Source organism: Dromiciops gliroides, chromosome 2, assembly GCF_019393635.1.
Source record: "Dromiciops gliroides isolate mDroGli1 chromosome 2, mDroGli1.pri, whole genome shotgun sequence".
Lineage (NCBI taxonomy): Eukaryota > Metazoa > Chordata > Mammalia > Microbiotheria > Microbiotheriidae > Dromiciops > Dromiciops gliroides.
In genome coordinates this window covers 471,136,355-471,247,145 of record NC_057862.1, presented here as the reverse complement: position 1 = coordinate 471,247,145, position 110,791 = coordinate 471,136,355, and the positions used below count along the sequence as shown (strand labels likewise).

The window sequence follows — 110,791 nt, the reverse complement described above, 5'->3', positions numbered from 1 at the left end:
ATGCGCAACTTTCTCTAACTACATTTGCAGCTTCAGGCTCAGCCCTTCCCCAGCCTGGCTGTGCTTCTGAGACAACCTTAGAAAGCCCTTTAAATTCCAGATATGCTCGTTTTGTTCATAATTTTGCTAACCTGCTTTTGTCTTTAATTAGTAATCTTATAAAGCATTTGTATGGTGAAAAGCCCGACAGACAATATAGAGGGGTTAAAGAAGAAAAACTTAAGCTGAATAAGAATGACAATCAACATAGTTCAAGACTCTGCTTCTTTTGCCATGGAAGGGTATATATTTTACAGAAATGTAGAAGTAAGCAGCAAGGTATTGATATGAGTATTGGGGATTTTAGATACCGGAATCAAAAGTGTTCTGAATTCACTCAGAGTAATAGTATCAGTTCAGCGGTTACATAGGATTTCTATGCTATTATATATACATTTTGAAATTAATGGTATGGGTTTATTTTCATAGAGATTTTCATGCTTTTGAGATTGTGTCTTATACTTAGTTTCTAAAACAAGGAGAATATTTGTAAAAGCTTTTTATAGTCATGTGATCAAGTTTATATTTTATAATACTCTTATTAATATTAAGTTCATATTCATTTAGATTTCCTTAGTTTGAATTTCATTGTCTTTTATTGTTCCATGTGTATTTTCTTCTATTCATTTGTCTATCTAATTTTGAAACATTGCAAGATGGTTTTGATTTTATTATACAATGTTAATTCTAGGAGTATTGTGCTCCCATATTCTGAGTTGTTTGTTTTTGTTATTTTTTCTCAACTGATTATTTGATCAAACTCTTTAAAGCATTTCCCTGGCAAATTGTTTGCCATGGCAAGTGTAAATTGATTCTTGAAGTATTATTTTTGATAAGCATATTCCAAAAAAAAAAAAAAAAAAGAGGGGAACATTTGTAAAAGTTTTCTTTGAGATTGTGTTGTGCTTTAACTTGTATTTAAATATGTTCAGATTTTTCAAAAAAGTAATTGTATACTAAGTTAAAAAAAAGGGGTATTATTTGAAATTGTTGCATAATTATATATTGTGTTCTGAGTCAAGATGTATTCACATTTTTTGCAATCATTTATTATCCTCAATTTTTAAATCCATATGAGACTTGGAATTATGGGAACTTATCATTTAAAACATTAATTGCCTTTATTCTGAGTTATCAGATGCCAGTTGGCCAAGATGCCATCCAATCACAAGAGGAATACATGCAAGAGCAGACACTGAACTGTCACATGAGGGGAGACATGCATGAAGTCAAGGTATGGCCGAGGGAACGGCTTTTGACTAATGTTGAGGTTGGATTCTCTTGGTTTAATATTTTATTTTATTTTTCCCCACAATATTGTACAGATGGCTGGAAGTATTGATCCCACCCATCTCACTTCTACACCTGGCTTCTATGCTCCCTCCTATATGCCTGATGCCATGGACCATCTCAATCCCATGCATCTGATTAAGTCTGACTCAGTTTCCTCCAATATGTTCGGTGGCATGGACATATATTCCATCCACCTATTTTAAGCCTGGCATACTGCATGGGCAGTACATATTGCTCAAGTGTGGGAATGCTCATATCCCATCATTTCTCTGTTCTTTTATGGTAACCCCCATAATTATCTCAGGTGTCATGATAAATACAGTGTTGAATTTGGCCTTGACACCTGTTACCAATTATATTAGATTTTTTAATTTCTCATAATGGCATGAGGATAATTAGGCAGATGATGCAAAAAGTGATGAAACAAAGATAAAAATTATTTTTAAAAATTAATATCGCAGCAATTGTCTTCTCAAATACCCTCCATAAGGGGGGACTATAGTAATATTATAATTTTAAAGAATGGTTCAATTTTTGTTTTATTATATGTTTCATGTGTAACAACTAAGATTCTGAATTCCCTTAGACATGTTTTTGAGAACTTTCATTGTTTGATTTGATTATTGACAAAGCTATTTTAAAGTTGTGTTAAGCTCAATTTTGTAGGAAGTTTTCCTGGCTGATTACCAGCATCCATACCTCAACCCCTGAAAAGACTTCCATTCCACGACTACACCTAGAGGACATCTGAGAAAAGACTTTCAGAGACTTTAAATGAACAGTTTTGATTTGTTGTTTTTGTTGTTGTTTTTCTCTTTCTGTTATAATATACACCATCTGTAACATGTATTCTCTGCAGAGGCCCTCCCTTTGCAAGACTAATGTCAAAGCGTCGGTTCATGAGGACAAAAAAAAAAAAAATTGCCCCTCTGAACAAAACTTTCCTCTCTTCCTTTTCTATATTGTTGTTCACATATTATTAGTTAGCAATAGTTATTATATTCTTTTTACTGTTCCGTCAAGGAAACATTTTGTTTCTTGAGGAACAACAGGGGGGACTGTAACGATTGGAATAACGCCACCTGCTGGATACTTACTGTAGAAGAGTTCTGCCCATGAAGGGAAGGTCTTTGAGGGCAAGACCAGGAGTCTTTTCTTCAGGAGTCAGGAAGTGACGCGGACTAGTGGGAGGAGGAAGGAAGAGACTGGCGCTCAGTCTCGCGCTCTTTTCCTCTGGACTCTGGTGGAGAAGGGAGCTAGAAATGTGCTCTCCCTTTAATAGATAGAAATCTAGGCCTTTTTCTCTCTCTTTACCAAATTCTTATTCTCCTTAATAAATGCTTAAAAGTCTAACTCTTGCTAAAGCTTATAATTTATTGGCGACCACTCATTAGATATTTTAGACAGTTTAGCTAGAATTTTAACCCTTAACAGTTAGAAGGGCTGTGGGAAAACAGATACTTTAATGCACTATTGGTGGGGCTGTGAATTGGTCCATCATTTTGGAAAGTATTCCAAGAAGTTTGGAACCATGCTCCAAAAGCTATTAAACTGTGATACTTATTCTACACTTCAAATACCATTCTCTTCCTTTACATCCCTATGTCCAACCTCTCAGAGCAGGCAAACATCACCCTAATATTTCAAAAAGGAAACCATGAGGGTATTTTCTTTTTCCTGTTGTTATTTATTTCAAATACAATTCTATGCCCACTAAGCTGGGTAAAGATGGGTACAGTCAATGTTGGAGAGGGGTTTGGGGAAGACTGGCACATTAGTGCATTGTTGGTGGAGCTGTGAATCAATATAACCATTTTGGAAAGCAATATGAAATTACGCAAATAAAGTGATTAAATGTCCAAATCCTTTGGCTCAGAGATTCCACTATTAGGGTTATACCCTAAGGTTATTGATTAGGAGAAAGTCCCCATATACACCAAAATATCTATAGCAACAATTTTTGTGGTAGCTAAGAACTAGAAACAAAGTACATGCTAGTTGATTGGGGAAAAACTAAACAAACTGTGGAACATGTGTATAGTTGAATATTATTGCACTGTAAGAAACATCAAATATGATGAATACAGAGAATGATGGAAAGACTTGCATGAAATGATGGAGAGTAAAGTAAGCAGAGCCAAAAACCCCTAACATACACAATGGCTACAATAATGTAAATGGGAAGAACGACCATGAAACAATCAAAAGTGAATGTTGTATAATTACAAAGAACAAATGTAGCTTCAAAGAAGAGATACAAGAAGACAATCTCACCCCACTCCTTTGGTGATGTGGACCATGGATATAGTACATTATACAAACATTCATATTTTTTTAATATTGATCAGTTTTGAAAATATTATGAGATGGCTTTTTGCAAGGGAAAAGAGGGACGGATACAGGGAGAAACTGTGGTTTTGTAATAAAGATATCTATTTATTTTTTTAAGCCCTGGACCAACCAAGAAGATATTTCTGTGCTCTTATGAGCAATACCATACTAATTAAAGCATAGTAGTTATTAGCCCTTAACTCCATTTTCTAGTTCTGTGCTTTCAGTTCCATGCTCCTTGGTACTAAAGTTTTCTTTTGTGGGGCCACAACACTAAGTTAAAAGCTTACTTAACCAGTTATTTTATCTTACATGGCACTATGGTTTCATTTCTTAATGGTTCATGATTTCATGTTAGTATTCAAAAAGATGTGTTTTCTGTGACTCCAGATTTCCTGGACATATTAGTGGTGGAGACATTTGACAAGTTCATTGTCTTATGTGCTCCATCACCACTGGGTTGGTTCCAGGCCAGAGGACAGATATGCATGATACAGAGTATACTTCCTCCCACTTCCAATTTTTTCCATATCTATTTTTGTTGTTGTTGTTGTTTTTTGGCGGGGTAATGGGGGTTAAATGACTTGCCCGGGGTCACACAGCTAGTAAGTGTTAAGTGTCTGAGGCTGGATTTGAACTCAGGTACTCCTGAATGCAGGGCCAGCGCTTTAACCACTGCGCCATCTAGCTGCCCCCTTTCCATATCTATTTTAACTTGCTTATCCTACTTCATTGATATCCCATTGCTTTCTTGCAAAGAAGCCATCCATCTAGTCATCCTGCTTATGGCAGGAGGGCCTCCTTTTTTGCGATTCCCAAAGTACTTTCCTGTTATAATCTCTACCTCTGATGATGAAGCCAGATAGAGGTTTGGGCCCCTTCTACTGGGGCTTTGGAAAAAAGCCCATGATCCTAGATTGAAGTGTTTTGACAGTTGTTGTATAGTCATGTACCACTCTTCATTCTGGGGTTTTCTTGGCAGAGACTGGAGTGGTTTGCTCTTTCCTTCTCTAGCTCATTTCATAGATGAGGACACTGAGGCAAAAAGGGTTAAGTGACTTGTTCACAGTCACACAACTAGTGTCTGAGGTCAGATTTGAAATCAGGAAGATTTGAATCTTCGTAACTCTAGGCCCAGCATTTTATCTAAAGTGCTACTTAGCTGCCCTGTTTTGATTTATAATCTACTTCACTACTCAAATCTTCAAAGTTGATGTCTTCATATCTGTAAAGAAGAAACTAAACCACCACAACCCTGCTTGGGGCTGTCTTTAAGGCAGTCAAGGTGAAAGTTGGTTTGCAAGAAGTAGCCTTGGTGATTCACCCCAGCCTGTATTTCAAAATAATCTTTTGTCTTCATGTATGAACACTGACAAAGATACTTGTATTATTTTTTTTTCTTTAGTGAGGCAATTGGGGTTAAGTGACTTGGCCAGGGCCACACAGCTAGTAAGTGTTAAGTGTCTGAGGCCAAATTTGAACTCAGGTACTCCTGATTCCAGGGCCGGTGCTCTATCCACTTTGCCACCTAGCTACCCCAGATACTTGTATTATTAAGATATTGAGCTCAGGCTCTTCCTGTAGCAGCTTAAAGCAGAAGGCACTCAAAAGGGGCATCAACCCCAGGTCTGGCTTCTTAAGCATGAGCTGGGCTGTGGAGATGCTTTTAGCAGCTGGTAGTCTAAGGGGTCCAAGCCTGCTTCAGCTCCAGGTGGAGATCTAAGGCTGTGTGATCAATGCCATAGGTCTTCTGACACTGAGGCCAGGTTCAAGCCATTGTGCACCTACCCCACTGACCTTCTAACTATATATGAGGATGGCCTTTGGGCCTCAAGTAGAAATGTGCCACTAGTTGTAGCCCTCAGTTCAGTGCTATCAAGGATAACTTTCAACCTAACCATGGCCTTCTTTGCATAAACTCATTGCCAAATTTTGTGACTGTCTTAAGATTGGACCACCTTCACAAAGCAAACTTGTAAAATATGATGTCAAGCCATTAGGGCAGAAGTTTCAGGATGGCAGGGTACTACCATTCTTTCCCTCCCACATACCACTGGGTCAACGTCAAGACATGAATTCCTACAGCAAGTTGGAAGAGACACAAAAAGGGAGTGGCTGAGTACTTAGGTTAAATTATGCAGAAATTAAGGGCTGCAATACATCGGGAAGATTTTATTCCAACTGACCCAAAGTCCTTGGGGGTCACCAAAACATAATGGGGAAGCAAGAGATCAAATCTGTGTTTTTTATTCTACTCAGTAGGCATATACAAGCCCCAGAAGTCATATCTTGAACCCTCTGTTCCATCAGGATACTTGAGAAAGAAGTCCCTGGGCCTAAGTTAGGGAGCAGGCACATGATCACTGGAACTCTTGCAGAGCCCTAGGCCTGAGGGGCAGATGGGGATAAGAGGAGAAAAGAGCAGCAGAGCCACAGGAGAGACCCCCATCCCTGACAACCTGCCTTATCCTTGTACTGGGATGGGAATGAAGGTGGTGGTAGAACAACTGAGATGGAGGGGCCTGACAGAGTGGAAGCTGAGCTTCCTGATTGGAGAGGAGTCTGTTTCTGGTGCTACCCTTGGGCCAATGGATAGACTTTGGTGACCATGTCAGGGCTGCTAAGACGTGTGTGCTTTCTAATGCCCCTGTGGCTCTTCCTCTCATGTCTGCAGCCTGGTATTATGGCTGAAGTTGGGACTAAGAATAGGTATTGGAGTCCACTGGTCTCTTCTTGCCTTTTCCTCCGGCTACTTAGATTTCCAGGAGCCATTTCCTTGAGGCCCAGGAGATCAGGAACAATGGGACCGTGTCAGAGGAACCAAGGAAGGGACTCTCATGGTGAGTTTAGTCTCTTTGTGGTTGAACTGTTTGCATCTTAAGGACACACGGCAGTAAAGAAGAGATTCCCAGAGGAGCAAACACTGCCAGATGAACGCATGGAGAAACACAAAGCTGTGTGATATGGGGTCGGAGGAAGAGTTCTATGGGGCACATATATATGGTTGAGGCCTGCTGGAAGTGACACACTTCAGGCCTCTTCAAAGGGTGTGCTGGGGCAGAGGCAGCAGATCTCTTCCAGGAGATGGGATAAGGCCAAAACAAGGGGCACCAAGTTAACAACAGCAAAAAAGAAGGCATTCATGCAGACACATACTCCCATGCATATTCCCCTGCCCCTCCACAGTCTTTGCTGGCCTGTCTGAAATGGAAACAAGTAGCTGCTCAGGCAGGGTCTATTGCTGGGATATCATGGTTAATGCCCAGTCCACAAGGGCAATGGTGGTGTCTTGTAGGCAGAGCCAAATCCAGTGGGCAAACTCACTCAGCTGTATCTTTATACAGTCCCAGGTCACATCACCTCTGTAAGAAGAACATATGGAGGAGGGTCAGGGGAAAGGACTATGAAAATAAATCACACCAAATAAAGGAAACCACAGTATAGACAGTAACATGTACTACTGAGGCAGAACAAAATGGAAGGAAGAAGTGGGAGAGGAAGTCTGAAGTTGAAGGGTCTCACCTGCAAGCCTCCTGGCAATACTCCTGGACCTGGGATAATGAAGTAAGTAGCAGATGCCACAGAGGTAACAGAAAGTCCTGGTAAAAGAGCAGCAGCAGCTCCCATAGCTGTAGGAGCAGATGTAACAATGAGTCTGTGAACTGGGTCTGCAGTCAGGTCAGAAAGAAGATGACATTAGTTCGGGGCTCTCATGCTATTCCAAAGGGTAACAGTCTACCTGCCCAAGGGATTCCATTCATCTCTGTTCTCTAGCTTACCTCCTGGAAGATGCCAGGTAGGTTCTCAGAAGCCCAAGAAAGACAGGACACACAATAGGTAGAGATAAAGGTGACTGTTGTGTTGGTTTGGGTCCAGGCCAGCTGCAGGCTGGGTTCTAGCACTGCCATTAGATGGGAACCAAAGACAGGCAATGTCTCCTCTAGCCAGCTGCAGGAGGTGGAGAAACAGTGTGAATGTCCTTTGGCTTTTTCTAGCATTTTATGATAATGCCTTAGGGTTGGGGGCATAGGGAAGGAGAGGCAGTCTCCCTCTACCCTGTGGCTATATCATACTACAGGAAGACCCAATCCAATCTTAAGCCTGTATGTGACTCACCTATAACCTTGAAGACCATAGTAATAGAGCTTGGCACAGGCCTCTTCACCAGCAGGCAGGAAGCCTGATGACTGTAACACACGGGCTGACAGGGAAGCTAGGAAGGGAAGCAAGGGCCAGAAACTGAGTTGGGCTGTTCGGCCAGGGGAAGACAGGAGAGTGAAAGGGTGGGCAGACACTAATGCTCGAGGATAATGAATGGAAAGAAAGAGGCAAGCTTAAGCTTGTTCAGGGGAGTGTGCTCAAAGGACTGAACTGTCTGCAGGGTTAGGTGGACAAGGAGTAGGCTGGAAGACAGCTGCAGCCCGGTAAAGTAGCGTAGCCTCCATCTCTATGAAAGAGTCCAAGATTTATTCTATATAGGAGAAACTAGCTGTTTTCCTCCTTCCTTTGCCAACCCCACCCTATGGTATCCAAAACCTCTTACTCTGGAAGGAGCTATGTGACCGGAAGTCATGGAACAGGAAGCCAGCTGCAAACACTAGGAACACAAGTAGCAGCTGAATCCACGGTACTTGACGACCACGCGCTTGCTGCAATAGGCCCTTAGGAAGAGTGGGAATGGAGAACAGTAGTCAAGGGGTGGATGGCTCTCTCAATCCAAGAACAAACTTCTGGCTACCCCCTTTTGGAAGGGACAGGACTATTGCTTAACTTAGAGAGTGTGAAAGTATAAGAAGTCCTAGTAATTCCTAGGGAAGGGTGGCCCAGACAGGACTTGGGGAATATATACCTGGGTTGGGGACCAGACAAATGGAGAATGGGAGTGCATCTGGCTTGGAGGTGTATGGACATTGGGGTTAGAGGGGGAATAGCATACTGCAAACAGGTTGAGGATATAGCAATAGTCCGGGTCAGGGTACCTTGCAGATGGTATTGCAGGCTGTGATGTCCTGAGTGTTACTTCCCCCTTTCCTCAGGAGCTCCTCATTTGTGATTTTGAAGGACTGAATTATTTCTTGCAAAGACTTCCTCATCTGGTAGGAAGCAAAAGGCCAGGGGCTGGGAACAGAGGGTGTTACCCTCTTTTCAGGTTTCCCTAGTTGCTGATAGCCCTATTAGCTCAGCAGCACTCTTACAGGGAAGCCAATTGCTCAGAGGAGGAGCCATCTTAGAACCAGAACTCCTCCTGAGCTGCCCATCCCCCAAGGCAAGCTGGCTCCATCCAGCCTGATGCCTCACCTTCTTAGGTGTTTGGTCCCAAGTCTCCAGGATATGTCCCAGCAGCAGGCTGTGGAAAAAGAAGTTACCCCTCAGTGTGTTCTTTGGAGACCCCAAACCCACCTAATTACAGGGACCACACAGCTTCTCACATTTTCTTGCTCCTTTACGGTAAAAGCTCTAGTTCCAGTGCATCTTCCTGAAGTCCACAAGGGAAGCTCTGAGACCCATCTTAACTACCCAAAGACATAGGAGCAGGCAGGGATTCAGGGGCCCCCTCCCTACCTCTATATCTCTTTGACTGAAAAGGGGCTTTGGGGAGTCCTGAAGGCTAGGGGTACATCTCTCCTGTGTTTCTCTTGGTCTCCTAGATGGTGGATAGGTCTAACTCAGGGTCCAGGAAGCGGGGACACAGAAGCACACTGGGCCACTTGGGCTGGCTTGCTATTTCCATCCCACCTGGATTGTGCCAGGTGCTTGGTGTACAGTTGTCTCCAAACATTGAAGCTAAGGGCATCCAGGGCCAGACACTCAGTCAAGCTTCTCAGGAGCTGTGTGGGGGAAGAAAGCAATTGTTGGAAGCACAGGACTTGCCTCAAGTTGGTCTCACGCCCCAATATTCATGAACAGTGGTGTACTAGGACAGGGGGATGACCTCTACAATGTGGGGCCAGGCCTGGTAATGGATGCTACAGGTCATAGCCAGGAAAGTCATCCTACCGGGGATATATCAGAACCAAGGGCTCTTAGGAGTGTCTTTACATACCAGGAGCCCCAGAGAGCTATAAGGATAGAGCTATAGTTTTAGGGCCAGCACCCAAGCTCAAGTACAACCTGTCACTGAGGAACAAGAATAAGACAGGGAGAGGGAGGTCAGAGGCCACATCTGGCAGAATTGGGGGGAGGGTTACAACCATATCACACAGGCGAAAGGGAGGATGCCAAAGAACGAGCTATCAAAGGGACTGCGATTGTTGAGATTCCTTAAAAACAGGCCTTTCAGTATGAGAGAGGAAGCATTCATCTCCAGAATTCCCAGTGACCTGCCTCAAGGGAAAAGGAAAAATGCCTTGTTCTTCCTTTTTAAAAAATCTTACCTCTTTCTTCATTTCAGGGGGACAGTTAGGGGTGGCTCTGGACAAAAAGGAGGGGAAATAGGTATGCAGGGTAGTTTCCGGCTTTGCACCAAATGCCAGCACTTTCAGTCTGGGGTAGAGCTGACAAAGCTGTTCCTGGAGGCTGTGGATAGAGTAGGATGGAGTCACGCACTGGGCATGCTCGTGTGATGTTCTGTGCCCTACCAGACTTCCTCAAAGCTACTGTCTTTTTAGTTAACTTGATCCCCCCAAGGACTCACCATTAGCACTTGCTAAATCATTGAATGATAGCATAAGGGTTTTGGGGGTAGGGAGTGGGGGTCATCTCTCAATCCTGTGGCTCTCTTGTTCTCTCCTGATGCCCTGCTGACTCTCTTGCTATTGTCATACACATACAACCGCCATACCTGGGTGCCAGGGAGTTGTTGGGCATGTAGGCAAAGTCCAGAAGTGGGAAGAAGTCCTTGGGACCGATCATGCCAAAGCCCTTGGTGAGGTTGGGATGCATCCTGTAGACAGATGGCGAGGAGAAGAACGTGTATTCTGCAAACTTGCACCCTGGGCCTGACTCCCCAAAAACTTCAGTCCACTGTCCATGGCAAATGACATATCCTTCCCTGTCCTCGCTCTCATCCCACACTGGTCCTTTCCTTCCTCATCCCTCCATTGTAGAGATGGAGGTGAATGGGCTGTTCTGATTTTCCCCACACTTCTGAAGGGATCAGAATCATAACATCATGTTCTGCTGATTCAGTCACTCCATGGACAGTTCCCAGACCTTCCTTAGCTCCCTCCCTGAACCCCTACAATCACTCACAGGAGCAGTCGGTCCAAATAAGCAATGGAGAAGGGAGATAGAGACTTGATTCCCAGCACAGGCAACATGATCCCCAGCCACACTGTGGGAGAAGGATGGGTGAATGCATAAAAATGAGAGCCAGCATTTTTATAGCATTTTAACATTTGCGAAGGGCTTTATGGGTCATCTCATTCGATCCTCACAACAACCCTGTGAGGTAGGTGCTAATATCATTCACATTCTATAGATCAGGAAACTGATCAGTGACTTGCCCAGTGTTATACAGCTAATCTGAGGCAGGGTTTCTACTCAAGACTTTCTGACTCCATGTTTAGTACACTATCTATTATACTACCTGGCTAAAGAACAATCATTGGAGAATTAGGGGACCCGGGGTCTAATCTCTTTGATTCTAGTTCTGCCATTAAGTAGCAGAGATACCTTGGGGTAAGTCACTTAAATCTTTATGGGGCTGTTTCCCAATTTGTAAAATAAAGAGATTCAATGAAATAATTTCTACAAGCTCTTCCAATTCCTTAGACACCAAAGACTCTCTGGCCCTGTAATTAAAATTTTAAAAATGATGTGGACAAAGGCATGCTTATCAAATTTGCTGATGACACAAACTCAGGAGGAATAGCTAAGGTGGTCCTTAGATGACTTTGAGGCTTTTTTCATGTCCCATTTGGTGACTGTATCAGTTCTTTATGTAAATACTTATTTTCACTAAGAGTTCTGGGAAAGGCTGTTTGGGGTACAGGGATATACCTGGGAGGCACATGGTACCATACCGTGGAGGGGAGATCAGATGCACTCAGTCTTGTTACCTTTAAGTCCCTCTGTTAGGTTGACAAAGCCTGCCTGCCCCAGTGCCCACATGATGGTCAGACACTTTGCTGGTCGATTCTGATGGGATCTCAGTAGCTCGAGGTACTGGGGAGACCAGTGGAGGAGGCAGGTTATCAATGGGGGATGGGAGTGATGATAACTACGTGTCTAAGTCAAAGGTGAAGTATAAAGAATGCCTGACAGGTGAGAAAAGTGACAGAGTAGAAACAGACTGAGATAGAACAAGATAAACAAAGGAGGGAAATTGGGAACCAAAAACTGAGCCTTGCAGGGTCTTCCAAATGGTAGAGTATAGCTTAGTTTAGAATTATGGTAGCCGCTTCCTGTTACCATCCCCCACAGTCCTGAAGACAGAAGAAAAGGCATGGTTCCCCTACCCCATCTCCCTTCTCAAACTTCATGTCCCACCACTTCTAGCTCACCTTGCCTAAGTTCATGGTGGCAATCTTGGGCTTGTCTTGCAGAACTGCCTGGATACAGATGCGGTAGCCATGGAGTGACTCACCTACAAAAGTATGAAGCCCCATACCAATGAAGATTAGATTTTCTCAGGGAATCTTTTTATTTTGCTGCTGATCCTAGAGTCTACCCTATCATTTCTTTTTTTTTTTGGAGGGGCAATGAGGGTGAAGTGACTTGCCCAGGGTCACACAGCTAGCAACTGTCAAGTGTCTGAGGCTGGATTTGAACTCAGGTGGTCCTGAATCCAAGGCCAGTGCTTTAGCCACTGCGCCACCTAGCTGCTCCCCTACCCTATCATTTCTTGATAGATTACACCCGCTTCACTATCTACTTCTGTCCAAAAGGATTTCCTGAATTTACAAATTTCTTTGCCCAGAAAAGAAGCCTCCCTGAAGTTTCTAGGCACCCCTAGAGTGGGGGGAAAGTGTGTATGCCCTTATCTTTCCAAGACAGAATATAGTAACCAATATTTCTGGCCCTTCTTACCTGGAGTCTTGTCCAGTTCCTGCAGCATGGTGTAGAGACAATGGTCAAAGAAGAGTTCCAGGACACTAGCTGCTTTCCCCAACAGTCCTCGAATGACGCCACGAAGTTCTCGGCCCACCAGGCTGTATGGGTAATCTAGAACCAGCCAGAACCTCTATAATCAGTTCTAGGTCTGGGGGGCTCATGGCAGTTCTAAGATTCTTATTTACCTCCCTGGTCACAAGAAAAGGAGGCAGAGGCCCTATCATGCAGAGAGGGCCTTCTTGAGCCAAATATACCACAAACTCTCAGTCATGGTAGAAAATGGCTTGGAGGCCTCTTAGAACTAGTAATCAGGGTTAGGTACACATTTTGGCTCTGCTAAGAATCAACTGGCCCCAATACTACTTTTTCAGAATTGTCTAGGTTCACTGTATGCTTTTAGGAGAATAGACCAACCATGTGTGTGCTGGCTTAATGTAGGTTCGCTCTGAGGTGCCTGCAGCTTGTAGTTGAGATATCCAGCCAGGTCCTTCACCCACACAGAGGGGTTCCCAGGGAACATGCTCTGGCTCTTCTCCATTTCCTTTTGCAGTGCTACCACATCTAGCTGCCAGGGACACAAGAACCTCAGGGTTAGTCAGTTGTGAAAAGGTAGCCTATAACTAGGTAAGAAGTCCACAGAGAACAAGGGAGTGTCTGGGCATTATTAATAACATTTATGTGGCACACTATCTTTTTGCTAATTCATAACTCCAGGAGGTATGAAATGGGGTGGCTATGAAGGAATCATTCAAGAAGCATTTATTTAAAAACCTCCAAATGTCAGGTACTGTGCTAGGAGATAGGGACATAAATATAAAGAATGGAATAATGCTTATTGGCAAAAAGCTTACATTCTAAGGGGCTGAGGGGATACACAAGCGCATAAGTTTATTTAGGATAAGTATAAGGAGAATAAATACAAATAGACACAAAGTTTAGGAAGGAGGAAGCAATTGAAAGGATCATGAAAAGCTTCATAGAGAAGAGGTTTGAGCTGAGTCTCAAAGAGAGGCATTCTATGAGGAAGGAACGAATAAGGAGTGCGTTCTAGACCTGGAGAACAGTCAATGCAAATGTATGGAGCTGAGGATGTGAAGAACAGAGAGAAAACTAGTTTGGTTGGATAGAAGAGGGCAGGAAAGGGAGGGGTATACAGTAAGGCCAGAAAGATAGGCTGGAAGTAGGCTGTGAAGGGCTTTTTTTTTTTTTTGGTGAGGCAATTGGGGTTAAGTGACTTGCCCAGGGTCACACAGCCAGCAAGTGTAAAGTGTCTGAGGCCAGGTCCGAACTCAGGTCCTTCTGAATCCAGGGCTGGTGCTCCATCTACTGCGCCACCTAGCTGCCCCTGTGAAGGGCTTTAAAAGCCAAACAGGGGGATTTATATTTGGTTTTAGAGGCAATAGAATGCCACGGTAATTTATTGTGTTGGGGACTGACATGTTCAGATCTGGGCTTAAGGAAAATCACTTGACAGCAGTGTGAAGAATGGACTAGTCAGGGAAGAGCTTGAGACAAGGACTAATTAGGAGGCTGTTGCAATAATATAGGAAGAGGTGACAAGGGTCTGAACCATAGAGGTAGCTGTGTGAGTAAAGAGAAGGGGTTGAATATGAGAGATAGTGTGGAGGTAAAAATGTCAAAATTTGGTAACTGACTGAAATATATGCGGTGAAGTAAAATGAGAAATTGAGGTTAAGGCTGAGGTTATAAACCTGGGAGACTGGAAGAATACTGATGCCTTCAACAGAAATAGGATCTCTGGAAGAGGGGTGAAGGTTGGGTTTTTGGTGGTTTTTTTGGTGGTGGGGAGGGAAGGCAATGAGTTCTGTTTCAGACGTGTTGAGTTTGAGATGTCTCCAGAATATTCAGTTTGAAATGTCTAAGAGGCAAGAAGTAATACAGGAGTCAAATTCAAGGGAGAGAAAGGAGATGAATATATAGGTTTGAGTCAACTGTGTAGAGACAATAATTAAATCCATGGGAACTGATGAAGTCACTGAGAGAGAGTACTCAGATAGAAAGAGGGCTCACCAGGGCCTTGGAGTACACCCACAGTTAGGAGGTGTGATATGGAAGATGAACTAGCAAAGGAGACTGAGGAGTGGTTAGACAGGTAGAAGGAGAACCAGGAGATAGTAGTGTTACAAAAACCCAGACAGGAGAGTAGTATCCAGGAGGAAGAGGGTGTGGGGTAGTGAAGAATGTCAAATGTAGAAGATCCAGAAGGATGAGGACTGAGAAAAGACCATGACATTTGGCAATTGAGAAATCACTGATAACTTCAGAGGGCGGTTTCAGTTGAGTGATGAGGCTGGAAGCCAGATCACAAAGGGTGGAGGACTAAGTGAGAGAAGTGAAAGCAACAAGTGGAGACATTTTTCTAGGAGTCTGGCTAAGAAAGAGTGGTGACTTATAGGACAATAAATAAGATGGTAGGATTTAGTGAAATTTTTTAAGGATGAAGGACATGGGCATATTCAAAAGTGGTAGGGAAGTATTCAGTAGAGAAAGGTTATAGAGAGAGGAGGGGTGACTGAAATCACAGTGTTTTAGAAAAGAAAGGAGAGGGACAGGTTCAAAGGCACTTTTGGGGCCTTAGCAAGAAGGGCCACCTCATTATCAGAAACTGGCAGAAGAGTTACAAACCTAAAGGACCTAGAAAAGTGATTCCTGAGGAAAACATTCATTTTTAATTTTTTCACTCAAAGAGGTCACCCTGCCTCCCATGTCCTTTATAGCTGTAAACGGGGGAGCTTGTTTTCACATGCTCACTCTAATGGCAAGATGTTCACTATGTTCATGAAACTAATAATTTTCAGGAAATCAGGTTTTGCAGTCCCAGTTTCTTATTCCCTTCTTCGCTTGGTTTCTGGGTTCTCGTGGCTTTCTTTTTCTTTCTCCACCAACCTATTGAGTCTCTTCCTGTGACCCCAGAAGTGTGGTCCTGGCTGACATCATACCTCTATCTCTGCTAGTACCTGAGTACTATAGGGTACCTGAGGCCACGCTGAGTTCTGTCTCCCCTTATCTTTCATTTCCCCCAATCACAGAATTTGCTGCTTTCAGGCCCCATTTGTTGCCATGTTCTCCCCAAAAGTGACCCCTCCTACAAGCCAGGCCCCCCAAGGTCTGCCACACTCACAGCCTTCATCGCCTCCTCCAGGCTTCGAAAGCGGCCCTGCTTGGCGCTCTGGTCGGTCAGAGCAGCTGCCTTCTTGGTTTTTTTGGCTGTTTTCTTGTGCTCGGTGGGAGCAGGTGGGGGCACTTGCTCCTTGTTGTGCTTTTTCATCACCTTCTGGAAGCCCAGCTCAAAAAGGGTGCCTGAGGGCTGGATGGCAGCTGGAGGGGGGGGGGCGAGGTGAGGAGAGGGGGCGGTAGAGGCAGAGAGAAGGAGAGAGGCAGAACTGAGTCCAGAAACCCAGGACAGCCTCCCCAGCAGGGTCGGGCGGTCAGCCCTCCCTGGCCGAAGCTCCCACCCAGGCCTCCCTGCAGGGAAGAGCGCATTCTTCCTCTCCAAAGTCCCCGCTATCAGATGCAGCCTGCGGGTCCCGAGTCCGGCCCGGGGAGTGGGGGAGGAGGCTGCGGGCTCCCTCGGGGCAGCTGTCTCTCTCCTTCCCTCCCAGCAGTTGGGCCGGAGACTGGAATACTACAACATACATGTATGTGTACGTATGCATGTATATACATATTTGTGAATGTCTGCGGAGGGGATGTCATGCTTTGGAGGCCCGAATGCTCCCTCTTCCAATGCAACCCTGCAAGCATTTTAATTCAGCGCCTCCCATGTGCAGGGCACAGTGCTAGGCGCTGGGGTTATAAGGTTAAAAAGGAAACAGTTCTTGCCCTCAAGGAGTTTACACTGTCCACCCCGTGGAGTCCCACGTCCCAGGCCGGGGGCGCTGGCTGCATCCACCCTGGCTGGCGACCCCGAGCTCCTCTCGGCGGAGCTGCCGGAGGGCTCAGTCCGGGGCCCGGAACGACACGGCCAGGCCCGAAGGCCCGGGATCGGTACTCACGGACCAGCTCGATGCTCCGCGCCCGGTTCGCTTCCCCAAGTGCTCGGCGGGAGCCGCCGCCTCCTCCTCCGCCGCCGCCGCCCCCAGGCCGCCGGCCCTTCCTCACCACCTCCCAGCGACCTCCGCCTGCTGCCGTGGCCGCCATGGTCCCGTCTCTCCCTCCGCCACTCCCAAGACAGACCGACCGACAGACTGACAATCAAGCACTTCCCCCCACCCCGGCTCAGGCCCCCCAACTTTACAACCGCGCCTGCGCGAGGTGCGCTGCCACGTCGCCCCCAACGATAACCGCTCGCGCTGCATGCTGGGGCATGTAGTCTCGGCGTCGGCCCCGGTAGGGGTGTGGCATTGTCCTGAAAAGAAGGGAGCCGTGACCTCTGGCTTCCCACGAACAAGATTGAGGGACAGCTGTCAAATTCGGGAACTGAATCGTTTCGTGTTTTCAGGTCGGGAAGATGTCACCTCCAAACGCCAGTTCGCCCCCCTTCCTCCCGCCCCAAATCACAGCAGGAGTGAAGTGGGGAGTAAACCTTTGTAAAAGACTGCCTGCCACGTGCATCCTTTCTCTTGATGCCCATCACAGCCTGGTGAAGGTGGCAGAAGGTGAAATTGACAGACCGTTGTCCCCATTCGCCCAATTGGGCTCAGAGAGCTCACAGGACAATCACTCAAGTGCATACTCCTCTACTTCTCCCAAGTGTGGTGAAGTAGAGAGAGCAGGGGCTGTGGTTTAAGGCTGGAAGGGACGTTAGAGATCACTTACTCAAAGGATCATATAATTAAAGACTGGAAGGATCAGAGACCGAACTGAGGGTCCATCAGATTTCTTTCCACTGCACCACATTACCTGAAGGGACCCTAGAGCTCATCTGGTTCAACCTCCTCATTCTACAGACAAGGACACTGAGCCCAAGGAAAGTTAACTGACTTGCCTCAGGTCACCCAGATAAGTGGCAAAGTAGAGATTTCAAAGACTTATCTTGACTCTGGACCTCTTTCCATTGTACTAAGCTGTTCTCTATTCCATCCCTTTCTTTTACAGGTAGAAAAAATTATGTCCAGAGGAAGACAGTGACCTACTGAAGGCCACATAGGCAGCTGCTAAGTAGCAAAGTCAGGATTTGAACCCAGATCTTACAAATTACATGGTCTTGACACTACAACAAACTGCATCAAAATTTTAACCTTTCCTTTGGTAGCCTAAACTTCCTTCTCCTGCATAGCTACTTTGCAACACATCATGCCTGCCTAATATGGTCTTTGTGGCTAGAAGCATCTCTTTTTTTGGGGGGGGGGTGCAGGGCAATGGGAGTTAAGGGACTTCCCTGAGGTTACACAGCTAGTGAGTGTCAGGTGTCTGAATCCGAATTTGAACTCAGGTCCTCCTGAATCCAGGCCTGGTGCTTTATCCACTGCGCCACCTAGCTGCCCCCTAGAAGCATCTCTTAACAGCATTTCATGGATGCTCCCAGAACAAGCCTGCTCTGGCTCCAAGCCTATTAAGAAGGTAGGTAGGTAAAACAGGATGAAGGTTAGTGGTGTCCTTATTTAGGGGTCGATGCTGAGAAGAAATAGACCATTCCTTTGTTATTGGTGTGGTTATTCAGTCATGTCCAACATTTAGGGTTTTTTTTGGCAAGGATACTGGAGTGGTTTGCTATTTCCTTCTCCAGGTCATTTTATAGATGAGGAAACTGAGGCAAACGGGGTTTAGTGACTTGCTCAGGGTCACACAGCAATTAAGTATCTGAGGCTGGATTTGAACTCAGGTCTTCTTGACTCCAGGCTTGGTGTTCTATCCACTTCACCACCTAGCTGTCTTTTTTTTTTTTTTTTAAATTACGTTTCCTCTTTCCTGAAGGTAGGCAGTATATCTGAGGGCTGGAGCTGCACCCACTGAGGGTCATGTTGTCCCAGTCTGACTCTGGTGCACATAGTGTTACTCCACTGGACTGGGAATCAGATGATTTGGGCTTTATTTAGTTCCAGCTGCAACGGATGTTAGAAGTGAGACCTTGACTTCATCTCTCTGAACCTGTTTCCTCATTTCTAAAATAGGGGCAGTGATACTTATGTTAGTTGCCTTAAAGGGTCCTGAGGAAAGTATTTTGCAAATTCCAAAGTACTATAGAAACATGAGATGTGTTTACATACCTTGGAAGCACTGTAGTACAGTGGAAGGACCATGAATTCTGGAGTCAGAAGATTTGGAGTTCAAATTCCCCCTCTGCAACTCACTTAGGCTCCCTCAGCCTCAGGTTCCTCCTCTATAAAATGAAGGGGTTGTGCTAAATGGCTTCAGTGGTAAATCCACCTCTAGATCCTTATGCCTTTGTTCGCTAATCCTACAGATGGAGTCACTCATTTGGAAGAGAGAAGATAGTTGTGGGGTGTTGGTGGCAATAGAGGAAAGAGTACCTAGATTGTAAGTTCTTTGAGTTAACCACATAATGGGGCATCCAGAAAAGCTATTGTGATCTTTGGCTGTGACAAAGACTCATAGCAAGTTGTTTGTGATTTTGTCTTTTATATCAGTTTCACATTTTTATCATTGACTTGATTATAAAGACATAAATGGGACCTTCATTAGATTTGGTGATGATACTCTGCTGAGAGGGATAACTAATGTACTGGATGTCAGGATCCAAAAATATTTTGACATGCCAGAGCATTGGGCTGAATCTAATAAGATAAAATCCAACCAGGAGAAATGTGAAACTCATACAGTTGGGTAGAAAAATTCACCTTCAGTACAAGATGAAGGAGGCATGGTTAGACAGCAGCGTATCTGAAAAAAAAAAAAGATCCAGAGATTTTAGTGTGCTGCCACCTTAATATGGGTCAGCAACATGAAGTGGTTGCTAAAAAAAGGCTATGACCTTAGGCTGCATCAAGAGAGGCCTAGCTTCCAGGTGTAAGGAAGTGGTGGTCTTTCTGTCTTCTACCCTAGTCAGGCTATATCTTGATTAATGTGTCATTATAATGTGTCCTATATATGGAGGCTATTGATAAGCTAGAGTGTGTCCAGAGGAGGGCAGTTGGAGGGTGAAGGATCTTGAGTCCCTCTCATATGGAGGGGAAGTTGAAGGAAAGGGGGATGTTTAAGCTTATGAAGGGAAGACCTGGTGGAATATGTGATAGCTTTTTATTGTATTAGAAGGACTGCCCTATGGAAGAGGCGTTAGATTTGTTCTGTTTGGCCCCAGAAGGCAGACTGAGGGCCTACCCAGCATGGGCATCTTGCTGTCTGCCCTGCATAAACTACAGAAGCTCAGAGCTGGAAAGGACTGAACAAGAATCCCCTAACACCACCACCAAGTTGTCTCACCTTCTTTGCTTGAGCACTGTAGTGCTGAGAAATCCACCTGCCTGCCAAGGTATGTTGAATTGACTGCCTCACGTGGTATTAGGTTCTTCTCCTAGAATATCTTCAAGCAAAGGCTGGTAACCACTTTGTTATATGTTATAGAGGAGAATATAAGTACAGCCATTGAGATCATTTCCATCTCTGAGATTTTGTGGTTCTGCCAGTCCATGAGCTTTAACAGTAATTCCAACAGGGGTGGCTGTGGCATGGTAATTACCATGGTGAATATTCAGGTGAGGAAATCCAGGAGCAAGGGCTCATGGGCTCTTGGGGAAAAATCAGTGGAAGAAAAACAGGAGTGATTTAATCACTGGAGTATGCTACAGACTATCTAGACAGAAATCAGAAATAAATGAGAAGTTCTAGAAACAGATTTGTGGACTTGGCATAGAAACTTGATATAATAAGAATGAATAACTTTAGTTATCTAGATATCTGCTGGAGCTCTCTCTCTACCCAAAACAGACCAACTAATAATTTGTTATTTTGCCCTAAGAATATGTTCATCATTCAAAGGGTGGAGGAATCAACAAAGGGAAATTCTGTTCTGGATTTGATACCAACAGGAGTTGAAATGTTAGGAAACTAAGGGGAAAGTGACCACTTCCTCCTAGAATTTGTGATGTGGAAGGGTAAGTGTAGTCTGGCCTGTACTGTAGATTAGGAGAGAGCAGATTTCAAAGAGTACAGAGAAAGAGTAGCTATGGTTCCATGGACTAAAATTCTTCAAGAGGAGAGATGGGAAACTTAAATGTATGACTAATGACACAAAGCAACATTTTTCATGAAGAATAGGAATTATTCAAGGCTGATATGGATGCACAGAGAACTCACCAGTAAACTTAAAAGATACCATATGTGTGTGTGTATATACACATATACATATTCAAAATGATATGTATATGTATGCATACATACACACTGCACATATATGTGTGTTTGTGTGTATATACATATATATGCATATATAACATCAAAGGTGCCTATTTGATCTACTGCATCCCGGGCCATCACCTGTCATCCTGACTTTTGTTCTGCCACTGGACTTTGATAACTCTGGAAAAGAGAGTGAGGTGATGACTTTGTGCAACTCTGCCTCACTTAAATCCGATTTATGAGCAAATTAACACATCACGCTGTGATGTCAGTAGTCCTCTTTGAAATCGAAGGTCAAGCAACAAAAATGACTTCTTTTTTTTTTTTTTTTTTTTAAATATGGAACGCTTCACGAATTTGCGTGTCATCCTTGCGCAGGGGCCATGCTAATCTTCTCTGTATCGTTCCAATTTTAGTATATGTGCTGCCGAAGCGAGCACCAAAAATGACTTCTAATTTTATAAGGGAATTTCTTCTATTGGGCTAAAAATTACCTGTTAACAACTTTTGTCCATTTTTCCTAGTTCTTCTCTTGGGGACCAGGCAGAAGTTTAATTCCTCTTGTCCATACTTCAAGGTAAGATAACGCTGTTATCTTATTGTCTCTAAGTCTTTTTTTTTTCTTCATGCTAAACTTTTCCTTCAACAACTTCTCATATGGCATAATCTTGAGGCTCTTCACCAATTTGGTTGCCTTCCTTTGAAAGCTTTCCAGCCTATTAATGTTCTACGCAGCTCCCAGTACAGATAAAAGGATTACCAACATCTGACTAGGGCAGAATACATCAAGACTGTCACCTCTCTATTTCTGGATGTTGTGCCTCTCTTAATGCAACCCCAAATTATGTTAGTTTTCTTGCTTACTGTTTCCCTATTAACTCATTGAAATTGTAGTACCACCAGATCTTTTTCAGAACTGCTATTTAGCCACTCTTCCCCATCTTATACTTGTGAAGTTAACACTTTGATTACTTTTCTTTTTGTCATCTTCATTTCCTTTCTCCCCCCTCTTGTATCCAGAAACTCATCCCATTAAGCAAAGAATAAAAAGAGAAAAAGCAGTTTAATGAATCTAAAGTATCAACAATCTGACAGTATATGTAATATTTTACACTCACAGATCCCTACCTTTGCATCGTCTAACTCCTTTATTTTACAAATGAGGAAACTCTGAGGCTCAGTGAGTTTAAATGACTTGCCCAAGGTAAAACAGGTAGTAAATAGCAGAGCTGGAATTTTAACTCAGCTTCTCTAACTTCAAATCCAGCATCCTGGAGGAAGGTGCATTTTTTTTTTCTTTTGAACTTAAAAAAAGCATTGTTTTCTCCCTTTTACTGCCCCACCTCCCTGAGAAAAAACAAGGTAACCCTTACAACAAATATACAGAATCTAGCGAAACAAATTCCCATATTCACCATTCTCATTCTGTATCTTATATTTATCACTTGTCTTTTTTTTTTTTTTTAGTGAGGCAATTGGGGTTAAGTGACTTGCCCAGGGTCACACAGCTAGTAAGTGTTAAGTGTCTGAGGCCGGATTTGAACTCAGGTACTCCTGACTCCAGGGCCGGTGCTTTATCCACTTTGACACCTAGCTGTCCCTATCACTTGTCTTAATGTGGGTAGCATCATGCTTCATCATTGGTCCTCTGGAATGATGGCTGGTTATTGCATTGATCAGAGTTTCTAAGTCTTTCAAAGTTGTTTGTCTTTACAATGTTCTTGTTACTATATAATTCTTCTGGTTCTCTTCATTTCACTCTGCATCATTCATGCAAGTGTTCCTAGGTTTCTCTGAAACTGTTAATTTATTTTCTCATCTTTTCTCCAAGACTAAGGTTAAGTTGATTTTTTGAACCCTATCATAAAACTTTATATTTATCCTTTTTAGATTTCATCTTAGATTTTGCCCAATGTTCTAGCCTATCAGAAATTCTAAGATGAAGTAGTCACTGCCTCCCAGTTTTCCCATCATTCATTTCATTTCAGCAACTCATCCTCGTTTATGATAATGAGGTCCACAAAAGAAATTCCTCATAGGTTATTCTACCTTTTGAGGAATGAAGTAGAATTAAGGCACATTAGGAAATTATTCGTAGCTTTGCTTTGGGCAGAGAACTCCAGCTGATGTCCAGATAACTAAAGTCACTTTATCATTCTAAGCCTCAGTTAGCTTATCTGTAAAGCTGAGATAACTTTTCTTTTATAGAAGTTGTAGAAGCTGATTTTTAAAAATTCCTTTTGAAAAATACATAAAGAAAAAAGCAACATTTTCATGTACACAGACAACATAACATTCACTATAAAACCTTGACTTTACATTTTAGACTGTTTACTTTTTGTTTTTTAAATTTTATTTTATTATTATTATTTTTTTTTTTTGGTGAGGCAATTGGGGTTAAGTGACTTGCCCAGGGTTACACAGCTAGTTAGTGTCAAGTGTCTGAGGCCAGATTTGAACTCAGGTCCTCCTGAATCCAGGGCTGGTGCTCTCTCCACTGTACCACCTAGCTGCTCCTAGACTGTTTACTTTTTTTGAAAAACTATGTATTACATAGTTTTCAAAGCTACTTCTGCTTTCTGTGCTTCCTCCTAAACTTTCTTTTATTCTCTGCTGTGCACTTTTTATATTTTTTCCCCTCCTCCCTATCCCACCTTATAGATGGCTACCATTAGACACAAAAATGTATATATGTATGTGTGTGTGCGTATGTGCATGTATGTCTATCAGTTCTTTGCAGGCATATAGCATCTTTGTAGTTAATTTAGGAATTTATAATACTTATTTGCTCAAAGTTGTTCTTAAAACACCATTGCTGTTAACTGTATACAATGTTCTCTCATTTCTGTTCATTTTGTTGTTCATTCTTTCATGCAAGTCTTTTCATGTTTTTCTAAGATCTATGATCGAGCTCATCATTGCTTATAGCACAGTGGTATTCCATCATACTCATATACCTCAACTTGTTCAGTCATTTCCCAATTGGTGGGCATCCCCGTAATTTCCAGTTCTTTGCCATCACAAAGAGAGCTGCTATAAATACTTTAGAACATATAGGTTCTTTTTCCTTTCCCCTAATTATCTCGGGAAACACCTAATAGTGGTATTGCTGGGTAAAGAGTTTTTAATAACTCTTTGGGCATAATTCCAGATTGCTCTCCAAAATGTTTAGATGATAACTCAATAATAATGCCTAGGCCATCTGGTTTGCTCTTGCTTTTATTTTGTGACTGGATTTTGATTCTTTTCAAATAGTCTCATCCCTAGTTTTGCCTAGCCTGAACCATGGCCACCTTCCTTTCATTATCCTTTCATCCATCTCAGAGGCACATCTGGGCCCCCCATCTGTGAGACACACAAACATCTCCCAGTAATAGCAGTTACCAGGATGTGGTAGAAGGTACTTCCTCACAATAACCTTGCTAGAGGTTTCCACCTGCTTTTGTTTTGTGGCTTGATTTGGGCTCTTTTTTATCCCCTCATTCTGCCCAGACATTTCTGTTAAATGGTGGTGTTAAGATCCAGATCAGAGCTGAAATTTGGAAGTCAAGGATAAACTGTAATTTCTGGGTGCTGATAGTGACAGTATTGCTTCAGGGGGGTGAAGGAAACCCAGCCCATGGCTCAGTGGAGGAAGACATGGCACCAACTTTTACCACACAAGTTTATTTTAAATAAAAGTGAACACAGATGCAGGCTGGGAGGCCCAAATGGACAAGGGAGAGGGAGGGAATGATGGGAGGGCAGACATACAGCAGGATCCAGGCAGAGTCCGTGTGGTATGAACTAAGCTGCAGGAATGGGAGGCTGGGGGTGGGGGAAGGGACACAGGGGCAGTGCCAGGCTACAGTGCCGGGAGCAGAAGATTGAGAGTGGGGCCCAGTGTCAGGTGGGAATAATTCCACCCCTTAGGTGCTCCCCTCCTCCCTAGCCCCCCAAGCCCTTGCCAGTCTGCAAACCCATCCTGTACTCCCCCATCCCCCACCCTGGACCTGCCCTTCAGCCACTGGGAAGTCAAATGACAAAATAAATAAGGATCTGTGAGCCCTAACCTGGCCCCCTGACAATGGAGAAGGGGAGCCAAGCCAGGCTCGATGCCCCGGAGCCCCTGGCCTTTATAGCCCTGGGAAAAGAACAGGTAAAGTGCAAGGAAAATCCAGTAAGTAAAAATATACCAATGAATTTGTCTGTCAAATATACAGCTGTGGGCTGTTGGGGGAAGCAGGGAAGGTGGAGTGGATGGGCAGGTAGTACCACCCTAGAAAGTGTTGACCAACACAGCAAAGAGACAACGGAAATAAATAGAGGTGAGGAGTGAGCATGGGGTCCTGCCCACTTTGGCCAGTGCCATATTATGTGCAGGGCCCCGTGCCTGCTCACCTGTCCCCCACCCACCCCTGCTCTCTGGGGCTCCCCAATGCTGCGGCACTGACACAAAGCACCTGGCCGACTGGCTATGAGGGAAGGGGGGATATAATGTGTTGGGTTGGGGGGAAGCACGGGGAAAGCCGTGCAATCAACCAGGGCTGGCATAGGCTGTGCTCTCCTCAGTACTCATCCTGGTCTTCTGGTTGATGCTCTTCAATTTCATCATCTTCAGGGGGAGCAAATCCTTCCTAAGTAGGGAGGGGTTTAGAAAAGAAAGTAGTCAGGTAGAGGTAGAGCAGGTGGTGAAAGAGACAAGGGAGGAGTGCATCTCAAGGGCTGGGTCTTTGGGGTAGGTAAGAACTACTATAGGGGTCAAAGTTGGAGTCCCTTGGGCAGGCCTTGGGGTAAAGACAGAGCAAAAGAGCTGACCTCTGTGGCATAGAGGATGCCAATGATGCCAGAGATGACGGGGCTGTTATCACTTTCGTGTTCCTGGCAGATGAGCTCAATGTCCCGAAGTTTGCTAAAGTAGAAGTCACGTTCTTTCTCCAGCCCATCCACTGTCAGTTTCAAGTCCAGTAGCTGCTCAGAGAGAGAATGACCCTCACACATCTGGAGCTCACCCCCTTCTTAGGCCATGCTTTCTTCCTCTACCATGATCCTGGGCAGCCTTCTAAGGATCATGGATGTTATGAAGGACTAAGCCTTGGGGGCAGTGGTACCCTGAGCAACACAGCATATGCTGTCCCTGCCAGTATCCATACTGACCTGCTGGTTGAGTTCAAGGATCTGGGCATCAGCCTCATGACCACCATTGCGTGTTGAGGGAGGATTCTTTCGAAGGATACAGGGTGGTGCCACGTTGCTCAGCCGGCCAGGAGTCTGCATATTTTTGGGGCCTGTGGGTGACGTCCTCTGGGGAACTGCCCAGAAAGAAGGATCAGAACAGGCCAGTTGTGCCCAGTGACTCAGCTCGACATAAGGTGGCCCCATGTAGCAGCTGCAAGGGTACGGGCGGCCCATGCAAGAGGCAGTCATTTTTCCCCTCCCCTGCCTGACTGGGGAGTCAGGCAGAGGGATCTGAGCCCCAAACTCTTAGCTATGTGTGATTTTATGACAGCCAGGGAGACCTCTTTGAGGACTTAAGGGAACAAGAGAAGGGAATGAATGGGGCAGGGAAAAGAGCTGGCCTGAGAGTGAAGGGTGGGGAGGGAGGAGAGTGGGGAGAAGAGAGGACCGAGAAGAGCCAGGTCCTCCCCTACCAACAGCTGGAGCTCAGGGAGGAGCAGCCAGACCCAGGAAGTAGGGCTCTAGGTGAGCAAAGTCTTGTCCCTAGTTCTTGCCTTAACTAATTCAAAATCCATCTTGCTGCCTGGCCAGTTCCTGATCAGGAGAGTCACTGGGCTTTCCCAGCTGGGGAGACTCCCAAGTGCTCTCCTCTCTAACCCAGGGAGGTGGGACTGCCAGAAGAAACTGGGCCCATCCCTCTTCTTGTCCCTTCTTTATGGACTGCCCCCATCCTCTTCCTCTTCCCAGGACTGACTTTGTTTCCTTTCCTACAGTGTTTTGCACATGGTAATTGCTCTCTCTGCATAAGAGCTGAGTTCCCTTCTGCTGTGTGCCACCGTTAGACTGGTCTTGTCAAAGTGAGGTGCCCACAGTCTTTCCCCACTATTCTATCCTGACCAGCCTGTGCCTATAGCTTCCTTTCTATTGCTGCTCCCCAGGTGGATTTGGCTGCTGCTGCTGTGCAAAGCAAGCGGGTGGGGGGGAGGGGAGGCAGCGCAAGCAGAAGAGATGACTCTGCTATGACGGAGTCAGATGTGGACTCCATCTGATGGGAGTCCCTGCTCTTTTTCCATTCCCATCTCTCTCAGTTCTCCTGTTTCTCTTCCTTCTCCACTAGTAGCTCATTCAATTTCTCATTTCTAGCTGCTGCTCTGATTAAGTATTCAGGGCTATGGGCTTTGGGGATGAGTGAAGATAGAATGTATCCAAGGGCCTGGACCCCAAAGGACAGGGAAAGGGAGAGAACCCACAGCCATGCAGGTTGGTTGGACTGGCCTTTGTAACAATGGTGCCATGAGCCACCTGGTGCAAAAGAAGCCAGGATTTCTAGCTCAGCTGGCTGGGTAGACTTGGGCAGAGGACCAGCTGTCACCTCTACCCTCTTGGGTCCACGGATCAAGCTCAGGCAGTAGGAAGAAATGCCTCATGTTTCCTACCTTGAGCTGCCTGCCACCTTCCAGGTGAGCAGCTAGTTTCCCAACACCCACCCCTTTCTGCCCCTTCATCACCACCCTACTGTTGGATCTCTCCCACAACATCTGAACTCCGTGATAACAGTCTCCTCCAGGCTGGTGGGCATGGGGCCGGCTCCACAGGCACTCTAGGCTTGGCCCCCCATGTTCCCTCCCCCAGCTGGGGCACGTTACCTGCAGTGCCAATGGGTTTCTTGGGTTTGTTGAAGATCTGATCACCTGGGTTAGGAGGTGGCGCCACATCCTGGCCCTGTCGTGCCAGTAGGGGGTTGTAATCCTTTCCGTCATAGTTCGCGTCAAAGAATTTCTTAAACCACTGAATAAACTCAAAATTATCTTGAAATTTTCCTTTCACTAATTTCTCTACAGGAATTATCTGAAACAGACCAAATAAGCAGAGAGTGCTCACCGTGTGTCACTCCAGGCCTCTTCCTCTCAGAGACAATGCCTTTGCATCAGGACCGCCTCCCAGGGACCAACATGCAACACTTCCGTTATCTGTTTTTTTCCCTCCACTCTGCCCAAGCCTCTACTCCAGTCCCCATCCCATTGACCTCCTGCCCTTCCAGTACCACAGCAGTTTAGATGGGCTGAAAGATGCAGGGCTGAGGTAAAGAGGTGTGTGTGTGTGTGTGTGTGTGTGTGTGTGTGTGTGTGTGTGTGTGAGTGAGAGAGAGAGAGAGAGAGAGAGAGAGAGAGAGAGAGAGAGAGAGAGAGAGAAGTCCTTTCTCCACAGACTGGAGAGAGTTATCCCTGATTCACCCCGCAAAAATCTCATGTGGCCCCGCCTCAGTAATGGGGGCAGAAGGTCAGGCTGAAGAAAGATCAACACACTAGGGGAACAAAGGTGTTAGGGTTAGGATGAGGATCTGAGTTTCCTTGGGCTACCAAGGAATGAACCAGACTATAGTATGAGAGTCTGAGTTGCAAGGACATGCTGAGCTCAGGTAGGAGGAAGGAGTTTGTAGGTAGGGGTGCAGTGGGCTGGGGCGTTTGAGCATCTCAAGACAGTATGTAAAAGAGCCTCCAAGGCCAGATTCTCTTCCCTTAGAGCCGGGTTGGGAAGGAAGGGAGGGAGGGAGGGAGGGAGAGGGGAGGGCCAGAGCAGGTTGCAGAAGGACCCAAATGGCTCCCTCAGCCCCTGCTGTGGTGGTGGCTGTTGGACCGTCTTCTTCCCCAGGGCCAGCCAGCTCCTCAGGGTCTCCTGAGCCCAGGCACCTACTTTGTCAACACCCATCTTCTTGAAGGCAGCTTGCAGCACCTTGAAGTTGTGGATATATTCATGCTCTAGCTTGGCCTGGAACTTCACCTTCCTCAAGTGCACACATCCAGGGAAGAGCATATCCATGAACTGGCAGTAAGCAGCCCCTGTGGATTGACATTCTTTGCCTGAGCTCCTGTCCTTCCCCCACTCTTTCCTCCTCTAGACCCCCCCAGATCCATGCCTTTTGAGCCCAAGGTTTGGGGGCCAAGTTGGTGCTGACAGAGACTGTTGGTACCATTTTCATCCGCCTCTCTGTTCTTCCTACTCTTCTGGATCTTCCCTTTGCTCCCCTTCTCTCCTTTCCTCCTGCATCTTCCCTGTCCCTTCTCTATCTTCCCTCAATTAAGCCCCCTGTTTACTCATTGAAGATCTATGAACAAATCTGGTGAATTAATTCAGGCTTCTGTGGCTTCATTCCACCCCTACCATAACTCCATACCCCTTTTTTCTCCAATTCTCAAGTTATTTTATACTCAGGATTCCTGCTCCCTCCTTCCTCTCTACATCTAGCTCAGATTCCTGCACTGCCATTATCTTACCTGAACATAGCTGTTCTATCTTGGTGTAGTTGAGATGCAGAGAGTCATTGACCCAAGCAAGCATGTCATGGCGACTCAGGTTCTCACTGGTCACAGATGTGGAATACACATTGACGGCCATACCCCAGCTATAAGGAGACAGAGAGGAGACTAGGTCAGTGTCTAGAGAATTCCACCGGACCTTGTTTATGCCTTAGCCAAAGAAAAGAGTTGTATTAATCTCCTGAGAAATTGAAAGGAAAAAGGTGGTTTTGACCCTAGGCAGCATCTGCAAAATATTCTGGGGAGACAAGCTGGGTAAATGAATTCATCAAGGATTTGTTAAGTGCCTACCATGTGCCTGGTACTGTGCTATATGCAATCTGATACTCAAGAGAAACCCCTGCCTTCAAGTAGTTTGCAGCCTCATCCTTGAGAAAAACAACATGATACAGAACAAAGTGCCCAATAAGTATCAAAGCCAGTGCTAAGAAGGGGAGAGATTGATGGGAAGGCTTCACGGAGGTGGGATTACCTTTGGAAGGATGGAAAATCTGACTATCTTCCCTTGTCCCCAGAGGTCTGTAATACTGAAATACCTAGAACTGCTTGAGATAACAATATGGCAAAAGCCATTATGGTAAATGGTCAGACCACCAATGGCTGAGATATCACAGAATGTGTATGGGTTTATGCAATGTGGTAAACAACAGAGCTGAAGATATTTCTAATCTAGATCCCTCAGGGCAAGGTTATTCTAGTGGTTGCTCTATTGCTATATATAAGGAATGACTAAGTGCCATTGTGCTAGGAGCTAGGATTACAAAAACAAAAAAATGAAACAATTTCTGCTCTTAAGGAGCTTGCTTGCATTCTGTTGGGGGGTGACAACACGTACTTATATAACTAAATACAAGGTAGTTAGGGAGAGCAGGCATGAGCAAATGAGGGGTTCAAGACTGACTTTGTTTACAAGGTAGTCCTTCCTGGAACATCTAGAGGCTGACAGTTCCTGTGCCACCTGGAGAGTCTGGTATATGGCAAAGGAGAGGCATCGGTTCTAGACAGAAATGGATCACAGCTTATCCACTAAACAAAACTGAACTTCAAGGTCCCTCCAGCTTGAGGGTAACTTTTCAGGGGTTCTCCAAGATTGGATTAGATTAATTCAGGTCCAAATGCCCTCTTTTAGAGTCAGCTGCTCAGGAGTGGTATGGTAAGTATCCATATGAGGCCCTAGCTGTTGTTCTCACTGCAGTGGCAGATGTTGGGATGTTCAGTGGGGTGTGGTGGGGAACTGAGGGAATTTGACCTGTTTCCCTTTTACCTAATAAAAGTCACTAGTTTGTTTTTTTTCAGGACACAAGTAAAGCTCTTGATGGCAGGGTTCTCAGAGCAGCCACATATGATGAAGGGCTCAACCCCAGGTAAGCAAGGACCTTCAAGGTTGAAGCCAGATGGGAAGGCCTAAGCCTGGGATCCTAAATAATTCTATCTTGGGTGGGAATGGGGTGCCTGAACAAATACAGTTAAAAGAACTTATGCCTTTCAGGGCTCACCATCACTGTTGTATTACTGGAGTGGTGTTTCCTAGGGACATCAGCTAATGCTAGGATTACTGCCTCAGAAGCAGCCCATGGGATACTTAGGTAGTAAGGCTCTGTACTTCCTAGGGCTACAGCTTGGTCTTCTTTATTCACTGGGATTGGGAAGAAATCATCCCAGAGTTCTAGGGGTCTTTCATAGGGAGAATAATGGAGAGTCCAACTTTCCTTCATGATCTGGCCTGGCAAGGATGGGAATGCCATAATTGTCCTTCCCCCCTTTGTTCTTTCCTGGGCTCCCGGGAAACCTTTGCTCTGAAGACAACTGTGCTGTGACCAGCAGATGGAGCTCTGTTCCTTAAAACAGACTTTCTGTTGCCACACCTGTTATATGAATGTCCTAATTTTGATACAGTTCCAAGAGTTTGGGGGGAGGGGTGGGTTTGAGAATGGTGGAAGTTCAGCATGTTGGATGTGGGTAGGCATTTTTGATCCCCAAAACTCCAATGATCAATTGTTTCTCAGGTAACCCCAAAATGTTTGGTTCCAGGATTTGAGCCTCAAGGGCTCTTACTGAACATATTCTTACTTTGGGTAGCTCCCTTTAGGAGCAATTTGAGGGTCTTCTGGGCTAGGGATGACTCATGATTGCATTTCCCAGGGCTTTTCTCATCTGGAATGTACTGCCTTCCCTCTCCCCCAGCCCACCTTAGTCTGGACAGACATCCTCATAGCTGTATTAAGACAAGAATAACTTGTGGTGGGAGAGATTAAGCAATGGTTAGTGCCATTACAGGGTAGCCGCCTCTGCCTCTCTGATCATTGGCAGTAGCTACCTAACCTCTGACAAACGGTGGATACTCTGGAAGCAGGCTACAGAGTTTGGAGGAATTAAATTTTCCATGGGAGTTGGCTTTTATTCATCAGCAGTAATACCAAGGGTGCCTATGGTTGTGGGTGCTGTTTTTCTATAATCATCTTATGGCATATGATGACTGTCACAAACAGATGGCCATTGTACTGTTACTATTATATAGAAAGGGAACTGGACTATAGGATAAAATGCTGTTTAATAGATCCATGGTTCCTAAGAACAGGCATAGAGTGAATAGGAGAGGGGAAAATATTTGGTCTGTAATGTTCTAGATGACCTTGTCAGGTCACTCCCTGTTCTGGGACTTTCTTTGTTTTGTTTTTTTAGTGAGGCAATTGGGGTTAAGTGACTTGCCCAGGGTCACACAGCTAGTAAGTGTCAAGTGTCTGAGGCCGGATTTGAACTCAGGAACTCCTGATTCCAGGGCCGGTGCTCTATCCACTGCGCCACCTAGCTGCCCCTTGGGGCCCTCTTTGTAAAGGTGATTCATTGATATCTATTGGTAAAGAAAAAGTTTAACCCTGAGAGAGCCTGGACAAGGAGTAGGAAGGTAGGTAAGGCAGGCCAACTGGAACTTGTGTGTATGGGTACAATGAAGGATACTTTAAAATATGTTTTTATAGCTGCACATATTTTTAATGCCAGGGAATTAATTACATGCTCTAAAGCTGGGTTTCTTAAATTTTTTCCACTTGCAATCCTTTTTCAACTGAGACATTTTTATGCAATGTCAGGTATATAGGTATATAAAATAGTATACACAGCCTTTTACTATTGCCCCCACATTCAGCTACATGACTCCATATGGGGTCTGGCCCCACAGTTTAAAAAGCTTTGCTTTACAGCAGCAGATATTTATTTTGTGATAAATCAACTCATAGATATTATAATGAATGTCCAAAAGCTTCCTGTGGACAGTAACACCCAGGAGGCACAACGTTCAAACCTTGTCTGGGGCAGCCAAACTGGGGGGCGGGGGGGGGGGGGGGCGGCGAAGAAATGGGCTGCTGGCCATTCTATTCTCTAAGTAAAGAATTGGAGAACAGGACATTCTAACAGTCTTGGTCCCTTCCTTTAAGTTCTAAGGAAGAAGGAGATTTAGATTCCTGATTCATGAAGCTCTAAGAGGATCTCACAGAAACTTTAGTCAGTCATTCTGTTGTTTAATAATCCTCAGGGTCAAGGATGCCCTACCCAAGCCCTCCAGCTACAAGTTTAATCCATTTCCTTTATTCTCTTTTCTGTAGAAAAGGAGAATAGGTGTTCTTCAACCTTCACAGAATACATCTCCATCTACTTTTTTGTTTGTTTGTTTTTGTTTTAGTGAGGCAATTGGGGTTAAGTGACTTGCCCAGGATCACACAGCTAGTAAGTGTTAAGTGTCTGAGGCCAGATTTGAACTCAGGTACTGCCGGTGCTCTATCCACTGCGCCACCTAGCTGCCCCCCACATCTCCATCTACTTGAAGACAGTTAAGATGTCCCACATTCTTCTCAAATTAACCAGAAATTCTCTATACCATACTCCCCAGCTTTCCTATGATAGTTCTATGAAGGGCACATGATTTCTGACTCTTGGCTGCCTTCATCGAACCATGATTGTCAGGCAGCATTCCTTCTTAGCATGTTAGGGTAAACAGTTATCAGACACCAGAGTGATTCCCCATCCGGAACCAATAAGCTCTCATGTGTGAAGCCAGAGCTCCATGCAGCTTTAGTTCTTATGCAGTATCATGGAGCACAAATCTAAGAGCCTGGGGGATGGTGAGCCTGATCAAGTGAAAGCCTATGGTCAGTCTCCATTTTCCCCCTCTCTGTCTCAGGACAGCTGCCAGTTTTTTTTCCACAGCTCGGCCTCTAGAGGTGGCCTACGACCTTCCTTCCCCACTTCTGAATTCCCTATACAGGTCTTGTTCTACAGATCTCGTCCTACCAGGTAGGAAGGCTGGAACCACTGCTGCTTGTTCAGAGAAGTGAGACCCCTGTACAGCACACACTCAATCTGTTGAATCTGCCAAAAAGTTTCCAGCTTCTGATGTGAGACCAGGCCCCATTGTCACTGGGCTGCTTGTCTTCCTGCTCAGACACAGTTTGGGCTGAAATAATGTTTGGAAATTTTATGTAGCCACCACCCCCAACCCCTTGGGTTACATCCAGGTTATTCTGGGGTTGCATTAGGGGAGTGTGTGTAGGTCAGGGATGGGGGAGGTTCAGAAGGGCTGGAGTAACCCTTTCAACGGGTCACAAAGCCCTAGGAAAACACAGCCAATCACCTCCCTCTCTAAGCTGAGCAGTGACCTGACCAGGGGGAGGATTGCTTTGCCAAATGGGGCAAGGAGGAACAGGCATAGTATCCTTTCATTCACATTTATTCATTCATTCACCAAACATTTTTTTGTGTTCAGTATGTAGGAGGCATTGTTAGCTGTCTTCATAGACCTTATAATCTAGGAATGTGTCTGTCATGAGGTCAGTCTGATAGCACTGTACTGGTCTTGCAGATCCAGCACAGGGAGTTAAACAACTGTTCCAGTGTGGTTCTGGCCAAGCGCCAGGAACTTCTCCAGGATTGCAGGCCCAGTCCAAGAACCCTGGAGAGCCTCTACTTCTTCCTCCCAACCTCAACACTCCTTATGTTTAAAACCTCAGTTTTAGTCACTAGAGGGACTGGGGTAGTTCTCAAGTGTGTTCTGCCAAACTCGTGGCTGGATAACTCAAGATCAGCCCAAATCACCAAGCGCTGCAGACAGTGAGAAACTGATGTTGTATAAGTCTTGGGAATGTTACTAAATTTGCTAAAACTGGATTTTAAGAGTTTATTTAGAAAAGGAGAGAGTGTGGATTGTGGTGGAAAGAGGGACAGCCTTGGCGTCAGGAAGCCTGGGCTCAAGTCTTGCCTCTCACACATACTGGATGTGTGACCATTCTTCATCATTTAACCTCAATGTCCTGGACAACTCTAGGTCTATAAGTAATAGACAAGATGCTGAGCTGCATCAGGAGAAGGAATTCTACACATCCGGAGGCCCCACCATAATGAACTCACAGGTCCAGATCTCCATCCACTCTCCCCAGCCCACTACACCTTTTCTAACAAAGCAAGACAAAAGAATCTTCTAGCAGTTCTGTGTCTGGTATCATTAAAGTTCAGGGCTAGCAAAAAAGGTACCTCCTGAAATAGTACCACAACTATCCTACTTCTCCACTGGGTGCAGTTTCAAGCCTTTGCTGGGAGGCTAGGAAAAAAGTTGTAATAAAGTAATAACTTAGATGTTATAATAACTTAATATAACTTGGATGTAATAGAATAATAACTACATTACAAAACAATTCATATGCATTATTTCATATAACCCAAACAACAACAATTTGATAATAAGATTAAGAGCATTTATATAATGATTTCAGGTTTGCAAAGTGCTTTACATATATTATCTCATTTGGTCCATATAATAACCTTGTGAAGTAAGTGCTATTATTACTTCCTACTTTACAGATGAGGAAACTGAGTCTAAAAGCGGTTAAGTGACTTGTCCAGGGTCACATAGCCATTACAGGTCTGAGGCAGGATTAAGCAGCCTTCCTGACCCAAAGTCCAGTATTCTAGCTACCTAGATTGGTAGTGCAAAAATTTTTATCTTTTTCTCAATCCCCTTCCTTTATTTTTAAAAATGTTCTGTGCATTTATTGTTTTACATCAGAATGCCAGACACAGATCATCATAACTGCCAAATATTCAATGTGAAAAATAGTATATATACATATATATATATATATATATATATATATAGTTTAAGTATAAGTGAGAGAGATAACTTAAAATACTTAAATACAAACTTATGGCCCTATAAAAATAGCATTTAAACTAGATGATCTAAGTTGATCTACCTCTTTACACTCACAGTAATTGTTCTTTTCCCCAACTAACTGAATCATCAGTTTCATCATGTGCATAATGGATCACACACAATAAACAAGTCCTCTACAAACATGAACTGGCCTGGAAAACAAAACTGGAATTTACTGAAGGTCAGTGGTCTAGAATGCTAAGTACAGTTAAGTATTCTGCACGATCTATATTCACTGTTTCTATTTTTAGTTACATAACTTTCTTCAATTCATCATATAGGACAAGCATGAAGGCTCCATTGATTCCTCTAAGAACATTAGACCAGGAACCCTTGAAGAAAGCTTTGAAACCCTCATCTTTGGCAATCTTCCTCCTATAGTCAATTGTCCCAGTGTACATATCACCTCCTTTGTACACAGACTGCATCATCATTCACTGCCTTGCTACATCTGGGATGAGTATCACACCTGCTAAAGCAGTGGCTGTTTGTCCAGTCATCAAACTGATCACAACATAAGTATTCTTAAGATCTGGGAGGATACCTTTTGCTGTATCATAGATTCCAAAGGAGGCTTCTCTGTGGATAATATTACCCTGCACTGAAGCCTTGACACAGACCATGAATTCCATCAGACAAGGCTTTTTTTCTCAAGCTTTTGAATTCTTTCTCGGTGCCTTATTTCCCAATATCTGCTGCTAAGCAGATTACAATGAGTAGACAAAGCAGAGTGTAGTGGCACCACTAGAGGCAAGATTACCAGCAAGATATCCTTACAAACTGTGTGTGCTTGTCCACTCCTCCCCAAAACAGCTGTTGATGCTTATCCTTAAAGACAAAGTGAAGGGCCTAGTTGAGGAAATATCTGCTCTATTACCCTGCCAGAAGGAAAACACCCCTTGTGCCCTTGGAGTTGGGACTATACAATTCCTTATGCCTTAATATGATTATCAGCAGCAATTTACTTACTTGCATGCTGAACTTGTAATAGTTTGACTCTTGCTGGGAGACACTCTGGTCTTGAGGAGCAGCACCAATGCCACCACAAGCTAAGAAGTCCTTAGTGAACGAGATGGCCTATTCCATTAAGGTTTCAGAGTTGGAGGCAGAGAGCCAGTGTAAGAGAGCTGAAAGATAGGAAATGTGTTTCCTACACAGCACCTTGCTTGTATTGAGGGCCCCTTGCTTCTTCCTGTGAGGGCACTACTATCCTTCCAGTTTCTCAAGTTCGAAACCCTACAGTTATCCTTGAGTTTTCACTATCCCTCACTATTCATATATAGTGGAAGGGCCACGACTATAAACAAGATTTCTTGACCTTGTATGCAGAGTTCTTTAGACTTGCATCATGTTACCTATATAAATACCCATGCTGTTGAATGACTGGGAGAGAATAGTTTAAATCATGGAGCTCAGAGGCACATGCCAGGTGATTAAGAGTTATTCTCTCCTGGATTAATAGGAAAACCTAGGTTACAAGGTGTATAGTGAGAAATACAGGTGCAGGCCTCTTTCTAATTATGGGATAATTATGGGGTAGAAAGACCAATGGGCATGGAATCAGGAAGGCCTGGATTCAGAGATATTGATTCTGGCACCTATTTGTTGTGTGACTTTGTTTTGTTTTTGTTTTTGTTTTGTTTTGTTTTGTTTTTGGTGAGGCAATTGGGGTTAAGTGACTTGCCCAGGGTCACACAGCTAGTAAGTGTCAAGGGTCTGAGGCCGGATTTGAACTCAGGTCTTCCTGAATCCAGGGCCGGTGCTCTATCCACTGAGCCACCTAGCTGCCCCTGTTGTGTGACTTTGGTCAAATCATGCCACCTCTCTGATCTCCAGTGTCCATACCTGTAAAATAGCAGCCACTACTATTTCACTATCTACTTTGACAGAAGTATTATGAGAAAAGTACTTCGTATACTTTAAACTACTATATGTATGAGCATTTTTAGTAGTAGCTATTCTCATGGAAAGAGGAATGAATGAGAAACTTAGAGCTGGATTTATCATCCCAGGATGGATTTGTTGGTTTTGAATTGGTATGGAAAGGGAAATCCAGAGCTGGAAAGAGAGAAGTGACTGGACATACCTAAACAGGGGTGCTACAAGTTGTATAGAGCTTGAGATTTCAACCTCAGTACTCTTCTGAAGGAAGGAGAGATTAAAATATTTCCCTCTGGTTCAAGTAGACAAGAGAATGAAGGACAGACACCATGGTGGCAGATTTGCTCACACATCGCAGGATTTTAGCACAATATTTCATTAAGTGGAAATTGCTGACGAACTAGGAAGAACATCTGGGTCAGACTTGCTCCCAGCAGGGGATAGAAGGTACAGTTTCCTGGTCCCCTTGTTGGCTCTTGGGCATAAAGAATAGCCTAGCCAATTTATGGGACCAAGGTCCCATTTTGATCTGTAAGGTCACTAGGCAGAATCTAGGGGCTGACATATAGCACAGGTTCTACCTGTATGAAAGAGACCAAGCAAGTTCTCTCCCTCAACTACTGGCTGACCTGACCTGGGGATGACTTTCTGTTAAGACTTTGGATAATGTACCTGTACTTTTTGAGGGAACAAACAGGTCAAATTGTCATCTACAATTCCCTCCATTACAATTTTCTCCCCCATATTTCTAGGCCTCCAATTGTCCTCTCAATCCAAATTTGGCTTTCCAACCTTTCTCTGTAAAGCCATCTAGCTGCCCTCGATAATCTTCTTAAACCATAGCCCCCACAACCGAATATAGTACTCCAGATGTGGTCTGACTAGAGCAAAGTATTTGAGGGGGCTTACTGCCTTCTTATTCCTGGAAGCTGTGCCTTTGTTAACGTAGCCTCCTAAGACTTCATGAGCTCCTCTGGCTGCCACATTACTACTGACTCGCACTGAAGCTCCCAGTCACAAAAGTTTAAAGCCCCAGATCTTTTTCAGATAGATTGCTGTCTTCTTCTACCTTTAAGTTTTGAAATTAATTTTTTAAAACTTAAGTGTAAGACCACATATATCCTTGTTCAATACTGAAGAGGCCACATAGTGCAGTGGATAGTTGGACTTGGAATCAGGAAGACCTGGGGCCTAATCCTGCCTCAGATAACTACTAGCTGTGTAATGCTGGGCTAGTCCCTTAACCCCTCTGTGCCAAGTCCCTTCTAACAACTAAATTTAAAGACTCCATGGATTTCATCTTTGTTTCAGCCCAAAGTTCTAAGACTCTGCCAAGATCTTCTTGGGTCCTATCTCACAGTAAAGTACCTATCCTTCCTAGATTTGTGTCAACTGCAAATTTGATTAAGCATGCCATTTATCCAAGTATAACCTGAAGTGCTGCTTAGTGAGTACTCATATAGGTAGAGAGAATACTGACACTAGGTAGCTGGCATGGTGCCAGATTTTCTTGGCGACTCAATCCAGAAACAAGGATGTTAAGGACCAAGCCCAGGTCCCTGGGACAATTATTCACTGAGTCTAGCCATTGACTCATTCTGAATCCACGTAACTGTATTATTATGTAGCCCACATAACTTTATCCATAAGAACTGTATGATACAGTTTGTTAAGATCTAGGTAAATTATATCTACAGCATTTTCATGATATTAGTTTAGTAACCTTGTTAAAAAAGGAAATAAGGTAAGTCTGGCATGACCTATTCTTGATTAAGTCAGGTGGCTATTTGTAATCATGACTTCCTTTTCTAAGTATTTCCTATCCATATCTTAAATTGAAATTCACAGTTTTTCAAGAAGCAACAGAACATTAAGTATGAGAGATTCAACTGTCAGAAATATGATAAAAATAAAAAAATAAAAAAAGCTTATAAACTAGCAATGTTGAAGAACTATGATTTTTATCTATAGATATACTTATAAATATATCTATGAATAACAATGGCAAAAACAAGGAACATGCATTTTTTGGAACTTAAGAACTATTTGCTTTCATAAATTATTAAGTTAATTTTGAAAAGTAATTTAAGTTTTTCCTTACTAGAGAACTCTTAGTTTATTTAAAGACTTTTTTTTCTGGTAGGAAATACACATTCCTTTAGCCAAACTAAGGTTTGTTTACTTTAAAAAATAAATTTATTTACACAAGCATTGATAATCTATCCTTCCCACTGTTTCCCCTTTTCCCAAATGAAAAACAAAACTGAAAGTAAAGGTCTATAGTAAAAATGATTTACTAAATAAAATGCCTGGATTAAAAAAATTAGAGTTAACAGATGAACACAAATACAAAGTTAACACAAGTACAACATCAAGATATAGGGGCTGTTACCAAAGCAGCATTAGTAGAGGCAAATCCATGCCATGTCAGAGGTCACTTCAATGTCATGATTGAGGCATTCAAGTAGGACTTTTGTGGAACTTTTTAAAAAAAAAGTTAATTACTAATTATAATTTTATAGTCTTTTAAAAACAATTCTTGATTTATTTAGCATTTCAAGTCTTTTATTTCCTATTTTATTGATTTCTAATTTAAGCTCAATAATTTTTCTTTCATTTGATATGATTTTCTTTTTTATTTTAAATGCCAATATAAACCCTGAGATTCTTTATTTTCCTGTTAATACAAACAGTTGGCACTATGTTTCTTTTATGTGTGGAACCACCATCTTGAGGAGGTTTATTTACACTATGAATTTTCCAGAGTAGCTGTCATTTCCCAATAGCACATCCAATGCCATTCCAGTGGGTTGGGAAAATATATAAATTGAAATTTGAAAACTTATCTTGACTACTATTCTCCCTGCCATCAGGATCAACGAACAACCCTACTTCCTATTGTGGATTTTTTTTTATAGTGACTTTGTCTACTTCTCCACCCATAATACACCCTTTTATTTTTTTTTGCATATTCTGAATTTGATAAATACCAACAAACATAAGTATTTCCACATACAAAGGAGAATAGAAAATGTTTTTTGTACATGAAACTGCAGATTTCCACCCAGTTCGATTTGGTCTTTTTTTCTTTAAAATATACCATGCATGGGGCAGCTAGACGGCACAGTGGGTAAAGCACCAGCCCTGGATTCAGGAGTACCTACCTAAGTTCAAATCCAACCTCAGACACTTGAGACTTACTAGCTATGTGACCCTGGGCAAGTCACTTAACCCTCATTACCCTGCAAAAAACAAAAATTAAAAAATATACATACACCATGCATTCAGTATATTGGTTCTAAAACGACTGTGTTTGTTTTTCCCCTCTGAAGCTCCTTCTGTTTTCTCCTTTGTCTTTTAAAAAATGCTTCATTGTTATTGTGGATGGAATGCTGCTCCTGGAGTTATGAAGAAATGAGTTCAAATCCTATCCTTAGACACTTACCAGCTGTGTGACATCTAGCCAAGTCATTTAACCATTCTCTGCCTTTGTTTCCTCATTTGTAAAATGAGAGTAATAATAGCATTTACCTCACAGATTTGATATAAGGATCAAATGAGTTAACATTTGTAAAGTGCTTTGTGAACCTAAAAGCATTATATAAATTCTATCTCATGACATCACTATCAACTATGCATCTCCATTTCTTTCCATTCTCCCTGATAATTCAAAACCAAACCAAACCTCTCTCTTACAATCAGTAAGTACAGTCAAACAACAAGAAGAAATCCATATATTGGCCTTTTGTGGAAATGCCTCATTCTGTACTTCTAGTCCAGGGGTTCTTTTCTGTGTCATGGACCCCTGGCAGTTTGGGGACGTCTATGGACCTCTTCTCAGAATCATGCTTTTGAATATGTAAAATAAAATACATGGGATTACAAAGGAAACAATTATATTGAAATAATTATAGAATTTTAAAAAATCCACCAAGTTCAAAGACCCCAGGGTAAGAAACCTCCCTGCTTTCAACTCCATCAAGTATGCCCTGTTGGATGAACTTTTGGCTTTTGCCCTCAGTTTTTTTGGTGCTCACTCCTTACCAGTATGGTAATGTGGAAAAAGAATTGACACTAAAAGTCAGAGGACCCTGGTTCAAATTCTACCTCTCATGTTTACTACCGGGGTAGTAAACCAGGTTCTCAGCTTCCTTACCTGCAAAATGAGAGGTTGTACCAGATGGTCTCTGAATTTCTTCCTAGCTCCAGATACATAATCCTATGTGCTACATTTCCCCTAAATGATAACTACTTGGAAGAGCTGAAGCCAATTCAGTTTGGTTTGCAATGTACCCTTATTAGTGGACAAAGTGATACACAATCCGGGATGGTTACTGTTTCGCCTTTAGGAAACCTTTGAGCACATATGGCTATTTTTCCCTAATCTCAACACCAAAGACATTCTTGGAAACGGGGACAGGGCAGCAAGCCTTTTCCCTATCACTCCAATGGTATATCCTATCGCCTACCAGCTAGGATTAGTCCCCCTTACATTCCTTATCCTACCTCCTATCCCAACTGCACTCCTGCCTCTGGGTCCCAGGTTCTTACTGGTGAGCTCACATCTTCATTTGCTTGGTTTCAGGCCCATTGCACCAATTCTCAGCCATCTTTCAGTCACGCATGCAGGTGCATATTCTCCCATATGCCTCACCCCCTTCAAACTTTCTACCTTCTATGTATTGTCTTCCCCTAATAGGATGTAAGCTCCTTGAGGGCAGGCACCATCTAACCTACTTTTTATTTGTATTCCCAAAATGTAGCATAGTGCCTGATACACAGTAAGCACTTAATAAATTATTTTTCATTCCATTTCACATATACCTTTTTTCACCATTCTTTGTTTTAAAAATCTCATCTTAACACTAAACTACACCACTGCGAATCTTTTTTTTTTTTTTTTTTTTTTTTTTTAGTGAGGCAATTGGGGTTAAGTGACTTGCCCAGGGTCACACAGCTAGTAAGTGTTAAGTGTCTGAGGCCAGATTTTAACTCAGGTACTCCTGACTCCAGGGCCGGTGCTCTATCCACTGCGCCACTCCACTGCAAATCTTCACCCACCATTATTAGTTGTAGATAGGCAGGAAGATTAAAACATTCAAAATATCCTAGACTCAAAGAGGAGACAGGACTGCCATTAGTACCTAATGGAGTAGTAGGGTATAAGCTTCAGGAATGGACAATATGTTGTCATGCCACCAAGCATACCACCTCTGGGGAAGCATTTTAAAGGGGAGGGATGATGTCTATGTCCACAGTCTATGACTACAGCAATATATTGGGAGGGGGAAGACACAGAACAGGAAGACTTATCAAATAATCATCTTGCTGATACTCTTCTTGATCTTGTGCAGACTGCTCTCTTGAAATCTCCATTCTGGTCTTCAGCTTCCCGTTTTTGCCTCAATTCGTTGAAATGGGGCTTCTGGAGGACTCTCACTTATTGGCCACTGGTTTACATGCCCACTTGGCTTCTACTTTTGACTATGGCTCCTTTCCCTCAGCTTTGGGCACTTGTCAGACCCTTTCTCTACCTACCCATTCAGGGAATACGACAGCAGTTTATCCAAATATTCTCATTTTATAAATGATAATGTAATAATTGCATCAAGGACAGAAACACTATAAAGCCACCTCAGTGAAATCCATAGTAATATGAAAAAGACATGGTTAACTATATACACAGCAAAAAAGTAGATGAGAACTACATATTTCCCAAATTATGATATGCCACTTGATGGACAGTCCATCAAATTAGTCTTTTAATGTGTGTCTTGAACAAATATGATAGATGGATAATAAGCTAGATCTAAAATTGAATAGTCAGAGGAGACTATTAGATTTACAATGCATTTGGAAAATTGTGCAATAATTTCAGTGCTGCTATAAAAAACCCACACATTTAACACCAATATCCTCCCAGTGATGCTGCATGATTGCACATCATGAAATACCAGGATTTCAGGAGAATTAGTCACAATCCAAAGGACAATGAAAAGAGCATGGTGGGTATAGGGAAGCCAATGATTACTTGTATATGAGCACGTATGTATAAAATATATTATTGAGGGCATATATAACTAGCATTTATTCATAATAAAGGACAACAGAAATACATCCAGATACTAAAAGAACAAGAGAAATGCCTTTAGCATGTTGGGGAGATCTTTTATGGAAGATTTATGGGGAAACAGACAAGAATCTCACAAGATGAGAAAGCATGGTGGGCTGGCCATTTACTTTGATGGAAGGAGTATCAAAATACAGTGGAATCCCAGATTCATCTAGGGAAGGTTATGTATAAGACTGGCAGGCAGGGTGACTTGGGAGACTACAAATACTACACAGCCTTCAGATCTGTCATGGCACTTGAAATTCCCATTAGCGACTCTAATGGGGAGCATGCATGCACTAAGCATCTTTGGAATGGGGAGAGGAGAGGTGTTCAGGAGATGACCAAGACAAACTCTGTTTAAATAATAATCTAGCCCTTCCCTGGGTAGGGGAATTTTTAAAGTTAATTTTAAAAGACTATCTTTCTGAAATTTCTCAGGCAAGCATTCAGTTCAGTGTCTGAAAGGAAGCTTTAGGCAAAAAAGTTTACTTGATTGAATCTCTCTTTCTCTCCAGGCAAGTACAATGTTGCCTTGATATCAATGAAATGTGACCTGAGCATCTAAATATGTGCTAAGCTCTTGGCTTTTAGGGGGATTTAGAAATAAAACATGAACCTTGCCTTCAAGGGGATAATTGTGTAAGTGAAGGAGCCAAGACTAATAATGTAACAAAAGGGGAACAATATAAGACGACAAGGGGGCAGCTAGGTGGCTCAGTGGATAAAGAGCTGGCCCTGGATTCAGGAGGACCTGAGTTCAAATTTGACCTTAGACTCTTGGCATTTACTAGCTGTGTGAGCCTGGGCAAGTCACTTAACTCTCATTGTCCCGCAAAAAAAAAAAAAAAAACCAACAGGCTATAAGTGAGAGTTACATTATGTGGTATAGACTAAACATACTTTAAAGGAATGGAGATTGGTGAAGACTAGAAAAGTAAGAGAAGGCTTCATGGAAGAACTGGAACTTGAAAAGTGGCCTTAAGGATGGAAGGCCTTTTAATACACAAGAGGAAAGGGGAGAGCATTTTAGATAAAGGGAACCACTTGCACAAAGACACAAAGGTAGAATTAGACATTTATGGGGCAGTGAGGTGAAGGGGCATGCTGGAAAGTGGTGAGAAATAAGGTTAGGTAGGATAGGTTCAGATCATGGAAGGTCTTGAAACATAGGGAGAGGTTATTTAGATGTGATGCAGTAAGGAACAGGAAACCACTGTAGGCTTTTGTACGGAAGAGTAAAATGAAGAAAACAGTATTTAAGGAAGATTAGTTCAGCAGTACCATGCAGGATTCATTGAGATGGGGAAAGCCTAGAATATGGGAAGCCAACTGTTGTTGGAATACAGGTGTGAAGTGATGTGAATTTGGACTTGGGTGGTACCAGAGGAAATGCAAAGCAAAGGACAGATAGATGTTAGAGGAATTTTAGTTTAAAAAGACATTATTTGGTGATGGAATAGATACAGAAGATAAAGGAGACAGGCTAGACGGAATTGCAAGGTTATCACAAGAATGGTAGTACTACCAATGGTAATAGGAAAATTGGAAGGTGAGCTGTTTTAAGGTATGGGAAGGAAGGTGATAAGTTTCATTTCAGACATGGTGAATTTGAAGTGATGGTGGGACACCCAAACAGAAATATCTACTAGGTAACTGAAGATACCAGTGGGACTAGAAAGTAGATGAGAAGTTAGAATTAAAGATAAAAATTTGGAAGACATCAACATTGAGCCGCTAGTCCCAACAATGACAAGGATATATTCTACAAGGGAGGGAGTACAGAGAAAGGCAGAGACCAGTAATGAAGGCTTGGAAAATGCTCACAGTTTTGAGGATGAAGGAAAAAGAGAAAAGCTGTGAGGGAGGTAGGATAAGAACCAGAATCATGCAATGTCATGGAATCCAAAGTGAGGGAAAATTTTAAGAATGAAGGAAATGACCAACAGTGTCAAATATGATAAAAAGAATGAGGTCAAAGAAAGCCATTGGTTTTGACAAGAAAGTCACGGATGACTGGAAGAAATTTCAGTAGAGATGGATACTAGATTGCAGGGAGTAAAGGAAGTATAGACTACTTGCCCATAACCATGGTGACACGCCAGACCAGGAGTTTACAGTGAAGGCCATTTTCCTCTGCTGCAGTTTTGCTGTCTGACTAGTTTGTGTCTCTGCCTGCAGTATGAAGGACCAACATGCTGCTTTGAGTAAAGGTTGGAAATAAAAGATAGATGTTACATTCTCCCCTTCCCCCTCAGCCCCTTTCCATCCCTGCTTATGTTCTTCCTTTAAAATCCACATCTGATTTGCTTGTAAGCTAGAATGGCTGTCTGTTCTCTGTAAAGATCACTTTTCCCAGATTCATTACACACACACACACACACACACACACACACACACACTAATGCGCATGTGTATGAACATGTGCATACACAATCCTATGTGAAAACTCAAGCCTACAATGAGAAGAAATTAAGATGAAAGAGAAGTTTCCGCAAATAAAGTAAAATCCCAGTTAACTAGAATGTTTAGAAAATGGAATATTAGTTTAATTTTCTAGTTAACTGAAGGTTAATCAGAAATCTCTTGTTGAAAAATCTGGTGTTTCTGAAATATACATACAAGTCTACCTTTATTTTTCAATAACATAATGGATCTTGAAGCAATTCTGAAAATCAATTCTTAACATGAATTCTTATCACCCATTACCAAAGATATAGAAGATATAAGAAGAGCAGTTGAATCTAGATTAAAACTAGTACAAAATTTCAAAATTTCCCCCACAATTTCTTCTAAGCCTGGAGCACAATAAAAGTAATGTTGGTTTTTTTCTGAGAATTTTGGTTAGTTGTTTCCATTTCATTCAAGTTTTACAATGAGATGAAGGAATAAATGAGAAACGTGTATAAAAGGTAGCTAATATAAAAAAAATAATATAAAATAAAAGCGAAAGGTTATACTGTACCTACAAATAACTCCAAATGTACTAGGAAATATAAAGGAGTAAAAAGTATCATTCGTGGTATTGAAAGACAAATGGGGTACATAATAACTGAAAACAGTGAAGGCAAAAAATTGGGCAGCTAGGTGGTGTAGTGGATAGAGTGCTAGGCCAGGAGTCAGGAAGACTATTTTCCTGAGTTCAAATCTGGCCTCATATACTTATAAGTTCTGTGATCCTGGGCAAGTCACTTAACCCTGTTTGTCTCAGTTTCCTCATCTGTAAAATGAGCTAGTGAAGGAAATGCCAAACCACTCCAGTATCTTTACCAAGAAAACCACAAGTGGGATCACAAAGACTCAGACAAAACTGAAAATGACTGAACAACAAAGAAATAGGGGAAATTTTGGAGCTTTTTCTTAAGATGTAAGTGGCCTGAAAGGTAAAAAACTCAATTAAAAAATCTAAGAAATAAAGTACTCCAATAACAGGTGGGATTACCAATGAATTAAAATGTACTGACTGGTTAAACAAGTCCTTGGCAGAGGCTGCTATGTGGAATATTGATTGGCAAGAGAAGAAAATGTCAAAAGTTCATTTGACAAGGGTCACTGATTTATTTTAGAATGAAGATGAAGGATGACAAGAGTTGAAGAACCTTACCACTGTTGAATTTAGACTGTAAAATATTTGTGAGAATTTTACTGAAGTAGTATTAGCTGACAGATTAATGTATCAATTATTAAACTAAGCAATAAAAGAAAGTTAAGATAATGTTTAAGATACCTTAAGATAATGTTTCTCAAACTTTAGGTGGCAATTTCCAGGGAGTCACTTCTTAAGTGAACTGATGATTGAGGTTCCAGAACTATAGACATAAGAAATTAGACCCTGTTCTGTGGTGTTCTCAAAGCAAAGCACCCTCATGAGATCCAGCCCCAAATAGCCAAGTGGACCTTCAATATATTCTTCATCAAAATGGACAGAGGTGAGCTGAAATAATGGACAGCTCCTGTGTTGAGAAGATTAATACTGAGGCATGGAGGGAGAAATGAAGCATAATATGTAGCATCATTTTGTGTCATGGGGTTGTAGCCTACCCACTGTACTCATGAGAGTAACGTCCTTTCTGGTGACTCCCACCTGGTGAGATTTTGCTTTCATATGGGGCACAGGAAATTTTTGTTACTCTTTTGCTAAAAAATCTTCAGTAGTTCCCTATTGACTAACCAAACTGTTCTTATATTTCTCCTTTCCTCCCCTCTGCTTTAGCCAAAAGGGGCAAGAGGGTCCCCCAAACATACTCTGTGCTTTCCTGTCTGCTTCTGCTTAAGCTTAATCCTCTGTTGTTAATCATATTTCCCTCCAAAGACCTTTGGTTTTTTGTTTTTGGTGAGGCAATTGGGGTTAAGTGACTTGCCCTGGGTCACACAGCTAGTAAGTCTCAAGTGTCTGAGGCTGGATTTGAACTCAGGTCCTTCTGAATCTAGGGCCAGTGTTCTACCCACTGCGCCACCTAGCTGCCCCAGACCTTTGGTTTTACACCAGTTTAATGCACAACTAGTGTGTTACAGCTATACATGAATGTAATTTGTTTCATCGTATAACTTAGACTTTGAGCTCCATGAGGGCAGAGACTGTATTTTATCTATTTGTTTGTATCTTCCCCATCGCCTAGAACAGTGCTTAGCACACAGTGTTTAATAAATATTTATGGAATGTGAATTGAATTCTAACTTAACAGAATCAGGAAATTGCCTCTTTCTGGGTCACAGATGGTATTCTAGGGCTCCTTGGCTTGGGGAAGGAATTGTGTCCTAACAGTGAAATAGGTGAGAGGGAACATGGAAGTCTTTGTAATCTGATACTGTTCAGAGGAGCCTGAAGTGAATGATAGGCAGAATTCTACCTGATCCTCAGGGAGAAAGGAAAGGAGGGGCACTGGAGGACATGAAGTGTGACAAACAGCTCTTTCCCAGGTTTGTTCTTATAATGCCCTGAAATTCTACCTTGTGTGCTCTTCTAGTTACAACCCATGTAACATCCCCCAGAAGAAGGCTGAGTGAAGGCTACCAAGTCCTTGTGCTTTGGGTACATACATAACAGAAAAATCCTAAGCACTGGATTGAGGCAATCTTTTCAAGGGAAAGTTTTTAGAATAGAAAAAAAAGAGGTTGGCAAGAATGACCAACACGAAATAGCAGATACTAGATGTAAAAGAAAGAACAGAATTTGGGGCAACTTGGGATAGGAACACAGAAAGGAATAAGGCATCATAGATAGAACTGACAAACAGAGAATGGTAAAGATCTGATGTGAAGTTCCTATTATAAGTCTAACCATGACCAGTTAAGTTACAAACAATTTTGGTTCTTATTTAATTCTGCAAGGGTTTTATGTTGCCATGACTTTCGCCTTAAAAAAGTGGCATTAACCTCTTTCACTCCTGGAAACATTTCCAGTTAAAATTACTCCTTGGAAATAGACTAAGAATATTATAAATTTATTGCTTCCCCTAAAAATAATCGGTTTTGACTCATTAATTCTGGATATAACTATTATTTAGCCTTCATTAAAGTCTGTATCTTTTGTTGATTTTTAAAATTTTGTTATGGTCTATAAATGTTTATTATTTCTGTAAATTATTTCCTTCTGCCTTAGCACACATCCAAGTTTGTAAAGGTACTGCCTGATGTTAGGAAATGTTTATTCTTTTAGTATTTCTACTCAGAAGTTGCAATAAGGCTTTAAATCAAATTTTTCTAAATTTTATGTAGTTCTATATTTTTCTCATTATTTTTGTCCTAAGTATCTATCCCTGAAAAAGGTCTATTAAAGTTTCCTACAACTGTTTTGTTACTATCATGTTTTTGCAATTCAATTAGATTTTCCTTAAGAACTTAGACCCTATGCCATTTAGTATGTGTACACAACACACATATACATATATTTGCATAAATATGTAATACATACACACACATATATAGTTGAACTATAGTTGGTGGCTTTAATCATAATGTAGCTTGTTTGTCTTCCAGTGTCATTTTTTAACCGTCTTATATGAAATCATGATGGAAATTTCTGCTTTTCAGATTCCTTGGAAGCATATTTTGTTATTGCCTCTCATTTTCACCCTCTGTCTTTACACCTTAAATGAGGGTCTTGTATGTATCAGATTGTTGGTTTCATTTTCATATCTAGTCTGCCATTCATTGCCATTTTACTAGGGAGTTTAATACATTCATATTTAAGGTCATTAGTGTTAAATTTGTATTTTTTGCTAATTTTATTGCATTGATTTTTCCCTTCCTCTCTCCTTCCCTCCACCCCTTTCCCCTTACCTAGATAAGATCAGTACAGAATCCTACCTGCCTAATACTACCATCCTCTATTCACTCTTAGGCTGAGAAATATTCATTTATAGGACTCTTTGCCAAGAAGTCCTAATTTACTTGATTTCCCCCTTCCTTACTTCTTTCCCTTTCAAGACTGCTCTGGAATCTTATTCCTCTCTTCATGGGATTTGTGCTTACAAGTTTTGTTTTTTAAAGTTTTCTTTATGAAAATACCAGGAGAGGGGGGCAGCTAGGTGGTACAGTGGATAAAGCACCAGCCCTGGATTCAGGAGGACCTGAGTTCAAATCTGGCCTCAGACACTTGACACTTACTAGCTGTGTGACCCTGGGCAAGTCACTTAACCCTCATTGCCCCACAAAAAAAAAAAAGAAAAAAAGGAAAGAAAAAATGAAAATGCCAGGAGAGCTTCAGCTTCTGGAAGACAAAAGTCTTGCTTCCTTCCTCTATCTAACCCCAACTATTCCATTATGCATTATACCAATGTCTCCTGTCATCATCTTTGGTTTCTTTGAAGACCGTTCTGAAAAGCATCAATTCTAGAAAGAAAAAACTAACTAATGAAAGAGGCAGTGTAGTGTGAGAAAATGCACTTGGGATCCTGATCCTACCTGATGCCCTTTCTTTTTTTTTTAAATAAAAGTAATTTATTATTTTCCAGTTACATGTAGAGATCGCCTTTGCTTTTCAGAATATCTTGTCCCAAATCTTCCTTTTGTTTCTCATAAATAAGTCAATGTCTTAAACTATTTGGACTGTTTTTTTTCTTGGTAGTGGAGAAACTTTTTTCTGGATACCTGAAATATTTGTTGTTCGATAATGAAGTTCTTAAGTATGACCATTACATTTCTTGGTGAATTAAACTTGGTGTTTCTGTCAGTGTTATGTGGATTCTAGCAAACTATCTTTTGTTCTCTGTTCCCAATATTTTTAGCCAATTTGCTACATGGTAATGAGACAGAGCATTCAACTTTCTCTGAAGAATTAAAAATGAGTATCACACATAGGATAATAGAGGGTTATGTGGTGGGCATAAGTAAGCTATAACATGTAACCAATCAGGGACTCCAAATAATCAGAGTAAAAGATATTGCTAATGAATTGTATACTAGGAAGACAAGATGGGCTAGTGTCAGGGTAAGGACAGCCAGAGTGCTACACTGATACCCTTGTAATGTCAGGAAAATGTAAGGAAGGCTTCAGTATGAAGTGATATTTGAGTGAACTTCCTGTGGTAAACTTTGGGGAGGGGGGGTCATGGACAAGAATTACACAGGATGGGCAGGCATGGATGGATTGAAAACTGCAATATTGGAGGGAACATTTAAATTAATGAGATCACAGATCCATTTAAGTGTCTGAGAGAATTCCTGAAGTATTATAGTCAGCCTTTATTTTTTTTACTATATCCCATTTTTTTCCTAGAACAACTATGACCTTGTGGGTATGTGCATTTTTTGTCAAAATCATTCATTTTTACTTTAATAGAACTCATTTTTTGGGGGGTGAGGCAATTGGGGTTAAGTGACTTGCCCAGGGTCACACGGCTGGTAAGTGTCAAGGGTCTGAGGCCAGATTTGAACTCAGGTCCTCCTGAATCTAGGGCCGGTGCTCTATCCACTGTGCCACCTAGCTGTTCCCCTTAGAACTCATTTAAAAGACTTACATTTTTGATACTTTTCAACCTTTGTATTTTTTTTAGTCAAAAATCTGATATTCTCTTTTATAATTTCCGTGGCAGCTCACAACATTTTTAGCAAGCTCTAATTGCTTCAAAGTTTTTCCTTATGCCAAACCTATATTTGCTTCTTTGTAATTTCCACCAATTTTTCCTGGTTCTTTTTTTCTTGACCAAATAAAAAAAAGTCTAATCTCCTTTCCATGTGATAGTCTTTTAAATACTTGAAGGAAGTTATTACGCACAGATCCCTATCCCTTGGTGATGAACCAAGGTGTTTTCTTACTATCACCTTACTTATCTTGGATATCAACTCTAAGTTGGAAATGTTATATCCTTTCCAATCCAAGTATCATTCTCCTTGGCAGAAAAAATGGAAGCAAACCCAAGACTGACCAACTTTCTATTATTAGTGGATTTTCCTTTCCCAATACATCCTTAACTTTTCTTATTGGCCTCAGTTTATTATGAACTTTAGCACTCCTGACACTATTTTCATAGGCTGTTACACTTTTCTAGCACAACTTTTGATTTAAATTCTAACTTAATTTTATGCTTTTGTAGCACAAATGCAAATTTTGTATATTTGTTGGTAGTTCTGATACCAACCCTTGCTTCCATTTTTTATGAATATCTTTTTTTTGTTTGTTTGTTTGTTTTGTTTTTGCGGGGCAATGGGGGTTAAGTGACTTGCCCAGGGTCACACAGCTAGTAAGTGTCAAGTGTCTGAGGCCGAATTTGAACTCAGGAACTCCTGAATCCAGGGCCAGTGCTTTATCCACTGTGCCACCTAGCTGCCCCCTATGGATATCTTTTTAAAAAATCTAAACTGTTTGTTGAGTTCTCTGAACATCCACATCTGTTTACTTAGACTACTTCCCTATTTTCTTTTTATTGGAATTGTTTCTATGTATCTTCAAAATTTCATTCTTGAGATCTTATCATCCCCTCCTGAGGTAACTGCTCCTGTAAAATATTATTCCGTGGAATTCTACTTTTTTCGTAAAAGTATTTTATTATTTTCCAGTTACATGTAGAGATAGTTTGCAATATTTGTTTTTATAAGATTTCTAGTTTCAGGGGGCGGCTAGGTGGAGCAGTGGATAAAGCACTGGCCCTGGATTCAGGAGGACCTGAATTCAAATTCGGCCGCAGACACTTGATACTTATTAGCTGTGTGACCCTGGGCAAGTCGCTTAACCCTCTTTACCCCGTCCAATAAAATTAATTAATTAATTAAAAAAAAAAAAGATTTCTAGTTTTATCCCTCTCTCCCCTCCCTCCCCCCCTCCCCAAGACAGCAAGTAATCTGATATAGGTTACATATGTACAATCACATTAAACACATTTCTGCATTAGTCATGCTGTGCTAGAAGAATCAGAACAAAAAGGAAAAACCTAAAAAAAAAAAACCACCCAAAACAAAAATAGAGATAGTATGGTTTAATCTGCATCTAGATTCCACAGTTTTTTTTTCTGGACTTGAAGAGCATTTTCCATCATGAGTCCTTTGGAACTATCTTGGACCATTGTATTGCTGAGAAGAGTCAAGTCCATCACAGCCGATCAACACACAATGTTGTTGATATTGTGTACAATGTTCTCCTGGTTCTGCTAATCTCACCCAGCATCAGTTCATGTAAGTCCTTCCAGGTTTTTCTGATCTACTTATTTTTTTTTTTCTGGACACTTTGTAAATTGTGCTGCCACAATCTAAGTACGTGTTTTAAAACTACCTAGTTTTCCTCTCCTTCTCTATGATAAATTATAAGAAATTATAAGAAAAAGTATTCATACTTCCTTGAAATGTTCCCATCATTTCCATCCCAGGAACCAGTTCCTCCCTGTTGTTAAGAATATGATGCAGAATATCATTTTTTTGTTGATTCAAATCAAATAAAAATTATTAGCAAATCTATTTTTGGAAGACTGTAAGCTCCAGCTGATGTTTGGATAAATGAAGTCTCTCACAACCATTAGATCATTATTCCTCTGTGCCAGGCTTATGATGTTTTCCAAATAATCCATCCCTGACGTATCTCCCCACCCTGATATTTGGCAAGAGTTTCACAATTTTTTGGGGGGGTTGTTGTTGTTGTTTTGTTTTGTTTTTTTGGTGGGGCAATGGGGGTTAAGTGACTTGCCCAAGGTCACACAGCTAGTAAGTGTCAAGTGTCTGTTAATTTCCTTTTAATTATTTTATTTTTTTCTGAACATTTTGGAGGTTCTTATAGAGTTTCATTATTATTTCTTGGGGCCCCATAAAATTTATTGCCTTGCCTTCTTTCTCTCTCTCTTTTTTTGGGCAGAGCATTGAGGGTTAAGTGACTTGCCCAGGGTCACACAATTAGTATGTGTCAAGTGTCTAAGGTCAGATTTGAACTCAGGTCCTCCTGAATCCAGGGCCTGTGCTCTATCCACTGGGCCACCTAGCTGCCCCCTTTGCCTTCACTTTCACTGTGAATTTTTAAAGTATTTTTCTTTTACTCTGTAGTATTTAGTTCTCTAAGACCTACTATTTATGTAGCACTTCAAGGTTTTGCAAAGTACTTTATGAAAATTATCTCATTTGATTCTCACAACAACTCTGTTAGGTAGGAATTATATATTATCCCTATTTTAAATTTCTTTTTTTTATTATCCCTATTTTATAGATGAAGAAACTTATGCTGAGAGAGGTTAAGTGACTTACTCAGGGTTTTTCAGAAAGTAAGAATATGAGACAGCATTCAAAATCAGGTTTTCCTGCCTCTAAGTCCAGAATGCTATACATTATACTGTATCCTTTTTCTTTCATTGTAATGTGTCCTTTTCCAGATTGTTTGCTCATTTCTCCCCCCTCCCTGCAAAAAACCTGTGACAGAAGAACTTTTAGTAATATATTATTAGACAAATAATCATGGCCTACATCTTCAGTTAACTTTCTGAGTAAGACTGTTGGTTTGGTCTTCCTTATAGAGAGCATCTCCACTTTCTATAAAATGTGGAGAAAGTAATTTGAAGGGTCATAGGAAGTTGCTGGAAATTTTAAAGTCTTAGCAACAATACAAATCTTATGGATCAAATGCTCCATGCAAATATTTCCATATCTACCAACAGATTTTACAGTTAAAATATTTACAGTTGGGGCAGCTAGGTGGCACAGTGAATAGAGCACCGGCCCTGGAGTCAGGAGTACCTGAGTTCAAATCCGGCCTCAGACACTTAACACTTACTAGCTGTGTGACCCTGGGCAAGTCACTTAACCCCAATTGCCTCACTAAAAAAAAAAAAAAAATTTACAGTTAAAAATCAAATGGGGGGGGCAGCTAGGTGGCACAGTGGATAGAGCACTGGCCCTGGATTCAGGAGGACCTGAGTTCAAGTGTGGCCTCAGACACTTAACACTTACAAGCTGTGTGACCCTGGGCAAGTCACTTAACCCCAATTGCCTCACTAAAACAAAAACAAAAATAAAATAGGGCAACTTTCTATTTCTTCATCTTGCTATTAATCTGTATGGCAGTATGTAATGACTGAGGAAACCAAAGTTCAAGTAAACCACAATTACTTCATATGTTAATAGATCAAGTCATTTACAGGTTTCAGGTTTAAGTAATCCCACTCAATATTTTGTTCCACAATCCTCAAACATGTTAACTGAAGCCTTGTTGAGTTTAACAAACATGTCATTAAAAATATGGTAAAGATTTGAAAGCTGAAATATCTCATGTACTTCCTGGCTGACACCATTACTATTCTTGATTCTCTTCACAAAACCTAGGGTTCAAAAGGTACATAGTAGTAGCTTTTTTTTTTTTTTTTTGCAGGGCAATGGGGGTTAAGTGACTTGCCCAGGGTCACACAGCTAGTAAATGTCAAGTGTCTGAGGCCAGATTTGAACTCAGGTACTCCTGAATCCAGGGCCGGTGCTTTATCCACTGCACCACCTAGCTGCCCCGTAGCTTTTTTTTTAAAGGGCAATGAGGGGTAAGTGACTTGTCCAGAGTCACACAGCTAGTAAGTATCAAGTATCTCAGGCCAGATTTGAACTCAGGTCTTCCTGAATACATTGAGCCACTTAGCTGCCCCTAGTAGCTTTCTTTTCAAAGCATACTAGTCAGCAGAATTTTATTTTTGTATATAGGACTGTATTTTATGACAAGCTTTATATCTTTCATAGTTTGGGGAGGTTTTGTTGTTTTTTTTTTCAACAACAACATTTTTTTTTTCATTTTAGAAAGGCTTTTTACCATTTCAGAAGGGATTCTGGAATGGATGGCACCTTCTTTTCCATGTCCACCAGGATTCCAGCTAGAAAAAAGGAAGTATGTATCTCATTTTTTCTTTATCAATTTTACTGCTTCTTTAATCTGTGTTTGCTCTTCCTATAGGTTTAGATATAACCTTTTTTGTTTGTTTGTTTTTGTTTTTGCAGGGCAATGAGGGTTAAGTGACTTGCCCAGGGTCACACAGCTTGTAAGTGTTAAGTGTCTGAGGCCACACTTGAACTCAGGTCCTCCTGAATCCAGGGCCAGTGCTCACACAGCTAGTAAGTGTCAAGTGTCTGAGGCTAGATTTGAACTCAGGTCTTCCTGAATCCAGGGCTGGTGCTTTATCCCCTGTGCCACCTAGCTGCCCTAAGATATAACCTTTTACTCAGCTATCTTGCCAGAAGTCTCTTTCCTTTCTTTTCTTGTAGTTGTTCTCCATCCCACCCCCACTCTCCACAACTCTGCCTTTTTAAGTTTATTTGGTACCTTTTTGGCTGTTCTAGTATGCTGACTGGCTGACTAGGCACTGGACTCACACCCAACTTTTTTGCCTTCTTTTCTCAAAATCCCTTCTTTTTATTTCAAAGTGCTTTCTTTAGATTAGGCCCTGTGCTGCTTGGTCCCTTCCCAATATGAGTACTGGCCAAATTCAATGACTCCCCCTAGTTTAAGAAGTGGGGCTGGGTCACTGCCAAGGAGAAATATTATGGCAGGTACTCCTGTAGCCTGGAGCTTTGTGCATGGACCAGGAGAGCAGGTAGGGAGCACTCAGTTAAGCTGGAAGCTGGAGGTTAGTCACATAATATTTTTTCTCTGTAGGAATTACCTTTTGGGGAAATGTTTCTTTTCTTCTTATAGGTTTTACTGATTTGATATGTTTCTTGCTGTTTTGAGGGGTGAGGGTGGGAACTAAACTTAGAAACAATATTCTTGTGAAGTCTAGAATAATGGTTTTTAAGTGTTCCTTCCATATCCTCTACTAAAAACAACTGGTGAAGAAGAATGCAGAAACACCTATTTAACTATTACAAATACTATTGAGAATCAGCATAGCAGAGTAGAAAGATTGGTTAATTTGGACTGAGTCTAAATCTTGTTCCAATTTACTAGATTTGACTTTGGGCAAGTCACTTGGTCCCTCTGAATCTGTCTTCCCATCTGTAAAATGGGGATAATAATAGCACTTTCCTCACAGGGTTGTGGTTTATTGAGATAATGAAATGTTTTGCAAACTTTAAAATGCTACTTTTTTTTTTTCAGGGCAATGAAGGTTAAGTGACTTGCCCAGTGTCTGCGGTCATATTTGAACTCAGGTCTTCCCGAATCCAGGGCTGGTGCATCCACTGCACCACCTAGCTGCCCCTGAAAGTGCTACAATTTTAAGAAGCGGGGAGGAAGGGAAAGGGAAGATAGCAGGACAATAATGTCAAAGTGAAAACTGCTCCATCAATTTCTGTGGGTTGGTTGGAAAGTCTTACTTTAACTTGAAAAAAATATCTGCAATTTCTTTGGTGGGAGCCGATGCGAAAGACATTAAAATTTCAATCTTCATATTTTGAAACAGTTACCCTGAATGAAATGACAAGCAGAGACCCACAGAACACTTGTAGTCACTTTTCATTTCTTGCTAATGTCAATCTTAGTCCTACTTCAAATACTCTCTTTTTCGCTGATGTTAACACTGCTATATTTAATTGCCCCAATCCCCACCAGTCTCTTTCTTCTGATTTGTTTTATTACTACCAGGGCCTTGATTCTCTTCATATGTGGATCATGCTACCCAAGTAAATGAAGTCTACAAGCTACTATTCATTTTCCAGACAGATAAAACTATTATATAACATGTATATTAGTCAATGAAGATTAGGTCCTCAGAATATTTTTTGTGCAATCAATAAGATGACCTCATTATTCTGATGTTAGCATGGGACATAAAGATAGAAGAACTAGGATAGGCCCTCTAACCCCAGAGTTACTCAGATGTTAGTTCATCATGGAAACTGAATGTGTGGCAGAGCGGGGTGGAGCCAAGATGGCAGAGGAAAGACATTAAACACACAGAGCTCCTGATACAATAACCCCAAAACAGCAATAAAAGAACCCCTGGAGCAGAAAAATACACAAAAATATGGACTGAGATTATTCTCCAGCTATAGATAGATTACAGGGGGCTGTGAGTAAAGAAACTGAATGTGTGTTGAATGACTATATATGTTGGATTCATTAAAAAGCAAGAATACAGTTCATTCCTTGACAGAACCTCTAAAACGCTACAGCAGTTTAGGTGAAACTTCTTATAAACCTACTAGAGTCCTATTCTCTTTATTCAGAAAAGACGATCACTATAAGACATAGTAAAATATACAGATGATCTTATACCAAAGAGGAGGAGGCCAGAGAGAATACACTATCACTGAAAAGTCAACATTTTCCCCTGGGCTAGGGCAAAGGGAAGAAAAGGTAGGACTTGGTTTACAAATTTCAGAGTGAAAATTTCACAGTTAGAAACTACCCCCTCCCCCCACACACATGTAAGTGATCCTGGTTAAAGTATCTCTACTGTGTGGGAATCCACACATTTAATTTCAGTCTGGTCCAGGAAAGACTCAGAACCTCTAGGCGTCTGGCACAGTAGCACCTGTTATATTTCTGCCTGATGTGTATATTAGGTTATTTCTTTTTTTTTTCTTTTTCTTTTTCTTTTTTTTTTTTTTTTTGGCGGGGCAATGGGGGTTAAGTGACTTGCCCAGGGTCACACAGCTAGTAAGTGCCAAGTGTCTGAGGCCGGATTTGAACTCAGGTACTCCTGAATCCAGGGCCGGTGCTTTATCCACTGTGCCACCTAGCCGCCCCCATATTAGGTTATTTCTATCTCTAAAAACTGGAGATTTATCAGCTTGATGATATGTGACATGTGGAAGAATATCCAGCAACTTCAGTTACCTAAGCAAAAGACCTTACCCCATGTGTCAAGATCCCTTATATCAGGACCCCTTTTCTAGATTTTGGGGAAAGGGACAAGAACAGAGTGATGAAACTACTGAAGAGTAAAGGCTCTCATAAAAAGGTAGGGGTATCATCTGCAAAAAGGGATCTATGTATCTGGAGGCTAATGCAACAGAAGTATAGGGTCCACGGGCATGAACTCTTAATCTGGCTACAAGGCAATTTTGTGTCACATTGATGCAGAATAGCATCATAGAACTGACTACTTCGTTTCATGCTGAGACTCTATGGCCTTTCTACACAGGACTGAACATCACCATAAAGGTGGTAAACATTAATATGTACTAGACATCACAAAATACAAAATGAGATAGGACACCAGGTTAATAAGCTCACAAGTTATGGTGCTGACAGATTCATAAGAAAAAAGCATCAATTAAAGAAGGAAAATAAAATGAAGCAACAGGAGCATAAAGTGATTCCAGAGGTGATCTAGTCCAACTCCTCATTTTATAAATGAGGAAACTGAGTTCCAAATAGTTTTGTTTTTAATAGCAGAGAAAACAGAAGGGAAGGAAGTATGGGGCTTGGTCTTGTTGGATTTGAGGAATGAGAGTTAATTCATTTAGCAGATATTCACTAAGCTCTTGCTGTATACCAGGCAGCATGCTAAGTGTTATATAGGTCATAAAGTAGATAATAAATGAATGAGTAAGGACTTAAAACCTAGAGGGATTGTCTTTATCTCAGAGGTCTTTAGGATGCATTGTGACATTTTTTTGGGAAGGTAGCAAATATCAAAAGAGTGAGAATTTAAACTGGATTTGGAAAAAGAAAGACGAAATTTTCCAGTTAGCAAAGTGGGGAGAAAGAAGCAATAGGAGAATGGAGGGAAGCAATATGATGTGGTAAAAAAGACTCAAATCCCATCTTGGTTCCCCCCACCCCCTGTAGCTCTGGGCTTAAGTATCCTCATGTAAAATGAGGGGTCTGGGTAAATCACCTTGACGATTCTCTTCCATTTTAGAACTGGAAAGGAGCTGAAAGGCCTTCCAGGGCAATCTCATTTTACTGATGACAAGACAGATGGGGCAGAAGGTAAATGGCTGGATTTGTCAAGCAAGGCTCCAGGCCTCTGGCAGGGCCCTTCCTTGGTGGTACCACACTGCCCTCTAGTGGGCCTGTGGATTTAAGGGTGAGGAAAAAAGAGGCCGACTTGGAGATCAATTCACCCTAAGGTCCAGGGCTGGAATGTACTCCACCGAGCCCGTGGACATCTGTGCTCTCTGCAGAGCATGCCCTCTCCATAGCTTCACCTGCCAAAGTCCTACACCTGCTTTTCTCTGATTTTCCCAATCTGATGATACAGTCTCTGAACCTTCATTATTAAACCATCTTGCCTTGAATTCATTCCTGTAGGTTTTTAAGTCCTTCAGGGCAGGGGCCGTACCTTATTCATTTATCATTCACTTTATAACCCACCTGCATTTAGCATGGTGCTTAATTGACTATCTGTTGAATGAATTAACTCTCATTCCTCAAATTCAACAAATACAAGCCCAAACTCCTCTCCCTTCTGCTTTCTCTACCATTAAAAAAAAATCTATCTGGAGCTCAGTTTCCTCATTAAAGTGAGCCAAGTTGGGCCAGATGACTTCTGGGGTCACTTTCAGCTCAAAACCTACAATTCTAGGTGCCTATATCAGATACAGGCACCAAGTCTAATTGATTATTCTTCTGAAATGCCTCTCATTTCCATCCCTTTATGGTTTAAATGTCTACTAGAAGCACAAAGGCCTACTAAGAATAGAGCTGATAAATTCTGAAAGGGTTTCTAATGGGAAATAAAGAATCTCTTTTCTTGGAGACCTTTAAATTCAAAGGCCAATATTACCTTAGGGATAGCAGGGTCCATTCCCACCAGTGTACTGCTGCAGGTGTTGCTGGTTTCCTATGTGTGAGCTGGTGGAGAACTGAGATGCCACCAGCTAAAAAGCATGAGAGCTGCTACTGAGGCCAGGAAACAGTTACCTATCTTGGAAAGTTTATGTTTAAATTGCTTGTAACTAGGGAGCTAGAATCAATTTCTGAGGTCACTTTTCTTTCTGTGATTTCATAATTAAATTGAACACACAATTATTAAGCACCCATGCTAGGTGCTGGGGATACCAAATTGAAAAATGACATGATTTTTTGTCCTCAAGGACAGAAATTATTAATAGAAGAATATTAATGGTGGTAAAGAGGCACATAAATGTATGATACAAGGTAGAATGTGACAAGTGCAAAGGAGAGGTCTAGAAAGAAGATTATGATAAATCTGAGACTTTCAGGTGGTGGTAGGAGGCAGCATTCAGGGAAAGTTTCATGGAAGACACAAACCTGAGCTGAACCTTGAAGGAAGATAAGGGTTTCAACTGGCAGAGATGCAAAGGGAGTACATTCAAGGCAGAGATCCTGGAGTACACAAATGTATAGAAGTAAGAGAAAGCAAGATAAGAAGAGAACATCTTAGTGGTTCAGTCAGACCTGTAAGGCAAACAGAATACTTGGGGGGGGGTAGGAGCTTTGTGGAAGAGGGGGCAGGTAGCACTTTATACTGTACAAAGAATATGTCTTTGGGATGCCTTCATTGCACTAGGATATTTTGGGGGAGACAGATAATGGGAAGAAGGCTGGTTTATCTTGGATCAAATGGTAATGAAAGTGAGTGGACTTGAGTGAAGGGGAGAGAGACTGGTTAAGGTCAAGAGTAGCGATGCAACTGTAGCTTCTTTAGTGCTTGGTCCTGGATCTTTTTCCTTCAGATTTATTAATGTGGTGAGTTTGAAGGACAGGGATAAGGGACGTATACATAGGCATCTCATATAGATGATATAAAAACAAGCTATCAATAAAACATTAAAAACAATCGAGAGGGGCAGCTAAGTGGTGCAGTGGATAGAGCACTGGCCCTGGAGTCAGGAGTACCTGAGTTCAAATCTGGCCTCAGACACTTAACACTTACTAGCTGTGTGACCCTGGGCAAGTCACTTAACCCCAAATGCCTCACTAAAAAACCCAAAACCAAAACAAACAAAAAAAACAATCTAGAAAGTATTTCTAAAAACTTAAGTCCTGAGCAAAAATAAAACAAATCAAGAATAACAAAACAAGAACAATAAAACCCAAACTGAAGTCTAAGGACACAAGTGATATTTTCATCACCATTGCAAAAACATCATAAGATAGATCTAACAACTGACCGATTGTAGGAAAATAAGATTTGGATTTCTGAACTACAGCTTAAAATACAGGCAAAATAAGCTCTTAATTAAGGCATATAATATAACCAAGAAAGGCTGGCAAAATGTTTTGGTGGCTTGCTAACCTAAACAAAAGGGCTTTAAGCTAAAAAGGAAGAAGGAGTAAAAATACTGATTATACACATCCACTAAGTCCAATATCAGAGAGAGCATTATAATAGTAGGAAGAAACACAGAAGCAGGGATAGCCAGAAATTCACAGGAGACAAAAATCCAAGAAAGGAACCAGCAATAAAAACCCATGGCCTCAATAAATGCCTAATTACACCAAGTGTGCCTAACAACATGGGGGAACTAGAGATCCTAGCATAGGAAAGCAAATCAGATAACAGGTTTCGATGACACTGTGGAACAGGAACTATAACTGAAATATGGCACTGAAAGGAAATAATTTAGCTCAAAGAAACAGAAAAGGTAAAAAGTGTGACCTTAAGAACCTATACTCACGTGAGGAAATCCAGGAACCAGAAGGATCATGAAATCATAGGCTTAGTTGGAAGGGAATTTAGAAATCACCTAGTCCCAACCCCCTCATTTTACAGATGAGGAACTGAGGCCTAGAGAGGTTAAATAACCAAAGTTTTACAGGTAATAAAGTAGCAGAGCCAAAGAATGGGGGGGAAAAAGAAGCAATAATAAATAGAGAAGTAGTGTCCAGGGAAATGTGTTTTGGTCTGGGAAGTCATAGGGATGGTGAGAAGAACAATAGGACAATTAATGGATGTACCCTTTCCAGAAGCAATGGTAGCTAGTATCTATATAGCACTTTAAGGTTAGCGAAGCACTTTACAAATATTATCTCATTTTATCCCCACAACCATCCTGGGAGATAGGGGCTATTATTCCCCCCATTTTACAGACAAAGAAAATGAGGCAGACAGAGAGGTTGAGTGACTTTTCCAGGGTCAAACTTCTGAGGCTGGATTTGAACTCAGGTCTTTGTGATTTTGAAATCAGGACAGAAGACTGGAGGTCAGCAGAGTTTGGGGCAGGAGAGGTAGATTTGACAATCATCAGCATAAAGATTGTAATTAAACCCATGGGAGCTGATGGGATCACCAAATGTAATACAATAAAGGAGAAGAGGGCCCAGGACAGAGCCCTGTGGGACACCTACTGTTAGAGGGAGTAATCTAGGTAAAAGTCCAGAAAAGGAGACAGAGGAATTGTCTGATAAATTGGAGAACCTGGAGAGAATAGTGTTTTGGAAACCTGAGAGAAGAAAGTATCCAGGAGAAGAGGGCAATAAACTGTCAAAGACTGCAGAAAGATCAAGGAGAATGAGGACTGAGAAAAGACCACTGGATTTGGCAATTAAAAGATCACTGGTAATTTTGGACAGAGCACTTCTGGTGGAATGATAAGGTTAGAAGCTAGATTGTAAAGGGTTAAAAAGAAAGTTAATGGAGACAAAGCAGATGCCCGATTGCAGATGGCCTTTTCAAGGTATTTAACTGCAAAGGACAGAAGAGATATAGGATGCTCAATAGTGGTGATGGGAGCATCAAGTGAGTTTTTTGAGGATGGGGGAGACATAGGCATATTTGTAGGTAGTAGGGAAGGAGCAAATAGGGAAGGATTAAAAATAAGTGAGGGATGGAGATGACAGAGAAGACAATCTGTTGGAGGAGATAGGATGGAATGGGATTACTTGAACAAAGAGAAGGGGTTAGTCTTAGTGAGATGGGTGAAGAAGGAGAAAGTCAAAGAAGACATCTGAGTAACAGTAAAATATGAGGCAAGGTTCTCAACTGAGAGGATGGAGTGAGGGATAGCCATGGGAGGAATCAGGTCTGGAAGAGCAGCTATGAAAAAAAAAAAGCAGGTTAGGAAGGTTGAGAACTGCCTAGTAGCAGTGGGGGCCCATCTAACTTGCAGCTGAAACCTCTTATTTGTGTTGTTTACCCCCATTAGAATGTGAGCTCCTGGATAGAAAGGCTATTTCTGTTTTTCCATTTCTATACTCATTGTTTTGTACGTAGTAAATGCTTAGTAAATGTTTCTTCATTCATTCATGGAGGCATAATATAGGAGCAATGAAGGATTTCAGCCATCTATACATCTACTAGAATTTATTGCCAAAAATATATAAGTTAATACATTTTAAAATTTCCTTTAATGATACTTTTATTCTTCAAAAAGTAACAGAGGGGCAGCTAGGTGGCGCAGTGGATAGAGCACCGGCCCTGGATTCAGGAGGACCTGAGTTCAAATCCGGCCTCAGACACTTGAGACTTACTAGCTGTGTGACCCTGGGCAAGTCACTTAATCCCCACTGCCCTGAAAAAAAAAGTAACAGAAACAATAAAGGAAACTGATATTCTGGACCTGATTCTGACCAGTAAGGAAGTCAAGTCAATACGCATTTATGTTAATTATATGATGCCTTACTCATTGTTGAAGTAAAAATGATAGGAACTTTGAGTAAAGTAGACTTCAGAGTTTAGAGAAAAGTTAAGTAGCATTCCATAGCCTAAAAATTTTCAAGGGAAGCTGGCTCATGATGAGTGAGAAGTACGCAAGGCTGAAATTGATAATTTCTATGAGAAAGAAAAGGAGAATTATCTAAAATATGATGTAGATGTTTAGACAACTCATTAACCACTAAAAAAGAACAAAATTTTAAAAGACATATATAGAAGATGGAAATAAGGGCACCTAACAGAGAATGAATTACAAAAGAGTAGCAGTCCTGCAAGGAGTGTTAGGTGTGCCAAGTCTCAGAATGAACTGGAAGTGGTGAAAAAGTGTTAAGAGAACAAAAAGGAGCAAAGGAAACTTCAAAGAAGGGATATAGGAATGCTGCTCATAGTGGATGGGATGATGTTAATAAGACCATGGACAAAACAGTCACCTGTCAATTTTCATTTTGCTTCTATTTACTAAAAAGGATGATCTTTATATTAGGAAGGATGGAACAAAAATAGTTATAGGGAGTTGAAAAACAAGATTAATTAGGAGGTGGTACAAGAATACCTAACTGCTCTTAATCAGTTCAATTTACCAGGTCTGGATCAACTATCGCCTAGGTATTGAAACAAGTGCAGGGTGTTAATGCTAACCTGGTGTCGATGATCATTGGAAACTGTGCAAAATCAGTGAGGTTTCTTTCGCAGGCCTGGAGTTGGGCAAATGTCCCGACTTTTCAAAGGGAAATGTGTAGATTCTTCAGATTTATGGACCAATAAGTGTGATTTGGATTCCTGGCAAAATTCTAGAATGTATTATAAAAGGATAGTTTGTGAGCATTTAGAAAGGGAAGAAGTGATCACAATGAGCCAGCATAGAAGTTTCCTCTAAAATGGGTTATGACAGACTAACCCCATTTTCTTCTTTGAAAGGATAACTAAAGCTGGAACAAACTAGTTTTCAAAAGGAAAAGATATAGATAAACACAATGCACACCTAGTTTTCAGTAAAGCATCTGACAGTATCCCATGGCATCCTTGTGTACAAGATGGAAAGATGTGGGCTCCAGAGATTCAGCCCCGGTTAAATGACCAGACCCACAAAGTAGTCTTTAGTGGATTGATGTGAATCTAGATGAAAGCTTCTAGTGGTATGTGCGGAGTGATCTGCTCTTGGCTGTGTTCATTCAGTACTCTTAAGAATGACTTCAATGAAGGCATAGGTGGCATTTTAATTTACAGATGACACAAAACTAGGAGGGATAGCTAACAAAACGGATGAGTGTCAGAATCCAAAATTAACATCCTACAATGATGAGTCAAATCTAATGGATTAAAATTTAATTGGAATAAATACAAAGTCCTTCAAAAAGAAACTGTAAAAGTTGAGGATGAAGGAGTTGGTGAGAAAAAGACCTGGAGGTTTTAGCAGACAAATTCAGTGTGAATCAAGCAGTATGACAAAGCAAACAAGAAACCTATTACAATCCCAGGTTACTTTTTTTTTTTTTTTGGCGGGACAATGAGGGTTAAGTGACTTGCCCAGGGTCACACAGCTAATAAATGTCAAGTGTGTGAGGCCGGATTTGAACTCAGGTCCTCCTGAATCCAGGGCCGGTGCTTTATCCACTGCACCACCTAGCTGCCCCCCTCAGGTTACATTTCCTCTGCCTCCCCCCCCCACCTCAGGTTACATTTTAAAAAGGCATTGAATCTAGGACTCTTGTGGTTCAGTTGTTTCAGTCATGTCCAACTCTTCAGAACTCCATTTGGAGTCATTCTGGCAAAAATACTATAGTGATTTGCCATTTCCTTCTCCAGTTCATTTTAAAGAGGAGGAAACTAAGGCATAGAGGGTTAAAGTGACTTGCTCAGGGTTACACAGCTAGCTTCTAAGTGTCTGAGGGTGAGTAAGCTGCCCCACGTCTAGTACTAGAGACTATATGATAGTTCTGCTATTCTCTGCCCTAGTCATACCACATCTGGAACAGTACACTCAGTTCTGGGAACAAAATTTTATGGACAGTGACAAACCCTAACATAAACAGAAGGCAACCATGCCACATAAAACTTATTTTAAAACAACTGGGGAAGTTGAACTTGAAGAAGAGAAGATTTGGTGGAGATTTCATAGCTGTCCTCCAATATATAGAAGAGGGATCAGCCCTGTTCTGTTTGTCTTCAGAGGACAGAACTAGAAGCAATGGATGCAAATTGCAAAAAGGAAGATTTCAGCTTGATATAAGGAAACATTTTCTAAGAATGAGTGCTAGCCACTGTTGAGAATGATGTAGAAGGGAATTCTTGTTTAGCTATAGGATGGCCTAGAGAACTCTGAGTTCTCTTCCAACTCTATGATCCTGTGAAACTTGTGGCCAAGTTAAGCCTAGGGAAGGCTTTCTGAATTATATCAACTAAGATTACTTATATTTTCTCATATCTAGAGAAGGATGCCCAGAGGTGAGCATCAGATATACCCAAAGAACATGATGCAGTATGAAATAATGCTGGTTATAGTCAAATCAGGGAAGGCCTTCAATGTCAGGTTAAGTAATGGCTTTGTATTTTGTCCTACAAGCAATGGGAAGTCACTGAAGATTCTTAACCAGGAAGGAGACATGCCTTAGGAATACGACTTCGATGGCCTTGTAAAAAATGGAAGAAACTAGAAAGTGTCCAGTTAAGAACCTATTACAATAACCTGGGTGCATGGTAATTAAGGCCTGAACTAGTGTTGTGGTAGTATAAGAAGACAGATTCCAGACTTATTAAGGAAATAGAATTGATAGGATTTGACAACTGATTGGGGGTGGGGTGAAGAGAAGAGCCAAAAATTATTCTGAGTTTGGGATGCTCAGGCTGTCAAAAGCAAAAAAGGAAAGTTGGGAAGAGTGATAGGTTTGGGGTTTTATATCAGTTACCTAGGAAAAGATGAGAAGGCTTTCTCAAACTCTAGTCCTTCTAGTGATAATCCTGTTATTCCTACCATTTATCTTTGCTCCTAATCCTCAATCACTGAATGTTGATGGATAAAGTCACAAAAATCATTCTGACTGGGTTCATCAGAAAGTCATACAACTGGGCCCTTACAGCTGAAGAGCAACCTTTTATTCATCTCTCATTTAATACCAATCACACTCCCCATGACAAGTATTTTCGATCTCTTCTTCACAGAAAAACTCTATTTGAGTATTGTACTGCACTGTGGAAGACCTCATTTCCTACTCTGAGAATGATTGAGTGCCCTCATTCCCCCTCTTTTATACCTCAAAACCCTTTTGTCTTCACTTGTTATTCCTTTTCTCTGGTGTCAGGAGATGAGCTCTTCTTATTCTTTGTCAAGGTCAAACCTTCCACTTGTGCCTTTGATTCCATTTCCCTCCTTCCTTTCTCATCTTTAATCTCTCCTGAGTTCTTCCCCTCTGACTACAAACAGGGTCAAGATAAAACAAAGAAGATTCCTTTGTCCCCACTATCCTTTATGCTATCATTTACTCTCCCCTTTTTCCACCATACTTTTGGAAGGACTGGGTTGCATTTGCTGCCTCTGCTTCCCCACCACTCATGCATTCCTCAAACCTTCACAATCTTGCTTCTATCTCCAGTCTACTGAAACTGCTCTTTGAGGTTAATAAAGATCTCTTAATCGCCAAAACCAATGGCTGTTTTTAAGTCTTATCTTCTATGTCCTCTTCACTATTGTCTCCTTTTGTATATCCTCTCCTCCAACTTCTGTGACTGCTCTCTCTTGCTTATCCTGCCTGCCTGACCACTCCTTTTCCATTTTCTTTGGGTCATCTTCATCCTTCTGATCACAAAGTATAGATTCTCATGCAAGAATCTGTTCTTGGTTCTCTTATTTTCCCTGTCCCTTGATGATTTCATCCATTTCCATGGCTTCAATGATTACCTTTATGCATCTGATTCTCAACAAATAAAGTACTGAACCCAAAGTTCTCTAAGCTCCAGTCTTACATTTCCAACTGTTTGATAGGTATCATAACCTGGCTGTCCCATCAACATTCTGGAACTCACTAAGTCCAAAACTGAATTCTTTATCTTTCTCCCCCAAACCTGGCCCTTGTCTATGCTCTCAGTCACTGGGCTTCGAAACCTCAATGTCATCTTTTGCCCTTTTATTTTCTTCACACTCATTCTCCATATCCAATCAATTGCTCAGTTTTTATTCTCTTTCCACCATACTCTCATACATGTTCTCTTTTCTTCACTCTCATTGCCACCACAATGATTAGGATACAGATACAGATGGCATGCTTCCAACATTTTCAGAGGACACAAAACTAGGAGGGACAGTTAATAGGTGCAATTACAGATTCAAGGTCCAAAAAATCTTGACAGGTTACAAAATATGTCTGAACCAAATAAAATGAAATGTAATAGGGATAAATGTGGTCTTAGATTTAGATATAGAAAATAAACTCCATAAGAACAAGATAGGTGAAGCATGGTTGGATAGCAGACTATTTTAAAAAGATCTTGAAGGCAATAGGGAGACAGTGGAATTTGAGTAGGGGAGTGACATGGTCACATTTGTACTTTAGAAAGACAGATCACTTTGACATCTATGTAGATGATTGGATTTTCATGGGGAGAGACTTAAGAAAGGGAGACCAATTAGAAGGCTAATGCAACAGTTCAGGTGTAAAGTGATGAGGGCCTGCATTAGGGTAATGGCAATGTCAGAGAAGAGATGGGGGTATACATGAGAGATGCTGTTAAGGTTAAGAATGACAAAACTTTGAAACAGTTTGTATATCTTTTTTTGTGTGTGTGAGGCAATTGGGGTTAAGTGACTTGCCCAGGGTCACACAGCTAGTAAGTGTCAAGGGTCTAAGGCCGGATTTGAACTCAGGTCCTCCTGAATCCAGGGCTGGTACTCTATCCACTGCACCACCTAGCTGCCCCACAGTTTGTATATCTTTACTGAGTATGTGTGAGAGCAGAGCCAAGGATGACAAAGAGGCTGCTAACCTAGATGCCAAGGAGGATGTTGACACTCTCAATGGTAATAGGAAATTTTGCAAGGGGAGAGGATGTGATAGGAAAGATAATGAATTCCTTTTCAGACATGCTGAGATTGAGATGCCTTTAGGACATCCTGTTAGAGATGTTTAAAAGGAGGGAAGGAAACGAGCATTTATTAAGCATCTACAGTGTACAGGAACTATGCTAAGTACTTTACAAATATTATTCTATTTGATACTTACAACAACCCTGGGAGGTGGGTGCTATTATTATTATTTTTTTTTTTTGCGGGGCAATGGGGGTTAAGCGACTTGCCCAGGGTCACACAGCCAGTAAGTGTCATGTGTCTGAGGCCGGATTTGAACTCAGGTACTCCTGAATCCAGGGCCGGTGCTCTATCCACTGTGCCACCTAGCCGCCCCGGTGCTATTATTATTACCACTCTCTGGTAGAGGAAACTAAGACTGACTTGAGTGACTTGCCTAGGGTAACACAGCTAGTAAGTTAAATGCGGGTCTTCATGATTCTAAGCTAAATGCTCTATCCATTGTACCACCACCTGACTTCCTAATTGGTGATACCAAATTGGATCTGGAGAGAGAATGATTCTCTATATTATGGTTGGGCATTTAGATCTGGGAATTATCTGCACCAAGATGATAACTGTTTTTGTGGTCATGAATGGCTTTTCTATTTTTAAGTACAACAAAACTTTATTTTATGAAAAGAGGCTGAGCAAATTGCTGAGGCTGAATTTGGCCTATGGTTGTAGTATGTCCAGCCCCTGCTTTGTACCATTTCTGCCTTACTGAGATAAGGAGAGTGACTTTATCCTCTGATAACAGAAGGAAAGGAAAAGGAGATCATAACTCATGGCCAGAATTTTCTCCATAAAGTAAGGGGTAAGGTCTTTTACAGGGAGAGAATAGGTGTGTACTGGTGTATGTACATGTTACCTCTCCTCAATGCAATCATGAGATCTTCAAGGCAAAGGCTGTTTTTATTTTTTCTATTTCCAGTGCTGAACATTGTGTCTGGCTCTCAGTAAATATTGATTGAAGTAGAGTTGGAAGTTTAAGAGATTAAAACAGTTACCATGGGGAGTATGATAGGAAGTCGATCAGAGGTGAATCAAAAAATTACTGTCCAACTCTGAGGACCCAGTTGCAGCTTGACAGCATGAATTGATAGTGTACCCAGTCAACAGTTTTAGGAGTTTTCAGTTTACTCAGCAGGAGTAGAGAATAAGATTGTGGAAGTTACCCCGGGCTAGAAATTAGCAAAACAGGAACAGGAGGACAAGAGAGCGAGAGATTCAAAGGTGGAAGATTGTTAAAGTGGCTTGTTATGGTCAAAACTATAGTCAAGGAATGGAAGAAGAGCCAGGTCAGGGGTGAAGAACTTAAATAGGGAGAGATGGAAGGAACTGGTCCCAGCAAAACAGATTCAGGAGGAATAAGGGGGGTGTGGTATGTGAAAGAACAAGAGATTGAAATTAAGAGAGATGAATTTCATAGTTCATTATTTTAGAAGTGACACAATTACAAGTGATGGAGGTTGAAAGTGTGATAATTCCCCTGGATGGGTGAACAGAGTGGTGACATAAAACATAGAACCTAAGGAAGTTGAGGGACTGATATTAAAACAGATTATGAGCATGAATATTGAAATCACCAAGGATGATAGTATCATTAGAGGAATGAAGAAGCATAGACCCCCCAGTTACATATTTAGAAAAAGTATCTAAAATGGTTTACAACACAGAACTTTCCCTTATAGTTTGGGCAGGATAGCTTAATTCTTCTTAGATCTTTAGAAACCTTAACATGCCCACAAAAGCAAGAAATGACAAAGCTGCACAATTCTGTGTAGGTCTGTGGTTATATTCTAGCATCTCAGGTGCTAGTGGTACTCTGTGTGTGTGTGTGTGTGTGTGTGTGTGAACATTCAGATCCAATCCTACTTGCATAGTCAAAAAGGACTCTTTTTGTTGTGTTTACTCAAACTTCTTCTGGCTCTTTATGAATTCCTTTTTGATGCAAGGTACTGCAAGAGATGCTGTGGAGGTAGACTCAAGGTGCATACCCTTCAGCAAGGCAGTGGTCAGAGTAATACATGACTTCCTATTTTTGACAGTGGGAATATTTGAGGAAACTCATCAATAGGAAATCCTCTGTTTAGACTGCACAAGAACATCCTCTTGTGGGTTCTTATCCCATCAAACATTTCCTCTTTCACTTTTAATCCCTCCCTATCTACTAGCTTCTTCCCTATTTTTTAAGTATGTCATTCAGGTCTCCTTTATCCTTAAAAAAATCTTCCTTTAACCTTGACATATACAAAAAACTGTGAACTGCCAAATAATGTCTTGGTTTTAGATAAATAAGTAAACAAAAAATGAATGAATATGTGAACAAATAAATAATATATAAAGTTTAACTAGGGTAACACATTTCTCTATTTTTTATACCTTCTGAATACCCCCTTCCTTCTGTTCAACTTTTAAAATACTTTATTGATTTAAAAAATATTTATCACTGCCTACCAACTCTCTTCTCTACTCACTCCCCCAAGTAAAAGCCCTCTATTATAACAAATATGTATAGTCAAGCAAAACAAACCAAGATATTGGCCATATATAATGAATGACTGGTTCTGTATTATTAGTCCCAAAAGGTGGAAGATATGCTTCATCTTATAAAGTCTTATAATGTTATGATTGGTTCTGTTTTAGTCAAATTTCTACAGTCTTTCAGAGGTATTTCCCCCTACATTACTGTGGTCATTGTGTAAAGTATTTTTATGGGTCTACTCATTTCATTCTGCATAAGTTCATATACACCCTTTCATATTTTTCTGATTCTAGTCATAGTCCTCATTTATGGCACAATAAAATTCAACTATATTAATATACTACAATTTGTTCAGCGATTCCCCAGATGATGGTTATCTGTTTTGCTGGAACCACTTTCTGAAAGGTCACCAGTGACAACTTAATCACTAATCTGATGTCTTTCCTTGTCTTCTATGATACTGCTCTTTCCCTTTTCTCCTGTTTGGCCAAGCTATCTCTGTTCATCCTCCTCCCACTAAGTGTGGGTGTCTCCGCCGCTCTGTCTTGAACACTCTTCTTTTTTCATTCCACATTCTTTTCTTAGATGATTAATTTGTTTGCTCCCATGGCCTTAATCATTTCTTTTTTAAAAAATCATTTCTTCCATAAAGGAGAGTCCCAAATTTTATGTATCCAACCCTAATCTCTCTGCTGAAATCCATTCTCGAATCACTACCTGGACATCAACTCAAATTCAGCATAGTCAAGACAACTCTTCATCTTTGTTTCTAAACTTCCTTGCTATTTTCTTTTCCATTTTTCATAGGATCACAATCCTTCCAGTTGTTCAGGTTCAAAGCTTTGGGGTCATATATTGAGTCTTTCCTCTTCCTCACCTCTCACACAATCCATATGCCAAGTCACTTTGAGTCAACCTCCACAGAATCTCTTGCATCCATCTTCTCTCCACTAATACCACTATCACCTTGATTCAAAGTCTTATCACTTCTCACCTCAATATACATAATAACCTCTTAGTTGGGTCTTCCTATCTCCAGTCTCTTCCCTCTCTATCTTTTACAAAGCTGCCAAAATAATCATCCTAAGATACAGTTTTGACATTATCATTCCCCAACTGAAAAAAACTTTCAATTTCTCCCCAGCACCTGGACAATAAAAATATAAACTCAGTCTGACACCTAATGTCTCCACTGTCTGGTTCCAACCCAAGCTTATAATACCTTCTGTTAGGCACTCCATATTCCAGTCAAACTGGATGACTGAGCTCATCAATGTGGGTGTTCCTTCCAATGATATGGATTGTAACCTATCCATACCTGCCCATTTGGTGTTGCTGTTGTTTGTCCTTCATTCTCAAAGAGGACCAATGATATCAGGAAGGTGATGTCTTGATTTGCAAGTGAATTGGATTTGAATGAGGCAGAGCTGTGCAAAGTCAGCAGCTTCTCTCTCCTCCAGAGTCACTGGGATCCAGGGGCAAGATATAGGTCAGGATGAGTGGTAATGGCCTCCCATTTGGTGTGATTTTTAACTATATGCTGAGGTGGGGCTACAGTACCTGAAGAAAAGATTGCCAGGTTCTATCCCGTGAGAGGGTTTGCTTCCCAGGATTATAACTAAAGGGACTAGTCTGGAAGTAGGATTGGTGGTCTGGAGGGTACTGCTACTCCCAGGGCTCTTGGACTTAAACGCCTATTGGCAGCATTCGGTCAGAATTTGGTCTTAGTGCCATTCAAACAAGAAAGAATAGAGAAGGGAAGGTGAATTTCAATGTTGAATTTGTTGATATTGAGGAGATGGCATAATGTTTAAGTTGCATATTCTTTAAACAATTGAAAATACTGAACTAGGATACAATTGAGCTGTCATAGCTAGAAAGGTCATTCATAAAGATGGTAGGAAATAGATGAGTTCAAGTAGGAAGTACGATGAAATCAAAACCTTAAAAGTCAAGAGAAACCTACAGGTAGAAAGCAAGAAGAAATGTTAGCAAAAGAAAAAGGATGTCTAAGGGAACAAAGTACAGTATCATAGAGCAAAGCACCTATGTTTTCCATTATTATCTCTATGTAGATAATTCTCAGATCTCTTTATTCATCCTTAACTCCCCTGCTGACCCTCCAGTCACATCTTCAAATGCCTATTGAACAACTTAAAATGGATGGCCTATAGTCATTTAGATGTCTTAAACTCAACATGTCCAAACATGAACGTGTTATCGGTTCCCCCAAACTCTCTTCTTAGCTTTCCTATTACTGTTGAGGACACCATCATCCTACCAGTCATCAAGGCTGGTAACCTCAGCGTCATCTTTGATTCTCCTCTCATACTCACTTGACTGTTGCCAAGTGTTGTCTTTTGTACCATCACAACATTTTATACATAGCCACTTATCTCCTCTGACCTGCCACCACTCTAATGCAGGCCCTTGTTATCTCCTGTATTGGCCTTTTTTTTTTTTTTGGTGAGGCAATTGGGGTTAAGTGACTTGCCCACGGTCACACAGCTAGTAAGTGTTAAGTGTCTGAGGCCGGATTTGAACTCAGGTCCTCCCTACTCCAGGGCTGCCGGTGCTCTATCCACTGCGCCACCTAGCTTAAAGCAAGGCTCTCTCCATGCCAGCCCATCCTCCATACAGCTTTCAAAGAGATCTTCCTATAGTGTAGGTCTGACCATGCCATTCCCCTACTCAATATGTTCCAGTGGTTCTCTATTGTTCCCAGGATCCAATATAAAACCTTCTGTTTGGCTTTTAAAGCCCTTCAAAACCTGGCTCCTTCCTATCTTTCCAGATTTCTTAAACTTTACTTCCCTTCACATATTCTATGATTTAGTCTGGTCTTTCTTGCTGTTCCTCTCATAGGACATACCATATCCCAACTGTGTCTTTTCACTGGTTTTCAGTCGGTCAGTCAATAAACATTTATTGAGTGCCTACTACATGCCAGGCATTTTATTTAAGTGCTAGGGATACAAAGAAAAGTATAAGTCACTGCTCTCCAGGAGCTTATGGTCTGATTAGGAAAACAATGTACAAACAAGCTATATTCTGGATAAATTTCAAATAATCAAGAGAAGGAAGTCACTAGCATTAGGGGGACTGGGAAAGGTTTCCTGCAGAAGGTAGGATTTTAGCTGGAACTTCAAGGAAGCCAGAGTAGCCAGGATATGGAGATGAAGGAGAGCATTTTCAGGCAGGGGGATAGCCAGTGAAAACACCCAGTCTAGAAATAGAGAATCTTGTTCTAAGAACAGCAAAGAAGCCAGTGTCACTGGATCAAAGGAGGGCATGTAAGGTGTAAGAAGTGTGGAAAGGTGTGTGAGGGAGAGGTGGGGGTGGGGCAAATAATGAAGGGATTTGAATCCCAAATAAAGGATCTTTTACTTGATCCTGTAGACAAAAGAGAGTTTAATGAAGCAGGGGGAGGGTAACACTTTTGTAAGGTCACTTTGACAACTGAGTAAAGGATGGACTGGAGTAATTTGTGGCAGTAGTCCAGGCATGAAGTGAGGAGACCTGAACCAGAGGAGAGAATGAGCATATGGAAGAAAAACGATGAAGGTAAAATCAACAGGACATGACAATCTACTGGATATGGGGGTGAGAGTGAGGAGGCAAGGATAACACCTAGGGTGTGAGCTTGGGTGACTGGTAGTACAGTCAAAAGAGATAGAGAAAACTCATAGGAATTGGAGATGTGAGTCTGGAGGTTAGGAGAGAGGTAGATAAATGGATTTGAGAATCATCAGCACAGAGATGATAAATGAATCTATGGGAACTGATGAGATAACCAAGTAAAATAGCATAGAGGGAGTAGAGAAGAGGACCTAGGACTGAGTCCTGTGGATAACCCATGGGTTAAGCGGGTGGTGACTTAAAAATTCAGCAAAGGACACTAAGGAATGGTTAGGTAAGTAGGAAGGAAATCAAGAGAGCAGTGTCATAAAAACTTAGAAAGATGAGAATATCAAGGAGAAGAGTGTGATCAATAGTGTCAAAGGCTGCAAAGAGGTGAAGAAGGATGAGAATCGAGAAAAGACCATTAGTCTGGGTGATTAAGAGATCATTTGTAACTGGAGAGAGAGAGAGCGGTTTTGGCTGAATGATGAGGTCAGAAGCCAGATTGTAGACAGATAAGAAGAGAGAGGAAAGAAAAGTAAAGTAAAAAGAAGAAAGTAAAGGAACCTGCTTTATGGCCTTCTCAAGGAATTTAGCAAGAAAAGTGGGGAGAGATATGACATGGTAGCTAATGAGGATTGATGAATCAATTGAGAAATTTTTTGTTTGGTTTTGGTTTTTTGCAGATACAGGAGACACTGGAATGTTTGAAGCAGGAGGAAGGAAGCCAGTAAACAGGGAGGGGTTTGAAGATAAGTGAGACTGGGAGTAAAGAGGGCAATCTACTGGAAAAGATGGGATAGAACACTGTGCATATACAAGGGCTTCCCTTGGCAAGGAGAAGGGCCACCTCATTATGTAAGAATAAGGGTGACTAGGCAGGTTTTTGGTTTATATGAGATGAGGAAGAGGGAAGACGAGAGCTCTTAGTGAATGACCTCAATTTTTTCAGTAAAATATGAAGCAAGATGCTCAGATGAGATAGTGGCAGGGTTGGGGTGGGGGAAGTCATGAGAGGTTTGAGAAGGAATGAAAAAGTCACTGTGGTGAGATAGTGAGTTAATTAAGAAAGTATAAAATGATTGCCTTGTAGCAGTAAGGACCCAGCTGAGGTAATGTAACATGTCTAGAATATTTCTCCTCTTCACTTCTGTTTCCTGGATTCCCTGGTTTCTTTTAAGTCCCAGTTATCACACCTTCTGCAAGAATTCTTTCTCAGTTCCCTTCAATGCCAAGTGCCTTCCCTCTGAGATTAACCCTGTATACTTTCATATGAACATTGTTGTTTTCATGTTGTCTCTCCCACTAGAATTTGAGCTCTTTGCTTTTCTTTGTAACTTACTTAGCACAGTGCCTGACACATAGTAAGTGCTTAATAAAGGTTTGATGACTTGACTAGAAGACAATTTCAAGAATGTAGGTTGACATAAAAAGAAACCACTATGGAAAGTTGACTGAAGATTGAGAAAAAACTCCCAGATTTGACAAAAAGATGTTAATATTTGAAAACAGAATTCTAGTATTTCTACATCCTAGGCTTTGAAGAAATCGTCATAGAAGAGAAATAGTCCCATTAGCTTTTACAGGTGCATCTGGATTAAGGTCACTTTTTTGCTATTCTAGCTACCTGATAATCCAAGTTCAAGAACAACCAACATTTATGTAAGTGCTTCAAAGTTTGCAAAGCACTTTACATATTTCATGGGATCCTCACAGTAACTTGGTGAGATGGGTGCTATTATTATTCCCATTTTACAGATGAGGAAACCGAGGCTGGCCTACAGGTTAACTTGCCCAAGGTCACACAGCTAGTGTGTGAAGTAGGATTCAAACTCAGATTTTCCTCTCTCTCTCTCTCTTTTTTTTTTTTTTGCGGGGCAACAAAGGTTAAGTGACTTGCCCAGGGTCACACAGCTAGTAAGTGTCAAGTGTCTGAGGCTGGATTTGAACTCAGGTCCTCCTGAATCCAGGGCTCCACTGTGCCACCTCGCTGCCCCCAGACACAGATTTTCCTAACTCCAGGCCAAGTGTTTATTCATTATGCCACCTTGATGTCTCTTACCAATGTTTAAAAGGGTGTGATGGGGGCAGCTAGGTGGCGCAGTGGATAGAGCACCGGCCCTGGAGTCAGGAGTACCTGAGTTCAAATCCTACCTCAGACACTTAACATTTACTAGCTGTGTGACCCTGGGCAAGTCACTTAACCCCAATTGCCTCACTTTAAAAAAAAAAAAGGGGTGTGATAGGTGCATTCTATTGTTCCCTTAAACGGCCTGCTTATGTTGGCACATTCATCTAATCTTAGTTTCTTGGAACCTGAACTACATTGTTCTCTCTTCAAGATCATTATGAAGTAGTTACCTGGTAGTAGCCTAGCTGAGCAATTGCTCTTCTTTGTATTGAAGGACAATACTATATGACAATTAAAAGAATTTTAAAAATTGTGTGTGTGTATATATATATATATTCACTTACTATCTGTATGACCCTGGACAAGTTGTTTAATGTCTCTCAACCTCAATTTATTCATCTGTAAAACAGGAATCATACTCAGGACACTTAATTCACAGGGCTATTGTGAGTAGAAAAATAGAATAAAGTACTTGTAACCTTAAAGCTATATATACATATGTGTGTATATGCATATAAAAACATATTTATACATATGGTTAACATGGAATACCTTAATATAGTCATATAAATAATAATATATTTCATATACATATATGTTATTATTTACAATATACCCAAGATCAAAGAGAACTGAATCTCAGGAGGGTCCCTATCATTGCAAAATTATAAAAACTTTGCTCTCCCAAACTTTTCCATCTTGTTCTTTCCCCTTCTACTTTCCTGCATCAACATTTCACTTTTTTATGCCTTTCATCTGAGTGCTTCTAAACCAGAGTTCTTGTACAGACAATGGAAGCAGGTAATAACTCTATTTTATAGAGAGAAATTGAGACACTGTGGAGTCAAATGTCTTTTTTACAGTGGTGAGTCAACAACAGGCTGAGAACAGAACCCAAGACTACTGATTTCCAGCTCTTACTATTACTCAACCTGACTGTAAGAAAGCCATAATGAATCCTTTTCTCCCTTGCCTACTACAAAGTAGGGGCCATAAAGAAACTCACCTAGAAACCAATTAAGTTTAGGTAATGTTTCTAATAGCTATTCTGTGAAACATCAAGAAATTCAAGACAGTTCAATATGTACAATTCATTCCGGGGGAACAAGAGTTTCAAGGATGAAACAATCACTTGGGGCAGCTCAGTGGTGCAATGGATAGAGTGCCAGGTCTGGAGTCAGGAATATCTGAGTTCAAATGTGGTTTCAGACACCTGGGTAAGTCACTTAACCCATTTAGTTTCCTCATCTAAAATGGGTTTGTAATAGCATCTACCACCCAGGGTTGTTGTGAGGATCAAATGAGATAATCATTGTAAAGTACTTACTAAGTAAGCACAGTGCCTGGCACATAGTGAGTGCCATCTAAATGTTACCTATTATTATTCATCAGATTAGCAAAGAAAACTGCATTTCAAGGCTCAACTGATGCACCATTTGGGGAGAAAACCCAGCAATTACATATATATTTGTAAGAGACTCTCTAGATTAAACCCACCTTGCAAAGAGGGAGAGTAAGCAATAAAGCTAAGACAACAGTATATAAGCTGGTACTTGGCTAATATTTTCAGGCATAGGGAGCACAGTGAGAGGAACAGGCATCCATCTTCCTACTCAGGAATTCAAATGAAGCATTTTTGATAGGAAGCTTCAGATGAAGCTGTGTACAGTGAGGGGTTCGTTTAATTTCTATCAAAAGGGAAAATGGTTGATTCTTATCCTGAAGACAAAGAACTGGAACCCTTTTCACTTTTAGAAAACCCTCCACATAGTACTGGTCCTTATGACAGATAAGGGGTCATTGTTCTGACTCAGAGTAGACTTGATATGTAGCAGAGAAATAGAAGAGCATGTGCTTTTTCCACATGTACATGTCTCCTCATCTCTCTTAGCCCCAGTCTTCTCTCACATTAGAGTAGAGGTCTTGATTCTGGTCCTGATAGAGGCAAAATCACAAAGCAAACAAAATGAAGAAATCTGCTATATGGATACTGAAAAGCGACATTCAGTGAAGGGTCACGGATATTAATGACCAATGATCTCTTCTGCCAGCACTGAAAAGCAGGCTGAATACATAAAGCACACAGTGTCCTCTCTCTGAAAAATCAGTCACATGCTGAGAATTTTAAAAAATCAGTATGGATTCCTGAGGACAAAGCAGAAATGACCTCCCACAAACATGGAATATGGGCAACTGGAAGATATGCAGAACTATCTTTCCTTATACCTAACAGAGAAGAACCTCATGTACCATAGTTAGAATCCTTAATGTATACCTACAAGCCACTTAGGTCAGACAGGTGGGCAGATGAAATGCTGAAATGTCTTGTAGTTGGATCCAGCATTTCTGCTGAGGTAGGCAGTGGCAGTGGTACCATGCAGAGACAAATGGCTTTGAGATGAAAGAGCAATCTATAATTTCTATAATTTCTCTCCCTGCTTACCACCTCAGTTTCCAGCCCCTAAATTCAAGTATATAAAGCAAATAAAACAAATTTTCTTTAATTTCAATGGAAGTATCTCTGATCTCTGGTCATGTCTATGATCATCTAAGAGATGAGGTGGGAAGTAAAATTAAGGCATCAATTATCTGGCAAAGCTCCTAGGAATTCACCATAATTTTAAGAAATCTTTGTCAAGTGTGCAGGATGTAGCTATATTGGGTGTTGGGGATGTGTAGATAGGTATGTTCAAAGACTTGTCCTAATGAGTCTATTTAAGTGATCAGTAACACAAAGTCTTGAGAAAGAAGAACTGATCCTCTCATATTTCACCTGTCCTCCAGCAGTTTTGCCACCGGATGCTTCTGTTCTGCTAGTAGAAATCTTCCCTTTATACTTGACTGCAAAATCAACTATGAAAAATTCTGCCACCATAGAATTTGGACTTTTGTGAGTGAGACTGGTAGATAATTCTGAAGCTTATATTATCAATCTTCCCCAGATCCAAACACTATCTCTTTGAAGTTAGAGTGCCTTTAATCTGTGGATATGAAAATACATGCATTAATAATTAATGTTTGTTCATCATCTAGCAGCTCTGAGTGGGAGGTGAACATTATTTACATATGAGGAAGAAATAGATTTTTAAAGTGTCATTTCCCCAAAGTCATAGGTAAAAACAGAGGAGGAATTAGAACACTGCCCCTGACTGCCAATTCTCCAGGTAGAACCTCAATTTGGGTTCAGAGTATTTAATCATCCTTCCATCCAGTAAACCACACGTTGATAATAAGAGAACAAGTCATTCTTTGATGGTCAAGTGGGGATTCAACACTAAGAAGTATGTTACAATTACAGGATATTAGCTTTCTGTTACCCCTACCCCATGATTCCCTGCCAGTACCCTGCTATTATTACCTCCTTAGGACCTGCTCTATTATCCTCATTTAACAAGTAGAATAATATTACCATATTTTAATCAATATAATCACAATCTTCCCATGTTCTCTTACTTTCTGATCCATGACATCTGACCTCACAAATATGTTCCATCACCCCATTTCCATTATTTCTACAAATCGCTATATCTCTTCTTTGGGTTCATCTATTTACATATTTCTTGCTAGCACCTAGAACAACAGCTATATTACTGGCAATGTAATAAAAGTAATGCCATAATGGACCAAGTCCCAATGGTCCAATCTGTCCAAGATTATGTATCCAATAATACCAAGAGATAACAGGCAAGATCATGTGGCCCTCCAAAAGGTTGCCTCCCAAGATTCCTGGTTCACCTCTAATCTATTATCTATGAATTTATCTAATCACTTTTGAACCTATAAAATTTCAATAGGCTTGAACAAGCTTTCATTTTCATTTGAAATGAGTTTTCTTTTACCATCCATATACCCTGTTCAAAAGATTCTATTTACAAAGTACTCAAATTTGTGAGGGCAAAGTCCTCAAATCATGAGGGCTAAACACATATTCTACCACCAATTGGCAGGGGCCAACCTATTTTTAGCTAGGAAGGTTTTGGAGTAGGGCTGGTCCAGAGAAGGCAGGAAATAGTGAGATAGGTCTAGTGACTAGGGCTCATTTCTGTCTCTAGAACCCAATTTGTTGATCTAGGTAAAAGGAACCCTCTGGTTCTGTAAAAAACAAACAAACAAACATATTAGTTTTCTTTTGCATCCACATTTTGGGAGAGATGAAATATAAGAATCTTGTTTTTTAAATGGCCCATGAACTGGGAAAGATTGCCCCCTTTACAATTTACTATGATCATGAAGAAGGTCCAGACCAAACTGTGTCCATGAAAAGCAGCGTGCTGCAGTGGGTAGACATCCGGACTTGGAGACAGGAAGACCAGGATTCAAATCTGTGTGATCCTGAGTGAGTCACTTAATCCCTTGGGGATTCAGTTTCCTCATCTGTAAAAAGAGTTCGGTGGACCTGATGAACTTTATGGTCCTTTCTAGTTCTAAATCTGTGGTCATATGATCCTTCAATTTAAAGATAAAATAAAGGTGACCCTGCATATGCTATTGCTACCCCAAAACAGGAAATTTAACTCAATAACTATTTAAGTAGCTCTTATGTACCAGGTATGGGGGTGGGTGGGAAGGGAAGACAGACAAATGCTTAGAACAATATCACCATTTCATGTTTGTGTGATGGGGAGCTGGCTGGTGAGCTCAGGACTTATGAGCATAAGAAGAGTGTTGCTGATGCAATTCCCCAGGTGGAAGACACTAGGGAGCCTGCTTTCAAGAGAGCTGTGATGACATGTACTGGAAGTGCCCTGGAGTACTTTGGGGCATGGGCAAACATTCTATACCTGGATCTGATCTGCTAACCATGAGACAAATAGAAGCCTCTGATTGGCTGTAGTGGGATACCTGGAACTGGCATGCATTCAAATGGCACTAATCAATCTCGTCCTTCCTTTCTCAGTTTGACTTCTTGCATGACAGTGTTTGGGTGATAAGAGACCTGTTGTGAGGGGCGTGGTCTCCCATGGTATTTGTTTTTTCCTCTTTCTTTTTCATTTTAGGTGAAAGAGAACAGAAGCTACAATCTTGTGAGTGTCAAAAGGTCTGGAAGTTCAGTCAGGAGAGTAGGCCCCCAGGAGGTGCTGGAGTCAAGTCTAGGATGGGTTTCATAGCAAGTCTACCTTTGAGGCCCTGAGGAGTAAGAGTTCAACTGGGGTTGAAACAAGTACTGAACTTGGTGGGGCCAATGCTATGCAGAAACTGTCAAGTCAGAGCCTACTTTCCAGGAACTGAGGTGACATAGGGGAGAGTGTGCCCCTGAAGTGTTGAGAGAATGCTTCTACTTCTGTTTTTGCTATATCTTCAAAGTAAATATCCCTCTGTAACAGTTGATTGACATGAATTGGGGAGCTAATCTGCGGCTAACAGTGAAGAGAACACAGCTAGCATGGGAGCTCAAGCATATAGCACTAAAGAGATATCTACAACCCCTCAAGAGTATCCCTAGAACTCTGAAGGAGAGATGTAGCTAGCTTTGCTCTGACAGGAGAAAGACCACAGAGTAACTCGCTCTGTTTGCATACTCTTTAAGGTTTACAAAGCATTTAAGTAGTACTACTATATTTAAATAATCAGATGAAGAAACTGAGGCTTTAAGAGGCTAAATGATGTGCCCAATGAAAGAGATGCTACTTTAAGAGCAGCATTCTTTCAAATACAGCATATCTCAATTTAATAACTCTTCTGCTGTTGAATGATATTATCAAAATACAAAAGAACCAAGAGTCTGGTTTAAAGGAAGAGGACAGTTTAATCAGTAGTTCCATAGATGTAGGATCATCCCCTCTTCTTGTTTCCAAATATTTCAGTAATGTTTAAGTTAATTTAGGCAGTTCAGGGCAGCAGATGGAGCAGTAAGCAACTCAAGTGCCGAGCAGTAAGACTCAAGTGCCAATTTAAGCATAAATTCACTGTGATTGACAAGTCAATGCCTCATCTCTGTCTCAGTTTCCATGTGTGTCTGTGGAAATCATATTCATTGCCTATTAGCTTCTTAGGAGTTGGGAAAAGCTTAAAGTTCTCTGACAAGTGATTTGAATGTCTTGGGAATAGGACTAATGAAACATAAAGCATGATTGTATCTGATAGACAACTTTCCCATCACACCTTGCAATGCAGATTAAAAAAAAATACAAAACAATAAAACATTGGCCTGCTCTATCTTACCAGCATTTTCTCACACTATTCCAGACCCCAATCAAAATGGACTCTAACTTGCCACTTCCCACATGGCCAGTGCTTTCTCATCTCAATACCTATGATCATAGTGCAGTGGAAAAGATGGTGTCAGAATCCTAGCTCTGCTTTTCCTGTGATCTAAAGAAAGTCATTTAACCTCATTATGGGCTTCAGTTTTCTCCTCTGAAAAATAAAGGTGATGGAATAGATAACGTCTGAATGATCCCACACCTGGAATGACTGTCTCACCCTGACCAAACAAGTCAGCATGCATTTGTTAAGTATTTATTGCCAAGGCAACTGTGCTAGCTAGGCTTTGGAGGATACAAAGACAAATGGAACAGTCCCTCCTCTCAAGGAAGCTATATTCTAAACAGGGATACAATATGTACACACGATAAACACAAAGTATGTGCAGAATAAATACAAGGAAAAACTTTGTGGTGGGGTGAGGATTAGGGAACGGCACTAACAGCTCAGGGAACAAGGAAAGGCCTCATGCAGGAGGCAGAATTGGGGATGAGCTCTGAAGGAAACTTGGAATTTTAAGAGGCAGAGGAGAGGAGGGAGCACATCCTTGGCATGAGGGGACAGTCTGTACAAAGGCACAGACATGGAAGAGAAAATGTCAGATGAAAGGAGCAACAGGAAGGCCAGTTGGATTAGACTTGAGCTCGCAATGGGGAGTAATGTAAGAGAAGGTTGGAAAGGCAGGCTGGAGCCAGATGGGAAAGAGTGAGTAAATGCCAAATGGAGAAGTTTGTAGCTGATTCTAGCGATAATAGGGAACTACTGGTGTTCACTGAGCATGAGGATGATATGGTCTTCAGAAATATCACTCTGGCAGCTGTGGAGAAGAAGGCCTGGAGGCAGGGAGAACAATTAGGAGACCATTGCAATAGTCCAGGCAAAAAGGTATGAAGGTTTGAACATGGGTGCTGGCTCTCTGGTATTTTTGTATGTGTCCTTTCTCCCCTTTTCCCTATTCTCTGTCCACCTCACAAGGTTGTGGTGAGGAAAACATTTTTTAAACTTTAAAATACGAAACGTGTTAATGTTAACAATGATAAATAACAGTAACATGCCATGGACCTGTGACTTCACTGGTGCATTGGTATATGGGGAACTCTGTCTATAATTTAGAATCTTTTCAATTTTTTTTTTTGAGGCAGTCTGATAATCCTGACTCCAGGGGCAGTGCTCTAACCACTGAGCCATCTAGCTGCCCCTAACTTAGAATCTTATAAAGTGCTACTTAGAGCACAGCAAGGTTAACTTGCCCAAGGTTGTATAGCTAGTATGTGTCAGAGACAGGACTCAAACCCAGGTCTTCCTAACTCCTCGGACCTCTTTCTATCTATTTCCATGACACAGATGCCTCTCTGGACCAAAAAAAATAATAAAAGATCACCAACTCTGGGAACTCTAAAACAATCTACTATCCTGAAGCTACTGTTGAAGTTGAACGGGAACAGAATTTATTATCGTCATTGTTAATGATAATACCTGGCATTTATATACTGCCTACTATGTGCCAGGCACTGTGCTTTACAAATATTATTTATTCTGATCCTCATAACAAGCCTGGGAGGTTAAGTGCTATCATTATCCCCACTTAACAGTTGAGGAAACTGAGGTAAACAGAGGTTAAGGTCACACAGTTCGTAATTGTCTTAAGGCTGGATTTGAACTCAGGTCCTCCTATCTGCAGGTCCAGTGTTCTGTCCACTGTACCACCCAGCAGCTACTGCTTATAACAGCAAGCAACGTGATAGTTCTAATTTACAGGACAACTAGGGGTAGTACAATAGTTTACACTGGGCTTACAGGGTAAAGTAATAAATTGGAAAGGAGTACTTTAATAGCACTCCTTAGTCACAGTGAGGAAAGACTTTTCCAGAGGCTCTTCCCAACATCCCATCCATTAGCACATACTGGAATAGACTCTTAGATTTGTGCCAATTGATCTATTCAAGCAATAATGGCCTCCTTAGGGAAACACTGGGTTGGTCAGATCACAGTGAACAACCTACTCCAGTCATAGAAGGGGAACTTCTCCTGGGCTGGACCTGTAAGCAGATCAGAACTCTAGAGGGAAATCTAGAACCAAAACCAATACAAATCATTTGTGCATGCTAGCCAAAGTTGGAAAGTCATGCCCCCGTGTGTCAGTGGCTTTAAGTAACACTGGGACATCACAAATATTTAATCCCACAAATAGCAAAATATTCTGACATTAAAAATATTCCCTTGGAGGCAGCTAGGTGGCACAGTGGATAAAGCACAGGCCCTGGATTTAGAAGGACCTGAGTTCAAATCCAGCTTCACAGGCTTGACACTTACTAGCTGTGTGACCCTGGGCAAGTCACTTAACCCTCATTGCCCCCCACAAAAAAACAACAACAAAAAAAGCAAAAATATTCCCTTGTACACCTTTGGGTACCCTGGGTGGCCAAAATCTTCTCTGTATTTGTATCCCTAGTATCTTGAAGAGTGTTCGACACATAGTAGGCACTTAATAAATGCTTATTAATTATTCCAGATCTTTCTGGCTTAGCCAAAACCAATTGAATAAAATAAACATTTAAATGTCTACTCTAGCCAAGATATTATATTTGGTTTTGAGGAGAAAAAGATACAGATCAAAAAAACAAACAAAAATTTGGAAAAAAAGAAAAAGATACAAGACCTTCAAGAAGCTTAAGTAAGTACTGACATACAGCAGAAAAGGATAGGGGAGAGAAACAAATAAAAGTGTTTTAGAAAATCCTGAGGAGAGGTCCTTTTAAGCTATAGGAGAGGAGAAGTGTCAAAATCAGGAAAGACTTCATGGAAAAACGAGCTGGGTCTTGAAAGAAACAAAGGATTATAATGAGAAGAATTATTCCAGACAGAGGAAATGATAACAACGACAACAATAAGCTACTATAGTTTTAAGTATTATAGTTTATGGCATAGGTTTGCAAAGTATTTCATAAATATTATCTTATTTGATTCTGACAACAACCCTGTGATTTAAATGTCATTATTGACCCCATTTTTATAGATAAGGAAACTGAGACTGAGAGGTTAAGTTACTTGTCCAGGGTCATACAGCTAGTAAGTATCTGAATCTGGATTTGAACTCAGATCTTCCTGACTCCAGGCCCATCACTCTACCTACTGTGCCATTTTACAACTCATGTGAATACATGAAGGCAAGAATTTGGGAGAAAGGGATAGAGGAATTTACAGTTAGTTGGGGATGGCTCTATTTGCCAAGATGAGAGTTGTTCTTTCCTTGTGCATAAGATTCTTGCCAGATTCCGTTGTTAATAGTACCTGAAAAAGCTAGTAAAATGGCAGAGGGGAAGTACTTTGGCCTTTTTAAGGGTTACCATGCTGGCCGCACAAGAGTTGTCCAGGCTTTTCCTGGGACAAAAGGTACTGATCGTCATCTGCTGTTGGGTCAGCTATGCTTATGATAGGGCCACATCAAAGGAGAGGATTGGACTAAGGTTCAGCATCCAATTCTAGAGCCTTTCTAGGGATTCTTGTTTTCTTGGGATAGGACTCAGGGAGCTGGTTCATTCACCAAAGTCTTCACAGAGATGTTATATGACCACTTGTCAGGGATGCTGTCAAAGAGATTCATGTTCAGATACACACTGGACTTGGATGATTTCTAGGGTCCATTATAAAGCAGAGGGGCTGAGGTTGGTACTGATAGTCAAATGTTCTCTTACAATCACAGATGTTCCAAAGTGGAATTAGCTGCCTTTGGAGGGAGTGAGACCTTGTCACATGAGGCCTAAAAATGATGGCTGTATGACTGTAAGTCAAGGGTGCTGTTGAAGGAATTCTTGTTTAAATATAAGTTTAATGTGATGCTGCCTAATGTACCTTCCAGCTTGGTGATTCTCTGTAAAAAAACTTAACCATCATTATCAGCATTGAACTGACCTGAGCTGCCAGAAGTCCTCCACAGCTTTAAGGTCAGACTGATAAGATTTGCTCTTTCAGGGTTAACAGACTTTTAAGAAGCAGTTTGGTTATTCTGAGGAGCCTAATATGCACATAAAGTACCCTATGCTAGGAATTCCCCAAAATATGTTGCCAATGGAATTGGTAGAACAGTCTTAGTCCTTGGGTTGAAGAATGAGCCCCAAATAAATGAGTGATTATTAGTGCAAGAGAACTTGGTTCCTTTGGTCCTTCATAGTAGACAGTCTTAACCTGTTTCTTTCTCTATCAGGGCCACAGGGAGTCCATATACAAATCCTGATAGTAGAAAAGTTCTATATGGAAAGCAAAGGAGTCCTATCCAATATATAAGACAATTAACAACATGGAGCTCAATATTAATTTTATTTCAGGGGAAGAGATGGGATGCTTCAGTATTCTATCTTTCTATGGCAACACTTAAAGGACTCACCTCTCCAACTCCCCTCCTACCATCAGTCCTTATTTGAAAAGGTTCCCATAAGGAGGCTGGCTGGTCCTTGAATTTGGAAGGGGAATCTAGCTCTGCCATTCCTTCATTCACTACTTCCTCTTAGAAAACTAAGTTGCATTGCTGCCTTTTGTTATGTCACAGTCATTTCTGCAAATAACCAGTCCTGGATAACTGAACCTTCTCTTATAACAAAGAAAAACAGTTCATCAAACATCTGATGGAGTGACTGAGTCTGAGAGTAGGTACAGCATTCTGTCTTCAAATTAACTTGGTATCCTATAGCATTCTCCCTACATGGAGGTACAAGGTCCTTAAAAAGTGGAACTATCTATTCATGCAGCAATTTTCTTTTCCTTCCTCTCCCCCTACCCAGTTATAACTATGAGTTGTCCCTTCTCTTTTGACACACCAAATCCCATATTTTCCAGGTTGGCACCATTTCCTCTGGCTTACTGATCACCTTTACAAGTCAGAGGTTGTGTGAAAGCTTGTGAAAGGAGTAGGCAAGTAGGGGTTACAAGATTGAAAAGAGAAAACAGAGAAATTTCTGGTTTTTTCCTAATTTGGGATATGATCGAATTTATTTATTTTTTGTACACTATGGTCCAAATAATATTTGCAACAGATTGAATTAACTATTTTTACTTTATTTAATATTACATACATGAGAGAAGCTGGTTCTTCCCTGTGCATGAAATATCCATGTTAGAGGATTCTGCTCATAAGAGGTATTCTTCAACCCAAACTTTCATATCCATCTTGGTCATTCCTTGCTCTCCTCAGTTCTGCACTCCTTGAGCCCCTGCCACCCTCACTTCACCTTTCTGCTGTGACCTCTAGAACCCTCCATTTCACTCTGAGTAAACTTACTTTTCTCTGGACTTATTTTACACATCTTTAATTCACTGCATCAATGAAAACCTGACACTCCTTCAAATGATGACTCTGCTGTCATATCTTACTGATGTCCAAACTTCTCCCATTCTTCTCATCCCTATGGATCCATTACATGCTTTTAAATTCCCATTCCTGGGGGCAGCTAGGTGGTGCAGTGGATAGAGCACGGGCCCTGGAGTCAGGAGTACCTGAGTTCAAATCCAGCCTCAGACACTTAACACTTACTAGCTGTGTGACCCTGGGCAAGTCACTTAACCCCAATTGCCTCATTAAAACAAAACAAAACAAAACAAAACAAATAAATTCCCATTCCTGGATAGTAAGGACTTCGGTCTTCATGTCATTACTACCACTATCAACTTGTCCCAAGACCTTTCTTTCTTTTTTTTTAGTGAGGCAATTGGGATTAAGTGACTTGCCCAAGGTCACACAGATAGTAAGTGTCAAGTGTCTGAGGCCGAATTTGAACTCAGGTCCTCCTGACTCCAGGGCCGGTGCTCTATCCACTGTGCCACCTAGCTGCCCCCTCAAGACCTCTTTCATAGAACCATTTTGGGCCTGGAACAGACTTTTGAGATCAGCTGGTGTGAGCACCTCACCCTCTTGACAGCTGAGGAAACAGTCCTGAAGAGGTGAAGTGACTGCAGAGGGGGGACTAGGACCTAGGTGTCTTTCCATGATGTCACCCTGCTTCCCACTCATGCCTGTGCAGGTGTTCTAAATAGGGAACTAAAGGGAGTTCTGAACTGCCTCCCTGCAGACCTCCTGGGAAAGAAAAATAATAGGAACAGAGGCAGGAGGTTTCTGTTTATTTGACTCTAGGTGCAAAATGAGATCTCTTAGCTTTTGTCCCAGCCAGAAGTGAACCGTAACTATTTGATTTATTTGTCTAACCCTGGAAAAGCCAGGTGCAGACCCATCATCAATTATCTTGCTCAGTTCTGTTATTATGGAAATGACACATTTGTACAATATCACAGCAGGATTCAGGATAGCTGTGTGGCCACAGGAGAGAATGAAAGTCAGTGGTCACCTTCTTCTACCTTCTGAAAATATGTCAGCATCTGACTCACATTTTCTTCTCTTCTGTCTCCTGCCATCATCCTCTGCAATGTTTATATCAGGTCCCTCAACCTCTAAGGTCCTTGTATCAGCACAGGCTCAAGTGGGTGCAGCAAGAAGACAAGCGAGGGCAAGGCAGGTTAGCATGGCCTTATAAACAGGACACTGGTGCTGTAAGGCTGAGATGGCCCAACTAGGGTTCACTTAGTATGCTGAAAGATGAATCATCCAGGATTATCAGGACAAAGTGAAGGAAAAAGATAGGTATGAACCTGAAGTAGGTAAGCCTAGGTTGCCCAGAGGCCTAGACCAGGCAGTAGCACATGAGTGGAACACAGCCTGAATACATGAAGATTTGTTGGGGCGGGGGGGTGCTAATTGGACAGGAGGAGAGTTGGGCAGGGTACAGGGTCCTAACAGGGAATAAGGAGTCTGTAAAGAGAGTTTCAGGGTCTGGTTTGGGGGATGCATTCCCCAAAAAGTACAACTGGGGCCAAATAAAGGCTGGCAGGTGTGGCTCCTCTCCAGAGTGAGAAAGAGAATCATAGGTGCTTATGGCTGGTGACCAAACACAGGTAGAGATCATATCCTTTGTGAGAATACTCACAATTTAAAAACCTTCCCAGCCTTTACTCTACTAACCTCTATCTTCTGTCACATCCCAGTCTCTTATACCTCATCACCAAACAGTACTAGTCCACTTTCAGAATCTTTAATTTGATATTTTCCCCTCAAAATCCCCACCTTCATCTGAAACTACAACATCCTTACCTGTCTTCTTTCCTATATATACTGAATTGGCTTTCTATACTCACTGGGACCTATAAAATTACTCAGTTCCTCTCATTTCACTTGGACCATCAACCCATCTTTCTGGATTCACTGGCCTATTTATCCACCTCTGTCAACATGATAAGCTAATTCGATGTTGCTGCTCTCTCTCACTTAAATTATCTTTATTAGATCCTCCACAGGTTTTTTTTTTTATCAAGCCCCCAACAATCAATCACCATTTCCACTCACCTCCATATACACTACAGTCAGTTCTGCTATAACTTGTTCTCAAAAAGCCCTTACTATGCAAAACACAGCACAATAAAAATCATAGGGCTTATGGGAGAAAAATGGGTTGGGAAACAACACTCAAAAACTTCATCAGTGACTTAAAAATCTAATTCGTAAAATAGTAGCTTTTTATTAACATTTAGTGATAATTTTATACATGTTAATAGTTGAGAAATACACACATATCATAATAAAAAATTGTAGCTTCTGCAGCCTCAGGCTGCTGCTTGGCCTCACCAGGTTCCCATGGCCAGGGCTGGCAAAATCTCCCGAAAGTCGGGCAGGCCATAATTCTAGAATCTGGGATTGGAGGCCATGGTGGAAAGTTGGAGGTAAGGAGGTGGGGAAAGAAGGGGTAGACTAGCTCTTTCTTCCCACAGCTCTGACTGCACTAAAAGATAATACAAATCAAATCAAATCAGATCTAAATAATTGGAAAGATATCAATTGCTCATGGATAGGCAGAGCTAATATAGTAAAAATGACAATACTGCCTAAATTAATTTACTTATTCAGTGCCATACCAATCAGGCTACCTAAAAATTATTTTATACAGCTAGAAAAAATAATAACAAAATTCATCTGGAAAAACAAAAAATCAAGAATATCCAGGGAAATAATGAAAAAAAATTCACAGGAAGGTGGGTTAGCGGTACCAAACCTGGAGCTTTACTATAAAGCGGCAGTCATCAAAACTATCTGGTACTGGCTAAAAAATAGAGTGGTAGATCAATGGAATAGGCTAGGCTCAGGAAATGCAGTAGTAAATGACACTAGTAATGTAGTGTTTGATAAACCCAAAGACTCCAGCTTCTGGGATAGGAACTCAATATTTGACAAAAACTGCTGGGAAAACTGGAAGATAGTATGGCAGAAATTAGGCTTAGACCAACATCTTACACCTTATACTAAAATAAGGTCAAAATGGATACATGATTTAGACATAAGAGGTGATACCATAGGTAAATTAGGAGAGAAAGGAATAGTGTACCTATCAGATCTTTGGAAAGGAGAACAGTTTTTGACCAAACATGAGATAGAGTATATTATAAAATGCAAAGTGGATGATTTTGATTATATTAAATTAAAAAATTTTTGTACAAACAGAAGCAATGCATCCAAAATTGGAAGGGAGGCAGAAAGCTGGGAAACAATTTTTGAGGCCAGTGCTTCTGATAAAGGCCTCATCTCTAAAATATATAGGGAATTAAATCAAATTTATAAGAATCCAAGTCATTCCCCAATTGAGAAATGGTCAAAGGATATGAACAGGCAGTTTTCTGATGAAGAAACCAAAGCTATCTATTCCCATATGAAAAAATGCTCTAAATCTCTAATGATTAGAGAGATGCAAATTAAAACAACTCTGAGGTACCACCTGACACCTATCAGATTGGCTAAAATGACAAAAAAGGAAGATAATAAATGTTGGAGAGGCTGTGGGAAAATTGGAACACTAATGCATTGTTGGTGGAGCTGTGAGCTGATCCAACCATTCTGGAGAGCAATTTGGAATTATGCCCAAAGGGCGATAAAGCTGTGCATACCCTTTGACCCAGCAATCCCACTTTTAGGTCTTTTGCCCAAAGAAATCATGGAAGGGGGAAAGGGACCCACATGTACAAAAATATTTATAGCTGCTCTTTACGTGGTAGCAAGGAATTGGAAGTTGAGGGGGTGCCCATCAATTGGGGAATGGCTGGACAAGTTGTGGTATATGAATACAATGGAATACTATTGTGCTGTAAGAAATGATGAGCAGGAAGAGTTCAGAGAAACCTGGAGGGTCTTACGTGAGCTGATGATGAGTGAGATGAGCAGAACCAGAAGAACATTGTACACAGTATCATCAACATTGAGTGTTGACCTACTGTGATGGACTATATTCTTCTCACCAATGCAATGGTACAGAAGAGTTCCAGGGAACTCATGATAGAAGAGGATCTCCAAATCCAAGAAAAAAAAAAAGAAAGAAAGAACTGTGGAGTATAGATGCTGATTGAACCATATTATTTCTTTTGTTTTGGGTGCTGTTGTGTTTTTTTTTCTATTTTGAAGTTTTGCATCACTGCTCTGATTCTTTCTCTTGTAACAGGATTAATGCAGAAATAGGATTAATGTTATTATGTGTATATATATGTGTGTGTGTATATATATATCTATATGTATATGTATAGAGATATATAGATATAACCTATATCAGATTACCTGCTGTCTAGGGGAGGGGGGAGGGAGGGGAGGGAGGGAGAAAAATCTGAAATTGTAAAGCATGTATAAACAAAAGTTGAGAACTATCTTTACATGTAACGGAAAAAATAAAATATCTCATAAGAAAAAAAAAAAAAAAGATAATACAGTAAAGGGCACCTTACCTTAACAAAGACCTCAAGTTTGCTTGTGGAAGTAGGTGTCAGAAGGGCTGCAGTTTGTGAATTATTGTAAAGTGCTACAATTTTCTGCATTCTCGCTGTTTCTCACAGAAGAAATTGAGCATCAGCAAAGTTAAGTTATGTTCAAAATATTCTCTAATCAATTGTGTTGGAACAAATTTGAGTTTTCAATGACAAGCATTATAGAAGAACTGACTGTATTTGCTTCTGCACTGACCATTGGTGGAAAGAAGATACAGAACTATGCAGACTAGATCCATTACAAATTCGTGCTGTCAAACATCAACTTGGACCTAATCTCTATTCAATAATCCCTTTATCTCTCTCTTACATATTTTAAGACTCTCTCTAGAGTGACTATTCTAGATCTCCTCAAGATTACAATCCCATCTTTCCTCAACACAGATTACTTCTTTACCAAATAGATTGAGAATCACCGAATGAGCTCCCTTATCTTCATCTTAACATACCTGTCTTTACATCCATTTCCTCTTCCTTGCAACTAGTCTTAGAGAAAGAGGTAGTCCTCTTCCTTTTGAGAAGCTAAACCTTTCATTCATGTCCTAAATGTCATCCCTTCCTGCCTCTTGAGGCAGAGAAACTTGATTCCATGCTTATCTCATCTTGCTAGCATCTTCAGCCTCTTCAGCTTACTTGACCTTGTTCTTCAATTTAAATAAGAAATATTCATTAATTGATCACTATGTGCAAAGTCCTAAGGACACAAAGAGGACACAACACACAGACCTTGCCCTTGAGAAGCTTATAATCTACTTGCAGGGAGAAGACATATATACATATAACTGTGATATAAGGCAGAATATAATAGATTTAAAACATGTTTCTGGACCTTTACAGTGAGAAATCTGTAGAAGATGAAATTACTTGGATTATAGAGGCATGGAAGAAGTGGTATCTGAGTTGGGCTTTGAAGGAAAAGATTTCAAGAGGTAGAGATTGGCACAGAGGGTTTAGGAGGAGGGAATTCATGGAGAATCTATTCTAGGAATGGCAAACAGCTTGAGCAAAGGCAAGAGAGAACAGAATGAGAATGGGGGGAGGCAATTAGTAACCCAGTTTGGCTGGAATAGAGTACATGAAAAGAAGTAGTGATATTTAAGTCTGGAAAGGCAGGTTGGGGCCTTGAATGATAGGAGACAGAGTTCTCATCTTCCTTCATATGTGCTCTCTCCCAATCTTAAAAAATGGTTCCTATCTCTATCATTTCCAAGCGTAGAAAGGATTTCACCTACAAGCTCTTTGCAGCCAAACCCAATGGCCTTTTCACAGGCTAAATCCTTTTGAACTACTCAGTAGCATCTGATACTACCTACCACTCTTCAATTCAGAACATTTTCTCTCAATTTCTATTACACTGTACCATTCTGGTTCTGCTTCTACCACTTCCTCCAAGAAGTCTACTGTGATAATTCTAGCTCTTCTCTAAAATATTTTTGGGGGGCAAGGCAATGAGGGTTAAGTGACTTGCCCAGGGTCATACAGTTAGTGTCAAGTTTCTGAGGCCAGATTTTAACTCATGTCTTCCTGAATCCAGGGCCGGTGCTTTATCCACTGTGCCACCTAGCTGCCTCCTTTCTAAACTATTTTTGCACTTTGTAGTGTAGAATTAACATCTTATATATTACCTTGTATCTGTAATGTACAATTACAATTTAGCATTTTTATACCAGTAAATAATATGTATGTATACATATACATATACACACACTCAATACTATTTTGTTCACTAGCCAATTTTTTTTTTTGCTTTTTTTTTTTTCTTTTTAGGGCAATGAGGGTTATGCGACTTGCCCAGGGTCACACAGCCAGCAAGTGTCAAGTGTCCGAGTCCAGATCCGAACTCAGGTCCTCCTGAATCCAGGGCCGGTGCTCCATCCACTGCGCCATCCAGCTGCCCCGTTCACTAGCCATTTTATATCTCATTTCCCCAACTAAGTTCATTGTGGGAAGGAATTAATACACATCTTCTGTATCCCATATTACCTAGCACCATACTAAGTTCAAAACAGATGATCAATAAGTCTGTTGATTGACACTGTGATTTGTACGAGGGCCCTATGAACACAATATACAAATCTGTATGAATAACCCACAAATTTGGGTGTCTCTGGACTTGATACAACAAAGGCTTAATGCTTAGCCCCAGCATCTCCCTGCTCACACCCAAAACTGCATTCTGCTGTTTCTGAGGCCAACACAGAACAGCACATCTAAGAGCAGGGGACAATGCCAAGAACTGAAAGGTATATCAAAGGAATGCCAAAATTAAATCAACTTCTATCTTGGGAACTTCCAAGTCTGGACTATTCCCATCTAAAAAATCAAGGCAACCAGAGAATAAATCCAAATTGCTGATAACCTGCAGAGATCAACAAGGATTCAGTGGGCTGGCTGCCAAAAGTCAGGTGCCTAAAAGAAAAGCCTGACTTTGCAGTACACATAAAACCACAACAGATAAGGATTCAGTGAAGAACTCCACACATGGGAAGGGCTATTCAGTTTCACCCAGTCTTCCAAGCCTTGCCCTTTCACATATACTCATTAACCCAACTGGTCTCACTGACTCAGAAGCGCCCACGATTTTATTTCTTGCCAGTCAGCAAACATTTTAGATCACTCAGGAATAGGACATCAATTCTCCTGGGCCTGGGTGAATCCTGCCCTGTAATCACTCTACAGTAAGCTGCCATCACAAACAAATCCACAAAGCTACTCACTAATAAGCACACGTAGTAGAGGAGGCCTTTATACCAGCCTAGACAAAAAGTGTTTGGGTAGTCAGAGCAGTTTAGAAGACAAGACAGATATTGCTTAGAAAACATTTACGGCAGCACAAGCAGAGCTGCATGACAGCCCATATGTTCTGTATGCTCTAAGCCCTGGATCCCTAAAATGATGCCAGAAACATATTCCCCCGGTACTCTAGATTAACCATCCAAGTGGGCAGTCAGACATATGTCCAGGAGGCTAGCCAATCAAGGAAATACATGGTGGGGGGGATAAATTATTTAAGTGCAAATATAATGATCTCTGCTATCTATACCAGGGGCAAGAGGAATGTTGTTGGTCTTGTCCCTTAATGATGTTGTGGTTGCAAAGCTGGTATACCGGAATAGCCAGAACAACGCTACCAGTTTAGCCCTTTGCTGATACCATGGTTATGGACAATTGGAATGGTTTTTTTTTTGTTCTTGTTTTTTAGCCTCCTCTTGCACTTCTATAGAAATGGGGCCAGTGGTCAGAGAGGATGTGGCAGGGCTCAGCATTAGCAGGCAATGCCAGGAATTCTAAGTAGATTAACACATGGCCAAAAAAAATAGAGGCAGGCCAAGGCAGGATTTTTGGTTTGGACGGGAAGAATGTTAGTTACAGAATTTCTTTAAAAATGAAAACCAAAACCAAAAATGAAACTGTAAAATATAAGGCAGAAGGAAGAGGTTCTTCACTAGGGCTCTTCTGAAATGCTTCTTTAAAATTCTAAATCACAAAAGTTTGAAGGTACAGAAAACACTCTCTTTAAGACCTACTTTTTTCTTTAAAAAATTACACCTATGTCTTACATCTCACAATCAGAAACTACTCCACTTGATGGTATTCCTGTGCTACACTTTTAAGGCACAAAAGCACAAAGGACCACGGCATGCCCTTTCTTACTCCATCACTGAAGAGACTCTGTGGTTATATACAGAGGCATCTGGAAGGAAAGTATTTGGTGTGGAGTGACCAGTCATCACAACAGCATAGAGACTGTGAATAGAGTCCCTCAAAAGGGATTAAACACCTTAGGCTCCCCAGGTATAGATGGCCAATAGAGGCTACAACACTGAAGAATCATTGCAGACATCTGAAACCATAGATGTTGCTCAGTTGGTTTTAAACTGAGCAATGGTGGTTTGTATATCAAACTCACTTTCAAGTGCTGGATTCCATGTAACTGACATTGACATATGAAGGTATATGTAAACATATATCTACATATGCCAAATATTATAGAGGTTATTTTTATTAAGAGAAATTCTTAAGAGAGCATAAGCCTGGGGGCAGCTAGGTGGCACAGTGGGTAAAGCACCAGCCCTAGATTCAGGAGGACCTAAGTTAAAATCTGGCCTCAGACACTTTACACTTACCAGTTGTGTGACCCTGGGCAAGTCACTTAACCCTCATTGCCCGGCCCCGCCCCTCCAAAGAGAGCATAAGCTTTCATTTCATGGTCAAATGAAGCAATTAAAGCCCCAAATATTGTTTTATGAGACAATAAGTTCCCCACAGCTGTAAATGTTCAAGCAGAGGCTGGATAGCTATTTGTCAGGAATGTGGTGGAGGGGGGGGGGCGGGATTCATGCATTGGGTTATTAATTGGAGAGGATAACATTTAAGATCTTTTCCATGGTAATTTAGCTAACAAACTCAAGAAGACCATGGATTTAATCTAATTTAAGATATTAAGTCAAGTACAGAGAGAAATTTTTCCATGGTCACCCCAGTCCAGGTATGCTATCTTGCAAATAGATCCCTGTGGACAAAAGGAGGGTTTAGGGTTAGGATACGGTCAGTGTGGCAGTCAGTTTTGCAGAACTGTTTTTCTGTATTACAAGAGTAGGTTCAGGGGCAGCTAGGTGGCACAGTGGATAGAGCACCGGCCCTGGAGTCAGGAGTACCTGAGTTCAAATCCGGCCTCAGACACTTAACGCTTACTAGCTGTGTGACCCTGGGCAAGTCACTTAACCCCAATTGCCTCACTAAAAAAAATAATAATAAAATTAAAAGAGTAGGCTCAGAGGAGGATTGGAGAGGAGATTAAAATATATTTATTTTTGTATTTCATTTATAATGTAGTCCTCCTACTGTCCCTCCCCATTGAACAACTATAAAAACAAACAAAAAACCTCTTTCATCAAAAGCATGCATAGTCCAACAAAACAAATTCTAAGGTTCCCTAATTGAGAAATAGTCAAAGGATATGAACAGGCAGTTTTCAGATGAAGAAATTAAAGCTATCCATAGCCATATGAAAAAATGTTCTCAATCACTGTTGATTAGAGAAATACAAATTAAAACCACTCTGAGGTATACCTCACACCTATCCAACTGGATAATATGACAAAAAAGGAAAATGATAAATGTTGGAGAAGATGTGGGAAAATTGGGAACACTAATGCATTGTTGGTGGAGTTGAGAACTGATCCAATCATTTTGGAAAGTAATTTGGAACTATGCCCCAAAGGCTATAAAACTGCATACCCTTTTACCCAGAAATACCACTCCTAGGTCTATCTCCCAAAGAGATCCTAAAAAAAGGGAAAAGGACTCACCTGTACAAAAATATTTATAGCAGCTCTTTGTGGTAGCAAAGAATTGGAAATTGAGGGGATGCCCATCAAATGGGGAATGGCTGAACAAGTTGTGCTATATGAATGTAATGGAACATTACTGTGATATAAGAAATGATGAGCAGCCGGATTTCAGAAAAACCTAGAAAGACTTAACATGAACTGATGCTGAGTGAAGTGAGCAGAACCAGGAGAACATTATACACAATAACAACAACATTGTGTGATGATCAACTGTGATAGTCTTAGCTCTTCTCAGCAATACAATTATCTAAGACAGTTCCAAAAGACTCATGATGTAAAATGTTCTCCACATCCTGAAAAAGAACTGTGGAGCCTGAATGCGGATCAAAGCATACTAGTTTCACCTTTGTTGTTTTTTGTTTCTTCTTTCTTGTGGGTTTTCCCTTTTGTTCTGATTCTTTTCTTACAACATAAACTAATGTCGAAATGTTTAACATCATTGTAATGTATAACCTGTATCAAATTGCTTGCAGGCTTTGGGAGGTGGGAGGGAAGGGAGAGAAATTTGGAACTCAAAATCTTGCAAAAATAAATGTTGGGGGCAGCTAGGTGGCACAGTGGATAGAGCACCGGCCCTGGAGTCAGGAGTACCTGAGTTCAAATCTGGCCTCGGATACTTAACACTTACTAGCTGTGTGACCCTGGGCAAGTCACTTAACCCCAATTGCCTCACTAAAAAAAATAAATAAATAAAAAATAAATAAATGTTGAAAATTATCTTCACATGCAACTGTAAACATAAAACAACATACTATTAAAAATAAATTCTAGGGGCACCTAGAATCACACACACACAAAAATAAATTCTAAGGTGAGAAATTTAAAAATCAAAATGCATCAACAGAATTTTTCTTAAAAAGACAGACTAAGTGATAATGTAAATTATTAAGGTTAACCTATCATAACTACTAGAAAAGCAACTCAAAGCATGTCTCTGTCTCTCTCTCTCACACACACACACAGAAAAAAACAAAAAAACCCAGACCCATGATTTTATTATTGTGTGGAATCCTCCATAAGAAAACTCTGTATACCAATGCAGATCACTGATTGATCTATAACTGATTGTCTAAGAGAGTTGCCAGGAGGCAGTCAGAGGGTAAGTGACTTCTACAGAGTTACACAGCTAGGACATGTCAGAAGCAGGATTTGATCCCAGGGCCTCCTGCCTCAGAGGTCAGTTCCCTTTCCTAATCTTTGATGACACACTGCAATCATCCAGATAAGCAACCCTTAGCAAGATGAAACCTGGCAACTAACGGCAGAAGCATCTGCTCCTGAAGACTTGGAAAAGAAAGATCTTGTCACAAAAGTCCTTGGTACTTTCCAGTGGTTCAGTATGAGAACTGGCCATGGTATTATCAAAGGAAATGACATTAAAGAACATACATACATACATATATATTTTTTTTAGTGAGGCAATTGGGGTTAAGTGACTTGCCCAGGGTCACACAGCTAGTAAGTGTCAAGTGTCTGAGGCTGGATTTGAACTCAGGGACTCCTGACTCCAGAGCCGGTGCTCTATCCACTGCGCCACCTAGCTGCCCCTAAAGAACATATATTACCATCTGCTTTGCTGTTGTACCCTAAGGGTTAATGGCTGTTGCTATCTGACATGCAGTTGAGACTTCTTATATGTGTCATCTCCCCCTTTTAGATTGTGAGCTCCTTGAGAAAAGAGACTGTCTTGTTACTCTCAGTGCTTTGCACAAAGGAAACATAATATATGCTTTTTTCACTTCATTCATTCATTCATTCATTCATTCACTCACTCACTCACTCAGATCACTGATAAAAATGTTATTTTTAGCCAAGCAACTGGGCCATGGACAGGCCCTAGGAACACTCCACTTAAGATGGATCCATTGGTCCACTTATTCAACTAGTTCTGAATTCACTAACTATACTATCATCTAGAGAACAACTCTCTATCTTCACTTATCTCTAATGCAGCTTCAATAGGTCCCTGTTGACTGGAGGATCAGATACAAAGTCCTCTGGTATTTAAAGCCCTTCTGGCTCCAGTCTACCTTTCCAGACTTATTACACACTAATCCCTTTCACACACTCTATGGTTCCAAACAAAACTATCTCACTTGGGGCTCCTTATACAAAACACTGAATTTCATGTCTGTGCCTGTACACAAGTTGTCTGTCCCCCAATTCCTGAAATGTTCTCTGTCCTCATTTACACCACTAAGAATCCTAGCTTCCTTCAAAGCTTGGCTCAAGTGCCTCAACCTCCTAAATGAGGTCTTTCTCAGTGACCACAGCTACCAATTTCTCACCCCTGAAATGACCTTGTACTTACCTTGTGTCTGTGTACATGTTGCTTATCCTATCAGTGTAAATTCCACAAAGGCAGGGGCTATTTCATTTTTGTCTTTGTATTCCCAACATCTTAGCACATAACAGGCACTGATTAGTTATTTATTCTAAATGACTTAAATGAAACATGACTGAAAGTAGAGGCCTGCATTTGATAAATATGAACTATGATAAAGGGCACCTGACTGGAAGCTGAGACACCAATCCCAGCTCTGTCATGAACTAATTGCATGACCTTGGACATGTCACTACATTATCTATGTTTTTCAGTTTCCTTCACAGGTCAAAGTCATATACATGAATATAAAGTATAAAGCTATAGCAGAGTGCTGGGTATTTCAGCTAGTTTCCTTTTAGAAAGAGAATGCACACATATACACACACACATCCAAAAAGTTAATTTGGGTCCCTGTTCTGCTATTTTTTTAAGCTGTGTGACCTTGGGCAAATGAAAATTTCTGAGTCCCAGTTTCTTCATCTGTAAAATAAAAGCAATATTTGTATTACCTACTTTAGCACTGAGAAGTTCAAATGAGAATATATATAAAGTACATAAAAAAATTTAACATCGGGGCAGCTAGGTGGCGCAGTGGATAAAGCACCGGCCCTGGATTCAGGAGGACCTGAGTTCAAATTTGACCTCAGACACTTGACACTTACTAGCTGTGTGACCCTGGGCAAGTCACTTAACCCCAACTGCCTCACCCCTCCCCGAAAATTTAAAATCTATGTAAATTTAAGCTACTAGTAATAACATTAATACTACTTTTTGAATATTAAGCAGAAAGATTTTTCAGAGGCTGCAAGCAAGTTACTCTAATACAGCAATTTTCAAACTTTTTGGAGCCCTTTACGCTCTTAAAAATTACTGAGAACCCCAAAGAGCTTTTGTTCATGTGGTTGTATAGCTATCAATATTTACTATATTAGAAATTAAAAGTTAATTAAAAGATTTTCAAAATAACAATAATAAACATATCATATATTAACATATTTTTATGAAAAACAACTATATTTTCCAAAACAAAAAAATTCATGAGAAGAATGACATTGTTTTACATGTTTTTGCCTATCTTTTAAATGTCTGGCTTAAAAGAAGACAGTTGGATTTTTCTATCTGATTCTGTATTCAATCTGTTATGATATATTGTTCTGGGATGTTCAAAGGAATACTTGAGGCAGTTAGATGTTTCAGTGGATAAAGCACTGGGCCTGGAGTCAGGAAGACCTGAGTTCAAATATAGCTTCAGACATTTACTAGCTGTGTGACTCTGGGCAAGTCATTTAACCTGTTTGCCTTAATGTACTGGAGAAGAAAATGGAGAACCACTCTAGAATCTTTGCCAAGAAAATCCCCTGATGGGATCATGAAGAGTTGGATGTGACTGAACAACAATAATTCAAAGAAAATCTAGCCTCATATATATATGAAGTTGGAAAATAGGCAAATCACATCTTAATATTCCTTTGAAAAGAGTTTTGGCCTCTCAGAACCTCTGAAATGGTCTTGGGAGTCTACAGACCACACTTTTAGAACTGCTGTTTTAATAACAGTAGTAAACTAAATAATAGAAGGTTACAATGTTTACCATAACAGATTAACAGAACAGGAATAAATTCAAAAGGGGCATGAAATGATTGGAAAGAAGTATAATGAAGAAAGGTGCATGCTTCCTAAAGCTCTTTATGCAAGAAACATTAGATGCCCTTTGTTGCCAGGTACATAGCCATCTTGAAAGATCTTTTTCTGGAAGCTCTATTCCCCCCTAACTTCACCTATAGGCCTAGGATCATGCCCGTCAGCCCAGACTTCTCTTAAGGAAGAAGTCCAATTCTACCCAGCCCATGCTTTTCACATCTCTATTTTAGCCTTTCTGGAAGTCTGCCCCCCTGTAGTAGGATATAACTCTACAAATAGATTTAAAGACAAGGAAGTAGTCTGATGTAACTGTAGCCTTTGCCAGTCTCTTTGCCCCTTTCCATATGAGAAACCTAGCTTTAGGGCTGAAAGCATGGGTCTGACCACACCACTCCCCTGCTCAATAAACTCGATTGGCTCTCTAGTCACTTTTATTTTTATTTTCTAAAATTTATTTATTTATTTATTTATTTTTGCAGGACAATGAGGGTTAAGTGACTTGCCCAGGGTCACACAGCTAGTAAGTGTCAAGTATCTGAGGCTGGATTTGAACTCAGGTCCTCCTGAATCCAGGGCTGGTGCTTTATCCACTGTGCCACCTAGCTGCCTCCTCAGTCACCTTTAAAACCAAATACAAACTCTTTTTAGATTCAAAGTCCTTCACAACTGGGCTCCAGTCTCATTATACATTATACATTATACAACTTTTCCAGTCTCATTATACATTACCCCTCTTCACACAATTTACTCACTCTTGAGCCAGACTGCCCTTCTTATTGTACCTCCCCCTCCTCCCCGCCCCCGCCAGGGCAATGAGGGTTAAGTGACCTGCCCAGGGTCACACAGTTAGTAAGTGTGTTAATTGTCTGAGTTCAGACTTGAAACTCAGGTGCTCCTAAATCCAGGACTGGTGCTTTATCCACTGCACCACCTAGCTGCCCCCTTATTATTCCTTACATGACATTCCACCTCCTACCTCTATGCTTGAAATGCACTCACTTTTTATTAACTCTTAGAATTTCTAGCTTCCTGAGATGCTCAGCTGAAGCATCCCCTTCCACAAGAGGCTTTTCTTGATTTCCCCAGCTGCTAGGACCTACCCCAAAACTTTGCCTTGTTGTATACTACCTGAAAGTACAGTGTATATGTTATCTTGCCTTATTCATGTTAGGTCCTTGAAGGCAGAGATTTTTTCATTTTTATCTTTGTATCTCCAGTGCCTGGAACACAGTAAACCCCTAATATATGCTAGCTGATTAACTGATTGACTAGGGAGGTGATATGCTATAAACTCTTCTGTCTGGATTTTAAAGGCCTTCACAAGCTGGTCCAAAGCCTTTCTTTCCAGTCACATTACACAGTATTCCCCTTACTGCACTGTACTGTCCGGGTCCAGTTTGCCTTCTCTTATCCTCACACCTAGTGTTCTGTTTTCTGTCTTTATACTTAGGCACTGACGATCCCCCATACCCAGCACGCACTTCCTCCTTATCTCTGCCTTGTGGAATCCATCTCTGAGCTCTAGCACCACTTTTTATTCTAAGCCTTTTTTGGCTCCCACAACTGCTAGTGCCCTTCCTCCTTATCTTGTATTGATTTTGTATTTATTCTATGTTTACTTATTTTTTTATGTTTACTTATAAATGTACATGCTGTCTCCAGGCTCTTGGGAGCAGGGATTTTTAAAAGTTTGTATTGCTATGGCTTAGCACAGTGCCTAGCATACAGTAGGCTCTGAATAAATAAAATAATACAATACAATAAGCATTTATTAAGTACCTGCTTTGAGCCAGGCACTGTGCTAAGTGCTGGGCATTCAATGGCTGGGACATGACAATGGTAGAATCTAATTCAAGCAGGGCAACAAGTGGGAAATAGAGTTTGTGCTTTTGAGCCTTCTTTAAATGAGGATTTGGGTGAAGCTGTTTGTTCTCTGCCCTCCATCCCTCTAATAAGAGGGGGAGAGGTGAGTGGGGTTACTGATGAGGCCAGAGGACCAGAGCTGAGGCAATCTCTGTGATGGATGCTTGTTGATTGATCCAACACAATTTTTTATTTCATAGATGAGGAAACTGAAGTCCAGAAGAGGTTGTGTCTGTCCCAAGCGAACCTCTGTTCTGAGTTCCAATTCAGCATTCTTTCCTCTAGACTATGGTGCCTTCCTAAATAAACAAGCTCCTTAGTGACTCTATAATCTCTTTTCTGACTTCTTATGAAGAAGCTGTCAACCAGAATGACTTTAAAAAAACCCACAACCTTTTCCCCCATTAAGGTTATTTGCAAATTTTAGACTTGCCTTCCTTGTTTTCCCCCTTGATGCTCATTTGTTATTTCAAAGAATTTCTGAGTTGGAAGGAACTGCAGTAGTCAACCAGGCCTACTCCCGCACCAAAGGAATCCCTACTAGATCTTGCCCCACAAATGGTTATCCAACCTTGGCTTGAAGACCTCCAAGGAGGGGAGCCCATTCCACTTGGGACAGTTCTAATTTCTAGGGAGTTTTTCCTGACATCAAGCCCAATTTTAGTTCTTTGCAATGTCCACCCATGGTTTTTGGTTCTGCCCTGTGGGGCTAAACAGAACGAGCTGATCCCTTCTCCACATGCCAGCTCTTCATGTACTTGAAGACAGTTATCATAACCCTCCTGAGTCTTCTCTTCTCCCAGCTACACATGCCTTGTCGCTGTGAGTACCTGAGCTGAAGCTGACCTGGACAAGCTCACATATTAAAATTGTCCCCACAACTAGTGGAGAAGCCATATGGAGCCTTCATTCATGAAGCACAAGCAGCTAAAATTGCTTAAAACCTGGGCTGCCCTTCCATTAGAAATTACAGGCATTAGCCAGACCAGCCTGAGCCGAACTTGGAAAACTAGCTACCCCCACAAAACACAAAAACACACTAAGCCTGTGCTCCAACAGCCAAATACTGCATACACCAGCCTTTCAGATAACCAGGTCAGCTGAAAATCCAGAGACAAAGGGGCATTTCATATATTCTGACTTTGGCAGTTGTAACAACATTTCATATGCCAGATCTTTATGGGATAAAATTCTCCCAGTACTCCTGCCCAAACTTACCCTTGAGGGACTGAGAAGCTACCTGCAAGTACAGTGTCTTACTCCTGGAATTTCAGTATGGAATAAGGTCATTACAGTAATATTCAAAATGCTCTTTTTCATTTTCTCCATTTGTGTGAATGTAGGCTGGGATTTGGAGGTTCCTTCTGGGCTCCCAAAGGAAGGAAGATGGGCTAAGTAGCAGCACAGCACAGACATCCCTTTGCTTTTGGAAGGCAGCAGCAAGAGACAAGTCTGAGAAGACCCCAAACACTCAACTCTCCATTTATTCTTTGTTAAGTCTCATCCAGGCTCAAAAAAAAGAAAAACTGGTAACCATCTTCTGAAGTCAGAATGAGTGAAAGGAATTCTCTTTTTTGGTGGCAAGAATGAATGTTTGAAAAGAGGTTCCTGCTAAAATGTTCCTGGCTCTGCAATATGCCAAAAGATGAAGCAATCCATATCTATATGGATAATTATATAATAGCAAATTATTTTGTCAAAGCATCCTGGAATAGCAAGGATGAGGCAGCGTAATGTAGATGAAAGAATACGGAGTATTCATTCTGGGACTCTGTCTCTAGCCTCACTTTATCACCGAACAGGTATATAACCTTGAGCAAGTCACTTTATTTCTGTGGTCCCAGCTTCTCCATCTATAAAAATGAAGGGGTTGGCATAGCAGCCTATGTTAGGTCCTTTCCAGCTCTAACATTATGATTAGAAAAGTTTAAAGATATTTAAAGAGTTTTGCATAACTGTGTAGATTAATTTTTGTGTGTGCATATCCTTAATTCCTACTCAAAGGAGTCTAAACAAATTTGGGCAGGGTCCATTTTGACCCCAAAGATAATATTATGTTTCCATCCAGCAAGATGTAGCCTATTTGGCTAAACTCAGGTAGAGCAGATGCAAAATGTTCTGCCAGCTGGTTAGGTCAGTTGGTTTGAATACCATGCTAACTGAAGCCAAGGTCATGGGTTCAATCCCCATATTTTCTCTGCTCTATTGTCACACATGGGCCTCTTAGCCCTGAGCAGCAATTATAAGGGGGACTGGGTGGGAGAGAGGGTGAATAGACCAGTGCAAAACTATCACCACTACTAGAAAAACAGCTTCAAGGGGCTCCTATGCTGATGGCATATCAATTATGAAAGATGGTACACTTACTAGGGATGGGGACTATACCTGTAATTCTACTGGTACAAGGAATTCCTAGTTGAGGAAACTTCCTCTACCAAAGCAGACTTCAGAACCCTGCCTGAAACTTACAGGGTAAGAGACTTGACGAGGGCACTGAGAAGTTAAGAGATCTGCCCAGGATCACACAGTCAATGTGGTCAGAGTAGGACTCGAACCATGTGTTCCTGACTCTGAGGTTAGGTCTTTATCCATTTTACATGATGCTTCTCAGTATATTTAATATAAACCTGTAAAACAAATATATAGAACCTTGTAACACAGCTCATTACATCCAGAGGCAGCTAGATGGTGCCAAGGATAGAGCTCTGGGTCTGAAGTCAAGAAGACCTGAGTTCAAATCCAGCCTAAAACATTTACTAGCTGGGTGACCTTGGGCAAGCTGCTTAATCTCTGTCTCCCTCAGTACTCTCATCTGTAAAATGGAGATCATAATAGCACCTACTTCCAAGGGTTGTTGTGAGGATCAAATGAGATATTTGAAAAGTACTTAGTATAGTGTCCAGTCCATAGTAGGCACTATATAAATGTTAGTTATTGTTATTTTTATTATTATATGTCCCTCAAAGCACAATTAGTTATACCAAAAAACTAACATAAGTGGGTTAGCCCATAAGGTGTTAGTCCAGTCTCTCAACTTAAGTATCTTTATGATTTCAATTTGTGTGAATATTCTCTCCAAGGACTCAGGTAGAAGGGGTTGCACTGTAGTTCTTAGACTTTGACACAGATTTAAAAGACTAATTAATCCATCTAAGTCCTGCCTGATGTGCTAAACCATCATTACCCTACAGAAAGCTGGAAGGAACACCTTTCTGACCTGTCATAATCATAACGCATTTCCTGCCATTCCCAGTTAACACTGATGACTCTCAAACTCTACTCAAGACAAAAGGAACAGTTCTTGGACCCAGCTGCTTTCTCTTGCCCTGTGAGGCATTTTATCAAGCTGTCTGCCACAAAAGTCAGAGAGGGAAAAACAAAAGGAATGGAACTCTCAGACCCTGTCGTCACTATCACACTAGAGAAAGACACAGTCCACCAAATACAGTCTGTGATATTTGACACAGCCTACAGTACTGTTCTCCCTGACACTTCATATCTGAGTTTATACAAAAGTGGCCTTCACCTGTGCTATTTTATAGTAATCTGATGTGGCTCAGGGAGGTCTAAGGAAGCTGCTAACAGGCTGGGACTCTTTAAAGAGTCATATATACCATGATTTATTACAGTCTACAATCAGCCAATCCAAATGAGTATATAATTCACCATGCTTTTCCATCCCACTTGCTGAGTAAACCCATAATCGCAAAGACCAACATCTCATACAGTGGAACTCAACTAGTGAAACTAGTTTATATTTACACTTGCTTATTAGCCATGCAATGACATTTATAAGCAAAATTTAAAAAAGGACTCAAAGGAAATTGACAAATACATAAGTGGAATGGTTAGGGAGCTCTCATGTTGAAGCATATTAATTAAAAGGCTGCTCCTGGCTGAATGCAGCTAATGTAGCTTTGACCTCAATGCAGATTTTTGTCTCTGTTAAGAAAAATTAAGGTATTTGAGAACTACCCCTACTCTGAAAGGGCACGAAAAAATAAGACAGTATATGTAACATGATCAGGTCCAATGTTAGGACCACACAACACACACCTAAATGTACTGTAACTCCTATCAAGACAGTCCTCATGCAGAGTCACTGCTGAAAGCTGGGCTGGGCGCTCCAGGCCCAGGACCTGCAGTTCAGGCTTCAGACATACACCTTATGGTCACCATATTTCTTCCATCTCCTTTCCCTTAAGCAAGTATGGGAGAATCCCATGTAACACAATTGCTTATGGATTTTGTATTACTGCAGGTTAAATCAGACTCCTAGCATATTAAGCTGAAAACCAGTTTAGAGATTTTCTAATCTAACCCCCTCTTCATATTTAATTATAAATACAAACAGCAAAAAAGAAAAAAGATTATGATAGTCTAAAACACAATTCTTCCAACCATAAGTGTATTTTAAAGAAAATTTGCTTCAGATAACTTACATCATCATATCCTGAAAAGGTCTTCACTATACCACTACCTTAGCTGTCAAATGCAAACCTTTTCCTTCATCATCTCCACCAACTCTTAAGATTAGATTGAAGGGGGCAACACAGGACATAGAGGCTGCCCCACCTAGAACCCTATCTCTAGTGAGTGCCCCATAAACATTAGTAGAAAATGATAGGTAGGAACCCCTTGGATCACCTCCACTGAGCTACCCACCCCCCATCCCCACCCCAAGCTGCTTTGAAATCATAGGATTCAACAGCCAGTTGGGACTGTCCAGACCTGTTTCCCCAAACCTGTCCAGGCAAGAGGGAGTGAGTGGGCAGGAGGTCCCTGGCATGGCCTCAAATTGATTCCCAGCTAGTGAGATGGGGACCCTCCAGCCTCCCCGCCCTTCTTTCCTCTCTCTCCATCTTTCCTGGCCCCTACTAGAAGAAAAAAGCAGAGAGGATAAAGGATGTCAGGTCTAGGAGAGGTGAGGGGGTGGGGGGTGGGGATGAGGATGGGCGGAGACGGGGGAAGGAAACGATTCCCAGAAGACTAGAGGTGTGGAGGGGCCACACGTGGTGGTGGGGGAGAAGGGACCCCCGAGAGGAGGGGGGAGGGTCGGTGCCCCCCCCAACCCCCTAGGGACTCGGAGCGGCCCGGGGAGGGGGAGTGGCTGCTGGGGAGGCCTTCTTGGGGACGAAGCGGGGCTCCTGGGGGCAGCGGCCCGAGGGTGGGGGGGGAGGACACCTAAGGGCCGGGGACGCTGGGGGCCCGCCCCCCGTCCTGTCCCGTCCCCTCCCCCCGCCCGGGCCCGGGCCTCTCGCTGACTCAGCCCCACGGCGGCTCCCGTCGCCTCGGCCCCGACTCACAGTGCACGAGGCGATGGCTCCGGCGGAGGCGGCGGCGGGGAAAAGGGGCGGGCGGCGGACGGGGAAAGGGGGAACGGGCGAGGCGGCTGTGGCTGAGGCTCCGGGCCGGCCGGGCGGGCTGGGGGCTCCGGGACGAAGGGTCCTGAGCAAAGGCCGCCGCTGTCTCCGGCTCCAACGCACAGAGACTGCGGGGGAAGAGAGCACTGCGCAGGCGCGATGCGGCCGCCGCTGTCAGAGTCCGAGGGGGCGGGGCTAGGCCACCCGCCGTATCCACGGCAACCGGGCGCAGGGAGAGAGGGACAGCCCATACTTCCACCTCTCCCTAGCGACGGAACAGGCCCCCCATGTTGTCATAGCAACAGGGAACCGCACAGGCCTTCTAAGTCACTTTGGGAGCGAGGGAACACCTTTCCCCATCACCATGGCAACTGGGAACAACCTTTTCGTCTTTTCCCTATAGCAAATGGGTGACAACT

General features: G+C 41.4%; 2 protein-coding genes, 1 non-coding gene and 1 pseudogene across 5 annotated transcripts; all 4 read right to left on the bottom strand.

Annotated features, from left to right (window-relative positions):
• Positions 1 to 5,820: 5,820 nt before the first annotated feature.
• Positions 5,821 to 16,900, bottom strand: TMEM214 (transmembrane protein 214). 2 transcript variants are annotated; one of them, XM_043983742.1, is made up of 17 exons: positions 16,674 to 16,900; positions 15,800 to 15,996; positions 13,072 to 13,222; positions 12,634 to 12,768; positions 12,108 to 12,190; positions 11,664 to 11,769; positions 10,855 to 10,936; positions 10,445 to 10,546; positions 10,038 to 10,179; positions 9,400 to 9,491; positions 8,962 to 9,010; positions 8,643 to 8,756; positions 8,207 to 8,324; positions 7,780 to 7,876; positions 7,443 to 7,611; positions 7,186 to 7,331; positions 5,821 to 7,025 (listed from the first exon to the last, which is right to left on the bottom strand). In XM_043983742.1, the coding sequence occupies exons 1-17, from the start codon at positions 16,816 to 16,818 to the stop codon at positions 6,899 to 6,901; spliced, it is 2,055 nt and encodes a 684-aa protein (XP_043839677.1). In that variant the 5' UTR covers positions 16,819 to 16,900; the 3' UTR covers positions 5,821 to 6,898. The 2 variants fall into 2 exon arrangements, with proteins under 2 accessions (XP_043839677.1, XP_043839678.1); XM_043983743.1 differs by having other exon boundaries at positions 7,186 to 7,292.
• A 4,349-nt stretch (positions 16,901 to 21,249) lies between these two features.
• Positions 21,250 to 21,356, bottom strand: LOC122744757. The gene has a single exon (XR_006355105.1). It is a non-coding gene; the product is annotated as a U6 spliceosomal RNA (small nuclear RNA).
• Positions 21,357 to 24,549: 3,193 nt separating this feature from the next.
• On the bottom strand, positions 24,550 to 110,516 carry MAPRE3 (microtubule associated protein RP/EB family member 3). 2 transcript variants are annotated; one of them, XM_043984404.1, is made up of 7 exons: positions 110,316 to 110,441; positions 29,349 to 29,476; positions 28,768 to 28,913; positions 27,765 to 27,921; positions 26,053 to 26,207; positions 25,714 to 25,866; positions 24,550 to 25,532 (listed from the first exon to the last, which is right to left on the bottom strand). In XM_043984404.1, exons 2-7 carry the CDS (start codon positions 29,467 to 29,469, stop codon positions 25,464 to 25,466), a joined length of 801 nt encoding a protein of 266 aa, XP_043840339.1. In that variant the 5' UTR covers positions 29,470 to 29,476; positions 110,316 to 110,441; the 3' UTR covers positions 24,550 to 25,463. The 2 variants fall into 2 exon arrangements, with proteins under 2 accessions (XP_043840339.1, XP_043840340.1); XM_043984405.1 differs by having other exon boundaries at positions 24,551 to 25,532; positions 27,720 to 27,921; positions 110,316 to 110,516.
• On the bottom strand, positions 35,651 to 36,678 carry LOC122741202 (annotated as a pseudogene).
• Positions 110,517 to 110,791: the final 275 nt, after the last annotated feature.

What these genes read in the sequence shown, in the direction of transcription:
- TMEM214 (XM_043983742.1), bottom strand. Translation starts at nt 16,818, where the DNA reads ATGGCGGCCACGGCAGCAGGCGGAGGTCGCTGGGAGGTGGTGAGGAAG. An exon ending in CCTAACAGAGGGACTTAAAG is followed by an intron (nt 10,937 to 11,663) that starts GTAACAAGACTG and finishes CTTCTCCCACAG; the next exon opens with TGTGGCTGGGGATCATGTTG. An exon ending in CCCCTGAAATGAAGAAAGAG is followed by an intron (nt 9,492 to 10,037) that starts GTAAGATTTTTT and finishes TCCCCCACACAG; the next exon opens with CTCCTGAGAAGCTTGACTGA.
- MAPRE3 (XM_043984405.1), bottom strand. Translation starts at nt 29,469, where the DNA reads ATGGCCGTCAATGTGTATTCCACATCTGTGACCAGTGAGAACCTGAGT. An exon ending in TCCTTGAACTCAACCAGCAG is followed by an intron (nt 25,867 to 26,052) that starts GTCAGTATGGAT and finishes CTCTCTGAGCAG; the next exon opens with CTACTGGACTTGAAACTGAC. An exon ending in GCATCCTCTATGCCACAGAG is followed by an intron (nt 25,533 to 25,713) that starts GTCAGCTCTTTT and finishes CTCCCTACTTAG; the next exon opens with GAAGGATTTGCTCCCCCTGA.